At 39.1% G+C, this 121,896-nt stretch overlaps 2 protein-coding genes across 3 annotated transcripts; both read right to left on the bottom strand.

The window, feature by feature from the left end:
* Nucleotides 1-335: 335 nt before the first annotated feature.
* On the bottom strand, nt 336-16,616 carry KCNMB4 (potassium calcium-activated channel subfamily M regulatory beta subunit 4). Its single transcript, XM_066184582.1, has 3 exons — nt 16,278-16,616; nt 7,031-7,158; nt 336-754 (listed from the first exon to the last, which is right to left on the bottom strand). Exons 1-3 carry the CDS (start codon nt 16,614-16,616, stop codon nt 586-588), a joined length of 636 nt encoding a protein of 211 aa, XP_066040679.1. The 3' UTR covers nt 336-585.
* Nucleotides 16,617-22,672: 6,056 nt separating this feature from the next.
* CNOT2 (CCR4-NOT transcription complex subunit 2) lies at nt 22,673-108,306 on the bottom strand. 2 transcript variants are annotated; one of them, XM_066183240.1, is made up of 16 exons: nt 108,184-108,306; nt 58,295-58,417; nt 56,897-56,944; nt 46,917-46,983; nt 43,437-43,584; nt 42,695-42,877; nt 40,246-40,325; nt 38,957-39,082; nt 36,269-36,393; nt 34,634-34,754; nt 34,365-34,521; nt 32,527-32,588; nt 32,376-32,425; nt 31,471-31,571; nt 30,738-30,882; nt 22,673-23,815 (listed from the first exon to the last, which is right to left on the bottom strand). In XM_066183240.1, exons 2-16 carry the CDS (start codon nt 58,403-58,405, stop codon nt 23,729-23,731), a joined length of 1,611 nt encoding a protein of 536 aa, XP_066039337.1. In that variant the 5' UTR covers nt 58,406-58,417; nt 108,184-108,306; the 3' UTR covers nt 22,673-23,728. The 2 variants fall into 2 exon arrangements, with proteins under 2 accessions (XP_066039337.1, XP_066039338.1); XM_066183241.1 differs by lacking the exon at nt 56,897-56,944 and having other exon boundaries at nt 108,184-108,305.
* Between the last annotated feature and the right edge of the window lie 13,590 nt (nt 108,307-121,896).

The raw sequence follows: 121,896 nt of genomic DNA, 5'->3' as shown, positions 1-121,896 counted from the left end.
GACAAATCAGCACAATGTTACATTTGTCTTAAAGCTAAAAAAAAAAAAGAAAAAAGAAAAAAAGAAAAAAAGAAAAAAAGAAAAAAAGAAAAAAAGAAAAAAAGAAAAAAAAAAAAAGAAAAAAAAAAAGAAAATCCCCCAAAGTTTAAACCCCCAAAACAATCAAATTTTATTATTTTGGAAATATGTTCTATCTAAAGTAAATATTTTAAATATTTAATATTAAACATTAGCAAAGATCACTTAGTGGAGGTGAAAGTAACATCATCAGGAAGTTTTATAAACTGTCTCAGTTTCTGGGGGGTTGCTCTTCAGCACTAACAGCACACAGCATATTTGGTGCAGTGTAGATTTTCTCTTTTTATTGGTAGAATATACTTATTTAGTGCCATTGCAGAAGAAGCAATTAGCTGGCATTTCATGGGGCAATCTCCCAAGAACAATCCTGAGACAAGAGCAACTCCACCACAAATCAGACCCTGGAAGGAGACACAGCCGGGTGCTCCTGCAGACCTGCAGGTGTTTCAGGTTGCCTCGCCTGAAACCTTCTTGCAGGTTTTTCTTTTCCATGAGCAGCCTTGCCACTCACAAATGCTTCTTCTTTTTTATTGCTTCTGCCCTGACAGCCAAGCTCTTGGCACAGATGGTCAGGACCACGATGAGGACTCCAACCAGGAAAGTCACCACAGGCCAGAGGAAGCAGTGCAAGAGAACAGTCTCATCATGGGTACGCTTCAGCATCACATCATCTGGCCTGTAAAGAGGAGGAACAGAAGATGGAGAAAATATAGATCAGCATAATATTGTCCATTCATCGTAAGTGGAAGTCATCTAACATGGTTAGGGTAAAGGTGCTTTATTTGCCAAAGTGTTAGAAAATGATTAAGTGGACCATTTCATTCATTGCTTGCATTTGCCTTTTTATTACCAGCACCCATGGCAGACTGTGAGAACTTTCCACTTGCAGTGTTTACAGGCTAACAAGTTCATTTGGATTAAAGTAGAACAAAAAGAAAGACAGAAAAGTGGAATGTGGTCATCACAAACAGGCATGAGAGATTCAGTATCACACTGACAATAGATTGCAAAGCCACTCTGGCAAAAACATAATACCTGGCAGCATTTATAGATATCTATCTCAAATGTTTTCAGGCCCTGTGAAATGCATTTAAACAGTAATTAAAGCCTTGCTTTTAGCTTTGACCACTGATGTGTCCATGGGGCTACATGAAGGCTCCTGATGAAGAAACCCTGGCTGTGGTTTGGGTCTGGGCAGGGAGCTGGTCCCTGTCCTCAGCACTGCACTGCTGGTGGCCCAGGCTAGCCCAGCTGCACTGGCAGGGAGAAGCCTGAATGAAATCTATCCCCATGAGGACTACAGCCTGGCCCAGAGTGGCCAAGGCTCCCAGCTCAGCTCCTTCCCAGCTGTGGCTGTGAAAAGCTGTGATTTGGAGCTGCAGACAGCAGTGCCTCGGTGGACTTGAGTAGGCTCCTACAGGGACAATTTGGTGAGACTCCCACAAAGGTCTGAATCTCCTTGTCTCTACCAGCAGCATCTATGAATCTCAAATGTTTAGAAAAACATAAACACCAAAGGTAGCAGCAATGGATGTCAAACACTCATAGATGTGACTCTGACTTAGTAATTTAAAAGAGTTTCCCTCCTGGAAAAGAGTCAAAGACGAAGCCTTTAAATAAGTCTTGAGCTGAGGTTTGGGGTTAGATAGGTATTACTGTTATTTTTACGTACAGCATGAGTGCCTGCACACTTGATTCCTGTGTGCAGTTTTGGGTGCCACAATATAAGAAAGATGTTAAGCTGTTGGAAAGCATCCAAAGGAGGGACATGAAGATGGTGAAGGGCCTTGAGGGGAAGCCACATGAGTAGCTGCTGAGGTCACTCAGTTTGTTCAGTGTGGAGAAGACTGAGGGGAGACCTCATTACAGCTACTTCCTCACAAGGAGAAGAGATGGGGCAGGCACTGATCTCTTCTCTCTGGTGGCCAGCGACAGAACCCAAGGAAATGGCATGAGGCTTGGTCAGGGGAGGGTCTGGTTGGATTGTAGAAGAAAGGTTCTGCATCAACAGGGAGGTTGAGCGCTGGGACAGGCTACCCAGGGAAGTGGTCACAGCACTGTCTGAGTTCAAGAAACATTTGGACAGTGGTCTCAGGCGCACGTGAGTCTTGGGGATGGTGCTGTGCAGGGTCGTTAGCTGGATTCAATAATCCTTGTGGGTGCCTTCTAATTCAGAGTATTCTGTGATTCTGTGGCACTTGAAACACAGTAATGTAACTGCTTAGGATTTGCTTGGCAAAGCCAGCAGTTTTGACATTTCATGCTACTTTTTGAAAGATGATCTGCCTGCTCCCACAGTCTGAAGGCTTGTTGTTTTACTTGGAAACAAAACAAAAAAAAAAGGTGCTCTGTCCTCAGAGGAAGACTTCTCATGGTAAAGACCTGTCTTTGCTGGAAAGCCTAATAACATCACTCCCCTGGAGCTGAGACAGTGATGTTGAAACCAAAGGAGGTACTTCATACCTAGAAACACATTTCTATTCCCTGTGAAAATCAGTAGATATAATTAAATTTGTTGCCTTGCTCCTGTAAGTACAGAGTCTTTAATAAACCTATCTTTGCTCTGTGACTTTATATAGTACTTCAGTTCAAAGATGTTGGCAAAGGGGTTGTGCACATTCCCCCTAAGCTTGGATACTGGCAGTCTCTTCTTTCTAGCAATGCTGCCATTCATGTTTCCAATAAATGCAAAGCCTCTGGAGGGGATGCACCCAAAATCCTCATACCAGTTATCAGTGCACAAAACAGCAGCAGAGGCAAGAAAGAGATCTAGTGGGACAAAAGGGGAAAAACCCCCTATGACTGCAAGTCTTGCTCAGGCATTCAGACCTGGCTCTTGCTGCAAACAGCGATGGCCACTGCGCAGCACCATCAGTCCCAGGGTGAAACAACAAACTGGAAAAAAAAACCCTGAAGAAGCCTTTGCCTTAACCCTGAAAACACAGCTTTCCCTATCACTAAACAGACAAGGAGGAAGGAATTTTGTTTTCTTTGCTAAAAGGTGAGACCAGGACTTATTTTTAGCAGGACTTTGAGCTCAGGGTTAGACCCTTGTGGAGCTTTGAGCAGGGCTAACTGGATTAGTTGTTGCATTATACAACACATCCCTAGGTGTGCCAGTTATGTTCTGCCAGGTAGCTCAAAAAGACACCAGATAAAACTAGCCTCCTTCAGAGCCTTCAGAGCAATTACTGAACATCATGGGGAGAATTGCAATGCAGAGATTACCAAAAAGTCACGTAGGACCAAAAGGTTATAGGCGCATAAACATTTCAGTCATCACTTATGAATCACACTGCGAACCGTGTCGCACAACAATAGCTGACAGAGGTGGAGGTGCAGGATAGGGAATATTACAATACAAATATTTTTGTATTCAAACAATCTGGATTTAAAGATGCTTGCAATACACTGATTTTTTTCCCCCACAGATATTCACTTCCCTTCACTCTGACAAGCAGTCATTTTTCCCTTATAGTTGAAAGATGCAGAGAGCCTCAGCTGGATGGCTGCATGCAGAGGCAGCACAGTGTCTTACTGTCAGTAAAAGTTCTTTCCCCCTCGGGCCCAAGCACTGCTCCACAGGTGAAGGGAATTAATTTAGAAAACTGTGAAATTTAGAAAGTAGCAGAGCAAATCAAGATTTATATTCCAACATTTTATGGATGAGCAGCCCTGCTACCTGAGCACCCTTGGCTTACACACATAATTATTCTGAGATAAGTGGGAACCCTGCAAGGCACACCAACAACATACAGGTTGTCAGTAATCACTTGACAGGGCTTACTCTTCAAATCTCTGATGAATTTGTGTACAGCATCCTGCAACAAACACAGACGACGCTAAAGCGTGTCTGGCTCATCTGCTGTGCCACAGCAAAGGAAACACAGAGCGTTCTTGCGTATGGGACAAACCCAGAGTTAACAGGCAATAACACCACATAAATCAGCCACCGGTAAGAAATGACTTGACACAGGTTGCTCTGCCTGTCTCTGCATGGATTGAGACAGTGAGGTCTGAGCTCATGGCAATCTTAGTTTCTCCCTTTTGTTCTTGTCATGGATGTCAGTGAGACCTGGAACATGAAGAAATAAAGTGACAGGATCTCCCCCATCCTGCCTGTTCCTGCAGGCCTCCCAGTTCAGGGCATGCAGCTGCGGGCCTTGTTTGCATGAGGTCCTGACTGCAGACCCCTGGGACACTCAGTGTGAGATCCAGAACACCAAAGCCCTAGAGCTCAGTGCCTTCTCAAAACTTTGGCAACAGCCTGAGAACTTCATCTGAATTTGTGCTTTATTTTAGAGTCTGAAACACTGAAGGTTGGTTTCTGCAGAGCTGGGCTTTCTTCAGACTGGGGTATCACCATGTCAACAGACAGGCACCTTTACCAGAGATCCAAACCAGCAACTTCCCCATGCAGCTTGAACCCCTTGTCCCAAACCTTGTCAGAGAAGAGTGGGACTCTAAAGTTAAGTGCCTACAGTGGCAAAGCAAAACCTCACTCCTCAGTAAAGCACTGAGCTCCAAGATAAGCTGCACTTTGGTTCCCTAACATAAATGCCAGGCAGCTGATTTTGCTGGGCAGTTTGATTTACAGTAACTAAGAATGGTTGAAATTACCAAGTCTGCTTCTCATCCCTTTTGTATGACTTTGAACTGTAAGAATGGCATCCCTTTTTTTCATCTTTTCAAAGTAACCACAAAACTGAAAGGGAGATGTTACCCAACAGTACACTCTGCATGCAGCAACAGTTCTGACAATGAAGATGAAGTAAATTCAGTGAAGAGAGGTGATGTTCATTCATTGCCTGTATATTTACCTAGAATTTTATTCTGCTGTTTCAAAAGAGGGAGTATTAAAATTATGAATACAACATTCTCTAAGGAACCATTTACTATGTTTTATACAGACTGACAGAGAACAGTTAGCTTATCCACACAGTGGAAGAAATACTGTCAGAAAATATGCACACTTCTATTTTGAAAGGAACAGATTTCTCCCTCAGTTTGTTATGGTTTCTTTTTACTGCTTTGCAGGCTGCTTAGTCATCATTGCTCTAAAAGTATACCCAAGCAAGCACATTCCTAGTCAGCAGAACTTATCTCCCAAAGCTCATTGCTATCTCCAGAAGAAAATAGATGGTGTGCACATTTCGGTTTAGACTATCTTCTAGTATCTCTGGCAGCAAGCCTCTCTTATGCTGTGTATGAATTGTTGTATGATCAGCAAAACGTGGTGTTTCAAGACAACCATTGTGCTGGCAAGAGCTTTTAGCAGTATAGGATTCAGCATTTTTAGGGAAAAAAACCCTTTTTCTGTGCTGCACAATTCCTCAGTGCCAGCTTACATAAATATCAGACACTAGGCAGCATGCAGCCTCAGAAAAGCTTTGTCTTTGCTTCACCAAAATGTAATGTGAGAATCAGCTCACATAGCTCTGGACACCTACCACCCTAAACTCCTTTACAGGAGACAAATAAGCATCTCTGGGCATCTGACCTGTAGCAGGCATTTACTTTGGGGTAAGATACAAGGCTTCTGTTTCTCTCCACTGACTAAAAAAGTTCACTTTCACATCATCCTTTCCACACCAGTTTAGATGTATCCTAGCTGCGACTTCTCCTGCAGACAATCCCATGTTTCTGACTCTCCTGCTCACTTGAGCAGTGAGTGCTGCAAGTCCCAGTTCAAAGGAGTACAAGGAACTGGCAACACCTGCCTGCCCAGAAAAACCAAAATCATAACTCGGCTCCTGGTTACCAGATCCAAGCATTGGCATCTTGTGGAGCAGAGGACTCCCAAGAAAGTCCACAATGACAGGTCTGATGTCATCACACAGAGTGCCGTAAGTTTTAACCTCTGCATGCTGTAAGCAACATTTCTTTCCCCTCTAAACAGAAAAAAAGGTTTTGGTGGTGACCCTCTGCAAAGAGTTAACTAAGGACAACAAAATCATCTGGAGCATGCTGACTAGGTCTACAGCCTCTCCAGTGAGACAACCACTGTAGCCAGCCTAGGACAAACCTGAAGCCCCCAAGGAACTCATCAGGACACCCACAGGAGAGTCAGGTATTTCTCTGTCTGCCATCCATTTTCCTCCTGTTTGTCTTTCTGAACTTACATATCTGGTGCCAACACTCCCACACTGAGCCCTGAATTGCACCTGCAAGTCATGAGCTATTCCCTCATCCATTTAACTTCCAAGTGTTTGTGGCATAGGACTAACCTCCTCCTGCAGCCACGTTACCTTTTGTTTCCTGGCGTATCACCATCAGAAAAAGACAGGAAAAAGGACTCCCTCCCCTTTCTGTTTACTGAAGGAAGGAAACCACACATCACTCTCATACACATGGAAGTCACATCAACACTGGCAGTAAAAGTAAGAATTGAAAGAGAAGGGGAGATGCTTTAGATTACAACTTTTTACTCTCTGACTACAACTTTACTTCTTTTAGTTCTATTGCTGTTTATTACACATATCTGATTCATTAATCTTCTATGAACACAATTACACAATTTTACGCAATTATAAGTTCGTTTGTAATATTTACTGATCTCCCCTTTTCTTCCTTGAACACGGTAGGGTTTCTTTTCTATAGAGGAAAGGGATGTTAATATCGACACCGGAAATCTGCCATCTGAGTGTTAAAAGCCAAGATGCTTTTTGCTATAAAAATCGCATGTTTTAAGGAAAACTTTTCTCAGAGTTTTATATTTTTATTTCAAGTGGTAAAAATACTCCTTTCCCTTCTGTATAGCTTTTCATCAACAGAGCTGTCTTGCAAATTTCTGCACTGAGCTCTGTGTGATAAAACCACATTGCCCTGGAGGGGGGTCTCTGTGTGTGTATATACATATGCATGCATTTATATATTTTTTCAAACAGAACCAATGGACAGCTGTTAAGCAGATGCACAAGCACTCCTGCCTAGGCAAATGGCAATTACTCACCTCAAGTGCTGGTTAAAATAGCATGTAAATGGTTGAGAACCCACTTTCTCTTTCCAGTATTTCTGCTTGTACGTGACGTTCTCAGAGTTCTCCTGATCATCTCTTGCACAGGGAGGGATGTATGAACACTGCCAAGACACATTGAAAAACAGAGTTACTGCTGTGCTCAAGAACGCAGGGTATCACTTCTCTGCATTTTCATCATGATGCCAGGGTGACTGAAATGGACAGAGAATAATAAACAAAAGTTCCCAAGAAACTGAAAAGAAGCATTAGCTGAACTTCAATTGCTAATTATTCTGTACGGGTACTGGAAAAGAATATAGTAGCATTCAGAAAGAAAATAAAGGCTTTGCCATGTTCATTCCACTCTTATACCAAACCATGTAGTAACATCTTGGGGTTTGGCATGATGAATGTGAAAATGATAATTTTGTTTTGATGCATTCCTAGCCAGTCGCATGGATTGGATTTGAATAACTTCTGATTTTCAGTGAGGCATGTAAGGTTTGTTAATATCCTGCTAATAAATAACCCAAAGAGTGCAGCAAGTTTTTCCAGATGATGGGATATCTGGCTGCTGTTCACTGATAAAAGAAGGTATTCTTCCACTGTTACAGCACTAGGAAAGAAGAAATAAGGCTCACAGCCCTGCTTCAGAAGAAAGGTTCAGCATCTGCTTCTGCTGTACAGAAGTCAAGGAGAGTTGAGCATGCAGCTGAGCTGTCTGCAGATCTCACGCTCAGACATCTGCTCAAAGCCCAGAGATCAAGAGAAATTCCTCCCCCAGCTTGGTGCCCTTGGGACTGGGCTTTCAGAGGCTCCCCTTCAGGTCACACACACATACCACAGGTTTCCAAGTCTTTGACACACCACCCTGAAGTCCTAGCCACAGGCAGTTAAACAACAGAAAACAAATAGCGCACTGAATCAAGTGTCAGCACAATCAGAGTTCAGTGTACAAGCACAATCCCTCTCATTTTTACCAGGCAGCCATAGAGGAGATCGTGACAGGAGACATTGAACCACACTGAGTAACACAGCTTAACTGATCCTCCCATAACACAGAGGCTTTTCACCCTGCAGGACATATAGACATCAAGGCCCCAGGTACACAAAATGAGTTTTAATTCCTTTAAAATTGGGAGCTGCAAACAAAAAAAAATGCGTGACTGGGAAGGTAGCAAAAAAGCCTCATACTTAGGAGCGATGAGGAAGCAGGAGGCAAAGGGTGTGGGAAGCCCCTAAAGAGGGCCCCACATATGATTACAACATTAATTTCTCCACTGTATCCTGAAGGCAGTAACAGCAAGGACAGCGATACCCTCTCTAACAGAAGAATAAAGATCACCCTGACTCACTGTGCCAAGTGAGTGCTTCCTCTCCTTCTGCTGAGGTTTCACAGGGGCCTACCTTACCCCCAGCTGCACACTATACCTAAGATGTACAGACCTGCAAGTCCATGTTCACTATACAACAGCTTGAAGATTTGCCATTTCAAGGTCAAGGGAGAAATCTTGGGATTTTATTCCCCTGAACATGTAAAATCTGTCCACTTTTGCCAGTACCTGCAATTGCTGCCAGTGTCTTGCATGCTTCAGAATAAAAGAATCTGCAAGGTCTTCCATGCGGCTTCCAAACTGAAACCTACCTTTACCACATGCAAGGATCCCCATTTTCCCATGGACTCCTGCCTGGTGTTACCATGGCACAGAGCTCCCTTTAGTTCCCTTTTCACAGGATCCTAAACAAGGACTGTCCCACTGCCGCTGATGAAGGACAGAAATGAGCGGCAACACCACTCTACTTCAGAAACCAGAATGCAGGATTTATGACATACTGCAATTGCCATCTTAGATAATATCCCTTGGTCAGCAAAATTTTTGCTTTGGTTGTCCACTTTGGAAGCATCAAACACCCCCCTTTTCCTCCACACTCCCGGCGCATAAACACATCCATGGAGCAGCTGGGCAGTCAGCGAATTTGGCACAAAGACACCTGAGAGCACTGCTGGCTCTGCTCTGACCCCCTGACAGTAACCAACGTGCTGCACCATGCCAGCTGGTCCCCTCCTCCCTTCTTGGCCTGGAGTCCAGCACGTCCAACATCCTCCACTCTGATGTTTTCCTTTATGGAGCATCTCCTGCTTTGGAAATGATGCCATATCCCACGAGCTGTGCACTCACTGCCTACTTCTGACTGTAATCATCACCCTGCTCTTCCCAAGCCCCCAGCTTGTAGGTAGCCCCCAGCTTTTAGGGGCTCTAGAAAGAGCTCCCAAACCAGCCACTATTTAGCCAGCACACAAAATGCAGAACTAGACGAAACAGCTAAGCACCAATAGACATTATTTTTCCTAAACTCACCCAGCTATCTCAAAACTCCGATTGCTGTGTTACTGGCTCTGGTACACGTATTTCCTCTCTCCTCTGAAATGTTTCTTCCCCCTGGCTGAGTCTACTGCTGTCCTCTGCTATGAAAGTGCAACTGTCCCACCAGTCCTGGTTAAACTTTTTCTGGATCCTTCAGAGACCTTCCACCTCCACAAAATATTACTTGAATCCTTCACAAAATTCACAACCTGGTGAAGTGTTCGTTAGCCCCATCCTGAGTTTCAGGCTTAGAAACAACCAGAGAGGTCTCTTTTCCCAACAGATGTCCATCTGAACAGACAAGTATCAGACTTTAACAGTCTCCCAGGACATTTCATCACAGAGTGCTTCACATTCTTTCCAATCAGTCCCTGTGCTCTTAGCTCAATATGAAGATATTAAAAATTGAGTTTTTCAGGACAGGGATTTTTCTTGGTTTGGAAGATGTAAAGGGGCCCACAGACAGTTTCTCCAGACAACACTCCTGTATTTTCCCAAGCCAAAGCAAGACAGCTTATGGGAATATTGCCATTATGTACAGGAGGGACACCTGGAAGTTGGGCACAACAGTGAATGCTTTCCATAACTCAAACTTCACACCATTCTCTGCACAAATAATCCCAACTGACAGAAAGAGCATGCTGGGTACATTTCTACCTCATCTTCTTTATCTTCATGTGGAAAACACAAAGAAGACACCTGGGGTCCTGCCAAAAATAGATGTGGCCTCACTGCTTCCACCTGTTGAAGATTAACAGTCTTGATGAGAGAAGCAGTCCCCATCCAAATATGAATCCCAGGGGCCACCTGAAACATCAACTCAACGTGACAAAGGACTTGAGCCACAGAAAAAAACCAAGGCACAATTCCAGTGTGAACATATCAGCTGCTGCACAAACACTGGAGCTTGTTTGCCTCCCCAGGATGCCAGCACAGTCCCCACCAACCCGGGGATGCTTTCTGTTCCTTTCCGATCCACGCAGGGGCTGGATCTCTCTTAACACACTTCTAGGGCACTTTGCTTGACCAGCTCTATCACACTCCAAAGCAGATTCAGCAGGAAGATAAGATCATATCCTCAGAAATTTTGCTGCGGTGAGTTGATGGATGAATGTAAAATAATTTCCACTTTGGCAATAGGCAGTTTCTGAGACATTAATTCTGTAGTCCTCCCTTACAAGACATGGCATGAAATACTGATGTCAAAACATAAACAAATGCCAACTGGAAGCAAGATAGGATATCAGTAAAAATGTCAGTGAACAGCTAATACATCTTTACACCAAGGTTTTGTAGGATTTGCATCTGTGTTTGCTGCTGGATGCTCCCACTTCTGTGTCCCTGCAGATGCATGGGAAGACTCCCGGTCCTTCTGAACACTTCATGAGGGCAGATATTCTTCCATATCACAAAGAACAGACACACGAAATCTTGATTATGGTATAAGTTCCAAGTTGCATTTCATGCTTTTCAAAGACCAATTCTTGCCTAATTCAGTCACGTTTATAATAAAAAAAGACAGACTTCGTAGACTATAAGACAAGTCCAAGAAAGTTTCAAATGTGAAGAGACATCCTAGCCCAAAGTAGAAGCAATTTAGCCCAACAAAAGACAAACCAAAGTAATTCAGGAGCAAGACTTCAAACTCAGTTTCCAAGTGCCATGTGGAGGACCATCCCCCTGGCTCCTGGTGAACCATGGGACAGAGCACGTATCATTTGTTTGGTGTGGCAAAGCCCCACAACACCTGCTGGAGTAGACATCCACCTGCAGCCCATGGTGGACCCCACACCAGAGCAAAGGGATGCCCAAAGGAGGTTGTGACTTTGAGGGAAGCCCACATGGGATGGACCTGTGATCTTATGGAGAGAAGAGCCCACGCTGGAGCAGGTTTTCTGGTATTACATGTGACCCTGTGGGGGACCCATGCTGGGCACTTTGTAAAGAACTACGGCCTGTGGGAAGGACCACAATGGAGAAGGTAACGGAGGACTGGTTCCATTACCTTCTCCAATGGAGATACCCCACACTGGAGCAAGGAAAGAGTGGGAAGAGGAAGGAGAGTGATGAACTAACCATAGCCCACATTCCCTGTCCCTCTGTGCTGGTGGGAAGAAGGAGGTAAAGAAAATCAGAAGTGAAGTTCAGCTTAGGAAGAACAGATGGATAAGGGAAAAGAATTTTTAGGTTTGATTTTATTTATGCAGTATCCTTCTCTGATTTAATTGGCAAAAAAGCAGATTAATTTTCCTAAGTCCATTTTTCCCATGACAACAAAGGGTGAGTGATCTCTCCCTGTCCTTATCTCAACCCATAAGCCTTTCATTATATTTTCTCTCCCTTGTCCACCTGAGGAGTGATACAGTAGCTTGGGTGGGGACCTGAAGTCCAGCCAGGTGTGGGGTCAACCCACCACACCAAACAAGATGTGAGCTTCTCCTAATTGTATGTGTCATTCACTACTGGGTTACCTTCATGGCTTGAAAGGGAGGAAGCACTGCCACAATCATCCCACTGAGGCAGGACATGAGCAGGCAGACTCACTCCATCAGTACAAAAAACTCTCCCCTCCCCTGAGTGTCCTGAGGGAATTGGAGCTGAGCACTGTGTCTGGTTTCCACCTGCATCTGTCAGTGAAGATGATCGTCATCAGCACAACCCGACAGGAGTGATCAGACCCATGATCCCTCACAGAGGCTCGAGGCAGGGAGTGGTGCCCCAGGTGAGACAAGTGGGTGATGGAGTTTATCCAGGGCTCCTGGGCCTGCATCCAGAGGAATTGCTTGGCAGCATCTGCATAGTTTGCCTGTCGCAGGTACCAGCCCAAACACACTCTGAATGCTTCACCAGTCTCTCACAAAACTGTGAAGTTGTATTTTGTTATGAAACCTCCTCTGCCATTGGCCATATATAAGAGAGTCCAAAAATTAAGCCAAATTCTATTTAAAAGTGCACCAAAGAGAGGATTGCACATCATCTTGTCAGGTGGAGCCATTATACAGAGAAGTGTGACAGGAGCACAGGCAGATGCAGTGCAGACAAGGGACAGCAGCTGGTTTGCTCCTTTGCCTGGGGACAAGGATGGGGAGAACCAGGTCCTGCTGCACAGCTGCTAACATCTGTCTTACCAGACACTCCCCTAAAAGTTTCTTTGGCAAAACAGGGGGCAACTTCTTCCAACCCTACACTTAACTGCAGATGTAGAAAGGAAAATGTGGAAAAGTCCAGAAGGGAGACCTTTTTAGTAGCTGACATCCTCCCCTGTCGTCTTCCCCAGGCAGAGCTATGGCCGGGTCCCCGCGACGTCCCCAGTGGCCGGAGAGTGATAGCAACAAATTGACTTTGGAATTAATCCCTCTTAAGCCTTATCTCAGAGATTATTATTGCTATCAAGGCAGTTGAAGAAAGGCTACTGTCACTCCAATGAATTTCTTCCTCTGAGACAGCAGTCAAAAAAAAAAAAAATCCACAGATCACTCAGACTGAACACAAATGTAATCGTGTCCGGTGCTTTATATACACGTTCCTGGATTAACTCTGACCCAGCTATATAATCTTTTAAGAGCTAAAATGAATCCTGGGCTGTACAATGATGTGATTATCTTAGAAAGCAAGAGAAGAAAAATTTCCTGCATCTAGAAAAAGGTCTTTCCTCACTAGAACAGACAGATACATATCTGTGATATGTTTAAATGTCAGCTCACTCTACTACAGAAAGTGGTGGATTTTTAATCAAATGCACTGGGAATTTTTGGGGGGAGTGAAGCTGCCAACTGATTTAGTATTGTTGTGTGTTGTAAGGAGCCTGAACTATGCCTTTTCCACATTATTGATTTACAGGAAAATATTGCTACCCTACAAAGAGAAGGAGCTAAGCAGGAAGTAAAGTTTTAAAACTGTTCAAAACAAAATTGGTCTTTCTTTTCCCTTCTAGATAGTTGGAACTGATTAACATATCATATGTATGTCTAAGTGCATGAACACAAGGAAGCATAGTGCAAAAATATGATGGGAGCAGGAAGGGTTAAACAGCTCTCTAAGTGTTTGTCCATAAATGCATATGGGATCCTGAGCATTAAAGCCAGCAGATCCCTACTCTGCAGCTCTAGCTAATGTATTTCACATAAAATCCTGAAAGCTTATAAAGACAGTGAGATTTTAAATCAAAAATTAAAGGAGAGTACAACTGTTTGATTCTGCAGACATTGAACTAGGGAAAAAACAGGAAAACCAAAGCAACAGATACAGACTTCAGACCCTTACAAAGGTACGTTTTCCTGATGGGACCTAACCAACTTTTCTTCTCATTTTGTATTTGTTTTACAAAAGCTTCTTAAAGCAGGGGAAATAATTAGAGCACATTTTTTTTCTACACAGTTTTCCACTGAGATGAATTCAATTACTACCAAAGAATACAACTACATCAAAAAAATGCACCCTTTCTTCTTGGTCACATCTGGTAAATCAGATTTAATCCTCAGCAATCAACAACCCAGGGTAAACAGCCCACACCTAGAGATGCAAGGTGGAAGGTAAAGAAGAGATTATATTTGTGAAAGCAGGAAAGCACCACGCACTGGCAACAGCCCTATTTTTTCATATTAAGAGTTAACATAAAATTAATTGTTAAATGAAAATAGTTTTCTGACTGACATTTACAGGCATTACTTTTGAAGCTCAGAGTGCCTCCCTGCAATTGCGATTCAGCCCCTGGGCGGGTGCAATCCTTCTCTTCCCACCACACTTCCAGAAACACAGAAAAAAATAAGGTCAAGAAGCAAAACCAGATGAAAGCACTTGGACTACTCAGAAAGGTATTGCGGTCACGGTCCAATTTGAAAGCTGCTCCTGAACCTGCGGATGCTGCCAGAGTTGCTGAGCCCAGGCAATCTAGTGGCAGTCCGCACTCACCTCCCATCTCCCACCTTCTCTCTCCCAGCTCCCATCCTCGCTGGAAATGGCCACAACAGAGCAGCCACAGGGCCGTGCTCGGGGAGAGCCACGCTGCACCCTCTGCAGAGCCATGTCATCTTCACCCCAGAACAAAAGGGTGACTTTTCTCCTGCATTTTACCAACTCCCCCCCGCCCACCTGAAAATGGAGAGATGTTTAGAGAAGCTTTGCTGCTTGGGCTGCTAGGGCACTCCCAGCACACCTCTGCCAACACAACCTTCTCCACAGGGAGCCTGGCAGCAGCACTCCCAGGAAAAGATTTGCAGAGCTCCCTCACAGGCCAACATTTCATCTGCTTTGCAATCAGGCTCCATCCAGCACTGCAGCTCCAATCACTCATCACTTCTGAGCGGTGCCAACAATTTAATCCAAATCCTGTCAGATTTACCATCCTGCTACCTACTCTGCTGATTTTTACCCCGACCACCTTTTCAAGCTGCCAAGGGGAAAAATGCAACCCACAAACCCTGAGTGTGAAACTTAGCCTGCCTTCCAAGGGATGGAGCACAAATATGACTGAGATGTGAGGCTGCACATCCCAGCTGGACAGCCACCCATGCTTCCCATCCCCTACAAACAGACCCCTGCATCGTGTTTAGCATGGCCCTCGGCACTAAGTTACATCCACATCCCGGTCAAAGAGCCGAAATTTCCTTCTCCAGTACACTCCCAATTTCAAGTTCTGTTAGGAGCAGGAGGATTCCAACACTTTTTTTTCTTCTTCGAACTACTTAATAAGATCTCCTCCACTCAGATGCGTACTGTCAAGGCTTTCTTTACGCAGCATAAAAAGGAAAAGGAGAAGGCAGGAAACCACCTTTAAAGAAAGAAAAAGCACGAATCACACATTGCCTTCAGACTTCCCCAGTTTGCTGGAAGATGCAACTTTCACGAATTCTTCATTTGGTCCTTTTTCAGGTGGGTGATGGAGGAGTTCAAGAATCAAAACAGCGCGGAGGAAACTTCTGTTTTGGTGCAGCCCCTTACCCAGCTCCCCGCCAGCAGCGGCTCCATTACCATTTCTCCACGCGCTTTGGGACACGGCACTGGGAAGCGTCCCCTCACGCTCCGGGACGCGCAGTGCAGCGGCCCCGGGCATTGCTCGGGCAGACAGACGTCCCCGCCGGCAGCAGGAGTTCCCCCTCGGTTCCTCCCCGGCGTCCCGGGGCTCCGGCGGGGAGCGGCAGCGGCGCCTCCCTGCGCTCCGGACGCGGGCGGGACGGACTGAGAATGGGGCTGGCCGCGAAGAAGTGTGAGAGTGTGTGAGAATGTGTCTGTGTGAATCTGTGTGTGTGCATGTATCATACTAAGTATAGTATATAGTACAGTACACTATATAGTGTACTATACGTTATACTCAGTGTGTTAAACTATGCTATATAGAATCACAAAATACCCCGAACTGGAAGGCACCCACTGGAATCATCAAGACCAACTCCTGGCCCTGCACAGGACAGCCCCAAGAGCCACACCATGCGTTCGAGAACGAGCCCTTCTTGGACTCTGAGAGCTTTGGTGCTGTGACCACTTCCCTGGGGAGCCTGCTCCCGTGCCAATCACCCTCGGGGTGAAGAACCTTTTCCTAGTATCGAGCCTAAACTTTCCCTGAGATACTATATATGTGTATATATATATACACTATATATATATACACATATATACACAACATATAAATATAGGTGTACAGATATAGTACGTTTATAGATACGTACTGCAGAGATACACTACTTTTTGCTGAGCAACAAGCAGAGCGGCGTTTCGGACGGATGCTCTCCCACTTCTCTTACCACGCCCTCACCTCCCAAAAGAGAAAACTCCGCACCGAGCAGAGGGCGGGCGCCAGGAGCGGTGAAAGGGCACGGACCGTGGCGGCGCGACCACCGCCCCGCATTTTGGGAGAGGAGGGAATCCGCGGGGCTCACCTTGGGGTTGGTGCGCAGCTGCCGCTCGTCCTCATGGAGCAGGGCGGGCGCGGAGGAGCGGGAGGTGCGGACCAGGACCTGGAGGCAGGGGTAGCGGGCGGTGCCGCGGCAGGCGGCCCCGCAGGAGAAGGTGCAGGAGAAGCGCTCCCCCAGCTGCCGCACCGCCAGCACCGTGCAGTTGGCGGAGCCGCCGCCGCCCCGCTCCTGCAGCGCCGGGCGAAGCCAGCAACAACCCAAACCCAAGAGGGAAAGCAAGCCGGCGGCGATGAGGAGGAAACCCAGCCGCATGCTCTTGTCCTCCGCCTCCGTGTACTCGTAAGCCGCCCGGCTCCTCGCCATCGCCCGGCTGCCGCTGGCATCCGCCGCCGGGCATCAGCCACTGCCATCGGCTAAAGCTCCCGCCGCTCCCCGCCTCCCTCCCCGCCTCCTCCGAGGCTGACTGTGCGTGTAACCAGCACGAAAAAAAAAATAGATAAATAAATAAAATGCAAATTTAATCCCGTCTGACCTAATTCAGGGCCCTCCGGGGGTGGAAAGGGACAGCTTGCAACGGGATTATCTGACCCCGGAGATTTGCTGTGCGGAGGGCTAGTCCGGATTAACACTGGGTACCATCATGCAATGTACAATATCTGGAAGAGGGTGGGTGGGTGGGGTCCTTTGGGTGCATTGTGACCCCTCTCTAAGGCAACATCTCAATACTGGCTTGGTTAAGTGCTGGAGATCTTGCCTGAAGTCCTGTTTAGTACCCCCAGGCATCAGTCTGCAAAATCTCTATGTATAGAGGAGGAAACGGATCTGTAATTAAAGAAATTATGTATCTATAAGTGAGAAGGTAGCTTCTATTTTCACCTTATTAATTGAGAAGGGACATAATGGGAATTGTTAACTTTTTGGGGGTGCAGGGTAAAGTGTTCTGGCCAGCCCCAAAACCAGCATCTGCACAGCAGGGACAGAGGTAACAGATAAGCAAGATGACAGCTATCACACACAGGAGTTGCTTTGAACAGGAAAGTATTGACCTTTAAAGGTTCACCCTAAGAAGTGCTCTCTTCCAAGCAGGTTTACAAGAAAAGCAGCTGATCCACAAAAATATATTTATTTGGCAAATAAAGTTTGGTTATTACCCAGCAAATCCCACTGTGGCAACACAACAAGCTCTTGGGTGCCAAAGTACCATAAGCAACACTCAGATTTGTATTCTGTCATCTTTATCACAGGCAATTAGGTAGAACAAAATGCGACCCTCAGAGCTGAACTTGATGACACAGCAGACAAGAAGGTACAGAAACACAGAAAAAGTTTGGGAAATAGCACTTTCCTCTTCACTTTCCCTCTGCAGAGTGCAATGTCAAACTCTTACAAATGAAACTGATCCATAGGCTCTCCAAATGGACTATTGAGCAAGGTTTGGCAGGAAGGCTATTAGGAGTCCTTGCTGTGCCATGAATATAGATGGATGTAAAATACTGTCCTTGCTTGCACAAGTGCACTACCACACTTCCCTCAGGCCAGTTGCTTTGCAGCAGCCTGCCCTGATTATCAAAGGGTTTCTGAAAACGTATACCAGCTCTGAGATCAGGATTATGGGTTTTTTATTTAAACCTGTCATGGGTGTTTACACTAGAAGCTGAACTCATCTTGCTTCGTCCTTGGCTCTGTTCATCCATTTCCATCATCAGGTTTTGCTGCCAGCACTTGTGGTGACAGCAGTTTCTGATGGTGGAGGCTTGTTTCATAGAGTTTTCATAATACAAAAAATAAAATTATAATCAGGTTGATTGACCATCTGAAAGGGAAGCTCCAGCTCTTTCTCAGTGTAAATGGGCTGTAGCTTCTTTCTGTCTTACCTCCTGAACAGCTGACCTTCCATACTTGGTTCAACTCCCTGCAATCCCTTGTACATGAAGTGCTGTCAGATGGAAATTACGGCAACAGCCACTGGGTGACAGAGCAACCTTGAGTTAGTCCTCCTGTGTGCATCCAATCCCTACATCATTCACAGCTGGGGAGATGCTGAAGCTGTATTTTAACCGGGAATGGTCCTTGGCATTCACCAGGTGATCTCATAGATTTTGAACTTCTGCACAAATGACTCAGTGAAGACTCAAAGTCTATTTGGATCAATTGGAAGTGAAAAATGATCATCGATGCCTGAACATTGTAGCAGAGTAAAGGGGGCCTGCTGTGAAGATTCAGCTCTGCTGTCACCTGCTGAGGGCAGGAGTGGGGATGCTGGCTCCAAGACCACAGGCTGTACCAGGAGCCACCAGGGCTGAGAAAGCTGGCATGCAAAGTTCAATGTCTCTATGAAAATCGCAACAGCAGCAGAACAGGTTGCTGCCTGCTCTTTTCCTTGCCCCACAGACAAGGGACAGCCTTACCTGTGGCCAACCGCAGCTGACCCATCTGGTATGGCCAGTGCTGAGAACACCTCTGCCTTGGACAGGCACCTGGAGCAGGGCAGCCACAGTGCGGCTCTGCCACCACACCCACCCAGGCTGCTCATCAGGGCTGGGCTCACAGCTCTGTTTCCTTGCACAAGCCTAGTGCTGGTCCTTGGGATGCCGACTGCATCTCTCCCAGGGAAGTGCCAGTAATGGACTGCCTTTTCAAGAATCAAGTGTCTATATAAACAACAGAATGCCTCTTAAAAAACAATACTGTGATGTCCACCAGAAAGTAAACTGGCTTTTCAAGGGAAGGGAGACCTCTGGAACAACCAAACCAACCATTTAGTTAAGAGCTTAGAGAACTCCCAAGGGTTTCCAAGGAGGTTCATCAAAGCCTGCACCACAGCAGCTTTGGGACACCTGCCTTCCTTTCGCTCCTCATCAGGACTGTTTACAGCAGATGCAGGATGGTCCAACCATGAAATCTGGCTATTTCACTGGATTGTTTGCTAAACCAGAGGGAGTTCAAAAAGGTGATTTTACAGAAAATTGTTTTGGTCGTTTCAGCAGTAAAAGCTTGACATATACCCACATAACATTAATATCAAGAAGACAATCTGAAAGGCAAACTCAAAGATGAGAAACTGAAACCTAGAAAAATAATACTCAAACTTGGTTAGCACCGCTAATCCAGAAGTAAGCTGAATCAGTAACAGTCGAAACTATTTCCAACGTGCTTCAACATCAGTTTCAAAAAAATAAAGTTTACCTCTAACAGTAAAGTGGTTTTAAATGGTAAAGCTACTGAAATGATTAAAGCCAAAATTTCAAAGTAAGTTATCCAGCTGCATTTCCTCAGGTCTTTTTAACGTACTGGAAGCTTTCAGATTTATGGAGACCATGCATGCTTATTACAGAGAAACAAAAACTTTATTCACATACTGTAGATGAAAATAAAAGCATTAGTTGTCAATCCAGACTAATTTAGTCCAATCTGCACTACCAGAATTCAACTTCTGCTAGCATTAATTTTGGGCAGTGGCAAATTTCGAGGGACACAATGAAAAGGTACTTGAAACTTAAGCACACTCTGAAATTTGGCTTTAATAACAATTGTTGTATTTAGGACCTTAAACCAAGAGCACTATCTAGCTATCCCATGCTTAGAATGGCAGCTGTGCATTTTCAAGTTTTTCTTAAATGTGACAAGTAGCAATTTTTCCTTTTTGTTTCACTGAATGGTCAGCCATGGGAGTATTTTCAATTGGAAGTTACCAGAAATTTGGGGGGAAGGGGGAAGTTTCTTTTAGGTGACTAGTAACCTTAAACAGTATTATTTAAAAGATGGACAGCCTTCTTCCATAGCCATGGCCACCTAAGAGCCACTCAGCACCAAGCTGATGGCCCCACAGACTTCTGTTTCCTAGCACTGCCTAGGTCATGCCAAAGAATGCTTCTGGTTTCTTCATGGTCACCAGAAACAGTGCCTCAAGACTCTGCAAAAATCTTGCATCTGACTACACAAGTTCTTATTTGGGTACATTCTCCCTTTCTTCATGGAAACCGTAAAATGGAAACAGACAAGTCCAAGAAGTACTGGCTTAGGGACAGAGAGGATTTCAGACACGCAGCCAAGTGATATGATCATACATCTTTGTAGTGTAGAAATGTCACAGCCATGAGGGAGTGGTGTGGTCACTTGTGAATCCTGACACAGGTGCAGCCGACACTTCACTGAACGTCACAGTCACCTGAAAAATACTTTTACCCATGTGAGTATTTGCAGGCTTCCCTGGATTACTTGGGTCTTCAATCAGATTAATTAAGCCCATGAAGGTTCTCATGTGTTTACGTATTTGTTGCACCAGGCACTAAGGTGGAGGAGATTGAGTGCTGGGTGAGGTGGGTTTTTTTGTTCATTTTTAAACATCCCAGTGGAGCATCCTTAACCCTTTCCTTCATGACCCTCTGGTACCCTTGATTTTTCCACAAGCAGGGTGGTTTGAGTAACAGTTGTTAAAATACAAGGTGTTTTCTGCAATACCAGGTGTAATCAAATCAGTGAAACTTAACAGTGAAATTGAAGGTAGTGGATTTGCAGAGAAAGTGGAGCTAACTATTTCATAAAGCAAAAAGGACTATGAGATCATGTTGGACAGGCCAAGAATAGGAATACTTCTACTTCTTTCCAAGAACACTAGGTTTTTTACTCAGAACTTACCTTGCACACTGTTGTACAAAATTAGTTGTGGGGGAAAACACCTACCTCAAATAAAGGTATTTTAAAAACAACATTCTAGTATTTCCCTATTTATAGTGTTAGTTGGATGTGAAAACATAATAAATTAGCCTCAGACCTTAATTGTCGGTCTGAAAATCTACAGGGCGATTCAGTCACCCATTTGCCACATGTGTGCGGGCTGAGGTTTTTTTCCTTTCAGTAAAAAAGGAATTTTTTTTTTCAATTTTTAAAATTAATATTGCATCAGTCAGTCAAGAAGTGGTTTCAATCTTACACCTTGTTTTCTGTTTATATCTGTTTCTCTTGCTTCAACCCAGAGTGTAATATGAAATTAAGTCACCAGATTTTAAAGCCTCCATATATGCTTATTTATAAGAGGGCCAGACTGTTCTTCCACCTGGAAGGAGCAAAGCACCAGTTCCGTGCTCACAGGTGAGGTTTCCCAAAATCAGGCATTTCCCATCTTTGAAAGACTGGGCAGTTGAATACAACTGTATCATCAAGTATTTTTTGGGAGAACTTCGGTTCCAAATTTCAGCTTAACTGTTTTTAAAGTGTCATAGGTATTTGGTATTTTAATGTAATTGATCTTGCTTTCTTTACCATATGTTGTTAATTTCCATGAACATGAGAAATAGTAACATTTGATTTGAAGAGGGAAATACCACTTCAGGAATCCTTACCAAAAAAAAAAAAAACCCAAATCCCAAGGTCACAGTGAACCTCTGACAGTAAAAAAATGTAACATTAATTGTGAAGGGAACAATATGCTTTTGCAAAATTATCATTCTTAGAATTTATAAATTTATGTTTGGATAATCAAATATATGTTTGCATCTGCTTTGGTTTGAGAAAAAGCCACAACCTTTTTCAGCTGTGTTAGTTATATGGATTATAACCATGCTCTTCTTTCAGGCTGGGAAAACTTTGCTTTAATAATAGAAAAAAAACTATAATCAACAGACTTATATTTTTATGTTGACCATCTTAAAATAGATATTAAAAAAAGTTCAGAATTTAAAATTCGCCATACACCTGACACAGAACCACAGCAAGGCCACTAATGGTTCAATTTCCAAGCATAATTCAATACATGCAAACAAGCTGCTCTTGCACTACACAGAAAAAATGGGGCAAAATGGAAGAACAAAATCCCAGGATTCACTAACATGTCTTTACTTGCTTTGGTAATTTCAGGTATTTTTCAATGATCTCATCACCAGAGGCAACTCAGTGAGAAGTGGCAATCATATCTAGTAACAGAAAACCATCCCAGCAGTTCAGGTTTTTCTTTTTCCACTCAGAACCATTACAGTTTTCAGAACCAGTCTATATTCATATTAATTTGCACCTGGAAGTTCAAGTAAGAGCGATCACCAAATGAAATGTATTTCTGTTTTAAGTGGGAAAACACCAACATGGAACTAAGCTGTAATCAGTTCTAACCCAAGCTTCTCCCAAGTGATGAATTCTTGAAGTATCTTTCTATCATTTGCAATGGTACCCACCCATATTTCTAAAAACTATTTGCTATTATAGAGAGGGGATCTGAAACCAAGGTTACCCAAAGTTTTTGGCCCTGGAAACTTTACTGTGGAAAAGAATATGAAATTTTCATAAATTTACTTGTCAGCAGCAAAAAGACTCTTCAAGTGTCTTAACCACTGTACAGCTCGATAGTTTTAATACTTGAATTTTTTTTCCATTTTTCATTGATGAAGAAATAATTTCACAATCTCAAATCAAAGTCAACACTGCAGTGAGGAGAGCTTTTCTACTTTATTACAAAGAGAAGAAGCCTTTATGTGGTCAGAAAATACAAGATTGATCTTTTTTTTTTTTTCTCTTCCTATGAAACGCTGCTGTTCAAACAGCCAGAGTGAATTGTCTCAGTTCACTTCTTTAAGTCCCATCACATTCACTTGGGTATGGATGTCCTTGGCTGCTGAAAATCTGGCCCTTTAGTGCACAGGGCGACAAAGTAGTCCCCTGACCAGCAGTTCCAGAATGTCCCGTTTTCATATATTGCATCCATGCACACCTCCTAAAAATGAGGTACAGCAGGGCAAACATTTTCCAAAATAGATGTCATATATATAATATATACACATTCGTACATACATACCTTTATTCATGTGATGTCCAAAAATTTAAAAAAAATGTACACATTTATTACAAAATCGTAACAAAGACTGGACAGTGTTTTGCTCATTCTGGAAAGATGAAGCTCAGTAATACACAACTCTGGAAACTAACCAGAGACTGTGGCAATATCTTTCTTCTAAACAGTCAGATATTCTTGCATTAAGCTTGGCGAAAACTGCCTTTCAAAAACAGAAGGGGAAGTAAAATGAAGGAAGCAAACCTTGCTCATCTTTCCAAATGAAATACGAGAAGGATCTTCACATAAAAATGCACAAACATTTTTTATTACCAATAGTGCTACAATGAACAATGCAAATTTTGTTGTCTAATTTTTTGTCTTTTTTCTTTTTTTTTGTTTTTACATTTTGGAAAACTAAGTGGTAAACTTTTGTCAGTGTACTCGCTTGTCTTTACAGACCCAAGCTTGTCTGCTGGCAAAAAAGAAAACAAAAACAGAAATTCAGACCCTGCTCAAACTAAAGAAAAACAATTACAAATTTAGTTGTTGGGCAGCACATAATTAGTAAGGCAGGACCTCAAATGGTGACCCTTCGCATGAGCCAATTGCCAGATCCTCAAGGAATTAAAACCAGGATGCCTGAGCCACATCAGTTCTGCAGTTATGTTGAGTATTGTGCTGAGACAGCCATACCCCAAGAAAAGGGAAGTCTTTAGAAGGCTTGCTGAGCAGGGTTGTAGTTGAAGGTTGATGGCAGATGAGGCCTTTCTTCTAATTTGTCATATTCCAGGTGGAACTCCTACAGTTAAAAAAAAAAAAAAAAAGAAAAAAAAAGACAAACCCAAATAAAACAATGTATCATTTACATGTCAAGACCTGGTCTACCAGCCATACTTGAAAAGCACAAATACAGAGGAGATAAAGTACTAACTTATCCTAAGGTAAAACTTACCCTAAGGTAATGATTTTGCTATTTTAAATTTCATATTTTAAGGAGAAAAAAGTAGCAAATTACATCAATCCTAAGACATTACACCTGCAACACATAGGCTCTCCTACACTTTTGAATGCAACATGACCCTCAGAACCCTTGTTATCTCAAACAATTTTATATATGCACATACAAAAACCACAAATACACAATCACAGCATGAGCTGAATTATAAACAAAAGCTGTCTTTCAGTATGTCAGGAGTACAGAGGTTTATTCTGGATGAACCGAAGTTTGGGAATATTTTTGTGTCACACTGCCAGACGAAACAGCTTCTTGATGCACCAGGGGAGGTTCAGGTTGGACATCAGGGAGGTGTTCAAGAAACAACTGGACTTAGTGCTAAGGTCTGTTCGACATGGTGGTGGTCAGTAAAAGGCCAGATTTGATTTTAGAGGTCTTTTCTAACCTAAATGATGCTGTGAAAATGTCCAGGTACTACTACTGAGACCCACTTATGCCAAAGTTTATCAAAATATTCCTCCACATTTCATACTCGTATTTAAGCCCCAGGCACACCAAACCTGAAATCTTGTATTTTTCAGACCATTTCAGCAGTTTAACTATGTCTCATCCCTATTTTATCTTCCTTCAAGAAACAGGTAAGCAGAAGTTTCAGAACTGTTCTTTAGGGGTACTTCTTGGTAATTCAACAACAACTTTAGACATGCACAGTAATTTATTTTATCTAACTTGGTGAACCTCAGCAGAACATCATCTGTATCTGCAAAGCAAACTTAGCTCACTATTTTCGCACACAGACGAAAACACACAAGTAATGAAGAGATTATTTTAGAACACTCTCTAAAGTGATTAAACAGTATACTTCAGTACATGCAAATCTGTACTCAATTAATGCAAGAGCAGAAATAAAATCTAGGAAATCCAGCTCTGAGACCTCTCTTCTTTCAAGGCAAAACAAAGTCCATTTAGCATAGAAAGAGCATTCAGCATGGTAAGGAAACAAAGTAGTAGAAAATGTGAAGCATTCTGTACTACCCTGAGAATATTGTCCCTAAAACTGGAAAAGCCTAGCAAAACCTATGTGAAGTTACAGCCACCTGCACTGAAAAGCTGCACACCTGCTTCATTTCTAGTTCCCAGCTCTCTACTCCAACCAAAGATTATTTTAGGTTTGGGTTTTGGGTTTTTTTTTTGGTTGTTTGGTTTTTGGGGGTAGTCTATTTGTTTATTTAGGTGGTGTGTTTGTTTGAACTTTTTTAGATCATATATACTCAAGTGAATTGCTTCTGGCATCCCTGAAAAAACCGGCATGCCAGTTGGTGTATGTTCTCCTTTCGTGCAGATACACACGTGCTGAGACTGAAGACTGAAGACTTCTGACTTGGGTAAGAAGCAAGATCAAGGGGTACAAGTCCATACATGTACTTTGGAGTCAAAGGCTGGATTAGGTTGGGTGGATCTCAGGGGGCCTACAGGAAGCATGGAAAGGGACTTCTTGCAAGGGCATGTAGTGATAGGACAAGAGGGGGGGCGGCCTTAAGCTGAAGAAGAGCAGCAAATAGATCGGGTATTAGAAATAAATTCTTTACTATGAGAGTGGCAAGACACTGGAACAGAATACCCAGAGAAGTTGTGGCTACCCCACCCTGGAAGTATCTAAGACCAGGTTGGATGGGGCTTTGAGCAACCTGGTGTAGTGGAAGGTGCTCTTGGCCATGGTATGGGGGTTGAAATAGTTGGTCCTTAATGTTTCTCTCAACCCAAACCATTCTATGATTCCATGATCTCCAGTAATTCTGCAGTCATTTTATAACAGAAAAGATACCACTCAAGCTTTCTCTACCTTTCATGGCTGTCAAAGTTTCTATCTTGCACATAATCATGGAAGGGCCTGCAGATACTATCAATCTATGTTCACCTTCAATCAGTTAACTGAACTTCCTCAAGCTCTGAAGTGTCTTCAAAATTACCCATGGAAAATTCCTAATAGAACTAATAAGATACAGCAAGTATCAGAAAACAGACAGCATCAGTATCCTAAAAAAAGGGTTTTTTTTGTTGTGAGCCTCTACTGGCAGTGGGAGCTGCAAACATGGTGTCAGGAATAAATGCTCAGGGGGCTGAGCAATCCTTTGTGTTCCACAAACTGGAAGTCCCTCCTCCAGAAGGAGAATGTCTCCCTATCAAATATTCTCTGCAAGTATGTGAGTTCATACTTCAAAACTGTCATTGGCTGCTAAAATAAACAGGCTTAAAACAGCCTTCTTGATTTGCATCCCAGTGTCAGTAAAGCTCAAATTCAATCTTCAGTAGCATATATGAACACCTGAAGTTCTATCTGACAATACCTAAAAAAGAACACATTGACCGGTATTTCTGTAAACCAAAAATGAATTATTTATTACACAGGAGAAAATACTTACATTACAGGTATGCTTTATGTTTTCGCTTTTGCCACTGTGGTTTAGGATGTCAACAGCAGCAGTGGTATTATTTAACATAAACAGATATAAATAAGATGTAAAAAAAAAAATCCATTTATCCATCGATAAATGTGTTAAATTGCTTTCTTTTCCACATGGACGTAATAATTAAAACTTAAATATCCTTTATTAACCAGGAATAATGAATACGGAACTTGTGTGAAAACTTACAGCATGTGTGACACTAAATAAACTGTTCTATGCAAAGAAGATAATCACTTCTCATATCATCCTGCAAGCTTGCTTTGATAGCAAAGTTACATCAGACTGTACATGTACAAACTGTAACAGGCAAGGATACTTAAGGTAGGAGAGGATTGCTTAGGATGGTTCACAGCAGTTAGAGAGTAAAACTAAACAAAAAAGGTAGCACAATAGGTAGCATCCTGAGGACAAAATATTCTGGATTGTCTAAATCCATGAGAGCAGAGGGTAGAAATACCATGGCTAGATTAAAAATTCCGAATTTTTAACTTAAAGGTAGCATTTAAACTGACTTAAAGATGGATATAATGACCCACTTTAGGGGCTGAGCTGAAATACCATGCCACATCTTTACGGGAATAATAAATTTAACTTTCTAGTAATTATGAAACTATTTCAATTAATACTGATCTTGACAGGATAGGGAATAATTTCATCTAGACAGCAACCCTGACAAGCAAACAAAAATTTAATTTTCTCTCCCATAAAGAATTCCATGTTTTATAACTGTAACATCAATGTAAAAAGGTTTTATAATCTTATACTTAAATTAATTCTCCTTACTGAAAAGTAAGAAGGAGAAATTCTAGCAGCTTACTTCACACAACTTAAGTCAGAATTTTAGTTAATGTGCCAACTGCAGAAAGCACTTTTGGTGTCAGTTACTTCCCTTCCTCTCTCATGTCTCCTCAACAGCAGCAAACTATAGCCAAAACCTCAGTGAAAAATAATCAGTGTCTTTAACCTCAGCATATTTTCCACATGCCCTAGGATGAAAAACCATGTAATGAACATCTGTAATAAGAATTTTTCTGCTTTTTACTTTGCATTAAGGTGATTTTGAAGTTTGTCATTCATATTTTTTTTTCTTTTTACTACCATGTGTCAAAACAGAATCAATCTGATTTAATTTCCTAATAGTTTAGAAATTCTCATTACTCAGCTACTTTGCTGAATTTCCTTCTTCAGTCTATTCTCTATTATGAATATAAAAGTAGAGCCTATAGTTTAACAAAAAAATATATTATTTGATTTTTCCTGAAGAAGTCATTCAGCCTTGTTTACTTTTGTTAAAACCAATCCAGAACACTAAATCTACTAAATCACAACTGGCTTATGTTTTTTACAAACCAAAGTCTTAAGATTTAGTCATGTTATCTAAAGTAAACTGCTGGATTTCACTGCAGCAGTATTTCATAGTGCACTGTAATTTAAAATAGGGACAATAAATACATAAGCTTATAATGCAAAATCCACTACGTCCACAAAGCACAACACCTTAGAGTATGTGCTGCCGTATATTTGAGCATATACACTAGAAAAAGAACCAAATTTATAAAGCACCTCGAAAAATAATTGAATATGCACATAGGAGACAGTAATTTACGAGCAAGTATTCCTGTATGCCTGCTTCAAAGAAGGACTAATGAAATTGTTGAGCAGCAGTTATTATTGTGGCCTTCTAAGGAACTGATATTCCCAGTATCCACTACTAATGTAACAGTTATAATAAGAGATGGCAATTCATCAGAATTCTTTTTTTTCCAGCTCCTTACAGGTCTGATTTCCTGAAATATTTATTAATTACTTCTGCATTTGTTAGAAAAAAAATTACTTGGCCATACTTTTCTTTGCATCCAAGGCAACACAGTGTTATCAAATATTGCTGTCCTTGTTAGGGTAAGTCTGTATTAGTCTTCCTCAGAGGAAATGTCCACTCCAGAAATTAACACCAGTAGTAACAACACTACCATGGAAAGCTAAGATCGCACAACATGCACCTAAGTTCTTATTTATTTATCAAAGGTGAAAATGTCACAGAATTATTTCCAGTATACAACTCCTTTTCCATGCAACAAAAATCTCAATTTTTCCCAAAATCATTCTCTACCTTCCTGTGATCAGTGCTCAATTTGCCTGCTAAAAGTTAAATAAAAATTTCAAAATAATATTCCAGTTCAATTTTTAACATTATGGAATACACAAGCCCAGAAGAAAAGCTATTATTGCTTCTTATGGACATTGGGGGGGAATAAATAAAATAATCACATTCCTTGTTGCAATACCACTGCAAGTGCAAAACTTGAGAAAGTACTATCCCTCTCCTTACTAGCTATCACTTGCTTTTTAATGTTGGGGGAACTACTTTCAGCATGCAAATAAAAAGAAGAGAATCTATGCAGATCTTGTGAAAAACCATACAGAGAACAGTAGTGTTCCTATCTCTCCAGTATCTCAGGAACGCCTTCCAGGAGGATGGAATGTACATCACTCAAGCACTGATGCTAGTTTAAGAATAGCACTCAGGATTCAAAAGAGAGACAAGTAATGTCTTAAAAAGTAATGCTAAGCATCAACTAGCAGCACCATTTACTACATTTTGAAACATTTACTACAGGTAGAAAAAGGAGACACTGAAGAGGTTACTATCCTTATACCATGGATAATGGGAACCACTTCCTCCTAGTGAAATAACATGTTGTGTGTCCACACAAGCTAAAACCACAATTCCATTGATATAAGAAACTACATGAGGCTCATGGCTTGTAAATAAATGGAACATGTTCAGTTGACTCCAGAAAAGAAATCTATCCCTTGAAAAGGTAACTACTTCCCCTCTGATGTTCTTGGGCAATAATGAAATAGCTTTAAACAGCATCTTGGGGAACCTAAGGAAGGTATACCATGCAGCAAATGAATAATTCAAGTAGAAACAAAAACTTTCCTTGTTTGGGTTCTCTTTTTGAGGAGTGGTGCTTTTGTTTAGAAGTTTTGGAATTACCTTGCACTTAGGAAAAACCATAAAAGCAGGGCTTGCCATTAAAACTGTCAGTTACAGATTCTTGGGTTTTTCTGTGGCAGCAGAGGCAACAAGTCACACGTGCAATTGAACTAAAGAACCTCCCACATCCTTCAGGGCAGCTGGAATGTTAATTCCTGAGAGGAGTTTGCACAAACTATGCAAAATTACTGGGTGGAGGGAGTGGGGGAGGAAATAAAAATAGCATGTATCCAGTTAATGTCTAGATGGCAAACTGCTGTATAGACAAAGGAGGACACTGAACTTTATTATCTTTAAAATGGACACATCAAGAGACATGTAACTATTTCATGCAATGTTCCATACTCTTCAAGGGTAAAGATACAACTTGCCCACAGAAATTCGATGCCTTTTCAGCAAGCAACTCATAAGTAGGGCTGCAGGTGAAAAGATTTCTTAATCTATTAAGTACCTAAGCGCGTGGAACCACAAAATATAGTTACAACATGCTAGAATCACACCTCTGAGAGTTCAAGGCTTCAAGGTTAATCTGATTTAATCTGTTGTTCTTAAAAGAAAAGAACAGTGTGATACAGTATCTACAGATGGTCTGACATAGAACATTACTGACACTATTAATGGACAAAATGGGACAAATATATTAAGACAGCTGGGAAGGGAAAAAAGCTATATATATAGCTTTCTGATTTTTTTAATGCCTCTTGGTCTAGAGTATAGAAAACAAGCATCATGGAAATATGCCTCCTCCTTAGAAGAAGTTACCTATTTAAAAGAACTCTCATTTTCAAACAACAGAGCATGAAATTCCCAAGTATGGTTAAGGAGAGCTGGTACCCAAAAACCAAAAAAGCATTCCCTGCACACATCCTACATCCATTTTAAATTCCTAAGTGAGGTGTGGTAGCATCCCATTTATTTTTCTAAAGCAAAATAATAAAATGTTTGCAAGTACAACTTCTAAAATGCCAAATAATGCTTTTCATTTTTCAACTCTATGAAGGGAAGAGCTGTGGGAAGGGCTTTCAATTTAACAAAACTCCTAAAAGAAGTCTTATGTCTTTGTAAGTCCCAAAGAAAGTTACAAAGAAAGAAATAAGAGAGAGCTCCTTTTCCACAAGTAACCCAGTGTTTCAGACCACCTTTTTTCTCCCAGACACCAGAAATTAAGGTAATGAACCTAAATAACAGGAGATTAGAAAGTTTGAGACTTGTGTGAAGATTTTTGTGTTTTACTCTTGTCTCTGTAAAAGTACATGGCTGACAGACCAAAAATATCTGCAAAAGGGAAAAGAGATACCTTAGCTACTTTCCTCCAGTTAAGACAGTCAAAGAAGTAATATGTTCCCCTCTCGTACGTATTGGTTTTCATTGTTGGCTCCATGCCGGGTGCCCTGGTGATCCATACTCGTTCTTCTTTGTGGTATCTCCAATCCCGGTTAAATCTTTCATTTGTAATACAAAGGAAAAGTAATTCTTAGTGTTAGTTATCTGAAATTGACTTAATAAACTAACTTTAAAGGTTTCAATCAGAACTGTACAATGCATTCAAATCCCAAACAGAATTTCTATGACATGGTTAAACCTGTGATTTCATACCTCTTCCATACAGTTATTACACCTCAAACTAAAACACAAGAATTTGAAATTTCAAATCTGGTAGGTTCTAACAACAAACTCTTTTTATGAGTGTTTACTGGTTCTTATTTCGTTGATGACAGGTAAGTTACACATTAAGTAATGACTGGCACCTGCCATTTGTTCTATGGTGCTTCATAATACAAAATACATGAGGTGGGGTTTTGATTTCCACTATACAAATGTAAAAAAAAACTCTACAAAATGACACCAAGGCTGGAGGAGGTATTTTAAAAAAAGATTTACAGTTCAAGACTGACTAAGCTTTTTGCTTTCAATGTCCAACTTGTTTGGGTGTTCCATTTTTTGGTTTTTGGGTATTCTTTTTTAACATCTGCCATTTCATTATTGCAATAGATTAACTCATATAAGACTGACAAAACAGTTGAACGTACAGCTCTACTGCTGCTAATAGCTGTAATACATCTCCTCCATTCATGTAATAGAGATAAAACAGGAGATCTTCTCCATATCGGCCAAGTTTTATTGCAGCCAGCTGCAAAAGATTGAAGAAAATGAGGATGAAAAACCACAATAGATAAATGTTTTAAAACACACTACCCCATTTAACAAAAGGATACATCCAGAACTTTCATCCTTCCATTCTAAGTGCATTGAAAATTATATTCTAATATAACATGAGTAATAATTATTAAAACAATCAATTTTCCTTCACTTTTACTTAACCTTTCCAAGTTAAAGGATACAATAGAAAAATACAGATGTAACGAACAGGCAAGACAGAACTTTCTCCCTGTATCTGTTTACTTTATTTGAAAAAACCCAAAAAACCAACTTCTGCATGTATTTGCTCCCTTGACACCCTATTAAGTAACACTACTAAAACTTCTTATGCTATTTTTTAATGAACCCTACAAGCAGTTGAAAGAAAATATCCCTCAAAAAATTCCTTTTCATGTAGGTATGGAATGCAATAGATAAATGAGAACACAATCCTGAGCTTATCTCAAGAAGAAATACCTCCATTTAATTTGCCATTTGAATTATATCACAAAAAAACTTCAACTTCACGTGAAGTGCAAACTCTTAAAAACATACTATGCTTTTTAGCTACTCTTTCGCATGCCCATTCTCTTTTTGTAAGATATAATGGGTGCTTGATGCATCCAATCAGCCTGTTAACGCAACGCTGCTTCTAGAACAACTGAGGACATGCACAAAATGGACTGATTTTGAACATTACCTATCCGAAAGAAAATCTAGAATATTACTGGTAATAAATTAAGAAAAAATGCACACACACACACGCGCGCGCACACACACAGACACACGTACTCACCTTATCCCTAATGTGAATGTTAGTTAAGTATTCAGATGGAACATGGAAGTCTAAAAAAGAATCGGAATTGATGCAACTTAATTATTAAGACATGTAAATGAATATAATTTGCAAATATTAATATTGAATTAAATAGTTATTTCTCTCTTACCTATGTCTTGAGGTCGACAAGGTGATGATGCCCACGGGGACGCAAATTTGGGATAAAGATTTCTGAAGAAAAAAGAAAAGCATAAAATTATAAAAAATTATAAAAATGAACCTCCAAACCAACCAACCAAAAAAACCCCTTCGTAATCAATTTCACACAACCAAATCCCTAGCTGGGGTGAAAAGAAAGAAGGAAACTTTCCTAAAGCTGTTACATTTATTAATTTTCTTTTTAATATGCAGAGCAAGGTTGCATTTAAACTGCTATGGGGAACTACAGGGTCAAGATTTCCTTTTAAGTCTCTCTCTCCTTCAAGTTAGGTGCTATAGGTCCTAACCTTTTTCAGGTATCCAGTGTTATTAATGCAGGGTTTTGATTTAATCAGGAATAGCTGTCACAAGCCTGGTGGGTTCTGATTTATTAGCCTATGATTTACAAGGGGAGGAAAAAATTATACTGGCAGGTTGCTTTTTAAAACTAACCAGTGAAGATTTTACACTTCTTCAAAACAGGAGATAAAAGGAGTAATTTAAACCACTAGCAATACAGAATTTTGAAATTTTGTTTCTAAAAGAAAGTTTATTGTGCTAAGGTTTTATGTCACACAATATTTTCACCAACCAAACTATGACACAGAGCAGAAAAATTTGCCTTTTCATATGTTTTTAGTTTTCCAAACAACAATCCGTAGAGCAAGTGAAGAACATTCAACATAAGGAAAGATGGCAGGCCAGACACTGAGGTCTGCCCAGGCTGTTTGCAAAGCTTTTCTGCAGCATAAAGTAAAACCAGCTTTATAGTATAGGAACTGTCTGCATCAAATGTTAACCCTATCCTCTCCATCCAAGAACCTAAATACACCATATACAGTAATTAAATATTAAAAATACAGTTATTTACAGCATAGCAGCTAAGAAAAGCAAAAGAATAAGGAGCCATTTTTCCCATGCTTGATGTCCACATTCATTAAGCTTCCCTGATTACAAGCAGCTCCATATGAATTTATAAAAGATGGAAACTATGTGCGTATGCTGCCTGGCCTTTGCTTTTTCAATATAGTAAGTGCAAACCTTAAAATACATATACTACTCTGTCTATAAGGCTAACGCTATATAAATCTGTGATGAAACAAAAAGGTGTGAGATTTTCAGCTGAAAGTTGGAGCACCAGAAATTAATTTTTTCTCGCAACTGCAGTCACCCAAAAGACACCAGTTTTGTCCAAACTGATCTGAGTTCCTTCTGTAATTAGTGGAAAAAGAGAAGCACCCTGGGTTGACTGGTTATTCATCTCACCTGTCTTAAGCACTTCTCCCACCGTTAGTGCAGTCACTGTGTGTTTTTCTCCCCACTGCCTCTATAGCAAACTTACATGACTAAACTAGTTCACTTAGGTGAACTGAGTCACTGGAGGTTAACTATATACCTACACCTTCATTTAAACTAATCTTCAGTGTAGCCTAACACTGCAGGTGTTCTGTTCATTATTACACTATAGAAATCTAATTTATCCCCAAACTGCTGAGAGTTAAGTGCAGATGTACCCAAGGAATATTATTATTAGAAAGGAATGTATACATTACATTTATAAACAATATATTGTCAATTCACTGAAGAAAGTCCTAAAGAAGTTAAGAGAATAAGCAAAGCCATTAGGTTTAATGAAAGCTTGCCCTGAAGCACAATTTTCTTTGCTATGAAAATTTTATTTAACTGTCATAACATTTTCAAATTTTATTTGGCAAACCAGTGTGCGGGTTTGATAGCCAAGTGAACGGACTATGAATGACAGCATAATAAAACCAAAAGTGTATATAGGATTAAACCCCAGAAACTTACTCAGGAGAGTTGAGATTGAGACCTAGTGTTGTTAAATCACTTCCTAATGCAAGATGTACCATTCCTGGATCTGTCTCTGCTGCCCTGATGAATGTTAACAAGCCAATCATTCCAAACTGGTCCGTCACCATCCCTTGAGGAATGTTGGTAACCCGACCTGGGCAAGAAGAACAAATTAATTTTCTCCTTTTAAGAAGTGGAGGAATCAACAAGATGATCTAAATGCCTGTCAAAACTTTTAAAGCAGAAAAAAGTGGAATGACACATACCATCAGGTAACACCTGGATCCCTTTTTTCTGCTGGTTGTTGTTTTGCGTAGTTGAACTTTTATCTCCAGGAAACTTGGGCCCATCTGTGCTGGATGATGTTTTGCCTGATGTACTCAAATTCTATTAAAATAATTTGCAGAGTTGGTATGATGAAAACGAACCAAAATGGAAATACTTATTGACTGTATCTTTTCAGTCAAGCACTCTAAGCCAGCACATCAAGTCACTCTAAAAAATGGCATCAAGCTGAAGCCCCTGAGTTCTGTTGACAAACCTTACATACATTTACCATTTTCCAAACTATACCTGTCATACAGAATTACTATTAATAGGCTAAAAGTTTGCAGCCTAAATAAATAAATTATTTTACACTTGAGTTGGAATACACAGTGGAATCCCAAGTGCCTGTGACTACAGGTTCTTTTGAACTTACCACATCATGGATTTTCCCCATAGTCTTGCTCCTGCATAACTCTCTATGGCACAGTAACAGGTAACACTCAAGCCAATTTCAGGTGCAAACAACATATAATTGGCACATTTGCAGCTACCAGGAAAGACATGTAAACACTATGTCTGATATAAATACTAGGCCAGACTACGTCTGTCAAGAAAAATGACTATTCTCCAGGAATCTATATACTGACAAAATATATTTGCCATATGTATAATTTTTTACTCTTTAATAATCTTTATAGCAAGTCTACAGTTATACAATTAATCACATTTACTCCCTCTCTGCTTACTGTACACAGTACTAACGGAACAGAACATTTACCTCAGGATAAAACTGGCCACAACACTTGGGGTCAGACTTCCTCACGTCCCTTTTTTTGAACAGTTCATTTTTAGTTCTTACATGAGTTTGTAGTCATGTCTACTACTTATTCACCAGTATTTATGCCACAGTCATTAACATATTTTTTGCAATTAGAAGTAATAAAACAATCAGAAACTAGAACATTTTGTCAAATCCTGTAGGAAAGCGTTCTCTGCCATCAATGTATTATTCACCTTTCATTTGCATAAAATAGCATTTTTTTATTACAAAGCTTTCAGAATAAACAAGGAGGAAAAGCTCATAATCTTATGCTCTAAGCTATATATCTAATGCACAATAATTATACCAATACTTAGGATATAAAGTACCTCACTAGTATACAATATAGTCATCAATGCTCACTATTAAAAGAGTTTGTTCCCTCTGAGTCCATGTCTCCATTAAGCATTTTACCTTATAGTGATATTGTACCACTTAACTTTGAATGGATTGGACAACTTTAGAGAAAAATCTTATAATGTGTAGATTACTACTACTGATGAGAGGCATCAGTACCAAAAAAATGAGCTACAATTGACAGAAAAAAAAATTACAAATTCCAAACTTAAAAAATATTTCTAATTCCCAAAAGTTTTGACATGTCCAAGAAGGGTGACTTTGGACCAAAAACCTTGCTGAGAAATTCCATTTACATAGTTACATTTCAAATGGGGTTTATACAAAATCTCTCATTAATTTGGAGGGACAAATTTGAAAATCTCTTATTACAAATATGATCACTGACCATTTAAAAATATAATCATCAAAATAAGTATGAACACTGAAAATGAGAGAAGATTTAAGGTTCACTTACAGATTTGTTGTCATCATTACTCGATGTTGGATCTTTGTAGCTGGAGCCTGGTAATGCTGGAAAATCTTCATTGTGTATTGAAAAGTCCTGGGACTGCTCACTTGCTGGTTTTGTTACCATTCCAACTATCATCAAAATGAAAGCAAGAATGACATTAAATGACTGCTAAGTAAAGAATTTTTCTTCTGCTGATCTTGCTTACTGTCCATTTTCATTACGCACAAGCTATACAGCGATGACTTAAGAAACAGGTAAAGCAAAACAAAGCATATTCATCCAAAACATCCACACATATTAGACTGAAGCCTCTTATGTAAGCGTCAGCTGAGAAACACTCCAGGTTATAATCATAGACACATCCACTGCACCTGTTTCACGCATCTAAGTAACCAAATAATCTTTACAGGCATTGTTAAAGCCGTATATTTAGGTAAATCCACTGATGAAGGATGTACTGCTTTTAAAAGTGTAATACATTTTTTCTCTGTCCCCTAAGTGCATGAAGAATTTTTTTGCATAATCTCTTCAGAAGCACGTATTCTCAAAGGACAACCAGCTAACTTGCAGCAGAACATGTCAAAAACAAAATACTTGCCTGTGACATAAAAATGACTCCTACTTTCAGTACAAAAACTGAAAACATTTAGCCTGCAACTCTCAGTGCTCTAACCATTCTTCAAAAAAAAGCAGCCCAGTCACATTGGAACATGGATACTGCCAACTGAACTGGGATTTCTTTTTTAATGCCAGTTAAAACCAAACCAAAAAAGCAACCATGCCACACACCCAAGGGTGACTAGACTTTGCTGAGTCTAGTCAAATACAGTGATTTGGTTGAAAAGAACACTGCACTATAGGAACAGAAGACAGAAGGAAGTCTAGGCCCTGTTTTTTGAAGATTCTTAGTATATGGATAGGACTAAAATGGTTCAGTAGATAACAACATATGACTTTCTTCAGTGTTCTGGAATTAGAGATAAAAGTTTCTTTATTTAAGAAAAAAAAGCTAACGCTGAGTTTATCTTGTTTCTGCTGTTCAGCCTTTTCATCCAGAGTTATTACAATTTTTTCCACTGGATGAATAAAATTGATAATGAATTAACTTCAATGGATACACTTATTCCATTTAAAAGTTATTTGAAGTATAATTTTCCTGAATAACTAAGCATGAAGAAAGTAGGTCTGCTCTCTTTCAAACCTTCTCTTTCTTGTCCACAACCAAAAGTGTTATCCACGTTTTGTGCTGGAAGACAATATCTAGTGTATTTCACATTTCCATTTTTTGATTGCTTCTACCTCCATACATATCTGCTGCACTAAGCAGATGCTCAGGGTAGCTCTTCAGAGAACTTTATTTCGTGGTTTATCATGCAGTCATGCAAATAGCTATGCTAGCACCAAAATGGGGAAATGGTGTAAGCACAAGAGCAATTACAGATATTTTTATGCTGCAGTTCTGTTTAACACTGAATTCAAGCTCCATGCTGGAAGTACATCTCTGTGGCTTTCCCTCCTATCTTCTATCAATTTTTCACATTCTTTCACTTCAAAGAAGACACACTGTCTTCTTTTTTCAGAGCTGGAACTAGATGGTCTTTAAGGTTCCTTCCAACCCAAGTCATTCTATACTGGACAAAATCTTACATAAGCCTTTAGCTGTGTTAAGTCTCCACCCATGCTTGGTGTGAGTTTTGAGCGTCTTTATCTGGGGAAGTCACTTTTTTCTTGTGTTTAACAATTCAGTTTAACAAATTTAACTCTTTCTCACAGCTATCTTATGCAGAGGGCCCTGGTTATGCCAAATCCATAAGGCTACTTGCTCTTGATAATGTGGTATCTATTTTGTCCAATTGAAGTTGGAGCTATCTCTGAAAAACACTAGCGTTTTATAGTTAGAAAACATTAGGTTATTTTTGGTTCAAAATTTGACAAGTGTCACAAAAATAACTTACGGTTATTAAAGCAACTTTTCACAGTAGCTGATGCAACATGCATAACAAAATCTACTAAAGCAATAACAGAAAGAAAGTTTTGTGCCTCACCCTAAGCTTACCTGAATTTTTTCAAGACCCAAATAATAAGATTTGTGTCCAACTAAAGGTTTTTCCTTTTATTATTTTTTAACCTGTACAGCAAGAATTATATGACACATACTTGGAACCTGAGTGATAGTAATTGATGCTTACAGGTTATTTTTTGAAGGGCACCCTTATGTTCATCATAAGGGTGACACTCAACAGTACAACAGAAAATACTATCAATAAACAGCAAAAGTTTACAGTATGTTTACAGGTTTCGACTTTTTACCCAGTAACACCTCTATTAATAAAACACTATTCCTGCAATTTCATACTCAGACATCAACAGCTCTTGTATACATGCACTTTGAATAAAACCTATTACCTAATAATTTTCTAGTGTGAACCGGCTCAGAGCAATCATACCATGCAGACCAAAAACCCCAACAATCCCTACTGACACTAAAACTAAAACAGGTGAGTTCTAATACTTCTGAAAGAGAGTCTCCAATCATAGGCATCGACTATTCATTTTTAAAAATGAAAAATAAGTCTTAGCAGCTCATATGTCTGGCACTTTTGAAAAGACTGTCTATTGACTTATGAACAGCAAAAGGTGAATCAAGCAAATTTCATTTCATTCAAAGAGCTTTCAAAAGTATCATCTTACCATAGGGTGCCCTTCCAGCTAAAGGGTTTATTAATGGAGTTGGATTGCCACTTCCTTCCCTTCTGTTTCTGTCTGCTAGTGCTGGAAAATCTGAGAGGTCCAGTCCCGTCACATTTTCACTTCCATCTACAATACAAACAGGTATTTTTAACTCCCTTATGTATTTTTTTTCAAAGACTTCACTATGAGCAAGATAAATGTAGGACATATTTTCTTTCAAGTTGTTTTTTCTCCTGTAATTATTACAAATAACTACAGCCTTTGTGTTACAAGACTACCCTAAAGAGCATCAGTATGTTTGAAGTTTGCTTTCAAATGATAGCTAGTCAGTAGCATTTAGTAAGGTCTACTCCTCTTGAATTAAAGACTGTACATGTAAAATACAGGCAAACTAGAAAAATTACAGCTCCAGAACAGGTATTCAAATTTGTTTTAAATCTCTTCTAAATTTGAAGAACTATCAAGAAGAAATTTGAGAGACTAACCCATATTAGCAGCAGCATCAAAGAGCTCTATTGTCCTTAGATAAGGTAAGATAAATCTGAAGCAGCTGAAAAGCCAATGCAGTGCAAGTTACATGGGAACACTTTCTGATTTGCAGCAGGAAATGCTAGATAGGTGAGGCCAGAGCTGCAGCTCTACAAAAATGTCACTATGTCCTACGGAATGCCCAAACCCTTCCACTCTTGTGACATCACCAGCACCTCAGGTTCCTTCATATACACAGCCATATACAGACACATCAGCACACATCAACCTAAATCATTTACGGACGAATCATTTATGGGAAAATCATTTATTTTCCCCTCTCTAGTTCATTAAATTCAGGTGAAGAAGTAATTCCCAGAAAAAAACCACAACTTAAACAACTGACTGAAAGGATCACGTGATAAAACAGCCGTTAAAAAGGAGTTTGAGATAAAAAAAAAAAGCTTTCCCACTGCTTTTATATACCCAATGTTTTCATAGAATAAGGATTTTCTTCTCCAATACCCTTTTCAAATTCAAGAGCTGTTTTGCTTTTATAACTGAGTAAGTACAATCTATAGGCACATGATGTACAGCAAATATACTACAGAACTACTTTCACTTTGTCTTCAAAAGTATTAAAATCCACTGCTATAAAGTAGTACCAGTTATCTAGCACTGCTCTTGGAGCAGTGTTCCTTTGGAACATCCGAAAATTATTAGAAAGTTGCACTCCAACAGAAAAAAGTATTTTTAATTAGATTTATTTAAAAAAAGTCTCCACTGTAGTTTAAGATCAATATTAAAGAGAGTAAACTCACCTGTTCCATTAAAAATGTTACTTGATAAGGAGTTATTCATTCCAAATGCCTGATTCCTGTTCATCCCAAATCCAGACATACTGTGAAAAAAATCCAGGAAGTCAGACAAAAGGATATATATATACTTTGTATTTCTAGTGGAAGATACTAAGGGGGGAAAAAAAGGTAAAATTATTTCAATCCTAAGCAACCCATATTAGCCTTGATTTTTAATTATTTTCTGAAAACACCTGAGGAGCAGCAACAGGCACTGCTCAATCAGGTCAACTGAACTGACTTCAAAACAGCTTAGTCTTTTAATAGCCATTGTGTATTAAAACATCTCTCAACAAACAAGTTATAGCTAATGCGATCATTACTCAGTAATTTCATATACAAAAATGAAGCAACATTAAATGCAGTAGTTAAAAGTCAGATTCAAGCTGTTCATTGGCAAGTGGGAAGCTGGATCATGAAAATTACCAAGTTTGTCATGACTCATTTATAAGCTGAACATCATGACCATGTACAAATGGTGCTACTGTGACCAGAGTGATGGTCTCACAAAAGGACATGCGTTAAAGTTTCATATAGTCAAGCAAAAATGTTTGAAAACATCTAAATATCATCTAGGACTACTGTGGTCGCACAGACACCTTCACAAATAATCTGCTGCATCCCGTGGGAGCTGGAGATGTTGAGACGGCCAAAGGTAGGCCCCCAGCTGAGTGAAATTCTGAATGTCTGCCCTGTGGGAAATCACAACATCTACTTTTCCCTTGTAACTGGATAGAAGCTGGTATTTTGGAAGTCTCCATAAACAGAAATATGAAATGGTTCCCTAGTGGAAATTTTACCTATGCAAACTTTTTACAGTTAAAAATCTGAAATATTTAACTCTAATTTGAAATACCTTCAAACATTTAATGGTCAGAAACCTAACCTAAAAGCTTTCATTGCTTCAACTAAGCCCCTATTCAGAAAATGCTCCTTGAAAGTCACATAATTCATGCACCTGACAAGTAAAAGCCATAAATTCTTTTCCCCAAGAGTAATTTCAAAACACCTCAATTACCAAACACCATTGGATATGTACTACTACTATACTTCCATAGGTTAATAAACTGTGGAATAAGAGGCAGTCATTGTTTCAGAGATATTTCCTTCTCAATCTGCAAAACTTGTAGCTTATTGAAAGTGAGAAATGCAAACAGAAAAAGATGAGCATTTTAATTCAAATGTTCCTACACACAGGGATTTCATTATCTACCCTACAGCTGAATGATATTTAAACAAGAACTTTGTATACATGTATCAATATCCAATATCACTGTGCTCTACACAGAGTTTTTAGGTATATTACTATTTCATCTGTTTGTGATATCAAATTTCAAAAATACTTTAAAATATTGACTTATTTTCAAAAATACCTTAAAATATTAAAATAATTAAAAATCTTTTAAAATTATCAGCTCTACTTGCCACTAGACAGGATAGAAAAGGCAAATTCTGTGTAATCAGAGGCAAGATACAAAGAGTTTTCACACTCCAGGACCACAAACTGCTATTAGTGGGTCACTACTTGCTGTGCTTGAGAACAGTATCTATATGCCTGTGTCAGTGTGAAACTACAAAACTGAACAATCTGATTAATATTCAGGTAACTGTGATGTTAGTCTTCACTTTATCTATTTTGTAAAATACTGGATTGGGTTAGAGGTGGCACCTGACCACCATGAGCTTGTTTGTGCTCCATCTAATAGTCACTCCTCTAAGGAAGGGCCTGAAGGAAGAAAAAGGACTTAACTGGGAATACAGAGATCATGAGATAATGGAACTGAGCTTCAAAAGCAGTCAGCCATGCTAAGCTGTGACTACACAAACTAAATAATTAGAACTAAGACAGGGCTTACTACAAGTTTATCAATATGAATGGAGCATAAACACAGCACTATAACACAGTTCAAGCCTAATGATTTAGTATCCTTCCCAGGGTTAGAAAGAGAAGCAATTGAGAAACTTTTGGCGTCCAAATGAGCACTAAGCCCTTAAAAAATGGCAAGCCAGTTCTCTGTATCATTCCAGAATTTAAAGAAGTAAAATACCAGATCCTTACTGTGTCTGAATCAGTTTACTAGTCTTCCAGAATAACTATCACGTTTTTAAATTCTGCCTTCTTCCCAAAGTCCTAGATGAACAGTTTTAAAGCAGATGCATATGCTGAAAATTCAGGTCACGTTTGAAAAATAAACTTGGGAATACATGAGAAACATCACATACTTTAAAGCAGACATATCAGAAATTCAGTAGTCAGAAAGAGAACTTAGCTTAAAGGCCACAAGGACCTTACAAGAATATTTACAAGGAGCCTCAAAGTTTATTGCCCAGACATGAGTACACGACACAGGTTTACATTTCCAGAGCAGCATATCTACTGCCGTACAGGGATGGTCCAGTTAAAGAGCCTTACCTGTTCACAGTAAAAGGTTGTCGAGAGGGTTGCTGCTTTGGCATACATATTATGCTTGGAGAGCTTCTGTTGGGGCTGCCTAACCCTGAACTGCTCATGCTGTTTGTCCTGCTGGGAATTCCAATGCCCTGACCAACCTGGGAGTGGTTCATCATATTCCTAGGATTCATAGGCAATATCCCCCTGAAAGAGAAAAACCATCCACAGAGATGAATCTGTACAACAGTATTTGGCAAGTTGTTGCAACTTAATTTGTGCTTAGTGACAAAACAGTGTGTTTGGATTACTCTCTATAATTCATGCAGTTTTGGATTTCTTCAGAAATACCAAATGACCCATTACATGCTAATCAAGTCCTTCATCAGGTTTAGATAAATACTTAAGTATTATACATATGAAAAGGTGTTACAGCTCTTTTCTAATGAGCACTTCAGACCTACCATGTTTATATTCTTATGCAGTGTACAACATCATAGCAAAATTTTAACTGTACAATCAAATAACAACCTCTTACATTCTGAAGCAGAATTTGCCAGCAATTTGTCCTTTACATACAAAAATAAAATACTGTCTTACAGTAAATCCTTACTTTTTTATGGTATTATTTCCCTAACACAGGCAGTGGTCCACAGAAACTACTTTTCTTCTTTTTTTAATTTATCAGACTGTAAAATATGCAGAACATTTAACAAGAGCTCTGCAGAAAGACACAATGGCAGAAATATCGGCTGTTGATAAATACCTGCTCGGAGATGGAGGCGTGTGAAGTGACATTGTTGGTACCCCTGTTGTTGGCGTTACGTGGCTCGGTAACTGAGTGCCTTGTGATAAGCTGCGATTTAACTGAGGGGTATTGTTGCTCATTCCCCTCATTGGAAGGCCTAGTGCACCTATTGAAAAAAAATTCAGAGGGGTGGAGATATAGAGCAATCAGGAACAAGGTCTTCTCCATCAGGTATAGATGGAAACAATTTATGCTGACAACGTACAAAAAGGTGCAAAGACTGAAGGAAAGTGCAGTGTAAAAACTAAGTCCTTGTCTGGATAGTAGAAACTCAATCATCAAATTTAGCCCCGTTTCTGTTTAACTATGGAAAGGCTCTTTAAAGAATTTCTCTGCAAGTCACAAAATTTTGTTTCCTTTGAGACGTATACTGTAGATGGAGGGTTGAATTTTGAGTTTTTCAATAAGAACACAAAAATCCACAAATTATCTCAAAAGCATTTTAGGAAAATCAGTAACTGCACTCAAGAAATAGGCTAATTACTTTTGAATAAATAAGTATGTATCTGACCAGCACTTAGAACACTGATTTGCCTTGCTAAAAATTAAGCAAATCTCAGATAAAAAAGAAAGTGATGGATCTTTAATTAACACTAGCACTGGTTTTAGGACAACGAAAACAACATTTGAGGCCAATTCTCTTTATGGTTCAAGTTGCTTCTTTATGGCAACAGTACTTCGCCATCTGTGATCAAGTTTGACCTCATCAGAAAAGAAAGCAAGCAGAATTTTAACAGCCCTCCATTAGCATTTAGAAACATATATAATGGTTTTAACAATGTGATCAAAAGTATTTTCTACACAAACAATTGTGTGTGACAGAAAAAAGCAAGCACTTCAGTGAGGTAAAAAATTAAATTACTTTAACTGAGAAGAGCAGAAAAAAGCCGGTTACTGTCCTGTTTCAAAAATGTCCAAAAACTTTATTAAGTTTTTCATCATTCTCACATCACTTTTCTGCGTTTTAGAAGTTTCAGAATTATGTTCAAAGACAAGAAAAAGTCATTTAGCGCAACATGGCAATAATAACAAACTTAGCATTATAAAAAATGATGGCTGTGACAGTTCCCATTGCTTTGGCATGAGGCTGCTGAGGCAGACTGACAGAACTCAAAACCTTGTCCTGCAGACCAAACAAAAGAAAATTCTGATGGATCAGCACTGTCTCATGATACAACGCTCCAGCAGAAGTGCTGAATATGCCAGTGTATGACGTGATTAAATACTAAGAATGTGAAGAACAGAAACAGCATATGCTCAAATTATTATCACGGACAAGGTCTGAAGAAACCTCCCAGCCACTCAGCTTTTACACTATACGAACTGCAATCTGTGTCCCATTCTACAATTTGCAAATCCAGGGAGTTTGCAATAAAACTCAAGTGTGTAACACTCAGATTTATCTCTATACATTCAGACTAAGAGGTAGTGTGTCTTCCTATAACAAGCATCCTAACATTTCATTAGAAGTTGATTACATCGAAGTGTTTACTGTAAATATTTTGGCAATTTGCTGCATCAGAATAATTTCAATGAGCATAAATATGTATTATAAATAATATTTCATGTTGATTAACAATTATATGGTATTTTAAAAATAAAACAGTAAAGAAGAAATACATACACTTTCAAACTAGATACAGCACACCAAAAAACACAATAAGGATATTCAACTTAATTTCGTGCAAGCATCTGTTTTAGCAAAGCCAGTTTTAGACTGATGGTTATTTCTTCTTATTGGCTTTCTTTAAACTAGATTTTTATTGATGAGGGTTGTTACAGTGAAGTAGAACCATATTCTTGGCAAGGAGGGGCAGTCAAAATATTCACTGAAAGAAGGAAAAAAAACCAAACCCCAAAGTCTTTTTTCTTACACTTTCTTTTTCCACTTTTCTAATTGAGACGATATCTACATGGGCTTTGCTGGAGGCAGACCAATGAAATGGCCAATTCCCTTCCTACTGGTTAAGTTCAAGTTACCTGAATGCTGTAACATGACATCTTGGTTAATGACTGACAGCTACCAATCATTAAAAGTGCATAGGCACTACCAGCTTTGTTTTTCCTGAAGAGTATTTTAACCATAACCATGACTTCAACAAAAAAGTCTCTTGTCACTTTTTCTCAAGATCTGGTAGAAACTAACACGTGGTAATATGTACTTTCAAGGTTCTAGGGATAGATGTCCCCATGTTACAGAGATTACATCCTAGGCACAGCAACCAACTAAATGAAAAATCAAGTTGATAAAAAGGATGACCTTCAAAAAATAAACAAATAACTGTGATAAACAGAATGAATAAACTATTTCAGTATCTGTATACAGTAAAGTCTGAAAGGTTCAACAGTGCCAGAATCAGCACTTAAAAGACAAGACCCAAACATGACTCTCAGACTGGCTACAAGTTGCTCATATAAATCTCAGTAGCATAATAAAATGGCAGTTTATATTACAGGGTCACTCATCAACAGTCACAGAGATAGGAAAAAAAATTCCAAAAAAATACTGCCACAAAAAAACAAACACTCTCCCTGCCCAAAACTCCACTGTATTTTTTAAACCTTTTGAAGAAAGCCAAAAGACGCTGAGAAGGCCATGCATCTAGCAAACAAAGCTTTTAGTTTGTCCAGATAAAAAAGTCCAGACTCTCTAAAGTACTCTGAAGACACTTTTTCTTGCAATCTGAGTCAGACCCACTTAGCCAGACAGCAAAAAACATTTAAAAGCATACAGTGACACAGGAGAGATGATATTCACAACCAGTTTTACTTGCAGAACTGTACCTAACTCAGATATTCTGAGAGACTTCCTGAGTGCACCTCTCAGTTACCAGGAGGTTCAGTTCCCAATGTTGGTCCTTAAGTTAGTATTACACCATTACTGTTGCTCTACAGCTCTTCTGTTGCAATGGTGTCTATGTGACTGGCAGACACATGAAATCGTTAAGGTACCAGAAAGAAAAAAACAGGGATGCAGAAAGCAATAATCTGCATGGCACAGCTCTTTGTCAAGTGCAAGTTGCCAAGCACGTACACAAGATTTACTGTGCTCCTGTAGAGCATGAAGTATCAGTTGTATTTAAGGTATAATATCCTTCTATTCCTTACATAGTTTTCTGAACTAGGCTCATTCTGGCTCAGCTTTTTTTCTTTGGGTTTTCCCTCAGAGAGCCTGTTAAATCACAGGAAATTTTTACAGTATGATTGTATTTGGATATTTAGTGGTTATAAAGTGACAATATGACATTTTGCACACTAAACACTGCAAAAACGCATACCAGGCAAAGCAAAAAATGTATCTTAAAATAACTGTACATAACGAGACATACTGTCATTTTTACAATGACCAGAAAACAAAGCCATTTGCATGTTCCAGAGTGTCAAACTGTAATATATTTAGCATAAAATAAACATTTTATTAATAAAAAGAATTCTTACTTTGTTGCCCGTATAAACTTGCCCCAAACTGAGACAGCTGACCTGATGTTGATGGTGATGCCAGCATCTAAAATGTAAGAAGAATAAGAGGTTATTAAAGACAAAGATATTGTGCTATCTTGCTCTGGAAGTTTACAACACTGCTACACCAAGAAAACCAAATCAACTGAAAACTTGTTCAAAGTCATGAAAAATTTTAGAAACTCCCCAAAGTATCTGCAGAGTAACACCTGTAGCAGTATATTACATATCAATAAAAATTTATGACTTTACCTATATAAACACAGACATTACTTGCAACAAAGAGCACAGAAGATCTAAAAGTTTTCAGGTTTTTTACCCTTGCAGTTAGAAGACCCATCATTACAGAAAAAAGAAATACTCATGCAATTAAATCAGAGGCCTTTTTCTTCTACAAAACATAACTCATACAACCAGATCCTTTCCTCCTCAACAAATGAGTTTTGTATTATCATTTACAATGTGAGTGGATAGGAAGCAGGAGGTATATATGAACAGACAGGAACTTCAGGTTAAGATCCCAATGTTAAAATTATAATATACTGCCCTAAGAGCTGGCTTCATGCTTGTACACGGATATGAAGAGGACCTACAAATGTCAGAAGCAATATTTCCTGCTCTACCATGCCCACTTTAGAGAAATCACATATTACCAAGTATTTCCATTAAACCCTTCTTTATCAACTTTCAGACAACACACCAGAAATGTGACAAACTACAGAGACTCTTAGGAAGAGTAAGAACTAAAAAAAAAAAAAAAAAACCCAAAAAACCAAGCAACCAACACCAAAACCAAACAAAAAACCCCAAACAAACAAACGAAAAACCAAACACAACCCTCCCCCCCCCCCATCACCCTCTATGAAGCAAGATGGAGATTTGGGTTTGCATAACCCAGAAAGAAGGCAACTAATGTAGGTATATGACACCAGTTTTCCAGTCATTTTTCTAAGAGGAAAAAAATAAACTGTTCTCCATGCTTCTGAAGAAATGTAAAGTATTAATAAATTTGAGAAACAAGACATATCATCTAAACACTTGGAAAAAAAAACCCTTTGCAGTCTTAAGGGAAGTTAAATAATGGAACATTCATCCCTGTACACTTTCTGTTGATTAGCTGCTCATCAACACTAGGTATAGCTAATTGTCCCCCTGGAGCAAGAAGAGTTACTAGCTGACCTAATCCCTCCATCCACAACAGAACATGCTACTTCTAGCAAATAGCTGCTTGTTTAGTGAATTAGTCTGGACTTGGGCTGAATTTTAGAATGGCTTCATAGAAAGGAATGTCTGGATTCTTAGACGTAAGGCAATTTCAAGGTTTTTCAACATGAGAGTAAAGAATTCAAATCAAAATAACTTTACTGTGATAAACTGCAAATTGCTTTGTTGGTATCATCTAGGCAGATGTAAAATTCAAACAAACCTTAGAAACTGAATTTGCTAGTTGTCTATACAGGGGCCAAATCCAGATGGTAGAAATAAGAAAGAATACATGCAGGGTAAGTCACTTAAGTATCAAAAGCAGCATTCATATTTGTTAGTCATAAAGTATTTATGATTTTTTTGAATATATACAGAACACACGGAAAAAGAAATTACAGCAGGCAATTCCTGTAGACCATCAGAAAATATATCCAAACCTAACTCAGCACACATTTTACTCACACATATTAAGAACAAAGTGCAGGTATTTGATAGTTAGCAACTACAGGAACAAACATCCACACTAGCATACAAAAAGATTTGAAATAGCAAGACAAGATCTTCTTTCTTACTGAAGAACTCACTGTGAACAAAACCCCATTTTAAGTAACAGCCAGTGGCTTCAGCTCAGCACTCCTCATATAACCAGGTTCACAGGCCATACCTGCCTCAGCAAGTGATACAGCCAGAGAGAAGTTATTTGTAAAAAAAAAGTTGGTTCTGGGGGCCTACCAGCTTCTGTATGTTTTCCTAACTAAGACACTTGATTGCCATGGACTAGATGCCCACTAGTGAGTGGTACATGTCTAGTGCAGTGCTGGAGCATCTCTGATAAGTTGTTTTCATTCAGAAGGAACAGAATTCACTCACACTAATATTGCTCTGCAACATGAACCAAAGCATGCTGAAGTGGGGACACTTGGGAGACAAGATTTCAATTTTACCCCCCCAACCTAACAAATTGATGCTCATTAAACACTGATAAAATAAGCTGACACAGTAGTTTTTAAGAAAGGAAAGAGAAAGTAAAATGGCGAGGTTAAAAAAATTCAGGTTTGACGAAGCTGTAAAATCCTAGAGCATGTTGCAAGGTTTGAAAACTTGCAATTCTATGAGAAAAAATGAGAGACAGAAAGTTATAAGACACCTTCTGAGACAATGATATAGGCATACAAATTCAAAAATAGAAGTCAACACACCAGACACTGTGCTAGAAACACCAGTTAAAAAAGTACTACCACCTTCGGGACAGGTAAGCAAAACAGTTAAGCCAAAATAGAATATCCCATAGGCACAGCTGCTAAGGGAACTAAAAAACTGCCGTGATGGCATGTGATGCAATAAGAAGATGGTACAGACCTCAGCATAAAATCTTTTACTTATAGTACTAATTTGGAGTAAAAAAACCCCATATTAACCCCCCCCCCAAGAGGTAATAATTACTTTAAAGAGAGAAAAAAGAATCCCACTTCTTGTACAATTGAGTACTACTTGATTTTTTAAATTCAGTTTAAAGCAGTAGCAAATAATATTTATTGAACACTGCTTATTAGAAAGAGGATTTTCTTTTGAAACATTGCAAAGTAGGTCACATCCATTGTGCCACTTACTTTACATGAAAAGCTAATTGCAAAATGACTTGCAGAGAAACCTTTATAGAAAACCATAATAAAAACCAAGCATTAAATTCACTAAGTCTGATAATTTAATGTCATAACATACTTAGAATATCAAAGATAACAAGGCTCAAGAAAAAATCAATAAAGAATCCCGCAGATCTATTCCAGGCAGATTAAGTGCAGCATTTCTCAAATCTTATGGACCAGGAATATGCTGTATGGGTATCTAACTTATTATTATTATATCCATCTTTATAATAATATCCATATTATTATTAATCCATATTATTATTATATCCACCTCTATAATAGTTATATACTATTATTATTATATCCATCTCTACTTTATTAAGCACCTTTTTCTGTCATATCTAAGCAAAGAACAGTTTAAAACTGTCTTTGTTTTATTATTTCCATACAATTTAGATCAACAACAAAAATTAAATTCAGCAAAACCTTAACCTATACTGCCAGAACCTTGACTTGCATTCAAAGCCTCAGAGTCACGATGATAGTCTACTCAAACTTGGTTTAGCAAAGACAATGAAGATTCAAGATGAATGGTATTAGTAATACTAAAAGCATTTCTTTTGGCATTTTGCAGTCATTATTTCCTCTGACTGGGCTACCTGCTACATGACACAGAAAATATAACAACTCTCCAACAGCATACTTGCAACTGTGACTGGAAGTCACTTGAATATCTTTTTGTCTACAACAGCCAAAAGCCATAACCTTAATAAAAACCAAAGCAGACCAAGCCCTAAGGTAACTAAAACCTCTTCCAGTTGTTAAGATCTATTAAGCTTTACCCAATTATGTTAGAATCTTAGGGAAAAAAACCGCTCAAAATTACAGTTGTAACAACCTAAACCAATTTGCTAGTGGTTAACAGCCATAAAACCCAGCAAGGGATTTCTGCTTCTCTTCCGAATTTCTATCACAGAACTAGGCAGATTTTTTTTTTTTCAATTAGCTTTCCCTATGTTGTTATTAGGAGACAGAGGAGGCCTAAGACTTGACTCTCCCATGGGACAGGGCGACTACTGAGCAAGAAAGACCTTGTGTAACAGGAAGGCTGCACTTTATTTTGTCAGGATACAGGAAAGACCAATACTCAGAAACAGCAGGCTGAAAGACTGAGTTCATGACACTCAACTTATGACATGAACATCCTTTTACTCACGAGTCTCAGTGACGGTGCAATTTTGATCATGGAAGATTATGCATCTGAACTCAAAGCAACTGATGATCCAAGCAGATGGCCCAATTTTTCTGGACTGGTCCACACCAAGAATCAATAAGCTGCAAGGGCCTATCAGATAATTTCTTATCCCTAATACTGAGAGATTTTACTGTAAGTGCTTTCATTACTCTTGATCAGTTTACTGCAGAAAGTTCATTTAAGAATCTTAACAAATCTCAAAAAAAAAACCCCAAAAACCAAAAAAAAAAAAAAAAAAACAGCACCAGGAAATACTTAAATTTGCCACAACTGTGAAGAAAACACTGCACTTTGCAAGCCTCTTGGGAGAGTGGAGAACATAGGCTGTAGCCTTCCTGAGAGCAGAGGGAGGTGGTGGGAGGGAGCTACAGCGGCAGCTCCGGCCAAACAGGTTCCTGCTTCCCCGTGCACTGCAGCATCCTGCCTCTTCCAAGCAAAGCCCCAACTCAGCGTGGGGACACCTGCCTGCCACGGCAGCACACCTCAATAAAGCAATTTTGTAAAGGCTGCTACATTATGTAGTTATAGCCCAAAACTACTTTCTTAAACATGAGGCAAGCTGTAGCTAAAATATATTCATTTGGCACTACAACGTCAACTCCTAGAAGCAAAATGTGTTAGAAAAAGTGAGTTTGTGAATAATATCCTGATAAATGATGGGTTTCTCACAGATGCAAACATCAGCATCATTTTGTATTTACACTACTTTATTTCTGGTATCTGCCATCTGTGCTGCACTATTTAATAACAACATCTGACCCACAGTCTCAAAAGAAGAAAGTGTTACAGTGATGTAAAAAACAGTAGTAAAACAAGTCAACAAATAACAAATTAAAAAAAAAATTCTAGACTCCGACAGTTTTTTAGTAGTGCTATTAGTCTTTCTCCTTACACCACCATTTAATACAGCACTCACAAAATTCCCATGTTACAAGAAAGTATTTCCAAATCTCAGAATCAAATCAGTGAAAACCTTGTACACACATATAAATACAGGGTATTACCTGGCAGTGAAAATTATTACTGATGTAAATAATTTGTGAAATATAAACCCAAACACAATACTGTAATATAAATAAAATTTTATTCAGTCTTTCCTATTTCATAATTTCTGATTGGTTGTGATCTTCTGCATTCAGCAGCACTTGAAGAGCACAAGGAGGTAGGACCACACTGCTGATGGCAGCAATATCTTAACATCTCGGAGACAAGATGCTGCTTTTTGAATGGCAATGACATTGTTACTGTGAGGTTAACATGGCTACCCAAGTAAAAACAAATTCTGCCTGTGCAGAGGCATTGTTTGATAGTACAGTTTATCAATGAGTCAAATGACTACTGAAAGCTCACTGAAAGATGCTATAAAAATACCAAAGCAATTAAGAACTAGGACAACTAAGCAAATATTTCACACCAACTAAATAACCTGCTGCATACAAAAAAACAAAAACCAAACAAAATGCCCACCACTGAGCTTATAAACCATCAATACTACAAAACAGCATGTTCAATGAACTGAGTTATTTGGTCAGAAACTATAACCTTCCCCTTCTAGAAAATGCACATGATTTTATGCATGGAATTAATCTAGTTAAAGGCACCACTTCAAAAGCTAGAGCTGACATACAAAAATTATTATACATTGTGAAGTGGAGATGCAGTAAAATAAAGCTTCTAGAGGAAGTGAAGCAAAGAAAAGTATAGAACAGCTACCATAGTCATTCAATTATTCTATAAAAAGCCTAAATACAAACACAATCATAGTGAAAATTATACTATTCATCAACAGTAAAATTAATTTCCTTGTGACATAATTCCAAATTGTAAAGGGATGTGAACTAACTTATATTTATATACATATTTTTCAGACACATCTTTGCATACTCTGTGAAACAGTATAAAAACACACTTTTGTCTCAAAGCAAAATTAGTTTGATAAATCCATTCAGGCGCAAGCTTACAGGTGACACAGTAAAGGGCATATTTTGAATTTGAAACTTTTTGTTCTTTCAGCATACTGTTCATAACTTTCTTATGAAAATGCACACTATAGGCAGAATAATGATAGGCTCTGTAAAGGAACTGCATTAAAACATGAAGTTCCTTCAATTCTTACTAATCTCATTCCCTGCAAGTCCTTCCAACTATTTTGTCAATATCAGTGGCACTGCAATTTTCATACATTTAAAGTTTGTTTGTTCCCATTAGGGTTTGTTTTGGTGGGGTTTTTTTGGTTTTTTTTTGTTTTTTGTTTTTTTTTTTGTTTTGTTTTGTTTTGTTTTGTTTGTTTTGGGTTTTTTTGGGTTTTGTTTTGTTTTGTTTTTTTCTTTTGTTTTTTTCTTTTGTTGGTTGGTTGGGGTTTTTTTAAAAAAAACCTTATTGTGTACTCAGCAATACCTGCAAGGAATGTTGAGTCACTCTTCTGGAAGGTGAAAAGTAACTCTGTTGCTTTATAACTCACACTTCAAAGAGTGAAGCCTAAGTCATGCATTTCACAAAGCAAGCAGGACAAACCAGCTCAATATTCTGCCAAACCTACAATAATGTTTATGTTCAAAGTAATGCATGTGAAAACACCCATTTGCCATTTATAATTAAGACATTAATCTATTTATTTCTCAAAATAAACTTAAGGGTTTTTTCTCACTCCACAAATGGATCAAAACTATTCAGACAATTACAAATCAGGTTAATGTACAGTATCTCTATTCAGCCAACCAGCATTAGTGCAAATGCTACAACTGCTCCTGACACAAGGAGGTTTCATGAGAATTCTTAAATACATACAACTCTGTATGAAGCATCCGAAGTAAAATTATGACTAAGGCAAGAAAGATACCTTAGGAAACAAGATACCATAGGTTTCCTCAGAATCCTGGAATAATATAATTTACAAGTCAGCAATTCATCTGGATTAATGAGGTTCGGCAGCCTTAAAGTCAAAGCTGTCTCCAGAAAACTGACTAAACTCTTACACACTTAGTTTCCAAAACTTAGCAAGATTCTGGATCTCAACCACATTGGCAAGCTAAACCCTCAGGGTTTCCTCTCTTGTAAAAGTACCATTTCCTTGTAAGGCCAAGTATTTCAAAACACAGTTAAAGCAAAGGTTCTATAAATCAGTTTTATTTATAGAATAACGGAATCAAAAGGTTTTTGACCATTCTCTATTGTATCAGCACCACTGACATTTGCCTTCATGCAACTGACTCATAACAGGGGAACTCCTGAATTTCATCCATCACAGACATGCTTCAGCTCAGGATTGAAGAAAACCCTGAAAGAAGGTTCCCAGAATCAACAACTCATTTCTCTGTACTCAGTATCCAAATCTGAGGACCTCCTAGTGCTAGGGAGCTAGATAAACAATTGCAATGACACAAATCTAATCTTCAAGCTGGATCTCACCTGCCACAATTAATAGTACAAACCAGAAGTATTACTACTACCTTACCGTGAGCATTTTATTATCTGTTGAGCAACTGGGAAAGAAAATGAACAGCAAAGGACTGGGCCAAGATTTGAAAAAAAACATTAACTGAAAAATTCTCCTAACTTTTCTGATTGGGTAGACCTTCATTAAATGCATGTGTATCTACAGTCAGATTTATGACTATAGTTCAGAGCAACAGAGGATGCCCTGATCTCATACTCTCATGTACACATTTGCAGTGGATTGGGCTAGAAAGGTCAAACCTTCTGAAGCCCTTCTTACGTTCTCATGAGAAATCAAAGAAGTTCAGACTGAACTGGCCCAATCTTTTCTAAAAGCTCATCTGCATTTTTGTTCTGTTCATTTACCAACTGTAGTTTCAAAAGAACATGCAGGCCTTGAGTTACCAACATCTACCATGTTACTCTATCAAAATAAAAACCAGAGGTATCCATGTACTGAAAATTATTTTACTGAGTGCACAGACAGCCCAATTAAGTTGGCGAAATTAACCACAAGAAAGCTCTGCAATTGTTTTGTGGGCACCCAGTGCATCATCTTTTCAATTTATATTACAAAGATCCCACTTATTGCCAGCAAAAAGTTAAACTATTTTCTTAACCAGTTCTGTGTTCTGAATTCACTATGAAACACCTAATTTCTTTGCCAAAGGTTTATTGACCTGGTTATAATGCACTGACCAAATGCAGAAAAATTCACAGACAGAGCATTCATGCTCTGTTCCCCTTCCCTACTTAGCTCAGCATGCACATGATGATTCAAGTCAAAGCAACCTATTTAGTAAAAAAGAAGCATAAAATGGCTTGAGCAAGATGTAATCTCATCTAAGGAACCACAATCGCGGGCCTAAAATAACTTATCCAATCAGGATCCATATGATCTTGGAAGCACTTGTATATGTGAGTAACGTGCAACTTTTCCATTTCAATTATCATATTAATCCTGTTTATCTACAACTGCTTTCTCCAGTGAAAGCCCAAGTAATTTATAAGAAAACTTTTAGCTCTTAGCTACACTGAGGCTGAAATAAAAGTAAGATATCCAAAATTAATTGCTGCTAGTTCTTTGCCCATGTCAAAAGTGTTTAAAATTTAAGACAGGATTTGGCTTGACTTTACTGTAAAAATACAGTGAAAAGTAAGTTTTGAAGTTTATACAAATAAGCTCGCAGTAATAGCCTTTACTCCAAATATTACGAGGATTTCATCATTCCCTATGTTCCTCAGCTTGGAGTATGTATACACACGAGCAGCAACTGTTCCTTGGAAAGCAGTAACTTTCAAGATCAGAATCAGTAAAACTTCAACAAAATGAAAACCAGAAACACCGAGCTATAGCCAGTATAAGGATAAATACTAAACAAGATTTAGCCTTTCCTGAAAAACATTATTTAAGGAGGCCATTCACAAAGGCTTCCACCAAAACCATTCTATTTCAGTTTGGAGAACTCCAGAAGATATATGAAGCATAAATGAAGGACTCTGCATTCATATGTACATATCACACACTGGAGAGAAAAAAATTAACATTTTAGTAATTTTTTACAGGTCAGTAGCAAAAGACTGCAACGTTGATTTTATTTGCTTTCAACAAAGATATAAATTAAGCTGGAAATGAAAAAAGAGGAATATTTAAATTGCAGTAAAATTGCATCTTGTTTAGATAATATAAGAGTAATCTGCTTCTTTCCCCGATATTTCTTCTACCTTTATTTTATTCCCATAGTAGACGTGAAGACTGAGAGATTTAAAGTGATTCAAGATCTAGAAAGCTGGAATTTTCCCCCCAGGTGTTCATAAACTGGATCTAGGTTTTGAACACTAGCCTTTATTAGCTTACTTGGAAAAGCTTCTGAGCAATTTTATTTTAGCCTGTCAATACTGTTATCTAAACAACAGAGTCAATACATTTATTTTACTTTCATATACAACATTTTCAGTTGAATTCTAGTTGAAAGACTATTTGAAAACATGGTTATTTTCAAGAGGAAAAGGTTTACAAAGCTGTGAAAGGAGTTGGAAGTTAAGAGAATGTAACAACCAATCCAACCCTCCTTATCTACTGTGAACCAAATGAAACAGCAAATAGAACATGTAATATACAATATGCATTTAGCCATACATGAGTGATCAATAGTGTACAGTCAATATTAACACAAATTTATTTTGATAAATCTATTAAAAAATTAGGATAGCATATAACAGTTTAAAATTTCATAAGCATAAATTCAGAAAGTCATAATGGTGAACAGTGAAGCTACAGGAGCTTGGGGAACCTTAAAAATAATTTGGAAATAAAATTTTAAAAAGCTTTTGCAAATCCATTCTTCTATTTCCTGTTGGAATGACATCATTCTTCTGCCAAATACAGCAGGCTTCTATGCCCCATTTTGGCCACTTCTCCCACAAGCTTTCAAGATTTCTCATTTGTCATTCCTGGTCTCTGGAACACCCACCTTCCTTCTCTTGAAGTGCCATTCTAAGATCCACTTCTGCAACTCTGCCTACAGAAAAAGTAGGCAACTGAAACACTCGTTCACTGTGTCAACAATGTACCAAGCCATCAGTTTTCATTGCATACACTGTGCAGCATAGCATTTATCTCACTTTACCTTTCTTCCTGTACCATAATGATTTTCCCTTCAGTGCATCAAATCTAAAAGTGAGCATTTAATGTACAAAAATCACCTTGGAGAAATACTGTCTATTGTTTTTGAGAGTGCTAGCTGCACCTCTCAGTGACCAGAGGAAGGATGTATATTCAACAAGATAAATACATGATAAATATTCCATTGTGCCTCTGTGCATCTGGGGTACACGTACACATGTAATCAACAAAAAGAGAACACAGCAGCTCATTTAGTTTTGTTTACACTGTACTACATGTTAATCCTTTGCTGGCTCATCTGAAATTTCTTATCAATTTATGAAACTGAATTGGAAAGCTACATTTACGCTTTTTGTTGTTGTTTCACTTTGTCTGAAAAGGCCTTCTTACTCTCTAAACCCATTTCCTTCTCTTTGTAAATCTAAATTAAAATTCAGCTAAGAGTCTGTAGGAAATGCTTATGTTGATACAGGTCAAGGTCTATCAAGACTACATGCATATCTGCTATTAACTGTATTTCTGGACAGCCTTGGAGGCAGACTTGAAGCATTTGCACCTTTTTTAAAATTTGAACAGATTTTTCTTTTAATTACAAAGAATGTGTTGCCTAGACATTTAAAAATGCAAGCCTGCTGTGAGATGATACTACTGACCTGCAGGTAACATGAACTTCAAGACACACTTTCAAGTCCCCATGTATTTCTCCATGCCACTCCATATGAAAATGAAATATTTTACTGCCTAATATATTCATCTTTGGTAAGAAGCAGCAGAGCTTCAGTAATGTCAATGCAGTTCTAACATACAATTTGTCATTACCAAGCAGAAAATACTAGGAATTAACTAGTTTTGTAACTTTGTGGCATTCCAAATAGGAGAAATACCTAACTTAGAATACTTCAGCAAACAAATTGCACAAAGAATTTTCAGAAAAAAAATGGCTGAAGATTTAAAATGCAAAACCACAGCAAAAAACCTGTAGACACTGCATGGAATCACAAGATATAATCAATAACTCAAATTACAAATACAATGCTTCAAGATGAAAAAAAAAACAAAAACAACACTCACAAGCATATGGCTGAAGTTTACATGAATAAATTCACTGAAGTTAAAACACTTGCCACTGGAAACAGCTACATACAGCTTAAAGCTAAATGAAGATCTTCCTCACATTAATTTCACATACTTGAAATTATCTCAGTACAGAAAGGAGAAAAAAAAAACCCAAACTTATTCAACTTACATCTTTTTCTGACCGATGTGGGAACATCGATGATTGGCTGTAGTACATGTTCTCATCATGGTAGTCACCATCAACCCCCTCTACAAACTTCTTCCTTGAAGCACCAAACATGCTGTTTGTCACCTAAATAAGAAGAAAACTTATTATATACCATATATGATTTCGTTTGCCACAGAGTTGGTATATATTTTAAATATATATAGGGAAGGATTGTTAAAAACTCATTTCTAAATATCTGAAAATTCCTCTTACAAATACTTTCTGTATATTGCCAGTGTAACGGTTCTTTGAAGAGGGATTTTCACGTGACAAACTCATTTTCCAGAAACAACTGAAGAGGGGAAAGGGGACATGGTTTCATTTTTAGGAAGACTGTTGTTATGTTTATTTTTTGAGTTCCATGATCTTACACGCAAGCTTATTTAAAACTACAACATTTCAGAAAATAAAAGAGCAATCTTCCCTAGTTTTCCTCTCCTCAGGTAAACATTTTCAGCCTAAAAGGAAATAATTATGAATATGCTTTAGAGCGCAGCCACCTTACAAGAAATAACAAAAATAAAAGACAGAAGAAAAAAAAATCTGTGAAATCTTCCATGTCTCATCACCAGAACTTGGAAAACCAGCTTTCTACTGGACCCCACTCAGATCCGTGATTAGGTAAGAGAAGGTTGAGCTTAACCACACTCCACAACCTCATCACAGACTGGCAAAGTTACTGCAGAAAGCCAATAAAAACCCACTAGATTTTATTTTACCCTTACTCCCAGAAGTGCACACGCACACAGAGCTGCTAAGTCAGGAAATGGAAACCAGAGAAACAGCAGCCACACAGCTGGCCACAGAAACTTAATTCATTAGAAAATTTAATCCTGCAGCAAGGTCATACAATGTCACTAAAGCATCTACTGCACACAGTGTGTACTTCTATACCTGACTCTCATTTAATCACCTGGCTATGAAGCTCTATCCCAGCACAGTGCGCACTAACCAAGCCCAGTTTTAACTAAACAGGGTAATGTTCAAACCAGCGAAGAGGCACATGCAGGTCAGTACAGAGCAACTTGCCCAGTTTCTTGTACCATATGGGGAGACTGGAGAGAGTGCAATCAACAGGGTGATAATCAACCCTGAGCTACTGCCCTACATATCTTCACAAGGATCTGTATCATCTCGAAAGGTAAGGGAGCTAAGGTACAGTTAGCTTATGAAATGCTCTGAACCTTAAGATTCACTATCTTAACAACAGCATTAGATAAACTTTAAAAACATAGGATTTAAAACTTTTTTTTTTTTTTTTTTTTTTTTGAAGAGTCAGTTTGCTCTACCTTAGGCTCATGCTTTAAACTGGAATTTCAAAATATTTGTTTTGGTTGGCTGCAAGAAGAGTTACTTACTTTCAGCCAGAAATCCTCTTGACAGAAATCCCTGCTGACACAAAATTACTGTGATATTCCTCACAGTGTGGCTTATTCAAATTTTACCTTTACTGACGAAGATTTCCAGGCAGTGTTTAAAAAACATGGCTGTTCCTAGACTGGTAACAATTAAACTCCATGATTTCAAAGTCATAGTACTTTTGATTAACAGCAGTTAACACCCAGGATGCATTTAATATAGCTATACTCCACAGAATGATCACAGAACATTTGGCTAAACAAATCTAGCACGTCTAGTGCACTGCTCCTACAAGAGGATTTCAGATATTCAGACTACTGATATTCCAGAACCAATGTAGTATCTGTTACAAATATCTGAAGGATGGCATGTAAAGGTACTGCATACCTTCCCCAGATGAAACTTGTCTTTTATGTTTTTTACAAAATATGTGTAAATGTAAGGTCCCCAAGTGCTAGAATGCAATCAGTTGACTTTCACACTTACAGTGAAGCTTTCATTACACTGTAAGCATATCCCACTGTGTTAATCCCCTTACAATACAATTATCACCTACCAGATGGGATGGAGCATTTAACAGGCTAAGGGGATTATCTTGTCTTTTGCTCTGCCTGAGTGAAGTGCAGAGAGATGTGCAGTTGCCTTTAACAGCGGTAAAAAGGATAGTGAAATGCTTTGGGGAAGCTATCTTCAACAGTGAAGAGAAGCTGGAGTCTCACCCAACTACCACTCTTGAGAAACAGCTTTGCACAAGTTCCAAAGAATTCTTTAGTGCTCCTTTAACAATAGGTGGGATAAGAAAAGGGTTTTTTTTCTCCCCATAACCTTCTCTTGTGATACACCACCAGAATAACAACAGAACTGTGATATAAAGCAAGTCATTGGTGCATAAGCGGTACTATACTAATGCAGTAAGCAACCCTGAGCTACAATACAGGAGCTACATAAGGGGAAAAAACTGTTCTGTCTTTGATCCTGCAGATTTTGATCTTATTTCTGCCAAGGTTTACATGTGGCTGGCTACATATGCACCATAAAGATCTCTGAGTCAGTGGGTCAGAGCTCTCAAAATACATGTCTATAGCTGCTGCAAGAAAGTTAGTATGTCCAAATATAGTCCTTCTACTGAAAAGTTGAAAGATATTTTAAATTCACCACTAAACTCAAACTTTTTGAAAGATTATGTTCTATACTGATAAGCATATATCACAGTGGCCCAAAAAAACAGTCGACACTTCCCTGAAGACTGATGAAGCACAATGATATTAATATGGAGTCAGCAAGAGCACGGTTATAAAAAAAGAAATTAAGAAAACTTTTAATAATTAGATAAAGATTGATATTTTTAATGGAAATCCGTATTTCTATATGACACCTAACAGAACTGTGCTGATGAACTGCAGAGAACAGAGCAGGCTGAAGCTGGAGGGGAAGGAGAAGGCTGAGGAGCCTGTAGTGTTCCTGTCTGCTACCCGGCTGCATCACTACACTCAACTATCCTGAAGACCTCTAAAAACTTTTTGCAGAGACAGACACTTCCTCAGAAAAGCATTCCTGTACGTGATTTTGTGTTGTTCAACGCTGCCAAGTGAAGCAGTTGCACACAGTGTTAAAGCTGTCCAAACTCCCACTGAGGGAAGTGGTACAGGCACTGGAGGGCATTCTGGCAACTGCCTGCATCCCTAACAGGATTCCACTCCACTAGAAAGAGCTGTCACCTGTTCTTAGGGTGAACCACAGCACAGATAACAACAGAGAAATGTGGTGGTACAATTCACGCCACTATCCAGCCCTGTCACAAACCTAACACCACAATAACATGAGGCAAGCTGCTAAAAAACAGTAACAGAAAGAGCAGGAACTGGGATTAGAGACTTAAACTGCAGCTGCCGTAGCCAGGTTGCTTACTTTGTGCTCTTTCTGAAGCTAAAACCAGCAGCCAATTTATCTACTTCCCAATACTCACTGGTGACAGTAAAAGGCTGGCAGATTTCTGAATCAGAGCACTTATCCCCATGCAGACATTTATATTACAGCAGGTTTATGCAATGACAGTGTCATACTGCTGCCGGTTAGCAGCAGGCACCTTCCGATCCATGTTAGCTTCTTCCAGTACTCACTAACACGCTCATTAGTCACTCATGCTACAAGCATATGCACAGATATTGGAAAAACACTGTTGTGGTACTCTTTGTAAGAAGGTGTGAGAATAACTGGGTCTGTGCCAAATGCAGGCAGATCTGCAGATGGAACTTAGTCGCTTATTTCCTAGGACAAGAAGCTACTGCAGCTCCCTTTTCACAGACTGACAGATCACTGCCCAACCAGCTATGTAAGTAAATACAGCAAAGTTCACGAAGCCCTTACAAATAGATGTTAAACCCTTTGGGAAGTAACATTAACCTGAGATTTTGGACCTTCAGGTAACAGGCTCTAGACTGGTGAGGTGAAGAAAGAACTTGTATTAAAGTTCCTCTTTCATATATATACAGATATACACAGACACATATACCAAAACAATCTCACCGAAGTGGTATGCCAACTGCATGGCAATTTTACTACGAAAAGAATTCTTGTCTCTCAGACTAATGTCATGCAGATCCCTCTCCTAATCCTCTAATTACTCTTCCTGTTCTACTCTGGGAACTCAGTTCTCTGTTGCACAAGACACCCTGGCAGTGTAACCATTCATTAAAAATGTAAAAATGGTGCACTTAGGTCAATTCATTCTTTAGCGTAATGTTGCAAAAGTACTTACAACTCCCACTGGTAGTCCCATGCAAAATATTATTAGAAAATATTCATGGTGACAGAGGAAAGAAAGGGAAAGAACTACACATTAGGATGGAGTTAAGAGAACTAACCAGACACGTGGCCACAAGTCACGTCCACTTCTGATCAAGTGAATGCATGTGCTTCTTTCAAAGCAGGAGCTGCACCCGGGTCAGGGCAACCCCTGGTATCAGCACAGGCTGGGGGATGAACAGAGCGAGAGCAGCCCTGCCAAGAAGGGCCTGGGTGTGTTGATTGACGAATGAGAGGCTGGACATGTGCCAGCAGTGAGCGCTCTCAGACCAGAACGCCAACCGTATCTTAGCAATCCAAAGCAGTGTGGCCAGCAGGGCAAGGGAGGGCACTCTGCCCCTCTGCTCTGGTGAGACCCCTCCTGGAGGGCTGCATCCACCTCTGGGGTTCCCAGCAAGGGAAGGACATCGCCCTAATGGAATGAATCCACAGAAGGGCCATCAAGATGATCACAGGGATGGAGCACCTCTCCTGATGAGGAAAGGCTGAGAGAAATGAGACTATTCAGCCTGGAAAAGAGAAAGTTTGGGGGTATTTTAATTGTGGCCTTCCAGTACCTGAAGGGAGCCAAAACAAATTATGGATCACGTAGTGACAGGATAAGAAGGAATGGCTTTAAACTGACAGTGAGTAGGTTTTGGATTAAAGTCAGGAAGAAATTGCTTTCTGTGAGGGTAATGAGGCACCAGCCCAGAGAAGTTGTAGATGGCCCATCCCCAGAGTTCTCAGGCTGGATGGGGCTGTGAGCAACCTCGTCTAGTGGAAAGTCTCTCTGCCATGGCAGGGGTCGGGAAATAGATAATCTTTAAGGCCCCTTCCAGTCCAGGTCATTCTATGATTCTAGGTTTAAAGCTCACAACTTAAAGCTAATGCTGGTCAAGCAAAATGCAGTCAGAAACCTGATAAGACCTTTGAATTCTTCTGTGGAATATTTCCTAACAACCACTACAGGAGAACTAGAAGCAGTGTACAAATGTTACGAACGTGAAGGATCTAATACCAGTTTGCTGTGGACATTGACCTTTCTCCTTCAGCTGAGAAAATAACACAAAACAACGATCAATACTTATTTCAAGAAAGATTTAAAGAGAAATATTTTAAATTGTGAGGAATACTGCAGGATAGCCTAATTCAGCACACAGAAACGTCTCACCAATAACTGAAAATATTTTATTGAAACTGAATTTGTATGGAAAAACGATTAAAAATTTTGTCTCAAGATGCAAGAAAATCTTCAAAATTAAATTATAAAGTGGTTCTATGATTGTATAACAATGTCAGTTTAACAGCCTGAAGCAAATTATACTATTAAAAAATGAAAACTAATTATATTTTTTGTTCTGCCATATAACTATAGGCAGTGCCCAAGGAGAGCTCACTCACACCATTAACACAGCCAAATCTAAACTGATACTATAAAATCTCGCAGGAGAATGAATATTTCTAATTTTCCATAGAGTAGAAAAACCAACACTGAACTACAACTGATTAAACTCATCATCTTCTTCATGAGAGATTAAAACTATACACAGTAATACAAGTTGAAAAAACCAAAAGAAACCATTTTAGGAATTCTAGCAATATCTTCCCTTTCCTGCCTCTCCAGTGACTACAATGTTTGTTAACAGGCACACTACCGTTACATGGAAGCAATTAAAAATTGTAATCTTGGTTTGATGTTACAGAGCTTCTACCCATTTATATCCACTATTGCTTCTGATGTTGCTGCCTAGGTCCTAATAAGCAAAGGCAATAATTTACTCTATTTCTTTTCTGTCACAAATCACTGTTTTCACAGATGATAACATACTCACACATTGGAACTATCCACAAAAGTGACCCTTAATGAGCCTTTCAGTGTGTAATAAGTGTCTCTCAAAAATCACAGGAATCACCAAATGAGCCTCCAATTTAAGTCAAAATACAGAATTTGGAATTCCATCAGTTGGTTTGCTAGTAAGAACTACTAGTGTTTATGGTACTGTTTCTCAGTGTCAGAGATAATTCTTATTTAATCTTAAGTGGAGCTGATATACAATAGAATATATATTACCAGTTGCTAAATGCAAAAAATCTTTCAAATCCCCAACCTTCGGTGATAAGCTATTAAAAAAAAAAAGTACATTGTTACAAATAGATTTCATTTTCTACATGCAAGACAAAACAAAACTAGAAGTTGAGATCCTTTGTTCTCTCATTTCATAATCACAGTCTGTCCACTTCTTCAAGGTGAATGATAACCTCTACCAGTACACTATCATTATGCTACAATAGTCCCTCAAACAACAACTTTGTAGTACCAAAAGAACATCATCATGGCAAACAGAGTATTTCACTATATTTTTTTGTAAATAAGGTTTTTTCCCCCTTGATTAGCTTAATACTGGCACAGTTTTGTAGCCATTGTAAGAATACAAGAGTAAACCAGGTATTTTGTTCATGTTTTGTTTCTGTGTGACCTGCTCTGGGTGACCCTGCCTTGGCAGGGGGTTGGACTAGGTGATTTCCACAAGTCCCTTCTAACCCTAATTATTCTGTAATCTTTAACAACGGGCTTCATATTCTTTTAAGTTACGTAAGTCTTTAAGTTTCAATCTCAGAAACATGGAAGACTAAAAGACCACCACAACATGAGAGACAGATCTGTCAAAAAAATTTTAAGTTTGATAGCCTTCAGAATAAACTCCAGGTACTTGTGTCATATGATAAATTGATTATTTTCCAAATTCGCACACCACTGTAGAAAATAACAACAATTACAGACTTACACAGGTTAGGTTTCTGAGTAGTTGAAGTTCATGTTACTGATCTCCTTAAAACACAGCATAGTCTTTCCTCTCAAAAAGTAAACTATGACAGACAAGATGCACAGCAACCTACACAGAGGAACTCCACACAAAAAATTTTGAGCATCAAAGAAATAAAGGACATATAGTTATGATTTTAGACTACCCTCCACTCATTCTCAAGAACAATCATCTACAGGATGAAGTTTGACAAGTATTCTGTGAAGTAAAATGATGCTTTCAAAAGCTCCACTACAACTGTGACTGTATGCTGCAAGCAAACTATATCCAAGAAATGCAGTTCCTAACATCAAACAAGCCACAAAAATTCTCCTGAACAAGTTCAACATGCTAACTGTTTGTAACCATCTTTAACTTCTATGAAAGAAAGATTTTAAAACACTCCTGAAATGGAACAGCCTAGGAGGAATAGGAAAAATGATCCTACATTAAAATAAAAACAAACAGACATTGAAATTACTAAAGCTGAACCTGAAAATTGTCATTACAAGAAGTTCCATTTGGTCTTGTAACACGGTTCACACGATGCCCATTCTGGGGGGAGTCCTGCAGGTTCTCCTCCCGCTACAGGCACAACACTTGGAATACATTAGAAACCAACAGTAGTCGGGGATACGGGTTTTCATTAAGCTGGATGCCTTTTATGGGTCTGATCAATGAGTTACACCCGTAAGGAAAATAATCTTCTGACCATTCAACGAAATCCAAACACATACAAGAAAGGCAGCAAGGGATCTGCAGAAACAACAAGGGCATACAAACTCAAACTCCATCTAGAGCAGCTTGGGGAAAAGGCAAGATGCCACACCAATTCCACCTTAGTCAGTGATACGACCTGAGAAGGAGGAATGTGTCTCCTTTGTAGACATAGCAATGAAATCACAAGGCCTGACTACTGCACACAACTGCACACCCACATATGTACTGTAAAACACACAGCGGTATTTTCTGACAAGGACATGGTTTAGGAATTTTGTCCACTGGGAACAATAACTACTTGTCTGATACTATTATAAAAATATACTTTCCCTATAAAAACTGGTACTTGGTTAATGTAGAAATGGGTCAGTCTCAGAAAGGAGATATTCACCTGTAAAGTCTGTAAATGAATAAGCAAAAAACCTCAAAAATCCATTCCAGAAAGATAATGAAATGTCTTCAAATACCCTAATAATAACTGTATTACTACAGTGGCACTTCTCCTGGCTCCTCAAAAATTTATTTTTTGAGTTTTTCTCAACCAGTATTTTGCACCTCACCAGAATGGCACCTTCCTGCCTTCTTCTGCATGATAACCTTTGATTCATCCCATTATGTAATTTAGAAACATACTGGCTGAAAGCTACTCCTAGTTTAAACTAAAAATTGATTTTGTAATTGAAAAACATTGCAGTTTGTCATATGAACTGCATTAGTGCTTCTGAGTATTTTTCTGTTGATACAACTTTTGCTGTTTTTGAGAAATTACCCTTTTATAACAAATTAGATTAAGATAACCACCTCTTATTCAGTAAATTCCTCAATTTGAATTTTATTTCCAGTTTCATACCGGGGCTTGCCTTTTTTGTTTCTTTGTGGCATGTTATTTTTATGAAATAAATAAAAAGACAATTTACCCAATTAGAAACTCTGGATCTACTCAGATTCCCTCTGCAGACTTCCTTAATAGATCACATAAAATTGCAAAGCCAAGTTTTAAAAGACCAGAAAATTCCTACCACACTAAGTTCTTCAGAAATAACAAACTCCTACCATTCCCTCCAGGCCCCAGAGAAAGAAGCTGGAATTTGGCATTTTCTTAAACATTAGGATCCTCAGAGTAAATTGATAAAAATGCAACTTCTGCGTTCAGCAAAATTCTGTTGCAGCAAACTGTGCATATGGCCAAACTCACATGATGCATGTGCAGTCTGAAAGTTGAAAGGATCAGGTAACTGGGGAAATGAACCCATAAAGTAAAATCACACTAAGCATATGCACATTGTTCTGAAGTACTTAGAAATGTGACAGGTTCTATAAATTTCTCAGGAAAGCAAAAAAAAGGAAATCTTGACCAAAGCCAACAGTTCAAAGAAGTTTGTATTCCTACTCTAAAAATTCATTTCTATATGAAATAAGTCATAGAACTGGATATAAGTAACTTCAGCGGAAAATTCAGAGGGATGCCAAGACAAGGCAAAGTAGATATAGGGAATAAGAAGCTGGAGTCTGAAAAAAATTGTTGTAGCTTGTACTGGCAACAGAAAATGGGATTTTACCAGGGACATACCATTCTCACCTCAGAGTACTGGTCCTCTCCTCAGGTAGTACTCCTCCTTGGCTACAACACCCCAAAACAGAGCAGTTGTTTAATACATGTTTTGCGACACGTGCATGGGCATGTAGCAGAGAAAAGATTCTTAAGGGACATAATTGCACTCCTATGAAGGGAGCTAAGCAGGTTAAGTGATAATCAGACAGGCCATAAGCCACGTTTGGAATTCTAGCATCTTAACTCACTGAATCCCCAGACAGGTCAAATATGTTAAAAAAATACAAAGGAATACAGCATGACTTTTGATAAAAAGCTCAGAATAGTTCTGGGAGAAGAAAAACACTTCTAGGACTTTTCATTCCTCACTGATATTTAACAGTCATCACATATTCAAAAAAGACGTTTTTAATAGCAATTAAAACAGAAGTTAACTAAGTAAGATTAAGTAGTTTGGACTCCAGCTTCACAATTAAGGGAGCTGCAGTGCTAAAGTATTTTTTCTCTATTAAGTGTTACAGCATGTAACAATTTGATATCAGCATGACATACTTTACCACCTCTGATGTTCAGTATCACTCACAGCTGCTCAACAATATTTTCCACAAACAACAGTCAACTCAGACGATGCACAAATGGACCAACACAGCTTAAACTGGAAAACAAACCAGGTCCTTGTCTACTCCAAGCCAGCACTACAATCTGACTTCTGAAGCAGAGAGAACTGCTCCCAGTATAAAAGAAATGATACAAAGGCTTCATTATAAGGAGCTTCTCACAAACCTTTTATGCAGATGAATCCTCTAAGAAGCTACCACAACAAAAGAAAACCCCTGGTGGAATAACATGCAAACATTTACACTGAAATCCGAATCTGCCAAATCAGAATTTTTTACAAGGAAAGTTAGTGGTGTGGAAAGAGGAAACAACACTCTCAGATTTTAGAGAGGCTGTATCCCTCCAGGGTGTCAAAAGCGAAAGTGGCCTGCATCAAGGACACTGTCAAGGCAGGAGGTGATAGCACAGGGATGGGAGCAGATGAGTTGGAAACATGAAGGTCAGCTGGGCCTCACAGGCAAGGGAAGATGGTTGCAAGGACACTGTTGGTATGCTTGTGAGCAAATACCACGACCACATGTCTGCTCTGTTGCTGGGAGAGTGTTTTTTTCCCATTTCTCTTAATCTTATCGTGGTCCCTTACATCACACCTAAGTCAAGCTGATAGAGTTTCATCTGCTAAGTGCCTCCAGCTACCTCCGTAGCCACTACCTTACACCACTGTTCAAGCAATATTTAACGCTTCCTACACACCCAAATCAGTTGAAACCAAAAATGCCCATTAATAATCTTTCTAGGTCTGTATTCCTACAAAATATTGTCTTATTAGATTATGTACGTCACAGTATCTATTAGGGATTCTACATCTGTTCACTGGACACCGGGTGTTTTGGTTCATTTACCATTTAAAAACTTTTGCACTATATATCAGACATGGAGATAAAAGCTTGCAAACCAGATAGAAAAAACAAACTTTGAAGTGTTGATTCAATTTTGGTTCATAATCACATGATTTAGGTGTTTTCATCATGTCAAATCTCATTTATTGAATGAGAAGAATAAAAGATTAAAAATAAATGAACAGGGCTCCTTTGACTTTTTATTTGCTTTCAGCTGAGACTCTCAGGCAGGAGGCCAGATTTCTCCATTTGTGCTTCAGCTACAAGGGCAACCATTGCTCCAGCTGGGACACTTCCACAATGATTTTGAACACGCTCCTCTTTCCAGGAATACTGCAGGTTTTTGGTTTCATTTTGGGTTTTTGTTTGTTTGTTTTTAAGCACAGCACCAATTCCACTAACTTTTAGAGACAGCTGCACTGCCTTCCTATTTCTTCCTGGATAGAGTCGCAACTTTCATGCGTGGTTAATCTAAAATACTGTATTTTAAACAAGCCCTGGTTTCCTGATCGTTTCCTGCAGCTAAGCACTATACAGTGAGATGTCCAGTATGATAACAGAGTAACAACCGAATATTTTTTTCTTCCATTACTCTCATGGAGTTTGTTGACATTAAATAAATCAATACAAGACCCATTTCTACCCCAGCTTCTGCCAGGGTGGGGGGTGAGGGAAGTTGTGCTGTAGGTGTTTTTTTGTTTGTTTTTCTGTTTTGTTGCTTTTAGTAGGTTTTTGGGGGGGGGGGGGCTTTCTGTACAGGGGGCACAATTATCTTTGAACAAGCGAGCAGCCACTTTTTATCTTCTATCAGTACATTCACACACACAGTATTTAATGTAAGCTGCGAACCATTTGTTTGAAGCACCCCAAGAAAGAGGTGACAACAGTATTTTTAATTTAAGTTGAATTTTAAGACATACAGGCTTCCCTTTGGTTTGGACTATATTTTCCCTCCCAGAGGTATTCTAAAAATAGAAATAGCTGAGAATATTCTGGCCAAAAAAATTATTCTGCACACACAGCACATCAAACATCTTGTCTTACCTTAAAATACAACTGGAAAATTCAAAACATTAAGTATGTTTAATATATTGAATCCTTGAAGGAAAAGAAGTATTTACGAGCTGCCACAACCTCTTGGCAGCATACTTGCCTCTCAGTGACTCTCCTTCTCCAGATTAATGTTACGGTTTGCAAAAAGCAGAAACATTTCCCAGGGGCAAAGACAGGTTAACGTTAAATTCATTTATGCGTTTTTCGAGTGTCCCCCTAAAACACACGTATGAGTCTGTGACTCTTCAGGGCAAATGCAAAACTCCAAGTCAAAATTACAGACTTTTACCCTTTGGTTATTTATTTATTGTGGTTTTCATTAAATGAAACTCTTCAGATGCTTCCTAAATATTCCAGGGCCTGTTTCTTGTAACCTTCTGATTAACAGCCAAGCTATGTGGTGATTACAGCTGTACCAAGTTCAGACATAAAATAAAGTATGACAAAACAACTTTGAATGTTTTTACATCATATCTGAAGTACAAGGCCTAATCAGTCTAAAAAAAAAAATTGCTGATCTTTAAAAAAAGATAATGGAAATGTACTGAAATTATTTAAGACTTCAAATTTCTGAACTGCAATTCCTCATTATTTTTCATTATTTAAGGGTTAAGTGATAATACTCCACAGTGAAAAAGATAAATTATAGACTGAGCTCCCTACCAAGCTATCACAACTGCAATCAACAAGTAAAATTCAGGAAGTGGTAAATGCACCTATCATGCCTTTCCACTGTATTAATCTTCCACACGTTTAATTTAATCCTCTCCAATCACTCTGTTGTCCATTAAAGCTGTCAAAAATTGAACTAGACTAGCTATGCAACCTCTCATTTATGCACATGGACTTTAGTCAGATTCCCATGTTGTAAAAAACTGGCTTTATGCTGCAAACTTTGTTCAAATACCAGAAACTGAAATAACATTCCAGTTTTAAATTAAAAGCAACTCTTCTCAGAATGGACAGACTTTATGACACAACATTTTAAAACAGAGCTACCTCAAATTGGCAGTCTAAGCTCAGATTGCAAATGTTGCTGAGACCTGGCCCAAGGCCCAGACTTGGGATGGTCCCCTCCATCTCATACCTTCTTCACAGTTTCTCAGAAAACAGTTGTATATACATTTCCAAAACAGCACAGCAATGCTTAGTGCCTCAACAGCCCGGAAAAACAAGCAACAGGGGATTGCTTCCCATTATTCTGTTGTCATTAAAAAAAAAAACAAAACAAAACAAAACAAAACAAAACAAAACAAAAAAAAAAAAAAAAAAAAAAAAAAAAAAAAAAAAAAAGTACTTTGACTGAAATTGGGACTACACAATCTTCAGCTAATGTATACACTTTGCTCACAGTTCCTAGTTCTGATTTCACAAGATTCAGAAGCTACCCTGACCAGTAGCATTACTTCACTTTCACCTAAACTTGCAATAGTAAAACACTCAAATGAATTTTAGTCTCAACATATTTTACCAGTATTGCAGATGGGGAAAGCAGAAGATTTAAATCACTACACCACAATTTGATGCCAAATTCTTTGAGGTATTCTCAGGGTCAGCCAAGTCCTGAAAGAAGTTCTTGCTTCTTGAGTGATACAATCCCTTTTTCCTGCCCTCCCCTGGCCGGCATAATTTTGAAGCAGAATCTTAGAAGTTTTGTTTCAAAAGGAAACATCATTCCAGAATTAAATCTTGTTCAGGAAAGAGTAAAACTAATTTCTCTACCATATTTTCAAAATCTAAATGAATACAGTAAAGTCATTAATATGCCTTTCTCTTGGCATCAGGCTGGCAAGAATACGAAGTGAGATACATTTCATCATGGACCTATATACCAGATAACTGGAGGCAGCTACATGTTGCATAAATTTATAGTTATTCTTAATTTAAACAAAACACCACCCAGATAGTGCAGCTCTCTTTAAGTGACTGAAGCGTACAGTAACTAGCACTCAAAAACTGCAAATGTCAAAAGCATTTACAAATACTGAAGTATCCTTTGTGTTTGATCTCCTTCAATACTGTCATTTTTAAAAAAAACGTTGATGTATCTCTGTGGTGCTGTTAGTTTTTCCTGTTAAATATATTCCTTCTAGCTTTTGTTAACCCTTCCTCCCTTTTTAAAAGGGAACTTAACCAAATGCTTATTGCTATGAAGAATAATGTTCCTGGAGGCAGCACAAATGAACAGCCTATAGAGCAAGCACAGTGCACAATTTTTAACTCCCAAAACCTAGCCACACAAAAAAGTATGCTTTCCTAGCTCTGACCAGAATTTATCTTCAAACTAGTTCAGAAATGGTAATACTATTACTGTATACAGGTAAGTATAAAAGAGCCGAAAATATGTATTTCATACAGTGACCAGATATATATCATACATCAAAAACTTTTTGCTTATTAACAGAAAAAAATCTTGACAAGACTGTATCACCCACATCTAAGTGAAACGCAGAAAAAGAATCAGTCACAAACACATATTTTTTTTTAAAAGAATCTGAACTTAAATAGCTATTAAACAAATTCTAACGCACACAAACCACTTGCCTTCAATACTGGAGATTTCTGAAAAGGAAGATCTACTACTTCTAAAGTACTGACATGAACTTTTTTAAGCAACTGCACAGAAAAGTCTAGATGATTCAATAAATAAAACACCTAACAAAAGCCTTGAAAGCAGAACAAGGAAAACCAGATATACTACAGATAGATGGCAGAAGGCCGTTTACTTCAGTCTCAAAGCATTCTTTGAGAATAAGGTTGTTTAAGATACTTTAAAATCAGTTTAAAAGTGACAGTAAATCAGTTACAGGGAAGATGGAATACAAACACATAACCCCGATCCACCACAGGCTGCAACTACAAACTTTTAATGATGAGCAAGCTCTTTGGATTTTGAAGTGACAGAGAGAAACCTTCTACACATTCAGTGGACAATTCTTACATTAAATAATTTTTATACTAAAGCTTTGAATAGGAAGATTTTGTGTTTTATAATGAAAGATTCTCTACCGTGTAAATCACCACTGAGCAGAATTTTCACAAGGCACAATGTTTCACAGCAGCCAAGTCTACTGTCACAGTCCTGCTCCTGGCTGGCTCCCTAAGTTTTCAGCCAGCTGGGTTCTTGGTCCAGCTGCGCTGTGTGGTTGCAGCCACGGTTACACTGTGCCATAGCAGGTGGGGACAATGTAATAGCCACAGCCCAATACACAGCATCTTAACAGCCAAGAAACTGTATCTGAAAATCAAGGCAAGCACCTTGTTGCCCATATTCACTTTATCAAAAGGATGAATTCTTGTATGATGGAAATTACTATTAAGCAAGTATAATAAGTAACTGATCATTAAAATTGAACTAGGTTGACCAATGAAGTTGCCATCCTAAATTTTTCCATCATGCCTGTTCCACGGGGGCTACTAACAAGTTGCAAACAAGTAGCAGCTGAGGTACCACAGATTTATTTCTGCTTATACTGAAGTTCACACAGGATCTGCTACAATACCTTGTCCGACCACTCCTAGCACAGGTACAGCCACCTCCGGGACAGGAGCAAGAGCACAGCTGAGGGGAGTGACCACATGCACCACCACACTTCCCTGGCACAGGGTGCCAGTTGGCATCCAGCACCTGCTTTTCTTTATTTGCTCAATTGGTTTTCACTGGGGAAGAATGACAACAAAACCCTAATATACCCACGGGTACTAAAAGATCTTAACTATTGTTATCTTCACACTTCTCACATAATGTCAAACATTCACCCCCAGTCTAAAATTTCAATTGAAAAGAACCAAATATTTACCAGTGCCTGTTAACTAATGATTCAAAAACACTTAAAGAAAATAATCTGTCAGCAAGCCATGAAGAGGATACAGAGAAAAGACACATGATCTGAAGCACCTTTTTTTGTTAATAAAGATAAATTTGCTAAACTTTAAATGCTTAGATAGTTAGTTTGGACATGCATAGCCCTAGTTAAACAGATAAAATTAAGGATCTGGAAAATTTTCTTTTAAAAAGGACTTACAAGTTTTAGGTTGTTTACAAAGAATTATTTCTACAAAGACTTTCACTATACTATCGCTTTAAACACTTTGAAAGTATTCTCTGAATCCTTTGTGTATTCATTTTTATAGTCAGATTAATTGACAAAAGACTGAAATGAAAACCTTTAGGTTTTCTACTTTCTGTGTAGAAAGTGCATCCTTAGTTAGTTCAATTTTTCTCCTTTTATTACTGTTTTCCAGTTTAACAGTCTTCATCCTTAAAAAGCTAAATTTCAGAAGAAAAATTAAATTATAAATTTAATAATGTAATAATTTAATTAAGAATTTAATTTTTCAGAATAAAATTATTTCAAATAACACTTATTTATAGTGATCCAACAAACAAGGAAGAAAAGCTGTGACTTAGCCTAGCTAGGAGAAAAACAGGAGCCCCCCTGGGAACTTTGTGACTTCCAATACTTATCTGATCTTCTATCCTGTACTGATGTTTCTGAATTTCTTCTCATCAAGAGCAAAGTATGAATGTGGTTCTCTTTAACAATTTTCCAGTCCCTTTCTGTGAAGATTACTAAATTTTGTAACTGGCCTTGCACTTTAACATAAAATGGAACTTTGCAGTTTCCTCCCTCCCTCTATATGTTCATAGGGACAAATGTATCTTCTGAATTAGGGGTTCTGAAATACAATTTGCTCATTCTTGTTCAAATCAACAAACAAACACAAAAATCTACATCTGAAACCGTTCTTACAAAAGCATCCCTCAGTTGTAAGTCCTATTCTAAAACACCTCTGGTTAAAGGAAGCAAAACATAGTCTTAGATGAGGGGCTTCTGTAAAATTCCTTGGTACAAAAAGTGCTAGACTGGAAATGAGAGACAACTTGGATATAGAAGTGCTCAACCAAAGGTTTCTTTCACAAGGCAAACTCATTAAAATGCTTCAGAAAGAACAAAGCTGAAGATTACTCCCAATAAATGAATGACTTTTCATCTGTGGATCCAGTTTATCATAACAGGTCTGTCTGGTACTGCTTCATGAAATATTAGATCCACTTTAAATTTAAATATGCTGAATCACATTCCATGGAGCTCTCAAGCTCTACTAGTCCTCATTCCTCCTATCCTGATACCTTAATGTGTCTCAAGCACTACTGGCTCTAAGAAGGGAGCCTACTGCTTGGTTCAGAATATGTAAATTCATGAACAAGAACCCTCACCTGCCTTCCTTATCACAGCAGTCAGGACATCGTTCATCGTCCTGATACCAAAGATACCTGGAACTACAACTTTTCAAACTCCTGGTTACCAGCCTGCACACACCACTGCTGCACTTTAAACACTGTCTCTCACCTGCACAGGGAACTGCAATTCCACACCACAGGTTTCTCTGATCTCAGCTTCTTTTAAGCACTACATGGGAGACTGAGGAGAAACACACTGTCACAAAAATCATGTTTAGAAAGTACTGGTGAAAGCCACAGTCCCTAATGGCAAACCACCTACCCAGCCTTGCTCTAGGAAAGCATCTGGAGACTATCTTGGATAAAAAGGAGCACACTGATAAATTACCCTGAAGAAGAAGAAATCTACCTGTTTCACACACAACCTTTTCCCAACCATTTGGGATTCTGGGACAAGAGCTAGGAGCCCATAGGGGAAAGTTCACATTTGCATTTAAATCCTCAAACTGAATTCTAACTGAGCATAACAAACATGACAGCAGAAAGGAAAAAATCTTCAAAATCACTTCTGGGACTTTCCACAGTGTATCATTAAATTCAAACACATATTGCCAAAACGTAAAGCAGAATAATCACAAAAGCAAGCTATTCTTGAGGTTTACTGACTCTTCTGGCTCATCTTAGCTTAATGAATTCTGAGCATGTCATGACATATTCCTGGGAACGTGACCATGTTACTTTCAAATGCAATTTGGCAAAACCCCAAAGCTAACTCATTTGTTTTAAACTTCATCCTATATCATATTCACTTTTTTTCCCAATAATTTGTCAACTTTTACTAACCCATAGAGTCCAGTCCACCAAAATTCCTCCCTAATTCACAAGAATGTAACAAATTTTACATTTTAAATGGCCTAACACTCAATTTAGAAACGTCACCCCCTTCCTACTCTATGTTTAGGCCATAAATATAAAAACTGGCTACACTGCATAGCATCACAGTCTGAGACTTGTAATAAAAAACAAAGCCACTGAAATTCTACTTATTGATGTTAAAATAAAAAACAAAACAGTCCTGACATTGGACCTTTCATCTTCAAAGATTATTTTATTGAATTAAATGCAATGCTATCCCAAAGTATTTAATATCATTATTAACAACATACATTTCTGTATGAGCAAAACCAAGGGGGTTTTTCGTGGATCTTTTTAGCCTTTGCCATTTCAGCTCAATGAACACTAGCGATTTGATGCCAAATTTGATGCCAAAGAATGTTTATGTGTAAAGCAGACTGTTAATAACAAGGATCTTTTTTTTTTAAGGTGATAAATAACACGTGTTTCTTATTCATATTCCAAAATGCAGAACTCAACCACTCACTGTGTGGTAGAGCTGCTGCAAATTTACAGTCACAGAAACTTGACTAACTTTCTTTATGATTACAGAATGCAGTAAATGATACTTAAGTGTAACAACTATTGCACTATGTTCCAATGTACTGAATGCAGTAAAACACCACCTACCAACAACTAAAGATGTCAAAACACTTCATAAATTAGTCGTGTTCAAATTTGGGAAGACTATGACTTTTGGGAGCACCATGTTTACAAATCTTAAAGAAAAGTATTTCCAAAAATTTTTAAAGCACAGGTAAAATAGACTTTTAAAAATTTCTTTTGACCTCTCAAATGCATAGGCATAACATTCTATATCACTTTTTAATAAAAACTCAAAACACTAGGAAGCACATTAATATACTTCAAAGCCAGTTCCTTCAACACCTCATTGCTGAATCAACTACCTAACTATTTTAAAAACCACAATCTTGCATTTTGAGAGCTAATCCAACTCCCTTAGAATAAGGTTCTCCTCAGAGAACCTTAAGCACACTGAAAATCACAACCTACCTACACACTGTACTTTTGCCCATTCATTTTTTGTGTCTGCTCAGGTAAGCAAATTTTGACCGATGACTGCTTCCTATAAAGGAAGTAGATTGATAAAACATTATTAGTAAAATACATTGTTATCTTCCAACCTTCTTAGAATTCCTACTGTTCCATAAAGAGGAAAAAAAATCCATTTGAAAACATTTTATACACTGAAAAACAAACAAAAATAAACTAAAAAGGTTCTGAGTAGTTTTAAGGCAAAACCTAAATGCCATAAAAAACAATAATCACAAACTAAAGCACGAGTCATTAACTAGAGGAATTTCATTTTAAAAACAAAACTATTACTCGCTTAAAGATTTAGGAAAAAAACAGATCAGCAGTTGATGCTGGGGTCTTTTTACCCAGAAAAAAAAATTAAAGGCTGCAGAGATCTAGATCTACAGCATCTACAGACCCTTTCTCCAAACAGAAAGCCATACATGCCTTGATGTTGTACAGACAAGTTATTCTAGCAATACAGACTTGCCTCATAAGAAAACCACGTAAGAAATCACAAATGCACCTGAAGTTATTTTTAACTGTGTGTAATTTATTATCTGCTAACCCCAGCAGAACTTGAATACCGACAACTCTTTCTATTATCCACCTTACAGGGAACTTTTCCTCCTTACAAAAAGACAGAAATGCTTCCAAACCCAATGCCTGGAACAGCAAAAAAACAAGTTCAAATTCATGAACCAACGGTTTTCAGAGATGACTGGAAAGACAAAAGCAGAAGCTGAAAGCACAGAATCCCTATTTCCAAATCCAAATGAGAAGAAGGAAAAAGAAAAACCACTCCCAACAGAAAACTTTGTTTATTGAGAAAATAATGGAAATAAAAATAAAAAATAATTAAAACCAAACAAACACAAAAGAGAAGATCACCAAAAAGCAATTGGGAAAGCAGATGGTGCCCTTTCAGGGTCTAGAGAAGGAACCTGCTGCTGCACACAATCACAAAGTTGTAATTTTGTTTCAACAAAAAGTCAAAGAGCATATCCACATCCTAAGAGAGATGCCCAGAACAGGCATAACACAACCAGGTGTGGGTCCTGCAGCTGCATGGTAGAACTCCACCAAGCGTTTTGCATCATCCCTTCTCACAATTCTTTCCTATGGTTCTTTACCTCACAGAAGAGGCAACATTTCAAAATACATTTACTAACTAATTTGGACACACTTATTCTGCAGAAGTTTTTAAGCCATTCAACCAAATCACTTCAGTGAAATTATTCCCAAAGCACTGACACTGTAGGGGACCTATTCAAGGAGGCCACCACCAAACACAGCCTAGAAGAAAGCAACCAAGGTGCCCAGGTCCACAGCGGGCAGCCCTGTGGTCCCTGAGCAATTCAAGTGCAGCCCTAGGTCCAGTGCACCATGCAACACAATCCAGTTTGGCAAAGGTGGGGCAATGGGAGGAAGAAAAGCAGGACAGGCTGCTGTCTCCAGTGTTTCTACACCACTGTACAGCACACTCAGCCTCATCACATCCAGCAAAGAAACAGCAGGACAGCCGGCAAATTGCTTCTTCCTCCTTCCACTTACAAAGGTTGCAAAGTCAATACACACCACCAAAAGGCCAGCAGAAAGTTTCAGATGCCCCTGGTTCTGCAAATGAGCCTGGCCTCCCAAGTTGTGTAACCACATAACCCAGAGACACTCTCCCTTCAGGAGCACTAGCAAAGAGCAGCACTGCAGCCCAAAGCAAGCAGCACTTGGCACCGCTGGACACAAGATTGTGTCTAACATCTGGCCCTCTGTCTGACAAAATGGAGCTGGTATCAAATACTTTGGAAAACCCATAGGTTTCTTTTTTTTGAGGAAGAGATTTCTGTAACAACTTCATTGGCTATAAAAAAGTACTAATTATACCACCCAAGTCTTACAGAAACAATCCTTCTGTCTGGAAAGGGACTACATCCTTCAGGAGCTTCAACATGTAGGACATAAAACTTCACAGCTTCCACAATTCCCTTCTGGGTAGATTCTAAATTCACCTCATGCTGCTTTCTTTACTCGCCTTAAAATGTTACAATTTCAATTTTAGCATCCCTAGACTTAACAATATTAAGTATTTCTTCTAACACTCTAATCATTAAGACTGTATTAGATTTATGTTATTACATTAAGTTCAAATTTGCTATACATGGAATGGCTCCTATCAACGAGTCTTATAAAACTACTGATGGAAGCATGCACCATAGCTGGCATGCAAATAGTAATAAAGTCATAAGAGAAATTAGAGAGAAAGGGTTACATTCTTTTCCTGAACAGATATGACAAACTTAAATTGGTATCAGGGTATAATCCCTAAAGTGTCATAATTTCAACATAAAACTAGATTGCGCTTTTGCCTTGCAGAAAGGGAAAGGGCTTAGGCTGCAAAGCCTCTCCAGGCAGTGTCACAGAAGGAGCTGGGTTTCACTGAGCTCCTCCTTCTCCTCTCTTTACAGCATCAAAAAGTAGCTTTTTTACACCAAAGCAGCTTTTTGTTAGGTCCAAAGGAAGAAAGCATCTCTCACACCCCTACAATGTGAACTTTACCAGACTAATTAAAACAGTATTGCTGAAATTCCACAACACTCCAGTCTCACCATCTCTAGGACAGGGATTGATAAAGCATGAGTGGGACCCTACTCAAGTACCAAAATAGGTAAGACTTGAGAGCAATATAGCCAAACCAAATCGGAAATAAATACCTTTTGAATGAGAAAACGTCAGTCTTCATTAGTTACATACGTAAATATTGTTATATTAAGATGACAACATGCTTATCCAAATATTGGTCTATTTCACCTATACAAACGCAAACGCTATTTTCACTAAAATCACCCTAATTTCACCTCATTTTCCATGTTTTATAGAAAATGAGAATTCTTCAGCCCAAAGGCTGTGCATCAAATTGTATTCTTCTTTTCCAAATTAGAAGATAATGAAGACCACACCAGCGTATCCCAAAAGCTCTTGTTGAAATATACAGGATCTACTGCTTCTCTCTCAAATATTCTGCTCCAGCCCTAGAGAACACATGATTGTTTCAGCACAGTTTGATTTAGTACAAAACCTTTCAAAATAAGCTTCAAGAATAACACCCAATCAGACTCCATCTGCAACCTAAGTTTAGGCTTTAGCTTTACAAACCCTAACCAAGTAACTCACCCTCCATTTTAGCAAACTGAGAAAAAACACTGCTAGGTGTTCAAAAATCTTAACAGTAACATTATAAAAAGAAACTAACAAATAAAAAAACCCCAACCCCCAAAAAAGACTGCATACACTAAAAACCATCTTATTTTAGAAGAAAGTAAGACAGAGTAGAGGTCATAGAAAAAATAAATAATCTATCAAAAATTAAAAGAAAAAATGGCTATTAATATTAGATTTGATAGAACAAAAAATTAAAACATTTTCTCGAAGAACAGCTTCTCTTCCTTCCCCCTCCGTTTGATTTTCAGAAAAGCTATGCAGTATTCACACTGACAAGTCCCACTCTGAAACTCAGACCATACAGTTTGGACAACTGTCTCAATACAAAGAAATCTCAGTAAAAAAACCCAAAAACCAGAACACACATAAGGGCCAGAAAAACTGAAAAGTGTTTCTTCAAGCATTCCAAACTTTAATACAGACTAATGCAAAGCTAAAACAAAGATGCTTTTGACATTAAAACCTTAGGTCACAAAGAGCAAAGACAACAGGAAGTATTTCACTATTGGAAAAATTTCATTATTTAATTTTCAAATTCCAGTAAAAATTCCAGTCAAAACTGTGTTTATACTGAAGCACATTAAAATATGCATGCCATTTTGCAAAATTTCCTCTACACTAAACTCATATAGAGTTTTATAGTCTGCTTCTATTTGAGATACATTAGTTCAATATTTGCATTTTGAATACTGCCTGCATTTTTTCCTGTAAAAGAATTACTTTGAAAGAGGTTTTCTCTGTAACCTCAGACTCAATAATCTTGACGGATGGACAATTTCATTATTTTTAATTTTGATTTGCATTTCCCATAGTTGGATATTAACTTTATTCCAGCACTCTTCTTTAAATTCAAATATTCTTATACTGCTTTGACTTTGCAAACCTGAAAAACCTTTATCTGATCAGTGATCCTAATCCAAATCACTTCAGGTTGTTTTCAGAAACAAACTGTCCAGAGAAGGTGTTTTTTTTTTCCTTACAGAGAAATAGCACTGTTCTCCTATGTGTACTAATGCATAAATAAACGCAAAAAAGGTAATAAGGCCCTTTTGTATGTTTCACCAAACCAACCAAGTCTGCAGTACAGGTTCTTTGCCAGTAATTGAAGAACTCAGAAACAGCTGCATTAAGAATCCTGCTTTCAAAAGCAACACCTAGATTTGCCTTACCAACAGGGAAGGAGGTGTCAGGGAAGGAATCCTGGAGTGATCTCAAGCCACTGCCTATAAAAGATGTCTGAAGAGGCAGGTGAATCAGATTTCAAACTTGTTAGTAGTAGTTTAACATAAGTGAGGCAGACCAAGCCTCTAAGGTAGCATACTCCACATTTCCTCTGATCTTACTGATTGGAACAAAGCCAATAATACTAAATTTGTCACACCAGAATTCTAATGGCTCATGCTAAAGAGAATATGATCATTTTATTTGTCACACAGATATGCAATCAGCATCTAAAATGAATAACTGAACAACCACACACAATAAACTAAAACAAAGTTTACCATTTATTGTATTAATCTGCAGGTCATTTACTTATTTTGTCCCATATTCTATTTCAGCTGCATCTTCAGTGAAAGACAGCTCTACATTGACATTAGAATCTCAAGGTGCAGCACTAGAACATTTAAAGTAGAACAGGCATCAATGAACTGCACTTAGGACAATCAAAGATTATTTATAAACTGCTCAAACATGCAGAGTTTTGGCAAGAGCACAAAATAACTACACAAAAGACAGTTAACAGAAAACAAACATTGAGCACAAAGGACCAGTAATCTTGAATGATCTTTTACTACAGATAATACCACTATTAACTTGAGCGGGACACAGCTCTCAAAGCAGAACCACCACTACTTTGCAGACAAGTTCACCTCCAAGACTTGAGTGACATACTTAGTAAGTACAGATGCACAGAAACATCCAAGGTAATCTTCTAGCTATCCAGGTAAAATTTAAGTAGGGAAAAAGAAATACTTGGAGCTTGTTCTAGCCTCAGTTCCCCCTTTAACCACTTCATGAAATAAAATCACCATTGTTCTTTGCATACCTAAGTCCAAATCACAACGGTTTCCATTCAGAAAGAGTCATCATCTGATAATTCTAAAGAAAAATAATGCAGCTTTGACATATTAATGGAGAGATAATCCTAAAACATGCACATTTTTGTATACTTTTCTGTCAAGTATATCTGTAAACAAAAATGAACCTCTTTACTTGGTACCTTACAACCACATTCTTGTTCACTTGCATCACACAGACAACCTAACAATCCCAGCAGAACAAAGATTCTCATTTCACCAAACTTAGAGGACAGGGGTGTAACAACACACAGATCAAGTTATAAAGATATAAACAGCGCACACACACACACCACACGTGTGTGTACATGCAGGTCTCAATAAAAAGGTCTCCCAACAGACTACGGATTTCAAAAGCTTTACCAAATGGCAGGATTTAAAAAAAAAAAAATTAATACAAAACTCTTATAATGTAAACTTTCTTTTATCCCTCCTGTCCTGAAAAGATCACAAAGAGCAATGGAAGAATACTCAAATTCACAAAACTTAAGACAATATTCAGTTTCTGGCTAACCATATTCACATTTAATTGCATTTCTCAGCTGCTTCTTTCAAAATTCTTCATTAGCCTGTATGACTTGACAACTCCTTTTCATCTTTCACTTTTAATTCCTCCACATATTCCACCTCTGACAAGATAACTAAACTCAACATCTCTTATCTGCACACAAACTCGTGTCTTTCTCAGTATTTGGTAAAGTGTATACACTGAAGATTTCATCTGGAGAGTGAATTTCCAATGGAAAGACATCATTATTTTTAATAAAGACTAAAAATTTCAGAACATTGATTTAATTAGATTCCTAAACAAAAAAAGGGGCAAGTAAATGTCACCACAAAAACTCATAAAAGTACAGCATTCCAGAGACACTGACTTGGTCCACATTGCACAGATGTAACAGAGGTTCCCTACAAGGAGGAGTGGTAAGAATGAACACCAGTAGTCTGCTTAGACACGAGACTAGCAAGAAAACCTTAATGTGCTGTACAGGGAGAATTTTGAAAAGTGGCTAATTTACATCATTGTAATATTGTAATATTTCCAGTGCTGAAATAACCCAAAATGAAAATAAACATGCAGATGAAAGCAACTTCACATGGGTATATGGTTAAAAAAAAAAGTAACTCAGGCTTGGGCCAGCATAGTAAGTGTTTACAATGTCAGTGAAACGACACCATTTCCTGTTGATACTACTTTTATGGTCTCATCTCTCTTCTGTTACTTGCAAATTACAGCTACCAAAATCATTATGCCGTTTTACAGTGGTTTTCTTCTCAATAGGGATATTTCAAAATATCAATTTTAAGTGATCACTATTCTAATCCCAAATTTTAATTCAAAAAATATTAGACCAATATTATCCTAAAAACTGGAAGACATTACTGCTGGAAAAAGGAAAATGAAAAATATCTTTGGGCTTCCAACAATAGGCAGAAGCAAGTCCAAACTGGACTTGGGAGCATGGATATTACTTAAAAAAGCAACAAACTTTCTCACTGGTCTTAGGCAAATTTTGGCCCTGCTTTGATAAGGAGTTCAAATCACAACACACACCACTTCAGCACAATCATAAACCAAATTGATATTTCAAGAATTATTCTCTGAATGCATAATAGAGATGACAGACCTATCTGTAGATGTCTTCCTCACAGGTCCAAACCTCCCACTCAGGATTCAAGCCATGAAGCGACTAAGACTTTTGTTAAGGTACTCACAAAATCCAGAGTACAACAAAAAGCAAAGTCCATCCCTGATATGTTAAATTATTTTGTCTTGATGAACATCATGTGACTTCACAGCATTTCCTTCAATACGGCTATACTGCAGTGATATATGCCATCATAGACACCCAAAGACAGCAAGCTCTCAGACCCTCCACTTCATTGACCAGCTACAGAAAGATGCTGTAACATTTCTGTTTCTCTGGAATGGACAACTCTAAAGTGCAAGACCTGTACATAAATTAAGTAAAACTAATCCTAATTACACTTTACATTGGAAGGAGAAAGCCGTTATAAAAACAACCCTAAAGGTCTTACTCCAGGTAGCAGGACAAATTACCGCAGTCAGCTGTATCCAACTGAATAGGATATAGGCAAAATTTCTGGGCACTGAGTATTTTAGTGTTAGAAGATCTGCATCACTAAAAAAATAGAGACACTTCCTCTGTGACACTTGCTTCTGTATTTCCACTGCAGTGTCCTGAAATCAAGAGACACCAAGTAATTTCCTGAATGGCCAAGAGAAGGGCCAGTCACAAAGCCTGAAGGAAAAGATGAACGTTTCAGAATAAAATTATTTCATCTTTCTCCTCCTTTTTGATATTAGAAAAACAGGCTGTAAGAAGTCCTTTCTCTCCGCAGTGCGATGAAATTTTATACAGCAAAATTCCACAGTGACTCCAGAAAGATAAAGGTAGCGACAAACTGTAGGACACGTCCAACTGGTAAGACTTGTAGCTAAGTGCATCAAGGACGGGAGAGAGAGAGTTTGTTCTGGGTTTGGGTTGGTTGTCTGGTTTAGGTTTTTTCACTTTAGAGAAAGGCAACTGCAGGCAGGGTGGACAAATTGGGCAATATGAACCAGCTGGGACACCTACAGTGACAGCACCACAGTGAATACAAACAGGTCATTAGAGCTGGAGGTGAAGCTTATAAAGCCTTCAGCTCTGACTGTTCTTCTTCATGTCTGAAAAGAGAGTAAGGAAAAGCTGAAGCCAAGCAGTGTAAAAGCCACTTTTTTTTTCCTTTTTTTGGGGGAAAAAAAAAAAAAAACAACCTAAAAAATAAAAGAGGCAATTTCAAGAAAGGATGCTGTCAGCTAGAAAACCTGACAACATGAGAGACCATCTGTTTTCAGGTCAAACAGCAGATCCTCTGCAACAGATATAAGTGCTTTGGCAAAACACAGGTATATTCCTGCCTATCCCTAAACTCTAACTATTAAAATTTCTCTGACTGTGTCAAGACAGCCAGACATGAAGGCAACACCAAAAATATCCCCCTACAAGGGTAGAACTGACCTTTCTTTCCTCCAGCCAATGAAACAGCAATCAGCAGTGAAGCAGAGCTGTGCTTCGGCCATACCTGTAGGTAAGAATTATCTAGCTACCACACAGCATCTGTGAGGTTGCAGGATGCTCCCCTTCCCTCTTCTGTTTCTAATACACAGGCCATTGCCACGCCTTCAGCTAAATCCTCAAAGCAAAGCTATTATCCTACTAACACCTGGGGACTGTGCTCTCTCTGATGGACAAAGATGACTATAGATCTGTATTGTATTATAAAGTTATTTCATTCCCAGATGGTGTGGGAAAGAGAGATCCACTGCTGTGCCCCACAAATCCACAGCCTGGAGCACATGCCCAGACAGGTTAAATAAGCAAAGCATCCATCTCATCTGCTGTTGAGAAGCTTTTGCACCTTGCCACCATCTTTTGGCTCTGCCCTACAATACACAGAGCCTGAAGAGACCACAGAGCCACAACCACAGACACCAATGACAAGTAGGGCAAGCAGATTTAAAGGCCAGAAACTCCAAGTAAAAAACTGCGCAGGTCAGAGCAGAACAAAAATAGCCAAATGTTGTCAGCAAACAGGGGAGGGCACCAAGAATACCCCAGCTAAATACTCCTCACAAATACAAGAGGTCTCTAATTCAAATAGCTGTGAGCATACAAGGATCTCTGTGTGAACATCTCTATGTGACTCGTCCCTTAAAGGTAAAGCAATCTTCACATCTGTTAAAAACCTGCAAAAATAATTTTTTGTTTGTTTAGTATAGTTAAAAGAGTATTACATTCAATTAGATGTTTGGGTAGATTAAGTTTACAGGTTAACTAAGAATCTGTCCAAATGTTGTATGCAGGATCCAAGCTCCAGCTTTAGAGCACAGGCAGCCTTTGGCACAATGTGTCCAGAAACAGAACCAAGACAATCCCAACAGCAACAACCCAGCCCCTGGACACTGGGAGTTCAGTATATATCAGCAGCACTCATCTGAGCACATCTGCAATATTCCTGCTTTTTTGTCTGAAGCTGGTCAGTATACACCATTGCAGCTAAATCAATTCATACACTGAAACTGAATTTCATTCAATAGATTCTGACTTCTCCAAGTTTTCTCTCACTTAATTCTCCAAGCATCATATATTTACATGGAGCTATAAGAGCACACCTGTGCTAGCCTAGCCCAGTCAGGCACTGATGCAGATCCATTTTGTTTAATTTATTTGAACAACACAGCCCAGACGTGGGTGTATCTTTTTTCTCCAATCGCTCCATTTAACTCAACACCACAGTATGTTATCACATGTATGTTTCAAGAATTCTATCCTCTGATGTTAAGTGGATATTACAACAACTCCAAAATGCCCTTATTTTTAGATTGTCAGTAGAGCAACTTTACAGTAATGCAGTAACAACACCAGAGCAAAATAAAAGTGCAATTCATGAAAAACAGCTACATATCTCCTAAGTAAGACTCAGGAACACAAAGGTAAGGAGATATGCCTTCACCCCTAATTTACACATACTCTGTAGAGAATCAAGAGCACATGACCTCACTAGATACCCCTTGTGGATTTTATTAAACCGTGAAACAGTGGTTTATGCTCTTGTCAGTCCGGCTAAGAAACAAATGCCAAATTACTGAGGAAAGTTAATTCTAAATATCCTGAGTCTTTTTGTTTGTTTGGCTTGAGAGCACTTCGCAGATCACTGATTTCATTCTTACAGGGCCTTTGTGGTTCATCCATGGATGCTGTGCTCTGCTCATGCACTCCCACCTGCCCAGACCAACCAGTGTGCAAGAGCAATGAACAAGAGCAACAACCTTATCCCTGAAGAGACAGCAGACAGCACAAGGTGCTCCAGGAGAAGACAGTAGCAAGATACCTTTGTTGACTAGCAAAGGCTTCTGCAGCAGACTGTAGATCAGCAAGTGACATGCAGGGGGAAAGAAAGTGTATTTGAATTAATAATAAGGCCTCACGGTAAAGTATTCAAAATGCATTACTGAAAAATATCAACTTAAATAGCAGTGCCCTTTCAATCACTCTTCTACATTATTTTTACACAATATACTCTTAAAGTGGAAATGCTATATACACAAGGAGTCTCACTGAAGTCAAATCAGAAACTCATTACTTAAATCAAGCTATGTTTAGTTTGGGATTGGGGCCAATCCCTTCCCCAAAGCAAGTGCTTTTACACACATGGAATTTTACTGATACCAACAGAGCCCAGACTATTCTAAATTAGGGTGTGAAAATTAAGTTGTATCCATACCCGTTTTTGTAAGGAGGGAAAGAGGGTTGTAGAAGAGACTTTCACCTTTTCCTTCATTTTCCCCCTCTTGTTTTAAACAGACAGCAAGGGAGAAATATTCACGGAGAAAAATATAAATAAAAGCACCACAATATATATCTGCCTCGTAAATACCTATTCTTAATGCAGAAATTTCAAAAAAAAGTTGTGTTTCACATTAAATATCACAGCACAGTCTCTGGTAACTGAATGTTTAACTGAAAACTGTCTTTTGCCAGGTACACTAACAATTTCGACTTTACTGCTTATATTTAGACACTAGTTAATAGATAAAACAATTCAGTCTTTGCAGAGCACTTGTAATTCTCAATCAAAATTACAAAAAATCTAACTGCACTTAACATGAAAAATAAGCCTGTAATTACTCCTTCCAGGGCCCATCCAGATTTTACACTCATTTAATAAGATGGAGCAAGGCAGCACTGACAATAAACCAAACTGCACATCTCTTCCAGATGATCAGTGTCCAGGTTATTTTGCCTTTGATTAGAAAACACCTTTTTATTCCTGACTGGCAAATCCGAAGTACCTAGAAACAACAGGAAGTTTAGTCATTTCATCTCTCATAAACCTGCTCAGTTCTCAAGTCAGTGAACAATCCAGCCTTTTGCTCTTTAAATTGGAATAGCTAAATGGCAAACTTTTGCTGTATTGCAAGTGATCATATGAAAACCCTTTGGGTCTAACTATTGCTTCAGTATTGTCTATGCTACCCCACACTCAATTTCTTGATGAACCAGAACAGTAATTCCACTACTAGTTCATAAGGCACTAGTAACATTCAGATGGCAGCTAAAGAAAAAACAAACTTTTTAATATAAGCACAGATATACCTGAAAGCACAATGACCTTGTAATTAAAAATGTGTCACTACACAGGCACTCATAAATGGAGCTATACTGAGCACTCCTCTATCGTACAATATATTAAGAACCATTCTTTTAAGGTATGATACACTAGAACATTTAAGACTAAGTCAAATTCCATTATTACAAATGTTACTATGTATGCTAAATCCTTCTCCTGCAGTATTTAATTAGTTATCTAGAAATGAGCACCCAGAGATTATCCTGACTGTATGTAATTAAGATTAAAATGATATGTATCATCCAAAAGCATTCAAAAAATGCCCGAAAGTCAAGGCTAGAGATCATGATATTTATACAGATTTAAATATAAATGTATGCAGCATTTTTAGGAAGTTTTCCCAATAGTTTCATCCCCAGCTACCTCACATTCCAATACTTTTTGCTACCTATTTGTCAGCCTTTTGTCCCTTAAAAGTAGCTGCTGTAACAATACAATAACAAAGCAAGTATTCAAAACCCTTCCATGGCAAATCACTTAAAAAATAACACTGGTATAATCTCTGTTTCTATACATATCCGGACTCTGAGTATGTTTTGAGTTACAATATCAACATGCAAAACATTTTTTGAAAGTTCAACACACTCTTAAAACAAAAAAAGCGTAACAGGACAAATCGAAAGATTTGAAAAAAAAGCGGAACAGTTCATGTTTAATTAAGAATATGATTAAATAATAGGTCTCTTTTTGAGTTTGCTTTTAGTTGAATTGAACATGCCTATTTTCATTTTTGCTCACTTTGACAAGAGCATAAAGAGCAACTGAGACCAGGGAAAGAACCCCAAAGGTCTCAGACGGTACCATTTAAACACTGAGAGCAACAGATTGGTAATGCTGTAAGCCCATAAGCCTGGCAATGAGAATTAACATGACAGGAGCTAATTTTTTTTTCTTCCTTTGCATATATTTTATCAAAAATCTCTAAAATTCTACACTGAATTTTTTTCAGTACTGGGTAGATCTTAAGCAGCTGAGTGTAGTAGCACAAACAAAAGTTACAGGGAATTGTCAGCATACTTTGCAACTACACAGAAGAGCAAATCCCAGGTTTACAGTCTTTACTGAAAGGCACGAGTTCCCGCCTTCATTCCCTCACTATGGATAGAATGCAAAGAATGCAGCTTCTGTCTCCATTTAAAGTTTGAGAAGTGAGACAAACAGAACTTACTATAAAAACTGCTATTCTTAGCAAAATAAATTCTGTAAGTCAATTATAATGGATACTCAGCCTACAGCAGCCAAGAGCTTGACTTAAACTTGCTGCTACAGAGGTCTGGCTCATGGACACAGGCACCTGAAGACAAAACGTAAATCGACTGTTTGGAAAGTATCAGAAAACTACCTTCAGATAAGACGGGCATATGGATAAAAACTGAACAAAACCAAACTAAAAAGAAAACCATGTAAGAGAGAGAGAGGGGTAGGTAAGATGACAGATTAGAAGATTTTCCTCCATAAAGTTTAATTTTGCTGTAAGTCATTTTGCAAATTCATCCCAATTGAACTGTTCTATTTTGGGTTAGTAGCTTACTATGTGATGTTTGTAAAAAGCTAAACTTATTCTGGAAATGGTGTGCACAAGAAGTATACTTGCTACAGACAGTTACAGAAAACGGCATCCTATATAGAAAGAATCTTGGACTACACCTCAACTCAGCCAATTTCCAATGGATACTCTGTGAAATAACATATTAGTCACACCATGAGCAGACCAAAAACATCTTAGTTCAATGACATGTTTAAATTAATTGCTGAGCCAATCTTCCTCTATCTATGAAATACTCCCATCTATGACCTCCAAAACCTAATTCTGTGAGAACCCCCAAGAACAGTAACAGCTTCCAAGATCATGCTTAAGATGGAGCAAAAACACAGCAAACTACCTGAAATATCTCTTTAGAAACTTGTTCCTCTTTTCCTGATGTAGCAGCTTTCTTTAATTTGGCTTCCTTGCTGGAAATCAGGGATAACTGTCAGAGCCTAAGGCAGTGCTTGCAAGCCTGTCTAGCAAGGAACAGTTTGAAAACTACTTTCCTCATTTATCAGAGCAGCCTCTGCCAACCAGCTTCTCCATTGGTTCTCACAGCAGCTTTCTAGCCAGTTTACTGACTGGCCAGATTTCCTGGGTTTGTTTAGTTGCTCACTTCCCTGTCATACAGGTACCTGTGCTGGCAGACCATTGGTTGATAGGAAGCATTGATGAAGGCAGGGAAAAATGGAAGCACAAAGCTTTTTGTGCTGGTAATGACCATAAATAGCTTGCTCAGACATGGCTGTATCAAAGCCATGACTCTGCAGCTGATGCTTCACTCCAAAGGCTGACACCACAGAATATGTTCATATCGTTCTTCCATGATCTGTCTAGGGGAAACCAGCCTCTTGCATTAATGGTTTCTGTGTCTTGCTTCCAAAAGAGAAAAACACGACACTCTTCTGAACAGGCCACATTGTCAAAAAACTTAATTCCCACATTTTTTCTAAAATCTCTCCATCTAATACATTTTGCTTCTGTGATGGGTTGACCTTGGCTAAATACCAGGTGCCCACCAAGCTGTTCTGTCGCTCTCCCTTCCCACATGCACAGGGGAGAGAAAGCAAGATGGAATACAACTCTAGAGTTAAGTCAGTTTACTAAAGCAAAACCAAAAGTTTGCAGGTGCAGAAGAAAAAAAAAAACAAAATAGGTTAATTCTCCACTTCCCACCAGCAAGCCACTTTCCAGGAACCAGGGCTTCAGCACACGTAGCAAGTGCTGCAGAAAGCAAACTTTGTAAAATAACAAATATCTACTCCTCCCTGATTTCCTCCTCTTTGTCTCAACTTTTACACCTGAGCTGACTTCATATGGTATGGAATATCTTTTGGTTATTTTGGGTCAGCTGGCCTAGTTGTGTCCCCTCCCAGGATTCTGCCCACCCCCACCCCTGATGTGGGGGAGATGTTTTGCGAGTACAGCACAGATGCTGTGCCAGAGCGGCTCACCTGTAGCCAAAACACTGGTGTGTTATCAACCCCTTTCCAGCCACTGATGCAAAGCACAGCCCTGTGAGGGCTGCTGAGGGAAAATGAATTCATCTCGGCCAAACCCACTACAACTGCCTGTAGGAAACACCTTTTGCAGGCTATGAGTGGTTAACACCAGCATTCTCAAGATATGACAGATAAGTAAAAAAAATTCTGAGACAGAGCTTATTCTCTCTGCCCTTGGAATGAATGGTCAGCCGCAAGACCAACTGCAAGGAATCAGAGAAATCACACAAATGAAGAACAGCTTAATAATAATAACTTCCACTTTATAAACCCTTAAACAGCTTTCAGGGGTCACCCTTCTTACAGTCTTTAATGGTATCTGTTTATCAACCACTAGGAGCTTCCAGGACACTGAAAGCCAAAACAGGAGATTCCAAATCTGTTTTCCTGCTCCTAATTTGGCTGCAACAGTGGAATCCCTGGATCTGGACATTTACTTTTCACAACAACCCTAAGGCAAGATCCTTGGAGTTAACTGAGGAAAGCTAGACTTAATGCCTAAGTAATGCCTGTGTTAACCCTTTAACAGAGACCTTATTTACTTAATGGGTTAAGAGAAATAGAGACAAAATCTTATTTAGAAAGTTCATCAGGTCGTTTTAAGCATCCCAATATCCAAAGTGTTCACTTATCAAAGGTGTTACTTTGAAACAAATAGAAGATAGTACTCTCTGTCTCCTACCTGGACACAAGCTAAATATATTTTTAAGCGGATATCATGCTTTTCATTTTGGTGTATTTCCTTCCCACAAGGAGGTTCCATAAGGAAGACAGGAAGACGTTCACTCGAGAATTGCTCACTTAATTCTGCCAAGAAAAATGTACCATACCCACAATCTCAGGCTGTATCATCCCTCGAAACAAATCTATATGTAAGAAACTCAACTGTCCAATTTCAGAATATACAACTGACGGCATATTAGTTTGGAAACTGCAACTCATGTTTGCAAATTAAGAGTAAACACACACTCTTCACTAAAGAATTCGCAAAATTAGAAAAAAAAATTCCAGAAATCTCAAGAGTTCTCTGTAAGAGGATGACGACATACACACACACAAAAGGAATCTTCACGAATAAATTTATTAACTGCAATATTGAGAAACTACTGGTTTTAATACTGAAACTAAGTCCAATGAGGCTGACACGTCATACAACAGAAATTTCACCTTTTAAAAGAACCGACCCTTCAAGAATCTTCAAAACCACATGAAACATAAGTTCAAAGTTTGAAATGAAGTACGAAAGTGTCATGATCTTTTCTAATTGGTTTAGTTAGATAAAAGCCCAAATGAAAGATATTGTTTCAGTAGTTTACTCCCTTGAAGGACAGACACCACGATTAACATGTTATACATACATGATGTACATGGGAGTAAGGTATGTCTGCTGCCCTAACGTAGTTGCCCTTAACCATTCACATATCTAACTCTTTCCAGAAAATTTGATTTTTTCCACTACATTTCTTAATGATCCAGAACTCTTTAAAAAAAAAATTCAAGTAACTGTTTATAAGCAAGTCCACTAGTTTGTGTAAGCCCATCAGCATCAAGCGTATTTTTACAGTCAGAAAGCCTAACAGACAATTCAAAGAACAAGAACATCGGAAAGATAAATTACCACTGATAAAACTCAGTGAATCTTGAGTACATTACATACTTAAAAAAAAAAATACAATTAAAAAAACATTGAAAAAACTGGAAAACAACGTAGCCTGATTTTGGACTTTGTTAGGACACAAACTGGTGACAAGAACTACAGCTCATATTTTAAGGAGGTTTTTACAAGCCAAATCTGTACCTTGGGTTAACTTCATACTGTCAGCATGGTAGCCCAGTAGGGACCTTCTCACAATAGATCTCCAGAGGAGTGCACAAATAGAGGACACAGTCATTGAGCAAAAATTACATATTGCAAACTTTTTTATTCTGAATGTTCTACTCCTAATCCAATTTATACTGCTCTGATTCATTAAAAAAAAAAGAAAAAAGAAAAAAGACGTGAAACTGTAGCTTAAACACATTTTCAGTCAGAACTGGTAACCATTTATATATGCATGCGAAAGCGGAAGCACACACTAAGACTGCAAAAGCAACACTGCACTTCCTTATAAAATTACACCTCAAAAAATTATCACATGTCTCCACCAACAGAATCTAAATAACTTTTCTGAGGTACAAACTCTGGCTTTGCCAGACAAAGAAGGTTGAAGAGGAAAAATCCCAGAGGCGCTGTGCCTAAAAAACAAGCAATAAGCAGCCCATGAAGAGCCAGTAAACAAATCATAATTCAATACAGGCCCTTCACCGAGAAGGACAAGCACCACAACACAGGGAGGACAGAGTGGGGGAGAAGAAACTATGAGTCCAGAACTGATCCGTAACAGGAAAAGATGCTAACCATATTCTCATTTGTGATCTCGATAATCACTACTCACACAGGCACATAGAGGCAGTCTTCAAAAAAGGCATAATCCCACAGGGATCCTACTGACTACACACTGTTGCATGGGGTTTGGTTTTGGGTCTTTGTGGGGTTTTTTTAAAGATTATTCAAAGGTTTCTCAATCATTATTATACCATAATTGCTATAGTGATACCAGGTTTAGTAGGGGTCTTATGCTTTAGCACAGGTCTAGCAGCTCTACTGCCTATTTACATGGGAACATTTTTACCAAAACCTTGGGTTACACACAGAAAACAAGACCTGCCTAATAAGAAAAAATATGCCTATCTGGAAATTGAAACATAAAAAGGGGAAGTTTTAGTTCAGCAACAATGTCAGCAACTCACACCTTTAAGTGCATCCTAGTGAAAAACCCAGATTATTATTTGCAGCCTATCTGCACAACATAAAGACTGGCTACACGTGTATTGCTGCAAGCAGAGTCTGGAAAGGAGGACAAGAGTACAGCAGCATTTCCAATGTCTCTGTGCCCTGTGACACACGGACTCTTTCAGTTTCACACAGTCATTCACAGAGCCAATGCTCACTTCTCCTGTACCCACACATCTGCAAGGATACTCAAGTTCTTGTATTCTTTACTTGCACTTGCAGAGGCCTAAATGTCTATCTATTAGCCAGTCGCAGTCAGAAGACTCAACAGCAATAAAACTAAGTGGAGAAAGATATGTGGGATAAATCTGGATCTTATAGCTGACACTCAAAGACTTACAGCTGAGTCTGGGTATTAAGTCTCACTTGCTAAATGCAAAGTGAAGAAAATGAGTAATATATTCCTTAAATAAACATCTTTACTATTTTCACAGTAGTTTTAATGCAGGTGAACACACCAAATAAAACTAAAACCTTCACCTCACCAGAGAATATTCACTCTTGTAATACTTACGCTTTTAATTGCTTCACCCTTTTTCTCACGACCTAATCCTCCTATACATGAGGTAATCCTCCTTACACAGAAAGTATCTTCATTTAGGACACAAACAGTGGTAGTCATTCCTTAACCATGAAGTTACAGCTAACTGCTTTCCACTCCATTTCTAAAAATATCAATAATCTTCCTATGGACACAACTTACCTCCTTAAGTGACACTTCCTTTCAGAAAAGAAAAGATAAAAATCAAGAGCACAAAAATACTACTTCTAAGCACTTAACTCCAGAATCTTTTTCAAAAGAAAACTTGGGCAGATAGCCTCCTCTGAAAACTGTCTATTTTAAAGTTGGGAATTCTGAACAAAATTCTGCAATTTAAAGTTTAGGCCAATATTTCTTAACTAAGGATTTTCAAGAAATTTTCTATAGCTCTTCTTACACTTCATGTTCAGAACAGCACAATAAATTGCATGCATATGAAATGCATTTTAATCTGGGCCTTGTTTAAAATTGCTTTCAAATGCACTGCTTTGGAAGAAGAAAAAGCTATGAAAACATACCCGTTTAGTCTTACTAAATTAAGACCAACTTAAATTGTTACAGAAAGCACAGGCAGTAATACTGTATTGTGTAACAGGAGTCATTAAGACCCCACATTCATTCACTTGGCCAACTTACAGAATGCATAAGCCTTTTAGGACCAAACACAACCTTTAACCATCTCTCAGGCCAAAGTGATCAATTTTGTTCTTTTTTCGAGCAGTTAAGATAGTTCAGTGTTTTTCAACAGAAAAATACCCCCTTCCAGCTGAAAACATTTTAAAATCTAGTCTGTTTGGATGCTCTAGTACTTGAATGCTGTGCAACAGTGACAAGTACAGTATGTTCTTGTCTTAGGAAGCCACTGTGTACCACCACAATGAAGACCTGCTCAGATCTGCTTCAGCTGCAAGGCTCTGCACCACCCAGCTCACAGGCTACACTGAGATCCTGCAGGCTCTCTGTTGTCCTGTAACACATTTCCCCTTCTTGCACAGGACTGCTGGGTGATGATGTGGATGTAAGCTTAGCCAGGAGATAGCTAAGGACCCCTCACCCTAGGACTGAGAAATGCTTGTCACTGTCTTAAATACCAGTTGGGCGCTATCAGGAGAATGGCTAGAACACAAGGGAGGAGGAAATCAGAAGAGAAATTGGAGTTCAGAACAGGATCAGAAAAAGAAACTGCAGAAAGAAAGAAACAGATGTGTAAGATGCTGATGGGTAGGCAGAGAGTCCCAAAGACCCAGACACTACAGCATGCAGTCTCAGATCCTGGACCCACCCCGTCTGGATTTTCCCATCCTTTTGGCCAATGGACCAGGGACCACCGTCAAGATCTACCTCTATCCTCTTCTAATTAATGGCACAGAGACTATAGAAAGAAAACATGTCTAGCTAAGATGTTTAAATGCCTCATATATAAACCAATTTTATGTCTGTCCATTAAGGTTTGTATTTTTTTTTTTTAAAATAATGCTGAGGGAGCCACATGTAGATTTTCACAAGTGATTTCTGCTTGAAATATTTCATAAGTCTATGGAGAAGCATTAACTATTCACGGCTGCAAATTAAATGAAGATATTTCTGTTATGAAATACTAAGCCAGTGTCTCAGTTTCTCTATTTGCAATGCATGGCTGTCACTTCAGTGAGGCAATATAAAAATAAAACTTTTCAAAAATGTATTATAAAGCACTTCCATGAAACTGTAATGAAGAAATTGGAGAAAAAACATTAATCCTGTATTTGCCTATAAATTTGGATAGCATGATCTGAACAATGGGATTAAAAAAGAAAAACCTCAGTGTGGGAACACCACAAAACCTCTCTAACCAATGAGGCTGAGTTCTCTGGAGAAAACACTATTTGATCAAAAAAACTGTGTAACAGTGACATGTAGATGGAACACGAGTTAGGATGGAAAAGAAAACCTTCATTCCAGCATTCCTCAATTTAGACTCCCTTGAGTTTGCAATTTTAATGGCCACTGAAGCAGGGTTTTATGTACTGAGGGAGGGGTTTGTTTGCAAGAAAACTTCAAACACTCATTTAAACAGTAACCTATATCCCTCCCAGTTTTGAACTGAAAATGAGACAAGTCTGACATTGCAATACAAAAAGCAAGCATGAGGAAGAACAATGAGGTGATCCAAAGCTTCACTTTTCAATCTTAAATTGCGGGGGAAGAAATGAAACCCAGTAAAAAGAAGTAATGAAAGAGTAAGAAAAACACACACACACAAAAAAACCCCAAACCAAACAAAAACAAACCAACAAGAATAAGAACAAATCAAAACAAATCAAAAGAATACCTAAGGCAAAAAAAAAAAGGAGAGACATTCTGGGAGTACAGGAGACAAAAAAAGGCTACTTGGAGTGTTTTGCATTTACCTAAACTGCTGTCTTCAGACAAAACTTTAGTCCTCAGCATAATGTGCCTATATTAACACCGGAAAGTCGTCATGACTTGATGGAACCCAGCTACTCCTCTCCAGGTTTATGTACTATCCCAACTCAAAGCTTCTCACACCAAGTGAAAAAAAAAATTTAACTTCTAAATAGCGTAGATTTTAAAGGGCATGTGATATTAAAGAACATATATATGAAGAATATGACCATCTCAGCAGTGTTGCATAGATTTCTATCACTTCAAACCTCAAATTTAGATTAGATTCTCATAACAGATGTGTAATTACAAGGTGTCACTACAAGTCCCATTCTTACACAAGGGACACATTTTCATTAGTAATCTTGCCATTTATAATTCTGAATTTTTGCCCATTTTACTTTGCCAGTTTGGCAGTTTCCACAGAAGTCAGACTGCTGACAGGAGCAGGACCTGGCGATGTTTCCCAGGAATGACAAGGCCTTGCTGTGGAACCCATTCTATTAGCAGCTGTCTATCTTGTTCTAAGATAGCAGCCTTACCACCCAGATCCTCACCACCACAGGACTCTCACCTTCGAGACGAAAATAGAGGGGGGAAAAAAAAAAAAAAGGAAAGAATTATACCGTGGGCAGAGCCGTGGCAGTAGCATTTGTACAGAAGAAGCACGCCATGAAAGGGAACTTTCTTTTGCAAACCAAGGCAAATTTTGGATTGTCTTCTGAGTTTGACACTACAAAGCACGAGGGCAACTGATTAAGCAAGACCATTTTCGCTTTTTTCCTGTTTCAGTATCAGTTTAACACTGACAACTGAATTATTTTGAATGGTCTCCATGCATAACAATCTCAGAAGTTTACCTTCTAAGCAAAATCTGCCATTCTCTTGTAGTCTTATGCGCTTTTTGCTTTTCCAGTAAAAACAGTAACAGATACTTTACAGTGCCACTACAATTATTAGTTTCTAAAAGTTTTCACAGAGAACATGTCCACCACCAAAATATTGATATCTCGGAAGGATCAAAAGATATCCACACAATTTTATAGCATGCCATGGCAAAAGCAGCATTGGAGGGATGTGAGCTCATTCTGCCTCTGCATTAATCAATAAAAGAGACTATCCATTCACTCTATAAGCTGCAAGTCAAAAAGGTAGATATTGAATAAACCACACATAAAACCTCAAAGTTTTGCTTAATTAGACAGGAAATGAAGGTTATGCCATCTTCCACAAAATTCTGTAGCTTTTCAAAAATAGCAACTTATATGATGAGAGAGGGATAAACACACTAAATTCACAAAGATAAATTACATTAACAGGAGAACTAAGTGTTTAAGAAGTATGTACTGATTCTCCACACAAAAATAAATGGCACATTCTATTCGTTAAACTCCTCTCACTTAACAATCTCCCATGAACCTGGTGATACCAACATTTTCCTGACACGGCCCGACTCAAGGCAGGCCAAGAAGGCTCAGTGGAGGACCTACTTCACATTAGCAGTCTTCTCTTATCAGTGAACAAACAGATGACAGACAGCTGTGGTGAGCAAACTCTGGGATACACTCTTAAAAAAAATGGACTGGGCACAAAAATGCTGAAATACACAACCAATGCATTATCCTTGCATTTGGCTCCCTGGACACTTACTCAAGAAAAAGAGGAACTAATACCAGACAGAACAGAAAAACATATTTGCTATAACAATACTGCATTTCTTCTCCACAAGCACAGTATTAAGTGACAGGCCAGGCCTGGGCTGACACACCAGGACCAGAATAACATGGCATGGCCTGCACACAGGCTCTTCCTCTCTGGGATGCTTCCCTTCCTCACCCACCTTATTCCCTGCCTATCAGAGGTGCATGCCTGCTCCACTGGGCTCACGCAGTCTCAACCTTTCTACACAAGGAACAAAATCTATACATGTAGAAATGGCACATATCTAACCACCTGTATATGTGTATGTGATGGAAAATGGTAACCCATACTTTGCCAAGGGTAACCCTAACACTGAAGCTTGGGCTTCTGCTGTTATAAATACCAAGCTTTACATTTTCCGTATTTCCAGATTACCACAGTTGACAAGAAAGTCTGAGGGCTGACACTGCTTCCCCTGCCCCAAAGTAATGGATACCTGGCCTAGATATCACTGAAAAATTAAATAATTTGAATCATTCAGATAAAACAATCATCAAAAGCATCTACGAACATTTATTGTTAAAGATGCAGCCTAATCATGAGATTATGCTTGTTCAGTTTTACAGATTTCTAGTTATTTCTTCAGATCCCTTTGAATTCATTCTTCACTGAAGTACCCGACCTCTTAGGGAAAGAGAAGGACCTTGTAAAGTGAAGCATTTGGGGTTTCTGTAAACAACACTATAGAAAATTAACTTTTAGAGGGACACTGATAGAACAAAGAATGGTTACCTCTGTTTTGACCTCAGACTTAGAGATAAACTTTCAATCCTCTACTCTGAAATTACAGCTATGCCCCTAACATAAAAGCACAGCACCTACTTCAAGAAGTGGTGAAAAATGAGAACAAAGTTACTCAGATAAAGCTGTAATTCTTGATAAATTTGATTTCTGTCCCTTAAATTATTTACATATGACAAGTTTGTTCCATACAGGTGTCACCCTATCAGCAAGACATGACGCATTTTATCATCTAATTTAACATGTTATTTGCAGCCTGAATTCAAAAAGCGTGAGGAAAGCCACATTAAAGAGATCAAAACATTGCTAAGACTACAGCAAGAGGTGTACAAAACCTAACAGAACAGTGTAATTTGATCATAAATGTCACCCTTCTTTTCAAGAAGATTTTGAGTTTGCCCTCAAAGCTGTATTAATATGATTAACATCTCGTTTTCATGCCTGCAGCATCCACTGACTTTCAGAACACTTACAGTTGCACTGCAGAGCCAAATTAAGCGAGAGCTCTGAGAAAGTGCACATACCTGTAAGCAGGAATCCACAGAGCTTCTTTTGGGAAACAAATGTCTATTGAACTATACAGTACCTTTCCAACTGCTGTTTTGCTCAGATATGCAGGGGAGTAACATACTTCACCATGCAAACAAAGTATCTGATATTCCTGAAACTACTACTCATTCCTAAAACAAAGCTACTCTTTGCCCACAGACACTGACAGAGAAAGTATTTCAGATGTAAATACCCACAATCAAAAATTATGTAGGATGTGTTCCACTTCATACCAGTGGGGATGAAGCCTCTAGGTGCTAACAATACAAGATGTGTTACATAAGACTATGCACTTATTTTTAGAAGCCCATTACAAAATTAAGTACTGCACTGGAATCTGTTGCAGAGCCATGGACAGTTACAGCAATATGCACAAAGAACAATTGCTCAGTTGGAGCAGAATATTAGATTCCATTCAGACTGAAGTTCTCTCCTGATGGTCCCAAAAATATGGAACCATCTCAGACTATAAAATCTAATTTACATTCAGTAGAAAAGAAAAAACCCAAAACATAAAAAACCAACTAATCATAAATACCTTTGCTATGAGCAGCAGAATTAATAAAAATTATTTTCTTGAAGATTTGTTCTGTATCTTAATACTCAAACCATGATAACCCACAACTTCCTCCTTTTCCACATCTCTTTGTGACATTCCCCCCACTCCAGGGAAAAGAGTTGTGGTGAGGACACTGAAAGTCTGCATGTGTTTCCTGGATGCTTAACCAGCTGCCATGCTACCCAATACACACCAGATCATGTATGACTATTCCTTTTCTAAGAAGGTGCACTAATTTAAAATTCCTTCCTTCACCTAGACATAATTTTATGAGGCCTGTAGGACCATAATTTGTATTTTAACTTCTTCTGATTTCAGTTTCCATACGGAATCATATTTACATAAATTCAGTTAAATGCTTAACTTTGAGTTAACTCAAAAGTTAGGTTACCTATATATACTTAAATTATTTAAAATTTTTATGTTTCTTGCAGTTAAAAACATAAATTGATCCATGAAGCACATTCTACTATCAACAGTTTATTCATTTACTGTCACTGTCTATTAATTTGCAGCCTGTTACTCCTCTCCAGGCTCTCTCCCAAGTCCATTAACACGAGGGCCTGTACCTTTAGTCTACCAAGTTTTTAAAATACACTGCCCAAAATGGTTTTGCTTTTATAACTGAACTCAGCAGATGTAGGTATTCATTAGTACAGCAAAGGCCAGCAGCTGTACAGTGGAATACATTGTTAAGGGAGAGTTAAAGATGCCTGCTCTCAGTGAGTCGCTCCTGGTCACCAAGCAGACCCACACGTGGCCATCCCAGTTTGCAAGACTTGCTGAACTCTTGCTATCAAACCTAATTCAGACTAGTGTGAAACTGAATCTACCCTGTGGAACATACAAGAACTACCAGTTGCTTTAAAAAAAAATAATTTAAACTAGTTACATGTCTTTCAGAGACAATAAAAGATTAGGATCACAGCTAATATTAAGAGTTTGCAATTCCTAATTAAAATACTAATCCCAATGAAAATACTACTTGCTATCAACCCTATACTGGTGGTATTCACAACACACATTGACCTAAGGTAAGCTCAGAAGAGCACCAAACTCCTGAAAACTGAATTTTATCCTTGAAAGAAATTTTGATAGTCAGTGTTCCATCAGAGATGCCTCACAACATTTATGCATAACTAAACTTCCAGGAAATTGGGGGAAACAAAACATGTATTTATTGTCCAAAACATATCATCCTGAAAACGCCAAAAAGTTTCCAAAAACCAAAACAGACACAAAAAGAAAGGGGTTTTTTGTTTGTTTGGGTTTTTTTTGGGTTAACTCCATACCACAGTAGCAAAGGAACCTGAATTCCTGAATTTACTTTGACTTCCACCATGAAATAAAAAGTGATACTGACTTACTCTCATGTGTAATGCTGGTCTTAATCAATTTGATCTTACTGGAAATGGGCACCTACATCCAGAAAATAAGCCAACAAATTAAGATTTCAACATAAGGTACCTTTCTACTTTAGGATGGTGCTTTTGAAATGTTAGGAAAAGTACACCATACAGCAAAGTATCAAGACCAGTTCCAACACTGCAGTAAATAATCAAACATCTCATTAAAAAGATATTTTGCATCAAACAGTTTTACAGGCGGACACAGTATTACAAAGTACTTTAACATTCACAATTGCTCATCACCTTGTCAGTCTTCCAAAAGTTGGCACTGCTTACAGCTGATTTCTATTTGAAAACCTTTCATATTTCCACTTCTACAACATCACAACACATGGTACAAACATTCAAGAGATGACCTTCTATACATTTTTTTGCCTACTCAGTCATTACATAAAATACCTGCTTCAAGCTATTTTCCTGTTTAATAACTTTTTTAAAAAACAAATATTTATATGCAACAAGTACTTTCTCACAAACCTCACCACTACTGAATGGTAAAAGACTTCAAACATATACACCAAGTCCCCTACACAGCAGAGCAACAGAGGGAAGGTCGGCAGACATTTTTTCATTATAATTCTCTGGCAACATTTCCTTTGCAAGAATAGTTTTCACAATTCGAATAAGAAATGCTTACAAGAATACTCTCATTCTGCCTGAAACAATGCAAGGTCTTCATAAGCTGGAAAGGGGAAAAACATTATTCCATTGAAGCTCAAAGCAAAAACTCACACAGTCATATAGACTGCAAGACAAGTACAAAGTCCACTGACACAAGCACTAGTTGCTCATTTTACACCAGGACAGGCATTTCCCTACAACCCTTTGACAGAAAAGATAACATATGATATTACATTACCATTGTCTGTGTTACAAAGACAGCTTTAGAAAAACTTGTTTGCCAAGACACTGCCTACAAATCTAAATGTTAACATTTTTTAATTAAAAGTGGTTGGCTGTAATGAGTCCCCTGCCTCTTTTTGCTGCCTGAAAACTCCCTGCTATTGTTTCCAAATGCACACATATTTAGATTGTAATGAAAATATTGGGGACGTGCCATTCTGAAACACAGAAGGGACAAACCAGACAACTGCCACCTACTGAACGTGGTAGAGGGCCATTTTGGGGGTGTTAACACTTTTTGCTAACCATGTGTATCGACTGCTGCCATAGGTGGTTCCACAGAAGTCCTGAACAAGGCAAGTGACACACAGGAAATCATTCTCCTCTTCCCACAGAGCAGAACTTGGCTATGAATTGGTTAAATGACTTACCCAGAGTACCCCATCCCTTCAGCAGGTAACTCACACAGAAAGCATGGTCCACCTCAGCCCACTGGATTACTGTCTACTCAGCAACAGCAATGCAAAGGAAGGAAATTTTGCATTTGTAAAATTTGTAAAATGCAAAATTTCCATTTTACACACCACAAATAAAGCAGCATTTTATACCAGTTTCAGTTTAAATAAACTACCCCTTTTGATGAATAACTTGACTTCATAGAACTGTATTCAAACATCATTGATCGATCTCAAGCACATACAAAATCTGAAACCAGTATTTTAAAAATGCTTCTGAAATTCAATTAAAAAAAAAAAAAAAAAAAAAAAAACCACAACAACAACAACAAAAAAAAAAAAAAAAACCCCAGGAAAAAAATCCCAAGTGGCATGGGGTAAAAAATAATACCTAAAAATATCCCCCCCATAAACTTTCCCAAATCAAAAGGAAGGCAAGAAGAAACAATGGTTTACTTACTACTGAATTTCTGATTAACAACTCCTGCATTGCAATTTAACTAGAGAAGGATGTGTCTGAAAAAAGTCTTCATTATAATCAAACTTTAACCTACCAGCATAATTTGAAAGGAATCCTCCTAGGAAATGGAGAGTTGTGAAATTATACATTATTAGCACTGCAAAAAGCAACCAGATGGCAAAGTAACCAAGTCAGGGGGAAAAAGTAATGCACACTTTTCTGTAATGCTACAAGACAAATTAAGGGTTCTCAGTAACCCTTTTGGGCAAGAGCCACTTACACCTTGACTTGGAGCCTATTACACAACCAGACCAGAAGGTGAGCTAATGCACACCACCACAACAAAAATATTCTATTTTATGAGAGTATTAAAAATGAAAGATAAAATATACATCATCAGCAATATGAACATTTTATGGTTGGGTTTTTGGTTAAGGTTTATTTTTTCATTTTTGCATATACAAACACAAAAATACTCTCAATCCAATGTAAGAATCTCTTGTTGATTAGCACAGACCATGCTTGGTATATACACACCTGCTCCAAAACAAAAATAATTCCACAAGGACAACTTAAAATATCGTACTGTGCAGTATTTTCATTTGACACAATTCTTCCTACACTATTATAATGCTCAATAAAAGCATAGTGAGCTGTCAAAATACACCATCCATCCTGAAAACTCAGGCACAAAGTTAACCACCAGCATGTAAAGCAGGTGCTTTTAAGTCAAGGAGACTACACACAAATTTTCAGGTGTTCATATGCTTTTCCAGGAAGCTGGGTCAGGAAATCAACAAGACACACATAAACACAGCACCTATGTGCTAAAGCACATCTGGAAAGACAAAAAAAAAAAGGGGGGGGGGAGGGGGGAAGGAAAAAAAAAGCCAATTCTACTCAGGAAAGACAACTGAAACAAGTTGTATTGAATTGTTCAAAGCAGTGCAGCTGAGACAAATTTCAAGCAAATATATTGGCAGATTTCTGCCGTATAGCAGAATGCTCACATACTTTTTTTTTTTTTTACTTATTTATGTCTCAAAAGCTCAGATAAAGCAAAGTTAACCTAACTTCAATTTCTATGCTTTTGTCAACCCTTCCAATCTACATACACACTGTATTACTGGTAATTCATAATGACAAAAACTGTATCATTTACAGAGCAATCATTTAAATCTATTGTAAAAATATTGATTTGACTTCCTAAGGTACTGTACTTCCATAGAAACTGGTAAAGGCCTTTCTATTTAAGCTAACATTTATAAACACACACAACAAATGTGGCAAATATTCTGACAAGAATGTAAGAATTTTTTTTCTTAATAACACATTTTTAAGGCATCTTTTATTCATGTACATTATAGCTTTAAGGCAAGACATAATTTTAAAAAAGTTAAGATACAGGAGTTTACTTCCTTTAGAACAAAATTCTGCACTTGGCACACTTTCTGTACCACCTCATAGGAGAACAAGCCATTCAATACCTCTTTTAAGTTTCCAGATAAAGTCAGAAAACCAGGTGACAGAAACCTCTGCTTTAATTCAACTACGGTGCATTTTTAAGTTCTATTCACTTCTTGAGTTCATAAAAAGAAGGAGGTGGAAGATATTTCTGAATAAACAAAGTTATGATACAAGGCCCTTTTAAAACCATAATGAGGTTACAACTGAGCAATTACTACACAACAGACTTGCATCAACATGAATATTAGGGTAATTCTTAAGAAAGCTACAACAGATGCTAAAAAAGCAATAATGTTCCTGATTTCAAAGCTAATCTCTATCCAGAAAGTAATGCATTTAGAAATACAAAAAATAAAGCAGAAATGCTTTCTGAGCTCCACCAATCTGCTGAGAGCACATGGAATTTTCATATGAAGTGACTGAGGTAAAGATCAAGATCTTCAGGTGGAAACAACCACTTATGGGACAATCTTTTAGCATCAAACCTCAGGACACACTAACTGTCCTATTTTTTCCACTAAATAACAATTATCTAAAATTAGATTATATTAAAGAGAATTCAAATTAATTTTTAATATAAATCTCTGGGGTTTCTTTGTTTTTAGTTTTTAGTCAAGGGCTTGTCTCTCATTTCTCGACAGAACCGACACACAAATAGGTTGCAATAACAATGACTACTTTGACAGCAATATTAAGTTTCTAGAAGAGATGTGTAGACAAGGTTATCTACTACTACACTCTTAGCTTTATCAACAGCTTCCTGAAAATGAAACGGAAACACACTTGCAAGTCAAGTCAGTCAGCTCTTGATAAGTGAGTATTCAAATCCCTTTCTAAAATCAGAAGCAGTCAACGCCTTGAAGTTTAGCATACCAGCTGAAGACTCAACATAAACAACAGGGGAAGTTGGGGGCAAAAAGAAGAGGAAAAAACAACATGAGACAGATGCATCGTGTTCAAGATCACAAAACCTGATCCTGTGAGCTATGTTCCATTAATGTCATTATAAGAGAACTCAAAGTACATCAACACATACACAACAATTCTTCCAGGTTCCAAGGAAGATGCCCTTGCAATATAAATTTCTACAATTACTTTCCTCTTGCAGGTCTTCACAAGTCTTAACAGTATGAAACAAATCCAAGCTTCCCAAAACATAAAGTTTTCCAATAACAGATATGACAGCAGATTTGATCATCTTGATCTTTCCCCAGCTGAAGAGTTAAGACTAGCAGTCAGTTACCAGCACCAGATGTTGCTGCTGTGCAGGCACACAGGAGTGTCTCCTGCACACACTCAAGTCACACACACACATATTTATGAAAGATACACAGAAAGTTTGTGTTCTCCCCTGGGGATAAAACAGCGCAAAGTTGGAAACAACTTTTTGCCTGATAAAAGAGACAGCAGAAATGAAACATGCTTGTGTTAGATGTGAATAAGCAGCAGAAACAACTAACACCTTACACAAGCATATTTTCGTTTTCCCACATTACAAAGCCTCCAGAACAAAGTTACCTGTTAACTTCACCAGGAAAACCCACCCGAAAACCGAGAATACCCATTAGTTGGGACCCTGTAGCATACATACGCTAACTAGACTGCCGACACTGACCCTTGCATCTTTCCCTACCGCCCTACTGTGCCCCTCTCATCCCTAAGCTGTCACCCTGCGCCACCTCCTCCCCCAGCACGGGTCAGGTTCACGCCAGAGCTTGTCATCGCCGCCCAGGCGGGCAGGGGAAGGCTGATTCCTTCCTTCGGCCACGGCGCTCTGTCCCTTTCAAGTTTCTTTTACAAACGTGTCCGAGGGAAAGCCAGAACCTGCTTACACACGGCCTTAACCGCCGCCAGGAGAGTGAAATAAACGCAAAAAAAAAAGAAAAAAAAATATTTTTCAACCCCAAGCCAGCCAGTAGCAGCCCCGTCTCACCCCCTTTCTCCGCCCGGGGCCCGCGGCACAGGCCGCACGGCCGCTCGGCGGAGCGCGGGGCCGGCGCAGCCCCGGCCGTGGGCGGCAGGTTCCGCTGCCCCGGCGCCGGGCCCGGGGAAGGCGGCGGGCGGGGGCCGAGCGGCCCCGCGGGGCCGGGCTCCGAGGGACGCGGGAGGCCCGGGAGCAGCCGCCGGGGCGGCGGCAGGAAGAAGCCGTTCGGGCGGGCCGGGCGGGCCGAGCGGGCCGCAGGGCGAACTGCCAACGGCGGCCGCAGGGATGCGGGGCCCGGGCACCGCCGGGCCGCGGCCTCGCCCGGCCCCAGAGCGGCGCCCGGGGGCCGCCGCCGCCGGCGGCCGCGGAGGAGGGCGGGGGGCGGCGGGCCGGGCCGGGCCTGCGGCTGCGCCCCCGGCTCGGGCGCCGCGCGTCCCCCCCGCTCCCCCTCGGAGACAAAAGCAAACGGAAACCCGGTGGGGCGGCCCCAGGCCCACCGAGCCCCGCCGAGGGCCGCGCCGCCGCCCGGGCCTCCCGCATCGGGCCGCGGCCGGGACGGCGGCGAGGCCCGGGTCCGCGGCGGGGCCGGGGAGGGGCGGCCGGGGCCGGACTCACCGCATGAATTTTCTTGTCCCGCGAATCCAAGATGGCTGAGTATCCAGCACGGAGGATGCTGGGGGAGCAACCTTTACCCTCTGACCCGGCCGCCGCCGTGACCCCGCCGCCGCTCGGCCCGGCCGCCAGCGCCGAGGGGCGGGGGCAACGCCGCTGTACCGCCCGCAACGGCCCGGCCCTGCGGAGGGGCTGAGGGGGACGGGGAGGAAGGGGAGGAGGAAGGAGCAGCGAGGCTCCCTCGGCTACGCTCCCTCCGCCTCCCGCGGGAGACGCGGCCCAGTGCTGGGGGCAGGGCCCGCAGGCCGCGGGGCTGCCGGATGCCGCCGCTCTCCGCCGGCCCCGCGGAGACGCTGCTGGCCGGGGACGCGCCCGGCTCCGATCCCGTTCTGTGAGGGGAGAGGGCGGCACGCAGGCCCGGAGCGCCGGGCCAGATCGGGGCGTGGGGCCGAGCAGGGTCAGGGCGCAGCGGGGCTCCCCGAGCCTGCCCTCACCCCTGCACCCCCGGGGCTGCCGCGGCCTATGGAGATCTGCCCCGCGTGTTCGCGCTCCCTTGGGAGCGCCCCAGCTTTCGCAGGGGCCGTCCCATCCCCCGTGGCCCTGCTCGGTCAACTCCCTTTGGGCTGCAGAGCACAGGAGTGGCCTGGCCTCTCCGCAGGCTGTGTGTTATCCTGTGGAGGTTTTAGGTCGGGAACGACTCGACGATGGAGGAAATTGTGTGGAAGTTCCTATTTTCTCTGCAGTGTGGTAGCAGTGGAGAGACAGGTCGAGCTGTCCACTTTGTGTCTTAATAAAATGGAAAAGCATTTACAAGATTACACAAGTGGACTTTTAATTTATCCACCCTCAAAACGTGTGTTAGAGCAGTGGCTTGAATACAGGAAGCGCTGTTGCACAAAACACTCAAGCAAATAATCCCCTTGAATTCAATGAGACTGTCAATGGTACAAAAGCTAAGCTTGTGTACAAGTGTTTACCAGATGAAGGCCGACATCATTTGTGAACTGGCTGCTCTGCTCCATCAAGAAACATAATGGCACTGACACCTTAGTGTGGTTGTAAAATCATCATAAACTAGTATTTCAAGCAAAGGTATGAGCAGAAATAGCAGGTTTCTTTCAATAGTTTCATGCGTGTGCTTTTTTCTCAGGTTTGATTTTGAACCTCCAAACTGAATTTAGAATTAGCAAAGAATTCAGTAGGTTACGCACCACTAATACTTTATAGAAGCACTGGTACTACAGTAACATATCTGTCAACATAAATATGTTTTGAAGATAAAAGAACAGTCTTCCTTTTAAGCCCAGAGACCAGTTTCTTAATGCCACCAGCTTTAGTTGTGTGGTGAGCATGGCTGCCATATCATTGAAATGAATGTGTATATACACCATGCGGGACAGCTCTGCATTTTATTGTTTTAATCATAAACCTTTCCATTGTGACTCAAACATTCATGCATTTGCTAGAATCAAACCATTAGAAAGTACCAAAAGTGATATGCTATTTTGAGTATTAACTTCTGGAACACTTTTGTTGTTCGGTCTGAAAAATCAAACATTTCCTCTTACCACAAATCAAATGTAAAAGCAGTACTTTTAGACTGAGAAATACAATCAATGTTACTAATCTTCAGTGTTATTAAGTGTTTATATAGTCTGATTCTTTTATATCTGTTTATAAACATTTTCATTTCACACTTCAGTGGTTTGAGTTTCTTTTTTAAAAGCTAATTTTTGTTCCATTTTCCCAAAGAGAAGTCATTTAAGACAATACTCAACAATATGATGCATGTAAACTAGGAACCTGATGCTGTCATTGCATCTACATGGACTGATCTCTCTGTCCATTACAAAATTACAGTTTATAGGCAAATCAATTAGCATTTATAGGACAAGAAGCCTGAATAGCTCAACAGAGCTAGGTAATGGGAAGAAGTGTTCTATCTTGCGTTAGACTGGTTAGCTTACTATAAACAACCTAACCAGCACACACAATGTCTGTAAACTGTGATTTAAATTCTGTTAATTGAAAATAAATCTAACCTGGCATTCTGCCTAAGACTGTGTTTAGTTGAGGAGGTTCATTACTCAAGCTGTAGTAGCTGTGTATTCTACTTCCTCTTTTATTTCCTTAAAGAAAGTGAAAGCATTTAGTGTTTTATTGTGCTAAAATAACATCCAAGGCCATCGGTAAAGAAGGTGTATTGTCAAGTATGTGTTCATACATTTGCTGCTTTTAGTCTTGTCTCAATACGTTTTGCTACAAAGGTGAGGCCTGTTTCCCATATTTGCATCTGCTTAATTAAAGAAGTGCCCTGAGCTCATTTAACAAAAGGACTGTTAATTTGTGTGGACAGTCCTAATTCATTTTGAACCATGTATGGTGCAGTTTTACCTCCTTCCTTAAGTCTGTCTACAAACTGATATGCATCTGTTGTTTTTATTCTCATTTAATCAATGGTCTATTTCTTTTGACTTATTTCACTAAACTGATACACATCCATGTTATACCAGTGTAAGAATGCCTGTAGGAGTCAATCTGAAAACTTTTGTCTATAGCAGCACAGGTGAAGGAGCTATAAAGCATGATTACAGAAAACCTGTCCTGCTTGTGAACCTGTGTGGAGGCCTCTGCAGTCAATAATCCATGTGGTGCCCTTGACACAGCCTTCTACCTAATGTTGCTGAGAGCTGGGCCCTGGCTGTGCGTGTTCTGAAGCAGTCACGACACTTGCCTCCAAACCAGCCGTTTGGACTTCACTGGCTAATGCTTCTGCTAATGCCTACAGACGGATAAAAGCCTACTGCACTTTGCTGGAAAGTTTGGGAAGAGGTCATCAAGAGAGTCAGGTGTGCTTAGAATCCCCAAATGCTTTATGGAGGTCAGTGTTCATTGTGAATTCTCTGCAGCTTTTCTGAGGCTTAGCTCCAGGGAGTTCATAGTTGTTCGGTGACTCAAAGTATCACCAGTAGATGTGGGCAAAGCAGTCGCAGAATTGGGAGAAATTGCCCAGAGTACATGTAGGGCAGGGTTAGGCTGTTCCACTTCACCAAACATGAAATTAAATTAATGATAGTAAGACCACCATCCTCAGTTATGAGTGGAGGCAGAACATGGTGAATTAGCAACCTTATAAGTAATTTTTAAGTAAAACAAAAAAGTTAATTGGAACGCAGCAGGGGTCTTTCTTTCTCCCACCTACATATTGTCACTATATTCTTCAGGGAAAACAAATACAATGCAATCACCTGGAGTATGAGTTGGCAACTTTTCAGCAGTAGTGAAACAGGTTGTATTTTTCTTTCCCAAGTTAGGGATTAAGTCCCTTGGAAGAAACAGCTTGAACCGGAAGACACTGCCCCTTGATTGCAAAGTGCATTTGATCAGCTAAAGCAGTGAAATACCACTTTGGCAGGAGGCAGACATTTCTGTTTTCTGCTGGATTACAAATGTGAGTGTGAGACTCATGAATTTGAAGCTGCAGCTTCACCCTAATGTCTTTCTTACTGAATGATGTTCAAAAGTCTCTCTGTTGCTTTCTTTGGAAGGTTGGAGAGTAACAGCATTGCTCTACATTAATCTTTGCCCTAGAAAAATGTAGCAGATTTTTTTCAGTATAGTATAGCCTATTTGATTTTTACATATTTCTAAAACACAAGGATAAAGGCATGTCAAAATGTACACCAAATATTAGAGATCTCACCACAAAAAGGTGTTGCCAAGGTGTTGCCATATTTTTTCAAGAATAAAAGCGCTGAGACCTCATATTTTCTTAGTGTATTTTCTCACAGTTCATAACTATTACACTGAAATTGAGCACAAAATATTTAGATTTGTTCAGCTTTGGCTAGTTAGTTTGACTTTTGCAAGTTAGTCTCCAATTGCTAGTGTATTTAGGAAAGGTAGGGGAAGGATCAGCTGTTTCCATGGCACTGTCCTTATCTATCCTTTCACTCCTACAGGGGATTTCCAGGGATGGCTGCTGGCAAGGGAAGCCCTAGAAGTGCAGTTCAATTACTATTTTAGCGTTAAAATGCATCACAAGGTATCCACACAGATGGCTTCTCATCTGCTGGATTTGTAGTTTCCAGGAGGGAATATTGGGAGCAGAAGTATCTTTATCTCAGTCTCTCATATTTTTACTACCAGGAAACCCTTTCTCAGCCTTCTGCTCTAGTGCCTTCAGTGTCTGATTTAGTGCTAATTATAACAGAGTATCAGGGGGAAAAAAATACCAAGTTTAAAAAGAAGTCTGCCAATTCTGGAAAATAATATGACCCCAAAGAGGAGATTAAATGTAGCATTTTCCCAAAATAAGATGCTTCTCGTTGCTGTATAGCAACTAAGAAGTCTGCCAAAGTGCTAGTAAATGAGAGGATAAATCAAAAATTAGAGATAGCAGTTTCAAGTGTTCTTTTCAGACAAAGAGAAGAATAATGATGCAGATGGAAATATGTTTTCTGGGGGAGAGAAGCATTAGAAACACAACCCAGTGCCAGAGTAGGTGCTGACTGACATTCCTGAACATTATCCCCAAAGAGATGGGAGTTATGGCAGTGGTGAAACCTTTCTTAGTTCTCAAGATTGCAGTCAGCTGGTGATCATTGGAGAGCTGCCTGGTCAGAAGTGCTATTTCTCTTTTGAAACTATCAAATCATGGAATCATAGAATTTCTTGAGCTGGGAATTACCTTTAAGATCAGAAAGTTGAATTGTTAACCCAGTACTGCCAGGTTCATCACTAACTTGGGCCCCCCAAGTGTCACCTCCTCACATTCTTTGAACACTTCCATGGATGATTTTGCCATCATTTCCTTGAGCAGCCTGTTCCAATGCCTGACTGGACTTTCAGCACAGAAATTTTTTGTAATACCCAATCTAAACCTCTCCTGTTGCAACTCAAGGCCATTTCCTCTTGTCCTGGTGTGTGTTACTTGGGAGAAGAGACCAATTCCCACCTGACTGCAAACTCCTTCCAGGTAGTTGTAGAGAGGAGTGAGGTCTTTCTTAAGCCTCATTTTATGTGGGTTAAACAACCCCAGGTCTATCAACTGCTGCTCCTCATGCTTGTGCTCCAGATCCTTCACCAGTTCTGTTGCCCTTCTCCAGACATGCTCCAGAGCCTTAAAGTCCTTCTTGCAGTAAGGGGCCCAGAACTGAACACAGGACTCAGGGTGTGTCTTCACCAGTGCCAAGTACAGGGGACAGTCACTGCCCTGGTTGGGGTTGGGCTGGCCTCACTGTTGCTCACACAAGCCAGGATGCCATTTGCCTTCTTGGCCACGCAGGCACACACTGGCTCATGTTCAGCCAGCTGACGATCCAGGACCTTTTCTGATGACCAACTTTCCAGCCACTCTGCCCCCAGCCTGTACCACTGCATGGAGTTATTGTGACTCAGATGCAGGAATGCCGTATTTTGCCTTGTTGACTCTTATACAATTGGCCTTGGGCTGTTGATCCAGCCTGTTCAGATCCCTCCGCAGAGCCTTCCTACCCTTCCACAGATCAACACTCCCATACAATTTGGTGTCTCTGTAAACTTACTGAAAGTGCCTTCAATTCCCTCCTTCAGACCATTAATAAAGATATTAAATGGAACTGGCCCCAGTACTGAGCCCTAGGGGACATCACTTGTGATCATGTCAAAAGGCAGGCAATGTTTTATTTCAGGTGTTAGGGTCTCCTTGGCATGACTTTTCCATGTGACTAACTGTTGTAGTTACAATGAGTATGAGCCACAAAGGACATTCTCTCCATTAAGCTGCTGTGTCTATTGATAAAAACATAAGCTTAAGTGTTTAGGATGGTCATAATTAAAAGTTAAGCTGGGAATAAAGAGTTATTACAACAGTTTTTTAAAAAATTATGGGCAAATATATAACCAGCAGCCTGAGGAAAGCCATCACAGTATCTAAGGCAAAAGAATTATTCATTTCCCTTATGACAGGTCTCGGCTGGGGAAGGGAACAGCCTGGGGGGCTGGAAAGTGCTGAATTCTACTTCTTGCTTTTTGGCAGATTTTCAAGATTGACAGTCAGGCCTATTTCCAAAAATGTGCTCTCCTCTAAATAAGTGTTAATGAGCACAACAAATGAACTCTAACTACACCAGTTGACGATAGTCTGCCATCCCACCAGAAGTCAGAGGACTCCAGTATCACTGTCCCACTGGGCAGCATGATGAGCCAATGGCCCCTGCTCTATTCAAGCGAGTTGTGAGCATGAAGCTACAGAAGACCCCAAGGGACTGCTGCTTGGGCAGCCCAAATTAACCAACCCATTTCTTTATTAGAAGATTGGTCGTACTTGGGAAAGAGTTCCTGAGATCCCCAGTGATGCTCTTAACAACCTGTGTCTCATGCTGGCCCCACAGCCTGCAGATAGTGTTACATGTGGACAGACCCTCGGTACTTGTCTGCAGAAGTATTTGTCCGGCCTTTGCGCTTGCTTGAAAAGGAGAGTCAGTTGTTAATCTACTTTTAAAGCTTTGCTGGGATGCTGATCATCACATTGGATGACCCTGAACATCAGCAGAGAGTCTGGTGTATCTTGTGTTCATCTCCATGAAGGCTGAAACCTGGATCCTAAGTCCAGAGCTATTGCTTACCTCCTTAGCCAATTCAACCAGCAACATGTTGCTAGGCTGATGAGAGAGGGAACTTGAAGCATCAAAGCTGATCTCTGTCTGCAACCAGCACACTGAATTGTATTATGTTCTATTCCAGCTTACTTAAACCCAAACCTTGGCATTTCTGGGAAACTCCAGTAGCCATTACCATCACAGGGCTGTGACTGAGCCTTTCCATCTGAGCAACACTACTATATCATGGATTACAGTGCTCTCTAATGGAGCAACAGCAGCTACTTTTTACCTCTTACTCACCTTCGTTACACTGCCCAACAAGATATTTAAATATGTGCACATGCCATCTCAGAACTCTCCAAAAGTTTCCTAGGGCTGAGTTTTGCTGCAGCTGATTGTGTGCTGGTGTTTTATAAAACTGTCCCAGACACCTTGGATGGTTCCCTACCCGGGTCCCGTTCAGGACCATAAATTCAGACTTCTGTTTACCATGATGCCAAGCTATTTGTGAAGTCTCGTGATACAGAAATTCATCTGTAAACTTTTCATGCATAAATATTTGAACCTCTCACGCTTCTTCCCACCCCAACCCTGCTCATCATTTTCAGTACTCTTAGTGGAAGAACTGCTCACATCTGAGAGCAACAGAGTTGCTCTGCACATGGAGATCAACTGATCAAGGCAGTTTGCTGCTTCCTCAGTCAGACGTGTCTCAGCAGAAGTAAGCAGAATTTTAAGTTCAGCGGCCTGCCATGCTCCCATCACCACCAGCAGAGCCCAGGGTTCCTATTGCAGCCATGCTCCTTGCCTAGCTCTGCTTCTTGCTTGGGTTGGCACTGAAGAAAGTGGCAGCAACTTCAGGGATGAAGATCCAAATAAATCCTCACTTTCTCCCTCTGTCTCTTCTCCTCTCCTTCTCTTTTTCTCTAGCTCAATTTATCTCTTTCTTTCATCTTGGTGTCTTTTAGAGATCATGTGCACAGTGATATAAGTATTCTTGCAGTAAGTAGCAAATCCTTCTAGTACAAGAGACTAACCTCACTCCAGCTGAGGCTCCTGAGCAAACAAACTGCTGTGCCTGTTGGGGACCCTACAGATTTTGGTACAGGCCTGAAACACATGGCTCATGTTGTGTAAAACTAATGGTTGTGACAACTGCATTCAGGATGTTTCATTATGGACTTCGATAGCTAGAAATGGAAACATTGAAGCCCCATTTCTGCAGCAGTTTCTCAGGCAGAAGTTATGGTCAGTGGTGCATGCCTGGGTACAGGGACACTTGCTTTCTCTTCTAACTAAGCAATGGTTCTCAGTGGTAGCTGAAAGGATACAGTATCATGTGCTGGCAGGAGTCATGTATCTCATACACACAAATATATTTTACTTTTTGATGTTAAGTCAGATGAACTTGAAAGCTAGGGATATGATTCATCTCACCACCTTTAGCTGTCTGAGAAGGAGGTGCCTGATACAAGCTGTTAATCCAGTCTTCCTGCAAGTCAGTGGGGAGAGAGGGGAATTTTTTCTCCCTCTGCTACCTCCTGAGGGTGGGTATCCCTGCTGGGGTCTAGCATAGGTGGGATGTGTGGCACTTGGATAGCTGGTGCTAGCTGGGAGAAATTGTACAGTCTGTTTCCTCAAATGAAAAGCCTAAATATTACTTTTTCTGCATATTCAGGTAGTGTTTCCTAAAAAATAAGTTTTTGCATGAATGCAAAGATCTGTTGCACAGGCTTGTGTTTAGAAAGTGTGCACAAAGGTCTCTCTTTTGTACACTATATGGTAAAACATATGGTGAAATATTATGTTGGCATAAGAAAATCAGAAATATTCTCTTGATTGCAAGATTGAATCTAGTAGAAAGGTCCTAGATATAAAATAATGTAATCCTGATGTGTGTTCCTAAAAAAAACTTCAAAAGGACCCTGCCTTTTTCAGGGCTGGAAAATTCAACTGCAGGAAAGCAATTTCTTAACATGAAATTGTTATTAACTTCTTAAAATGTAGGCATCAGCTCTAAGATCCACTGTTTTCATATTGATTAAGTTGTGTCTGGTTTTTTAGTATGAAGGCATATTCATTTTAAATTACAAGCTCCAGAGATCAAGGTTCTAGTGTTTTAAATACATAGCTGGACATTCTTTTCTGAGTGCTTACTGTCAAAACAGACAAGACAGAAATGGAGGAGATGATGAAAAAGAACTGAAGTGGCTTGCTAAAAGTCATGTAACAAGCTCTCCCAAGCTCCAGTGAGGTGGTAAAGCTCGTCACTGGGACTTCAGATGGACTAGATTATCCTACAGTTAACTTGGCCTTTCCAGTTCAAGTGTTCCCTTAGGAGAAAAACTATGACAAATCACAATTACATTCAAACATGGAATGTCATGAGCAAGAATTTTATTATTTTTAGTATTGTTAGAATAGCAAAATATTTTGTGAGGAATAGTTGTGGTTGCCACATCCTTGGTAGCAACGTCCTTGTTACCTAGGACCCAGGTAAACTACTAGCCAAAGGCTGATGAGTATGGATTTTTTTAAGTGTACAAATATGAGATAGTCTGAGATATCTTCAGTGGACCAGATACACTCTGGCCCTGTGCCATATTCCTCACTCAGTCTCCAATGTTTCTTTATTGAGGACATTTGTGGATATTTCTCAAGCTCAGCTGGTGAAAGGGTAGTTGGTACTCTGAGCCCTGAAACCAACTGAGGTTCAGTCAGAAAATAAATCTGACTTCATCATTCCCAATATTGTTTCTCAAAGACAGTGGTCTTCCTTCTGTTGGTTCATATTTGCTTAGAAAAATGTAAATGGAATAATTCTGTGGTAGCAGGCCTTGTGCCAATTCAAGAGCCCAGCTTCATGCCAGACCGTGTACTGTCCATCCTTCAGCTGTCGACATAATACCAGGAAAAGCTTTGAACTGGCTTTTTGTGGGTCAGCAAGCCCATTCTGCGGTGGACCAGAGTGTGCAGTGATCTAGCAGTGTATAGATCTGGCATGAGGATCATGACATCACAACTGTATCTTGGGTTGGGGTATTTTTTCCACAGCTAGTCACATTGCAAACTGACAAAAAGCTGCTTAGCCCAGGAGCCCTAATAATCAGATCTCTGTGCTCAGCTAACAAAGTTGTGTTGTTTTCAGGGAGGATGAGCTGTGGGAGAGGCCTCACATCTGTCTGCAAAACAGCAATTGGACCTACTCTGAGAGTGCTGCCTTGCATTGCTCTGCTGTGCAGGGAAGCACTAGGAAGATTGGCCTTTGTGCTTCTTCCCCATTTTCTTGGGTGAAGTGCATGAGTCGGCCATCATAACAACCTTTGGGGTACTTGAGGAGGAACTGCTCTCTCCCCTGGTGCAGATGAGGTTTCACTGTCCCATCAACCATTGAAGCAGTATCTGCAGCCATCAATTCCAGTTGTTGAACCAACAAAGCAATAGAAGGCAATGAATTGTAGGATGCTCATTGCCAAAATCATCTGGGTCTGAGCTGAGACTTAAACACCAACTGCTAGGCATTAACCTCTGCTGGCTTATTTCTTCATGGGTGAATTCACATTTCCCTAAGGAGTTTTATGGATGCCCTTGCAATTCCCATCAGCCTTCATAAGCAGGATTTGGGGAGACAAGATTCAATATTATTATTAGTATTATTATAGGTATTATCATTGTTATAGTTAATTAATTAATGCTAATTACCTGTGAAAGATTTGTGTTTAACTGAACACAGGTTGCAGTGTGTTAGGTCAGGACCTGCCCTGAAAGGTTCCCTGAACAGCAACCAACTGCCACAGAGCAAGGGTTATAATTTTTCAGCAAAGCCTGGGGCTTTATCTCTTGCCATTGTAAACAAAAGAAATGCATGATTCGATGAAATTTTTAGTAGTTATCAGCAAGTAAATATCTTGAGTCTAGTGTCAAGTGACTTTTGTGTCTTGGCCTCACAGTAGTTTCTGTAAAAGATGTTCCTGATGCTATAGATAAAATTAAGCTGGAGGAAGGAATTAACCCCAGTCATAAAAATGTATCTTTACTTATTTTTTACCACCACTGAGCATTTTCATAAGTTTAATAATATCTAATGCATTAAAGAATTTTTCATTTGTAATATAATTAAAATCCCTGTGGTATAATAGAGCAATAATTTGTACAAATTAATCTGGAAAAGTACAAACAGTGGTGGTTTTGTTTACAATGTTATCAAATATTTTACATTTTATGGCAGTTTGTGGAAAAGAAAAGCTATTCAATTAGTTTAGAATAATTCCTCATTTGTATTCTCCAAACTGGGCAGTCTTTCACTACTTTATAAGAACATTGAGGCTTTACCCACCCACAGCAAGGAAAATAACTAAGAATTGTTTTTTAAGGGCTGTGTCACATGCATGTGTGTCTTGTGTGTGAATACTGTACTGTTACAGTTCTCTGGAGAAAAGCAGAGAATTTTGGATCCTACTTTCTAAACCCATCTCCTGGGATCAAAATAAAACTCCCTGATCATCCTTGATGCTGCGTATCACATTACTTTTTCTTTTGGGTTTCTTGAGAAAAAGAGATACTCTGTTATAATTTTCCCACAAACATTCCCAGCCTGAAATTTTGGTGTAACAATTAACTTGAAAAAATTGGTAAAATCAAAATATTTTTTAAATGCATTCTGACTTCTCTTGTCTGCAAGATATAGCTGGCATTTGCACTCATTGGCCAACAGACATACTTCTTAAGTCCAAGTTCTTATTTATTTTAGACTGTGAACTTTTCCAGAGGGGATATACCCTGATTACTGTATGTCAGTGGTGGAAGTATTGAAACACTATTTCTACACCAAACTAAAATTGCCAGAAAAATGAAATCCACTTCACATGCAGAAGGAACCAAAATGCCAAAACACAACAAAAATGTCAGAGACATTCACCTCCCTGTATGAATTCTACTATAGATACATTACTATTTTGTTTATAGCTTACGTATAAAAATATTTTCCTGTTTACCTCTTCCAAGAAGTGACCTGAAGTGATTTTCTTTTCACATCTTAAAAAAGAAATATTCTTCATCCATTGGTATTCTCTAAATCATATATTCAACATCGAATTATTCTAAATCTGCCTTTCAAAATGAAATTCTGATCTTGCATGAAATGCCTGGAGAGTGTCATAAGCCAACACAAAAGTCCATGCTAGACATCCACTGCTTGTCTAGGTGCTGCGTGCCACCAGTGACCTGTGTAGTTGCCAGCCTCTCCTGGGCTGGGTAACTCACAACACTGCCTCTGCCATTGGTGCCTTTAGGCCACTCTCTGGATTCCTGTGTCAGTGTAGACAGTAAAGGTCTATGATACATAGATTTCCATATCATGATCTACTAACAGTGTGTGCGATGGTCCTGTACAGCTGTGGTGGACATCACTAGAGCAGTGATAACACTGAATATTATGAGTATGGTTTGTGTTGTCCCAGAATTCAAGTCTTGTGGAAACACTAATTCTGAATTAAATATGTTCAACTGAATTTCATTTTAAGCAGCATAAGAAATTTAACATATAAATCTCTGCTTGATTTCCCTGCTGCATTTTAGTGTTATTTGGGATTTAGGTCAGTAAACTTTTATTGTTCATGACACCATTTGTCATACCTCCTCCCCCTCCTGGGATTCCCTTCTAGGTTACTCTCTTCATCTCATCAGGGACTCTTTCTTTCTCTCTCCCTCTGGCCTTTGACGATTTCTTCAGCTCCATTTGGCTCATCAGTGGAAAAGGGCATTCTTGCCCATAAACCTCTCTCTTTTCCACTGTTCTCAATGTCTCAAATTTTGGCAAGCACTTTGCTAGCCTGGATGCTTCTTTGGACCTTTGTTTTGTGTTCCCTGCTTGGTATAGTTCTGCATTCTACACTTGCCTCCATCCAGCACTTTCTTTAGCATCCCTCCTTTTCTTCTCAGTGTGAAGTCTTAATGACCTTTTTAGCTCCTATTTACTCTTCTGCATGACAGGATTTTTATAAGCCTTTAGCTATGATGCTGCTCTCAGAGGGAAGGTATAGTACACAGATTTCTTCAGTGCCATCAGAGCACACTGATACTTCAGGGATTGTACTCATCCCCCATCATGCCAAAACAAGCTTTTGCATCTGGGAACCCCATGTTGGAGACAACTGCTTCTTTCCAACAATGACATATCATGGAGGTTCACCTCCAGGGCCAAGGATGTGGTGACCATGACTATTCATCATGAAATCTCTCACCGTGGAAGGCAACGATGGCTGGAGTGCAGCTTCAGGCGCACCAGGATGCTGCCTGTCAGGTACTCCAGCTCTCCCCAGCCTTGGCCTTGCAGTCATGCTTTGGTGTCACACATGAAGTTGTGTCATAGAAGTGAGAAGGATTGCAGCTAAAAAAGTGCTTGGATTAGAAAAAAGTCTGGCATTGCTATTAATAGCTAAACACACATCAGTCTGGCAACCCAGGACATGCAATACTTAGAGAAACACAATTCTCTGCAAATCATGCCCCTCTTTAGCCACTCCTCTTGCAAAAGGAGATGGGAAAAAGAGAATAATAAAGACATAATCCACAGTAGGTGGCTCCTTTCTTCTTTCTGTCTGAAAGAACTGTGACAACAGGATTGGGTCTAAATAACTGCAGCCCTGCTCAATAACATAGCAGTTTTTTCCTGGAAATGCATTTTATGCACCTCAGTTTCGAGCTCTAGTGACCCTCCTAGTCAGATGGAAATACGAAATTCATGTTTAAAAGGTAGATAAAAGCTTTTGCTTTCCTGAAATATCCTTCTAATTATGAACAAACTGCGTGACATTTTTCTTGAAAGATGCATTTATGTAGTTATTTTGGTTTGAAAGAAGAAAAATGTTCAAAAACCTGATCAAAATTCAGACACCAACCATGCTAGTCATCTTCTAGTGTGAAGAATTCAAACAGGATTTCTAATCTGATGACTCTGAAATGCAAAAAATCTGACAGCCTGAAAACCCTCCAACAGACAAAACCCCTGCCCAAACCTTCCTTGCAAAGAATTGTTTCCTCTTTGTTCATTTAAAAACTCAGTCCAACAGTTTCTCACATGCAGTTTCTCACATTAAACTCCAATTTAAAATTTTTGGGATAATCTGCTTCT

Source organism: Chamaea fasciata, unplaced genomic scaffold (genome assembly GCF_029207755.1).
Source record: "Chamaea fasciata isolate MVZ Bird 193981 ecotype frontalis unplaced genomic scaffold, bChaFas1.0.hap1 SCAF_5, whole genome shotgun sequence".
Lineage (NCBI taxonomy): Eukaryota > Metazoa > Chordata > Aves > Passeriformes > Sylviidae > Chamaea > Chamaea fasciata.
Note: the sequence above shows the minus strand (reverse complement) of the source record. Positions and strands in the feature narration are given on the sequence as shown.

Bases quoted from the DNA above. Each gene is read 5' to 3' on its own strand.
- CNOT2 (XM_066183240.1), bottom strand. From the start codon at position 58,405: ATGTTTGGTGCTTCAAGGAAGAAGTTTGTAGAGGGGGTTGATGGTGAC. The intron at 39,083-40,245 runs GTGAGTTTACTC...TTTGTATTGTAG, and splicing joins TAACATTTTTAATGGAACAG to ATGGAAGTGAAAATGTGACG. The intron at 32,426-32,526 runs GTAAGAGAGAAA...ATTCTTTTTTAG, and splicing joins TTGTCGACCTCAAGACATAG to ACTTCCATGTTCCATCTGAA.
- KCNMB4 (XM_066184582.1), bottom strand. From the start codon at position 16,616: ATGGCGAGGAGCCGGGCGGCTTACGAGTACACGGAGGCGGAGGACAAG. The intron at 7,159-16,277 runs GTGAGCCCCGCG...GTGTCTTGGCAG, and splicing joins AGCTGCGCACCAACCCCAAG to TGTTCATACATCCCTCCCTG. The intron at 755-7,030 runs GTGAGTAATTGC...TCCTCTTTACAG, and splicing joins TATTTTAACCAGCACTTGAG to GCCAGATGATGTGATGCTGA.